General features: G+C 40.0%; 7 protein-coding genes and 1 pseudogene across 7 annotated transcripts; 7 read left to right on the forward strand and 1 right to left on the reverse strand.

The window, feature by feature from the left end:
• Positions 1-11162: 11162 nt before the first annotated feature.
• LOC101557545 (zinc finger protein OZF-like) lies at positions 11163-22751 on the reverse strand. The gene is given in 3 exon segments (XM_012934168.2): positions 11163-11965; positions 11968-12082; positions 22686-22751. Coding segments are annotated over 3 exon segments (984 nt in total).
• Positions 22752-23130: 379 nt separating this feature from the next.
• LOC101557817 (olfactory receptor 7A5-like) lies at positions 23131-24078 on the forward strand. Its single transcript, XM_055124729.1, has one exon. The coding sequence runs from the start codon at positions 23131-23133 to the stop codon at positions 24076-24078; it is 948 nt and encodes a 315-aa protein (XP_054980704.1).
• Positions 24079-34717: 10639 nt separating this feature from the next.
• Positions 34718-35664, forward strand: LOC101558088 (olfactory receptor 7A5-like; annotated as a pseudogene).
• Positions 35665-47815: 12151 nt separating this feature from the next.
• Positions 47816-48760, forward strand: LOC101558355 (olfactory receptor 7A5-like). The gene has a single exon (XM_004615058.2). It carries the CDS (start codon positions 47816-47818, stop codon positions 48758-48760), a length of 945 nt encoding a protein of 314 aa, XP_004615115.2.
• Positions 48761-65059: 16299 nt separating this feature from the next.
• On the forward strand, positions 65060-66007 carry LOC101558625 (olfactory receptor 7A5-like). The gene has a single exon (XM_012934171.2). It carries the CDS (start codon positions 65060-65062, stop codon positions 66005-66007), a length of 948 nt encoding a protein of 315 aa, XP_012789625.2.
• Positions 66008-69296: 3289 nt separating this feature from the next.
• On the forward strand, positions 69297-96999 carry LOC101559161 (olfactory receptor 7A17-like). Its single transcript, XM_055124730.1, has 7 exons — positions 69297-69425; positions 73957-74021; positions 75684-75804; positions 78284-78445; positions 91846-91910; positions 93576-93696; positions 96034-96999. Exons 1-7 carry the CDS (start codon positions 69297-69299, stop codon positions 96997-96999), a joined length of 1629 nt encoding a protein of 542 aa, XP_054980705.1.
• Positions 97000-111313: 14314 nt separating this feature from the next.
• On the forward strand, positions 111314-112258 carry LOC101559428 (olfactory receptor 7A17-like). Its single transcript, XM_004615061.3, has one exon. It carries the CDS (start codon positions 111314-111316, stop codon positions 112256-112258), a length of 945 nt encoding a protein of 314 aa, XP_004615118.3.
• Positions 112259-121337: 9079 nt separating this feature from the next.
• Positions 121338-122285, forward strand: LOC101537048 (olfactory receptor 7A5-like). Its single transcript, XM_004615062.3, has one exon. It carries the CDS (start codon positions 121338-121340, stop codon positions 122283-122285), a length of 948 nt encoding a protein of 315 aa, XP_004615119.3.
• Positions 122286-144179: the final 21894 nt, after the last annotated feature.

Consider the following 144179-nt stretch of genomic DNA (forward strand, 5'->3'; position numbering starts at 1 on the left):
CAGAGGGGAGGGAGTTTGCCTTGCACTTGGTCGACATAGGCTCAATCCCTGGCATTCCATATGATCTCCCAAGCACTGCCAGGAGTAATACCTCAGTTCAGAGCCAGGAGTAATTCCTGAACATTGCTGGGTGTGACCCCCAAACACCAAATAAATAATATTATACTTGCGATTATCAAGGAAATGTTATCAGGGAAGGAATGCATCTGGAACCCACAAAGATCTCTCAGAGAACGTCTGAGCTTCCAACATCTTTTCATTCCCAGCTATTTAATTTGCTCCTCTCCCTTTCTCCCCCTCTCTGTTTATTAAAGTTTTCTAATTATTTGTTGAGTGAGTGACATGGCCAACTATGGTCTTTCTTTAATATGGAATCTAAGGAGTCTAAAGTCTATCTTTCCTGGAGAGACTAAAGAAATGGCATTTTATAGAGGGTGGTTTTATGCAGATGTGGAATCTGAATAAATATATGTACTGGTAAAAGCCATGAAAGTGGCTCTTAGACTATCTAAAACTGTCAGTTTTTTACTTGAAAGAAATAAAGCAGAGGTTGTCTTAAATGAATAAAAATAAGAAAACTAATGTCACCTAAGGCATTCAATGAACGCATGTCTGTGCTTCTATTCTCTGTGCATGATATGAAAAAAGAGAAAAGCTAGCCCACTGATGTACCAAAAGTAGCACACATTTGTTTGGTTTTAACATGCATGCTCGTATTCTCTTATACTAGGGCTTAAATGGCTCCAGGTAGAAATCAATAATCTTCACACACTTTCTTCTGATGATGGTGAGAAGGTGCATGGAAGTGGGATTAGTGTTTGAATATCATCTATAATGAACTATTGTGAACAACTTTATAAAATATGTATATATGATGACAAAAGAAAAAAGTTCTCATGCTATGGGTTCATGAGCTTGTATTCAGGGAAGGGGATAAGTAGAACTGTGTTTCTGCCCTTATGCACACGATTAATAGGGTACAGGAGGGCCATAGGATGGAAGTCTACGGGTGTTGAAGATTTTGTATACCAGAGACACTACATCACTCAGCCACATCATACCTGACATCATCTTCCATATCTCCCCCTTCCTCAGCCCACTTCCATCACCACCTTCACCTGTTTTGCCTTGAATATACTAAGCAGACACTTTGCCCAGGGCATTTGAATGGACTCTTCTCATCTTAGACACACGGACATTTAATACACACTCTCGTCCTTCTCTTTTATCTTTTCCTTCATTGTCCTTGTCTGAGTGTTAGATCTTTGAAGGTTTTGTCAAAATATTGAATAGACTCTTTGCCATTTTCATTTATTCCCTTACTTAATAACCCAATAACTCTCTACCATGTCTTGGATTTTAATGAACTGTTTGGTTTTGTTCCAAAATTAACTCGTGGGTACTTTGTTCATCCAGTCTCTTTGACTCATTGCCTAGAATTTTCCTAAAATGAGAACAGCCACCAACTTATATTAATTTATTATACATTTTTTCTATTAAGATTGCTAATCAATTTTTCGGAGTGGAAAAAAAGCTACTAAGAAAAAATTTCAGATTGGATGTTTAGGCTGGAGCAATAGCCTAGTGGGTAGGGTATTTGCCTTGCACACAGCCAACCTGGGTTTGAATCCTCTGGCCCTCTCAGAGAGCCCTGCAAGCTACCAAGAGTATTTCGCCCACAAAGCAGAGCCTGGCAAGCTACAAGGTGTGTCCTATTCCTATATACTATTATAAAAACGGTAACATGGACGATTCTCAAAAAATTAGAAATTGAGCTTCCATTTGATCAGGCAATATCACTTCTGTGAATATATCCTGGAGAAAAAAGTATAGTCGAAATGACATCTGCACTTACACGTTCATCACGACACTGTTTACAATAGCCAGAATCTGGAAAAAACCCGAGTGCCTCTTTTTGCTGGTACTCTTCGGATTCCTTGTATCTGGATGCCTGCCTTGTCCAGCTCTGGGAATTTCTTAGCAATGATATCTTTGACTGTGTTTTTTTCATTGGGGTTGCTTCCCTGCGGTTCTGGTACTCCAATGATTCTTATGTTGTTCCTCTTGAAGTCATCCCCCAGGGCTCTGATTCGCTCTATAGCCATTTTGAGGTCTTTGGCCATGATTTGTTGCTGTCTATAAGCTTTCTGCAGCTCATCTTCCAGATCACTGATTCTGTCTTCGGCTGTAGTCATTCTACTGTTGAGGGCATCTAGTGAGATTTTTATTTCATCTACCGATTCCTTTATTTGTGAGACTTCCGTTCGAAGGTTTGAAATTTCTGCTCTCATTTCTGCTCTCATTTCTTCCTGTATTTTCTTGGTAGACCGTTCCAGCGCTTCATTCATCTCCTCCCTTAATTTATTGGATGTCTGTTCCATATTTGCTTGGAGTAGGTCGAGTCTCCTCCAGATTTCCTCTCTGAATTGTTTATCTGAGAGGTCGTAGATGTGAGAAGCCCCTGTTGAGGTTTCTGGTATCTCTTCTTCCCCCTCTCTTCGCGGGGGGATTTTTGCTGCTTCTTCATATTGTCACGTAAGTGTAGAGTTGGAACCTTGTAGTTATTTATTCCTCTTCCTTTTTGTGGGAAGAAGGGGCTCCGATTGTGCTAAACTTCCCTTATTCACTGATAGCTTTTATACTGTCAGCCTAAGCTAATGGCTATTTTGCGTAAGTGTTTGAGATCGGAAAAGTGAGTTTTCAAAGGAATACACAGTACCGATTGAGCTGAGGTAGCAAAGAATAACTGCGGCCGCGTTAGCGTTGGCTGCTCTGAGAGGAGGCCACGCCCACTTTTAGACCAGGCCCACTAAGACACAGGCCACGCCCCAGTGTCTTCCTGTTGATGGGGGGACGGGAGGGCGTGGCCGAGGGATGGTCCTCGTACCTGATGGACGTGCGCAGTTACCAGCCGGTTCGGGAGACGGGGCGCGCAGGGCGAACAAAAAGAGACCCGAATAAAAAGACCCCAAGGCATATCATAGTCAGAATGACGGATACCTTGGATAGAGACACAATTCTGCAAGCAGCAAGGGCAAGGAATGAAATCACATACAAAGGAGCACCCCTCAGATTTACGGCCGATCTGTCAGAAGAAACCCTCCGAGCCCGAAGACAATGGTGGGACATAGTGAAAAAACTCAACGAAATGAATGCCTCACCAAGAATACTTTATCCAGCTAAACTCTCACTCAAAGTCGAAGGAACCATACACTATTTCTCGGATAAACAACAGCTCAGGAACTTCATAGACTCAAAACGAATCTTGAAAGAAGGTCTAAAGGGGCTACTGTAAGACAAGGAGGAGCCTCATAAGAACAACAAATCCCACAGAAAGATGACACAAAACCACATCACAATAATCTCTCTCAATGTCAATGGCCTAAATGCACCTATCAAGAGACACAGAGTGGCTAAATGGATCCGGAAATTAAACCCAACATTCTGTTGCCTGCAAGAAACACACCTGAACAAACAGAGTAAACATAGACTCAAAGTCAAAGGATGGAAAACAATCCTCCAAGCAAACAACCCCCTTAAAAAAGCTGGAGTGGCCATCCTGGTATCCGACAACATAGATTTCAGGATGAAAAAGATCAAAAGGGACAGTGAAGGTCATTTTCTGTTTATCAAGGGATATGTACAACAGGAAGAAATCACACTCTTAAACGTATATGCTCCTAACAAACGACCGGCTAAATATTTAAAACGACTCCTAACAGACTTCAAAGAGGACATCACTAACAGCACAATTGTAGTCGGAGACTTCAATACGGCCTTATCGCCTCTAGATAGATCCACAAGAACAAAACTCAACAAGGAAACACTGACTCTGAATGAAGAAATTGAAGAGAGAGGCCTAATAGACCTATACAGGGCCTTACACCCCAAAAGAAAGAATACACATTCTTTTCCAGTGCAAATGGAACATTTTCAAAAATAGACCATGTACTGGGCCCCAGAACATACCTCAATAGAATCGGAAAAATAGAAATTGTATCAACCATCTTTTCAGACCACGATGCGCTGAAGATAGAAGCTAACCACCCACAAATACGGAAAATCAAATCAAACACCTGGAAATTAAACAATTCCATGTTGAACAATGAGTGGGTCAAGAAGGAAATCAAGGAAGAAATCAAAAGATACTTAGAAACAAATGAGAATGAAGACACGAGCTACCAAAACCTATGGGACGCAGCTAAAGCCGTGTTAAGGGGAAAATTTATAGCTGTCCAAGCATTCCTCAGGAAGGAAGAAAGGACCCACATAGATAGCTTGACTTCACGACTCAAGACCCTAGAAAAGGACCAGAAAAAGGACTCCAAACCAGACCGAAGGAAAGAAATAATAAAAATTAGAGCAGAAATTAATGACATCGAAACCAAAAAAACAATCCGAAAGATCAATGAAACAAAGAGTTGGTTCTTTGAGAAAATAAATAAGATTGATAAACCGCTAGCAAGACTCACAAAGAAAGAAAGAGAGAAAACTCTAATAAATCGAATCAGAAATGAAAAGGGGGACATCATAACAGAAACCAGTGAGATTCAAAAGATCATTAGAGACTACTTTGAAGGTCTTTACGCCACAAAAAAGGAGAACCTAAAAGAAATGGATGGATTCCTTGATTCCTACAATCTCCCAACACTGAAGAAAGAGGACCTGGAATACCTGAATAGACCCATCAATGTTAAGGAAATTGAAACGGTAATCAAAAACCTCCCCAAAAACAAAAGCCCAGGCCCAGATGGTTTCACTGGCGAATTCTTCCAAACATTTAAAGAAGACCTATTGCCTGTTTTCCTCAAACTTTTCCAGGAAATTGAAAAAACAGGAACTCTCCCAAACAGTTTCTATGAAGCACATATCTCCCTAATACCAAAAGCAAACAAAGACACCACTAAGAAAGAAAATTACAGACCAATTTCCCTGATGAACACCGATGCGAAGATCCTCATCAAAATACTAGCAAATAGGATCCAACAACTCATCAAAAAGATCATACATCACGACCAAGTGGGATTCATCCCAGGGATGCAAGGATGGTTTAACATTCGGAAATCAATCAACATAATCCAGCATATCAACAAAAGTAAAGATAGAAACCATATGATCATATCAATAGATGCAGAGAAAGCATTTGACAAGATCCAACATCCTTTCATGATGAAAACCCTCGCCAAAATGGGGTTTGGAGGAACTTTCCTCAAGATAGTCGAAGCCATCTATCACAAGCCTACGGCAAGCATTATCCTCAACGGGGAAAAACTAAGGGCCTTTCCTCTGAGATCAGGCACAAGACAAGGATGCCCACTCTCACCACTCCTCTTCAATATAGTACTGGAAGTACTTGCGATAGCTATTAGACAAGAAAAAGAGATTAAGGGCATCCAGATAGGAAGGGAAGAAATCAAACTCTCACTATTTGCAGACGACATGATACTATATCTAGAGAAGCCTAAAACCTCTACTAAGAAACTCTTAGAAACAATAGACTTATACAGTAAAGTTGCAGGCTACAAAATCAATACCCAAAAATCCATGGCCTTCATATATGCAAACAATGAGGCAGAGGAAAGGGACATGAAAAAAGCAATCCCATTCACAATCGTGCCCCAGAAAATCAAGTACCTCGGAATCAGCTTAACCAAGGAAGTAACAGACCTTTACAAAGAAAACTACATAACGCTACTCCATGAAATCAAAGAGGACATGAGGAATTGGAAACATATACCCTGCTCGTGGATAGGGAGAATAAACATTGTCAAAATGGCAATACTCCCCAAAGCATTATACAGATTTAACGCGATCCCTATAGGGATACCCATGGCATTCTTCAAAGAAACGGAGCAAGCAATCCTAAAATTCATATGGAACAATAAATGCCCACGGATAGCTAAAACAATTCTTGGGAAAAAGATGATGGGAGGCATCACCCTTCCCAACCTTAAACTCTACTACAAAGCGGTAACAATTAAAACAGCATGGTACTGGAACAAAAGCAGAACTGCAGACCGATGGAACAGGGTGGAATATCCCCACACACAACCTCAAATATATGATCATCTAATCTTTGATAAAGGTGCAAGAGATGTGAAGTGGAGCAAGGAAAGTCTCTTTAACAAATGGTGCTGGCACAACTGGACAACCACATGCAAAAAAATGGGTTTAGACCTTGACCTGACACCATGCACAAAAGTCAGATCAAAATGGATTAAAGACCTCAACATTCGACCACAAACCATAAGGTACATTGAAGACAAGGTCGGCGAAACCCTCCACGATATTGAAGATAAAGGTATCTTCAAAGGTGGCACGGAACTAAGCAATCTAGTAAAAACAGAGATCAACAAATGGGACTACATTAAACTAAAAAGCTTCTGCACCGCAAGAGATACATTGACCAGAATCCAAAGACTATCCACATAATGGGAAAGGATATTTACACAATACCCATCAGATAAGGGGTTGATATCAATGGTATATAAAGCACTGGTTGAACTCTACAAGAAGAAAACATCCAACCCCATCAAAAAATGGGGCGAAGAAATGAACAGAAACTTTACCAAGGAAGAAATACGAATGGCCAAAAGGCACATGAAAAAGTGCTCTGCATCACTAATCATCAGAGAGATGCAGATCAAAACAACCATGAGATACCACCTCACACCACAGAGACTAGCACACATCCAAAAGAACAAAAGCAACCGCTGTTGGAGAGGATGTGGGGAGAAAGGGACCCTTCTTCACTGCTGGTGGGAATGCCGACTGGTTCAGCCCTTCTGGAAAACAATTTGGAAGACTCTCAAAAAATTAGAGGTTGAGCTCCCATTTGACCCAGCAATACCACTGCTGGGAATATATCCCAGAGAGGCAAAAAAGTACAATCGAAACAACATCTGCACATGTATGTTCATCGCAGCACTGTTTACAATAGCCAGAATCTGGAAAAAACCCGAATGCCCCAGAACGGATGACTGGTTGAGGAAACTTTGGTACATCTATACAATGGAATACTATGCAGCTGTTAGAAAAAAGGAGGTCAAGAATTTTGTAGTCAAGTGGATGGGCATGAAAAGTTTCATGCTGAGTGAAATGAGTCAGAAAGAGAGAGACAGACATAGAAAGATTGCACTCATCTATGGTATATAGTATAACAGAGTGGGAGACTAACACCCAAGAACTGTAGAAATAAGTACCAGGAGGTTGACTCCATGGCTTTGAGGCTGGCCTCACGTTCCGGGGAAAGGTCAACTCAGAGAAGCGATCACCAACTACATTGTAGTCGAAGGCCATGTGGGGGAAGTGAGTTGCGGGCTGAATGAGGGCTAGAGACTGAGCACAGCGGCCACTCAACACCTTTATTGCAAACCACAACAGCTAATTAGAGAGAGAGAACAGAAGGGAATGCCCTGCCACAGTGGCAGGGTGGGGTGGGGGGGAGATGGGATTGGGGAGGGTGGGAGGGACGCTGGGTTTACGGGTGGTGGAGAATGGGCACTGGTGAAGGGATGGGTTCCCGAACTTTGTATGAGGGAAGTATAAGCACAAAAGTGTATAAATCTGTAACTGTACCCTCACGGTGATTCTCTAATTAAAAATAAATAAATTTAAAAATTAAAAAAAAAACCCGAGTGCCCCAGAACAGACGACTGGTTAAAGAAACTTTGGTACATCTATACAATGGAATACTATGCAGCTGTTAGAAAAGATGAAGTTATGAACTTTTCATATAAGTGGATCAACATGGAAAGTATCATGCTAAGTGAAATGAGCCAGAAAGAGAGGGACAGGCATAGAAAGATTTACTCATCTGTGGAATATAAAACAACAGAGTAGGAGACTAATACCCAAGAAAAGTAGTATATAATACCAGGAGGTTGGCTTCATAGCATGGAAGCTGACCTCACACGGTGAGGGAAAGTCATCCAAGATAGAGAAGGGAACACCAAGTAAAATGTGATTGGAGATCCTGTGTGGGGAGGGAGATGCGTGTTGAAAGTAGACTAGAGACTGAACACAATGGCCACTCAGTGCCCCTACTGCAAACCACAACACCCCAAAGGATAAAGAGAGAACAAATTGGAATGCCCCGCCACAGAGGTGGGGTGGTGCGGGGGGATGGGATTCGGGGGTGGGAGGGATACTGGGTTCATTGGTGGTGGAGAATGGACACTGGTGGAGGGATGGGCTCTCAACGTTGCATGAGGAAAAAACAAGCACAAAAAGGTGTGAATCTGTAACTGTACTTTCACTGTGACTCACTAAAAAAAAAAAAGAAAAAAATGGTAACAAGTCTCACATGGAGATGTTACGGGTGCCCGCTAGAGCAAATTAATGAACAACAAGATGACAGTGATGACAATGATTGGAAGTATCAAGTTAGTTCTTATTTTTCGATATTTTTCAAACTCCCAGAACATATAAATTTTTTTTTAATTTTTAAATTTTATTGAATCACCATGAGATAGTTACAAGCTTTCATGTTTGGGTTACAATCTCATGATGATCAAACACCCATCCCTCCACCAGTGCACGTCACCCACCACGATTATCCCGGGTATACCCCCCCTTTCCCGCTCTCTCCCTACCTCCATGGCAGACAATATTCCCCATACTCTCTCTCTACTATGGGGCATTATAGCTTGCAACACAAACACTGAGAGGTCATCCTGTTTGGTCCATTATCTATTTTCGGCATGCATCTCCCATCCCCACTGGTTCTTCCAGCCATCATTTTCTTAGTGATCCCTTCTCTATTCTATCTGCCTTCTCCTCTCTGCTCATGAAGCAGGCTTCCAGTTATAGGGAAATCCTCCTGGCCCTTGTTTCTATTGTCCTTGGGTGTCAGCCTCATGTGATGTTATACTCCACAAATAAGTGCAGACCTTCTATGTCTGTCCCTCTCTTCCTGACTCATTTCACTTAGCATGATACTCTCCATATTTATGCATTTATAAGCAAATATCATCACTTCATGTCTCCTAACATCTGCATAGTATTGCATTGTGTAGATGTACTAAAGTTTCTTTAACCAGTCATCTGTTTTAGGGCACTCAGGTTGTTTCCAGATTTTGGCTATTGTGAACAGTACTGCAATAATTATATAGGTACAGATGTCATTTCTACTGTGCTCTTTTGCATCCTAGGGATATATTCCCAGAAGTGGTATTGTGGGTCATATGGAAGCTCAATTTCTAGTTTTTGAAGGACTGTCCATATTTTTTTCCAGAAAGGCTAAACCAGTCAGCATTCCCACCAACAGTGAGGCAGCGTCCTTTTTTTCCCACATCCACACCAGCACTCGTTGTTTTTGTTCTTTTGAATGTGTGCCAGCCTCTGTGGTGTGAGATCATATCTCATTGTTGTTTTGATTTGCATCTCCCTGATGACTAGGGATGTGGAGCATTTTTCATGTGCCTTTAGGCCATTTGTATTTCTTTTTTGAGGAAACTGCTGTTCATTTCTTCTCCCCATTTTTTGATGGGGATGGAGGTTTTTTTCTTATACAATTCTACAAGTATCTTGTATATCCTGAATATTAATCCCTTATCAGATGGGTATTAGGTAAATATTCTTTCACATTCTGTGGCTCTTTCTGTATTTTGGTCACTGTTTCTTTTGAAGTGCAGAAGCTTCTTAGTTTGATGTAGTCCCATTTGTTTATGTTTGCTTCCACTTGCATGGTCAGTGCTGTTTCATCCTTAAAGATGCTTTTAGCTTCAATGTCATGGAGAGTTCTGCCTATATTTTCTTCTATGAACCTTATAGATTCGTGTCTGATATTGAGATCTTTAATCCACTTTGGTCTGACTTTTGTGCCTGGAATTAGACAGAGGTCAGAGTTCTTTTTTTTGCAGGTAGCTATCCAGTTTTCCCAGCACCACTTGTTGAAGAGGCTTTTCTTGTTCCACTTTGCATTTCTTGCTCCTTTGTCAAAGATTACTCACCCCCATTCTTAGTGAGAAAATTATAGAATACAGAAAAGTCCAAAATATAAGACAAGATATCCATATGCCACAATACAGAATTATCTAATATCGATATATTTACTTGCAGTCTTCTGTTTCTGACAAAATGATGTTTATATATATGTGTGTGTGTGTGTGTGTCTATATATATATATATCTCAAGCCAACCCCGTTCCCACTCCACACACATCCCCTTCACTCTTCACAAGTAACCCTATAGTTTGCTGTGTCCTTCCAATTCATTTCAAATACATAAAAAACCCACTAAAAGACATATATATCCATTATCAACATATAGTTCTAAATTTCATGAGGAAAATTTTAGCTCAAATTTACAAAAATGTCATCATCATGTAATGTGATTCTACAACTTAATTCTCCCCCATATTGACATCTTTATCTGTAATACAAGTAGATCACATCTGTTCATTTTACAGAGATACATTATATAATAAGTTTTGCAGTTTTGTTGCTGATGGGAGCATAAGTCATTTCCAGTTTATGGTTACTACAAACCATGCCACAGCAAACAGCCTGATATATTTATCCTGAGCTTTACATACTACATGGCAGAACTGCTGGGTATTTTGAATCTGTTATAAGAATGTTATCCTACTCGCAAAGTCACCATCATTTTTGTATATGGAACATTTTCATATTTCTGGTTTAATACCTTTGGATCTTAACCATTTTAAGAACTTCTTGTCCAAGGTCTATTTTTTCCCTTGTAGAAAAAAAATTACCTCCAAATCATTTTTAAAAATAGTTCCATTATCTTCTCATAGTTCTGAATCCATCCCATATTCTAAATTCTAATAAATGCTATTGTTTTCAGAATGTCTTCTGTTCTATTGGTTCTATAGCATAAAATGGTTTTCTGTCCCAATATTCACTTATTTTCTTATAGCATTGTGAATATCTTTAAAACTAAGCAGACAGCAATCACAACAAGCATGTTTTCCATTTCTGCATGGAGTGGAAATTTGTCCAGTTTTAGTACTAACTTTGCTATATGAATTTTGTTGGCACCATCTTTGCATCATAAAACGGTCTTTCTGTTCCATATTAATTATCATATCCCTTACTCTAGTTTTCCTCACATGTGGTGTTTATTTTCAAAACAATTATTTATGATGTCCTATGAAGTATAAAATTCTTTCCAAGATATCCAAGATACTCAAAGGGTGTTTAGTGAATATGAATTTTCTGGTGTCTGATTTGGTGTGACTTCTGGCTGAAAGCTTTCCCACACTCACTACAATGATTTTGTTTCTTACAGGTGTGCATTCTTAAATGTAGAGCCAGGTTTGAAAACTGTGAGAAAGCTTTTGTACACTTATTACATCCATAAGGTTTCTCACCTGTACGGCTTCTCACGTGAACAGTGATAGAAGAATTCTGAGAGAAAGCTTTTCCACACACATTGCATTCATAAGGCTTATCCCCTGAATGAACTCTCACGTGTATAATATGTGGCGTTCGTTGAGAAAAGGCTTTTCCACATTCATTACACTCATAGGGCTTCTCACCCATGTGAATGTTATGATGTTTTATGAGGTACTTCTTCTGGCCAAAAACTGTTCCACATTCATTGTATTTAAATAGTTTCTCTCCAATATGAATCTTCTCATTCTCAGTAAGGTTGGCTTCGCCACTAAAGGTTTTTCCACACTCCTTATAAACAAAGGGCTCTCCTGTGTGAGTTCTCTGGTGTCTGATGAGGTTTGACTTCTGAATGAATGCTTTCCCACAATCCTTACACTGAAAAGGTTTCTCTCTGGTGTGGATTTTCTGATGTGTAAGATTTTCCTTCTGGCTGAAGGATTTTCCACACTCATTACATGCAAAAAGCTTCTCTCCAGTGTGAGAGTTTTGATGTTTAATGACATACTGCTTTTGGCTGGAGGCTTTTCCAAATTCATTACATTCAAAGGGTTTCTCTCTGTTATGAAAATGCTCATGTTCAGTGAGACTTGATTTTTGATTGAAGACTTTCCACATATCTTACAGGCAAAGGGGCCGCCCTCACTATTATTTCTCTGTTGACTGAGGTGTGACACCTGAATGGAAGTTTTCCCACATTCACCAGATTTCTCTGAAGTAGAAATTTTTTGACAAATGGTTTAGTTTTGGTTGAAAGTCTTTACATATTTCTTACATGTGTAGAATTTCTCTGTGTAAGACCTTACAAATGTAGAATAATGGGTATGTTATAAAGGAAAACTTGACCATTCAAAGCTTCTTTAGTATAATTTTCAAGTAAATGAACTTTTGTTACTTCCACTGGTTCCTATCCAGTATGAATTTTCTTGTCCTTATTAAGATTTGTCATCTAGCTAAAAGCTTTCTAATAATCTTTAAAAGAAAAGGCCTTCTATATTTAATGAAGTGTGACACGTGAGTGAAAAATTTCTTAAATTCCTAAAATTGTAAGATTTCTCTCTCTCCTGTCTGAAGATTCTAGTGTCAGATGGTATTCAACTTTTTTTTAACCTGAAGGTATTTACAAATTAAAGATTCTTTTCTATAAGAGTTTCTTCTTTATTAAGTTCCTTCTTTATTAGCCCTAAACTGTTTCAAACTCTTTTTCTTATGAAGCTGACAGATGCTGTATTAACAGGTATAAAGCCTGAGATCTGAGGAAATATTTTTCCCACTTTCTTATATTCACTGATTTTTTTTCTCCTTACTTTGTATTTTACCGAAGATGTATGCATCTTCCTCCCAACCCTGTTGCCTCTCTATATGTTGACCATCTTCTTAGACGTCTTCTGGAAAGAGTCCCTTTCCACTTCTCTCTCCCGCATCCAGAATTGCTGTCTTGCTTCAACAGAGGGTCAGTAGAGGCATTTATAACCTGCTACCAGGGAAATGCTAGAAGGTTAATGCTGGGATGAAAGTACCACTGGAGAGCTCAGACTGAACCCTGGTGCTTCCAGGTTTCTGAAGAATGAGGAAGGTGGTTTCTAGAAATGCACAAGGAGGGATCCTTGTATTTTCCAGCCACGTGGACCCAGGAGCCTGTCTGACCCGCGGACAGAGACCCAAATGTCCACTCGATGCTCTGCGCCTGCGCATTCAGTTTCCACCACATTTTTGGGCAAACATTTCCAAATTTATTGCCTCCCATGGTTCGAATGCATTTTCAATACCCTCTTCTCCAATGAGAGCACATTCTACTTCTAAAATATTTTTGTTAAAGGACTTATGCCACAACCATTTAAAACTTTGCTAAATAATCATCACAGTAGCAGGGGAGATATTACAAAGGATAAAGGACTTACTATGCACATAATCAACCTGTGCTGTATTTCTGGCACCAAATATAGTCCCCTGGAATGATCCCGAATGCAGAACCAGGAGTCAGTCTTATTTTTTTTTAAGAGTCAGTCTTGAGCAAAATCGGATGTGGCCATAACCCATAAATAATATAATCATCATAAGCTACATAGCTTTCATTCTTATCGATCCATATTTTTGATTATGCTTATTAATAGAAGAAAATAATTCCTGGGCTTCAGCCAGAGTACACAGAAGGGGTATTACCTTGCATGTAGTCAATCTGGTTTCATTCTCTGAAGTCTCAGGTGATCCCAGAGTCTCTTTAGGGTTGTTCATGGGTGCAAATCAGGAGTAAACTCTCAGTGACACTGAATGTGGGCCCCAAACAAACAAAAATATGGGATCACGTTCACTTTGGGGGCACATTTCCTATATCCAATTGATCTCTGAACTAAAGTGAAATTTACTGTGCTGTGTTTGCAATGATGTCTCTGCTTGATTATGCACAGTCGGATTGTTCTCTTTCAGCAGATCCTCTGATGCCTATCTCAGATATGTACAAAGACATTATCAAATGTGCATGCTCAAGAAAAGGCTTCGTTGCCTGATTGGATGTGAATCAAACACGCTGTAATCTGATGACACACCTTATCATGACCTACATTGCCTGACTATGCAAAACACCTCTTGCTCATTTAGCACAAGTTTTCAGTGGTGTAGGAGGGGTTAATTTTCATGTGTAGGAGGTTTTCATATAGAGGATGAAAACTGATATTTGTTTTTTTGTTGAATACTCTTTTTTTTATTTGGCATTTTGGGTCACACCTGGTGATGCACAGGGCTTATTTCTGGCTCTGCACTCAGGAATTACTCCTGGCAGTGCTTGGGGGAACATATGGGATGCTGGGATTCAAAACCAGGTCGGTCTTGTGCAAGGCAAATGCCTTACCCACTGTACGATCCATTCAGCCCCTGTTGAAAAACCTTTTGTTGGAAAATTCCATTTCGGTCCTTATTCTTTCTGTATTCAAAACCTTTATTATCTCCTATTGCATTATAAGGTGCCTACTCTATTTCATTTATGAATTGTTCTTAAGAAGCATGACTAACTTTTATGACTTTTAAAAGTTTGGGGGCACACCCAGAAGTGTTCAGGGCTTACTCCTGGCTCTGCACTCAGAGATCATTCACAGTGGATAATTTGGTTCTGAGAATCGAACCCTGAGTTGGCCAAGTACAAGGCAAGTACCCTACCTGCTATACTATCTCTCTGGCCCAAAGTTTCATCTCTTTGTTATGTGATTGTTAAATTTTAATCTCCCTCATCTATGTTTCATTCATTATCTAGTAAACATAGGACCAGAAAGATATTGCAAGGAAATATGTAATGCGTGGAAATATTATGTACCTTCTCATGTAAAAATGGGTATATGTCAAAGTGCGGTGTATATATATTTTTATTTCATGTAAAATTCTCAAATACATATGCACGCAAGTGCAGAATAATTTTTAATTTCCTCTCTTATGTGGTAATAAATACAATTCCCCTTTAGAAGTGATGACAGAAATGAGAAAGATAAGTGTCAGATATTTTTCCCTTTATTTTAATTATTGAGCGATAGCACTGTAGGTAGGGCATTTGCTTTGCATGCAGCCGACCCAAGTTCGATTCCTTTGTCCTTCTTGGAGAGCCCAGCAAGCTACCAAGAGTATCCTAGAGTATATCACCCACATGGCAGGGCCTGACAAGCTAACCGTGGTGTATTCTATGTGCCAAAAACAGTAACAAAAAGTCTCACAATGGAGATGTTACTGGTGCCAACGCGAGCCAATCTATGAACAATGGGATGACAGTGCTACAGTGCTACATAATTGTTGAGATAGTTTACAATAGCATCCATATTATTGTTTTATAGCAGTGTTGTAATGACTCTTTTGAAGGTTCCCAGGGGCTTTGTGGAATCAGGTATCAAACCAGAACTGACCGTGCTCAACAAAAGAGCCTTCCTCCTGTACTCTCTCTCCAGCACCTGCAGTCTAATCCTTAGTGTAAAAGTAAAAATTTTACTTAAATATAAATCTCTTTTCACTTCTGAGTTCATTGTGATATACCTTTGATGCTTCTTGCCAAACTGCCAACTGGGAAGTTGCAGTTTTCTGCAGGTTTCTCCAATATGCTTGGGTTACTACTAGAATACAATAAGAAAAGATTCATTTTTAAGCATAATGTCCAAGGGACAGGGAAAGTGTTATCGCTTCCTGGTTAGAGAGTCTCTCTTTCCAAATTTTGCCTTGAAAAGCAATGTGTTTTACTTTAAAAATTAAACTTAATAGATGGTAAAGTTCATGTATACTGTTTTATTTTTATAAAAATCAGAACTGTAAATACTGGGTGTATTGATTCTAGAAAACTATATTAGACCCGAGTTCTTGGCAATCAAAGTCTCAATTCAGGAAACTTTTATCTGTTTTGTTTTGAGTTGAATTTTCTTAGCACTTAAATTTTCTTGACACTACACACATTTTAATCTATTTTTCTTATCCTGCATTTATTTTATTTTTATTTCTATGACATGCTAAGTTTGGACTTATAGATATGCATATATATTTGTTGCTATCAAGAATGCTAAAGTGATCATAGAGTTGAACTCCGTGCTGTGTGGATCATGCATTGTGAAGGTAGAGACAAGACATTGAGATCAATGTAAGTGTGATGTGATGCCCTCAGGCCTATCAAAAGAAATTATTTTGTATTAAAAGGTGCAATTGTTATGGTGTGGGGAGAATTAACAGTGCTTGGAAGACTCATAAGTTTTCTGTTGGAGAAAGTTCAAGCCTGGACTAGAGTGTTCTCAAGGAATTGAAACAATTTAAGACAAAACTACAATATCCAAGAGTATCAGAGAAATGAAGCCACAGAAGAATAGTGAGGAAGGAGCTTGCCACGTCCCTGCTAGAGCCATATAAGAGTATAGTAGCCACTTAGTCAATGTACAGACTTGGAAAACATAAGTCATCTACATGACATATTGCCCAATAGGGAAATGCCCAAATGGAAGAAGAGGGAAAGAGAGCAAGTGAGAAGGAAGAAAAGGGCCTGCCGAAGTGGTGCCTGCCTAAGAGGTGGCCAAAGAGGTACCTTTCCCCCCATCAAACTGGCGACTATGGTGGGGAAAGGTATGAAGGGACAGGCGAGGGAACACTGTATGACTGAAAACCCAATCATGAAATCATGAACGACTTTGTAACTGTATCTCATAGTGATTCAATTAATTTTTTTAAATTGCAAATTTATTTCACTTTGTGTTTTTGTTTGTAGAGTGTAATTTTGCTTGTATCTATTTCGTTGAGCACAAGGATTTCCCTTTTGTCTTTTGACAAGGGTCTTTGACATGGTTGGAAAGAAGCCGGAAACAAAAACAGGCTCTTCATTCTTGAGGTCTCCGAGAGCATCTGAGCCAACTACGTCATTCCATTCCCTCCTCTCTATCTGATCTTTCACCCAAGATCAGGGAGAGAAAGGTCTTGCCAAAGCATAGAACAGGCTCCTCCCCATTTACCCATTTATATCCTCTTCTTTATTTCATAACGCAACTATCCTCTAAATTCTTTAGTCTCTGCCTGTTGATTTGTGTTCCATAATAGAGTGGTGAGTCTTTGTTCCTGCAGCACCCTAAACTCATCACCTTTAAAATGAGAAGAGTTGTCAACCTGCAAACCTAAAAATTCCCATAAAAATAGTTGCTGATTTCTTAGGAAAAAGCTAGTAGAAGAATTTGCATGTGAAAGGTGCGTGTATATAAATGGTTAAAATAAAATATACTAGTAGTTGTTTTATATTAATATTGTCTTTGTCGTTTCCTTTTTCTCTTAATTTTTAAGAAGGCAATGTGATTTACAAAGTTGCTCATGAGAGCCTTATTTGAGGCCTAAGATACTTCAAACACCAATCCCACCACCAATGCCCTTTTCCCTTGCCCAATGTTCCCAGATGCCCTCATACTCCCTAGCCTGACTTCTTGGCAGGAATAGAATAATAGGAAACGTTATTTCATATTACTTGTTCAAACAAACTTAAAGACATGGGAAATGTAACTCAGAAAATAAATTGTGATGTGCAGCATTTATATGATTTTAACCTATGTAAATAAATAAATTAAATCACTTAATACAATGTAGTACATTGCCCACTCTCATTTCACAAAATATGTTTTTAACTCTGCCTTCTAAAATATATCACACAAAATTTTTATTTTGTATTGGCATTGTACGTAGTGTTGGGGATCAAGCTTTTGTCAGCCTCACACAATGCAGTTTCTATATGGTGAAACTAAGGTGTCCAAACATTTTTATTAACGTTAAATGTTTTATATTATTCACTAAAGAGCAGTATTTAACTTATCACACTGTAACACTGTAGCACTGTCATCCCAATATTCATCAATTTGCTTGAGTGGGCACCAGTAACGTTTGCATTCATCCTTGTCTTGGGCTAGTGTAGCCCAGTGGTGTCTGCTTGCTCCAGGAACTCGAAGTGAGACCTGTTTTGTTACTGTTACAATATTTGGCATATAGAATACACCATGGGTACCTTGCCAGGCTTTGTATATTATCACTGTATCACTGTCATCCTGTTGCTCATCGATTTGCTTGAGTAATGTCTTCATTTTGACACTTGTTGCTGTATTTGGCATATTGAATATGCCACTGGTAGCTTGCCAGGCTTTGCCCTGCAGGTGGGACACTCTCGGTAGCTTGCTGGGCTCTATGAGAGATACAGAGGAATCAAACCTGGGTCAGCCGCGTGCAAGGCAAACACCCTACCCACTGTGCTATCACTCCAGTCACTGCATATTATACTGAAAGACAATTTTAAGATTTCTGGAAAAGACTTCACAAAATCCAGGATTACCCTCAGAACCCCTCAGTTCAGCTCTTGTGAGGAATGGCGTTTTTTTCCAGATATCAGGGGGTCATGGCTCCACCCCAATACTCTGAATTGAGAAGGGACTTGAACTAATGAGATTACAAAAGGTCCTCATGGGGAAAATGTAAACTCTGGTGTGATGCTACTTGGTTAGAGGTGTGGCAGGAATTCTAGCTTTTACTGGAAAATTCAAAGGGTTCAAGTCTTTACCAAAACTATATTCATTTCGTCTAATGCCTTTGGAAAAGCAAATCATTAGGAATAATTTTTTTCTGTCCTTTGGGGAGTGATGTGCTTGGGGACCAGAGGAACAAGAAGTAAACATGCCTAATGGGCAGACAGGGGCGCTGTAAATATTGCTCTTCTCTTGTGTTTTTGCAGTTCTGATCCTGAGATGGAAAAGAAGTTTGGGGATTTCTGTCTTTCCATTCTTAGGTCTGACTGGGGTATGAGACTTCACTCTTCCTGCTGTCTTGTCTGAAGGATGGACCTTCCTTCATCATCAACCTCCTAAGGAGGAATTCGCACCTGCACCTGGAGGCATGCAGGTGAGTTCAAACACTGACATGTTTCTTTGCAAGGAGAGTGAGAGATAATGGATGTCTAAACCAGTGGTCACCAGCGTCCTTTGTCCTTAGTCTAGAGGCAGGGGAGTGTCTCATAGTTCTGCCTTAATAATAGATGATTGTATTGATACCAGAGGCTGCTGAGATTTTGGCATGACTCTGATACTCCAGTTTGAGTGCTTTGTATTTCTTAACTCATTACACACTATATTAGTGTTGGGAAACAGTTTGGAGAGGGTGAAGTTTAAAGTGCTTTCAAGCAAGAATAATATTTTCAGCCACAAGATATGAGTAGTCCAGAGACATTTCATAATGGATGTTGTAGTGAAGAGGGATGGGTGACAGCCAGGATGCTCCGAAATTCCGTGCATGGGACAAAATCTTTCACAGAACTGTTTGTTCTAAGTTCAAATAGTAGTAGTTGACAATCCTCAATACAAATAAATCATTATTTATACTATTGACTGCAGTCTATATATAGTTTTAATTTTCATCCTTTTAATATATTCCTACATTATCTTCTGCTCCCCTCCCTCAAACATAGAATATCCTTGGGTATCAGTTTAATACTCTCAACCCCATTCCCTATTGTGGGGGACCGAGACCCTGGGAAAAGGAGAACTTAGCCATTTCCCCAGACAGGGAGTGCCCACTAAGATACTGTAAGCAGTTAAACCGTTTCTGATATTCTGAAACAGACATCCTGTACCAAGGGCGAAACCCACAAAGACGACAGGCATATCATATTCCAGCCTGCTTTTCCCCCTTACGCAAATGCCCCGCAAATGCCCCGCATGATCCACCCTGGCCCTCTTGCATGCAAGCCTTGCCCTTCAGCCTACATATTCTGTATAATCGCCTTCAATAAACGAGACTTTGACAACAGTTCCTTGCTCGGTCTCCCTCTTCTTTCTCGCCCTTTCTATTTCAGGTAGTGCCTCTTCAGACCCTGAATAACTTGGTCCCACGGGACGGGACACCCTATGATAGTTTCTGTTCTTTTTTTGTATCATTTATTTATATATTTTAACATTAATTTAAATGATCAGGTTACAGTAGTGTGTACAAAGCCATTGCACTCCAGCACGATCAGAGCACACATGATGCTCCCCACATTGTCCATATATAACATCTAGTCCAATGTATGAAAGACATTTCTCCTTTCTAAAATAACACATTTAGTTTCAATTTAAATAAGTTTTCCTTATAACTGATATTTTTCAGTAATTTTAGCACATCTATACTACCATATTAGTATGGTAGAGCTTCTGTCCTGTTGTTCATCGATTTGCTTGAGTGAGCACCAGTAACGTCTCCATTGTGAGATTTGTTACTGTTTTTGGCATGTCCAATATGCCAGAGTTAGCTTGCCAGACTCTGCTGGGTGGGTGGGATACTCTTCCGTAGCTTGATGGGCTCTCTGAGAAGGACAAAGGTATCGAACCTGTGTCGGCCGTGTACAAGGCAGTGCCCTACCCGCTGTGCTATCGCTCCAGTCCAGTATAACAAAATATAACTACCAATATAACTACCAACTTCCAATATAACTATATAACTTAACTTCCTATATAACTACCAAGACAACCAAGGTTATTTATACATATGTACAACCCCTGTTTATATTAACATTTAAAAACATTTCTGTTGCCAGTTTTCTCAATTGCTTTTGAAGGAAATGTTCTATTTTCAGATAAACAGTCACTGTTTCTAGATCCCATTACAGTACAACCTTTAAACCAGTTAAGTTTAAAATCTAACTTGCTAAATATCCTATAGATTTATACAGAACATTTCATTGTTTTGTAGAAATAATAACTGTGTGTCTCCCCTGTGGATTTTCTAGAATTCCCTGTACAGGATTCTAGAAAATTATTTTAGATTTGAATCTTTAATAATCAAAGTATCAATGTAGGTAGATATTATGCAATCAATCTTGTGTGTCATCATGTTTCATTGAGTATTTATGTTCTTCAAGAAATTATCTTTAAGAAACACTACACATTTTCAGCTGTTTTCCTCCTACTGCTTTCAGTTCATTTTCTTTCCATCACATGCTATGATTTGGCTTGAAAGACATGCACATGTATTCATTTGCTGTGAAGGATGCCAGAGGAAATGTAGAGGCCGCATGATTCATGCTCTATGATGGCAGAGTCAGAGGACAGTGGGCTACATGTAAGTATGCTGTCCTGCCTGCAGGCATAAGCACATGAAAAAAATATTTTCAGTATTAAAAGATTGAATTGTTATGGGGTGGGAGGGATTGATAGTGCTTGAAAAAATGAATAATTTGCCTACCGCATAAAGCCCTGGGCCAGGACTAGAAAATCTCCCAAGGAAATAAAAATTATCGATTTGATAACATTGTCCAAAAATAATCACAGATGATGCCATATAAGAATAGTGTTAAAGGAGCTTGCCAAGTGGAAACATGTTGCAATGCACTGGTCGATTAATGATGGACTAGACTGAGGAAAAATGAGTCTTGTATTGAAATAGAAATTGCTTACTTTTCTAAGCACTGTTTTTATTTTCGTTTGCAAAGCCCAGAGTTGTTTATGTCTACTTATTTTGGGGGATTGCAGAATATATAAGGTTTTGAACACAGATTTCACTTTGTTCTTTGAAAAAGGTCCTTTTTATAAAAATTCTGCTGGTTGACAAGGCAATATTATCAGGTTGGAATGTAGCCAGAACCAATGAAGACTTTCCTCCTCAAGATCTCTCAGAGAATCTCAGAGCTTACTATGTCTTTTCATTCACTCTTCAATCAATTTTCTTCTTCCCATCATTCCATCTATGTTCATCAAACAGTCATTTCTAAGTATTTGTTGTGTGACATGGCTGACTATGACAATTCTCCAAAGTGGAGTCCAAAGTTTATTTTTGTGGAGCGGCTTAAGAAATGAATGGTGAAATACTGCAATTTTTTGCAACTTGTTTAGAAATGAAAGATAGCATGTTGTGTGAAATAGGCCAGGAGAAAGACACAGGAGGGTCTCACTTATCTGGTATATACTAGCTGAGGAAAGGTATTGTCATAAAGGGGATTTTTAGATCATGCTTGACCCTAGTATTTAAATAAGAGTTTTGAGAAGAAGGACAGAGAAGAAGAGAAATCAAGGGGAAAGAGGAGAACAGGAAGCAATGGGTGAAGAGCAGCAGGGCTTCAGTTATATTGTGATGTGGGCGAGTGATAGCCATGTATCCAAGAGACAGACCCAGAACACTGAAACATGAGATCTAAGCTGCAATCATGGGGACTTTGTAATGTGCCTGTCAAGTTGACTTGCAGGAATGGGGGTTGGGGGGGTTAGGGTGGGGAGAGAATGTGGGAATACTTATAGGGGAAGGTTGACACTGGCAGTTGGTTTGGTGTTGAAATATTCTATTCCTAAAACTCAACTATCAAAGACATTGTACATCACAATTTTAATCATGTGTCACCTTTGCCACAAGACTAATAGAGTGTAAGAGGGCCAGCAATAGATGACCGGTTGATGAGCCATAAGGTTTCTGTGTAACAGAGAAATAACTTTTCTCAGCAACTCTTCTATCACCATCTGCCATATATCCCACTGCCTCACAACATCTATAACCAGCTTAGTTATGATTTTATTTAATTAATTAATTAATTTTTTTGCTTTTTGGGTCACATCTGGAGATGCACAGGGGTTACTCCTGGAAGTGCTCAGGGTGCCATATGGGATGCTGGGAATCAAACCTGGGTTGGCCACGTGCAAGGCAAATGCCCTACCCGCTGTGTTATTCTCCAGCCCAAATTTGCCTATCACATAAAGCCCAGGGCCAAGACTAGAAAATCTCCCAAGGGAATAAAAATTACCAATTTTGTTTTTATTTTAATATTTGAAACAGGTACCTTCCTGGGGAATTACCATTGTTTGTTCCCATCTCAAGATATACATGCCAACATACCATCCACTCTCCGTCCTTCTCTACTTCATCTTTGCCTGTGATCTGTCTGAAGCGCTTCCAAGACATAGCGCTTCCATTTCCATGCCTTCCTGTTTTATACCAATAATTACCCTCTAAAATATTACAACATTTCATTTTTTTCTCGCTTCTTTGTGTTCTATCGTGGAGTGCTGGGGATCATTTTACTCGAGCACCTTATGCCCAGAGCCCAGCAATCTTTTCAGATAGTGACAGTCTCCGTTGAATTTCATTTAGTGAATGAAAAGTTACTGAGGAAAATTTTCAAATGGGGAGTATGTATTAAATAAAATATTTTTAAAAATCCTAAGTATTTAATCAGTGGTAATGTGTGCAAAAATGAATTATTGCCCTTAAAATATTTATACACCTTTCTATGAATAGTATTTGTTCATTTTATTCTTTTTAGCATCAACAACACAATCACATGAAGCCAGACAATGATGGAAATGTTTCAGAATTTATTCTTCTGGGATTTTCAGAAGATCCAGAGCTGCAGCCCCTCATCTTTGGACTTTTTCTTTCCATGTACCTGATCACCATGCTGGGGAACCTGCTCATCATCCTGGCCGTCAGCTCAGACCCCCACCTCCACACGCCCATGTACTTCTTCCTGTCCAACCTGTCCTTCGTGGACATCTGCTTCACCTCCACCACAGTCCCCCACATGCTGTTGAGTATACACAGAGAAAGTAAAGCAACAACCTATGAAGGGTGCATGGCTCAGATGTTTTTTGTCTGTGTTTTTGCAGCATTAGATGACTTTCTCCTGATGGTGATGGCCTATGACCGCTTAGTGGCCATCTGCCACCCCCTGCACTACATGGTTATCATGAACCCCCGACTCTGTGGACTGCTGGTTCTGGGATCTTGGATCATGAGCAGCCTGATATCTTTTTTACAGAATATATTGGTGTTACGCTTGTCCTTCTGCACAGATTTGGAAATACCCAACTTTTTTTGCGAACTCAAGTTGATAGTCCAGGTTTCCTGTTCAGACACCTTTGTTAATAACGTGGTGATGTATATTTCAGTTGTTCTCGTGGGTGGGGGGCCCCTAGCTGGGATCCTTTACTCTTACTCTAAGATAGTTTCCTCTATATGTAGAATCGCATCCACTCAGGGGAAGATGAAAGCCTTTTCTACGTGCTCATCTCACCTCTCAGTGGTCTCTTTATTCTACTGCTCTTGTCTTGGAGTGTATCTAAGCTCTGCTGCTACCCACAGCTCACAGTCCAGTTCAACCGCCTCTGCCATGTACACTGTGGTCACCCCCATGCTGAACCCCTTCATCTACAGTCTGAGAAACAGAGACATAAAGAGGGCCCTGAATGCATTCTTGGTGAAAGGAACTACAAAAGGACACTTGTCCTAGGCATGAAAAAAGGGCTATTATGTTGAAGTCAAAATCTTCGAAGAAAAATTGTAATTATTTTTCATGTGTTGGGTATAGCATTTCCTCTTTCTTTCTCCTTGATTACCATTTCTTTGACCATTGCTCAATTTATTTGATATCTAGCCATTGTGTCTGCATCCCACAGTTTCCACCACAGTTTTTGGTAAACATTTCCGAATTCATTGTCTACCATGGTTCGGATGCATTTTCAATACCCTCTTCTCTAATGAGAGCACATTTTTCTTACAAAATATTTTTGTTAAAGGACTTATACCACAAACATTTAATTCTTTGCTAAATAGTCATCACAAGCTAGAGAGATATTACAAAGGATAAAAGACTTACCATTCACAGAATCAACCTGTTGTGTATTTCTGGCATCAATATGGTCCTGTGGAGTGATCCCTGAGTGCAGAGCCAGGAGTCAGTCATTTATTTTCTTCGGAGTCAGTCTTGAGCAAAATCGAATGTGGCCCCCAACCTGAAAATAATATAATCATCATAAGCTAGATAGCTCTCATTCTTATCAATCTATATTTTGAATACGCTTATTAATAGAAGAAAATAATACATGGGATTGAGCCAGAGCACACAGATGGGGGATTATCTTGCATGTAGCCAATCTGAATTCAATCTCTGAAATCTCATGTGGTCCCGAGTCAGGGAGAGAAAGGTCTTGCCGAAGCATAGAACAGGCTTCTCCCCATTTACATGCTCTTCTTTACTTCATGACACAACCACCCTCTAAAATTTTGCTGTATTTTAGTCTCTGCTTGTTTATTTGTGTTCCATAATAGAGTGGTGAGTCTTTGTTCCTGTAGCACCCTAAACTCATCACCTTTAAAATGAGGAGTGTTGTCAATCTGCAAACTTAAAAATTCCTATAAAAATAGTTGGTACCTGATTTCATAGGAAAAAGCTACTAGAAGAATTTGTATGTGAAAGGTGCGTGTATATAAATGGTTAAAATAAAATATACTAGTAGTTGTTTTATATGAATATTGTCTTTGTTGTTTCCTTTTTCTCTTAATTTTTAAGAAGGCCCTTTGATTCACAAAATTGCTCATGAGAGCATTATTTCAGGCCTAAGATGCTTCAAACACCAATCCCACCACCAATGCCCCTTTCCCTTCCCCAGTATTCCCAGGTGCCCTTGTACTCCCTAGCCTAACTCCTTGGCAGGAATATAAAAACGTTACTTCATATTACTTGCTCAAACAAGCTTAAAGACATGGCAAATGTAACTCAGAAACTAAATTGTCATGTTCAGTGCTTATATCGTTTTAACTTATGTAAATAAATAAATTTAAATCGCTTAATACAATATAGTACACTGCCCATTCTCATTTTACATAACTATGTTTTTAACTCTGCCTTCTAAAATATATCACACAAAATTTTATTTTGTACTTGCATTTTATTGTGGTGCTAATAATTTCTTCCCTAGCGTAGATAAATCATTCTTATTTATATATTTATTTATTTGCTTTTTGGGGTCACACTTGAAGATGCACAGGGGTTACTCTTGGCTCTGCACTCAGGAATTTCTCCTGGCCCAGTTCAGGGGATCATTTGGGATGCTGGGAATTGAACCGGGTTGGCTGCGTGCAAGGCAAATGCCCTACCCTCTGTGTTATTGCTCCATCCCCAATTTTTCAATGTTTTTTACACCAACGTTTCCAAATTTGTTTTATGCCAGCGATCATAAATATATACATATATATTCATATATATCTACATATATGTGTATGTTCGTAAATCTCCTTATACCTAATAGACAGCAGAGTTCTTTTAGAAAAAATAAAATGAAAATATGTAAAATATGCATCTCTACCAAATATTTCCTTTTGCTTGTTGAGTGATCATCTCAAACTTTACTACTCCAATAGTGAACACACTATATTGACGAGCATGTTGATTTACAAAATTTATAATAGAGAAAATCTGGGATCACTTGTACTTTCAGAGTTAAACACCTGAGTATATCTGATCTATTGAATAAGGTGGACTGAAAATTAGAAGTTTGTTTTTTACTGATTCCTGGGTTAATTATCTTCTGTATGAAGTTTTCCTTTTACAATAATATCCACAGTGCCACTTTTATGTCTTTTACAAGATTATTATTAAGAGTTTTATCCTGAAGAGCAGTCCTCATTGCCAGACATAAAATATATAAACAGATCTATTGAATATCCACATCAATGATCTGAAATATGAAGTCTAGTTTCTAGCCTTACATTGTTTGACTATGCAAATTATCTCTTATTCAAGAAGTACATATACTTAGCAGACCAAGGAGGGTGTTGTCCTATGTAAATAGCTTGGCATATAGGGGGGTATTTTTATAGAATAATGACAGTGACAGTGAATTTTATTTTGTTCAGTTTTGAAATGTGCATTGCTGTCTTGGTTATGACTCATTTGATAATTCAAGTCCTATGTCATCACCTTCTCTTTCTTCTGGACATGCTACACATTTTGATTTGTGTATCATTTTAAGTAAAGCATGATAAGCTTCATGTCTTTTTAAGACAGTTTTTAAAACTATAATCTCCTTCGCCCACATTTAATTCTGATGTATGCAATGGGGACTAGTAAACATAATGTCAGACAATTTCTTCAATCAAGAAATAAAATGCTGGCCATTTTGCCGCAAGATTCAGCAGTAAGAATGCGGGGCGGCTGAACAGCGAGCTGGAGAATGTTCCGGGCCAATAACACCGAGTCAACACACAGAGAAGGTGCAGAGTCCCCGCCTTCTCCAGATGGAGTCCAGGCAACACTGAGCTTCTACTACACTCCTGGACTTTGAACTAAACTACAATCCCGTGCTGCCCCGGGAGGGAAGGATTTTTGTCCTCGTCCTTTTCCCCTCTTGGCAGCTTGGCGACGACCACCGTTTAGTGCCAATCGGACAGAGAGGTAGGAGCTTGCAATGATGGGACACATGGGGAATCTTGCGATGGGGGTGGGGCAGAACCGGCCCTGCTTCCTGCCGGAATGAAACCCCAGCGGCCTCCCACGAACAGTTCCCCCGTTCCTGAACAGCCATGATCCCAGAGGCACACAAACCAATCTCGGAACACAGCAGCTGCTGGCAGAAATACCTCTGGACTTAATACCAGAATCCCAAAACAGGGTGGCCACTTTCACGACAGGGCAACATCATCTGCTCATTGTTATCAACAATAGAAAACATACAGTCTAATGAAGCCATTCAGACAGGTCTGACTGTTGGGGGGGAAACTCCAAATAATGATAGTGAGTTTTCTGTCAAAAATTAAACGTAATCAAAATAATGAGAGAGTTTATTGAAAATCATCTGCCACACAGGCAGAGGGATAGTTTGGGGGTTTCTGGGTTCTTGGTGGTGGAACATGTCCACTGGTAAAGGAAGGGATGGGTGTTTGATCATTGTATGACTGAGACTTGATCCTGAAAGCCCTGAAACTGTTCTCATGGTGTCTCAATAAAAAAGCATAAAATAAAATAAACCCCCAAAAAGGAAATAAAATTCATGATCATTTTCATAATATCTTCTGCATACAAATGTCTATGATTGACTAAAGGATCAGATCATTTTTGACAGTGAAGTATTTAAATTTATTAAGGTATACACATTATTTCTATTTATTTTAATTTTATTTTAATTGGGAAATATAATCACATAGCATTAATGTCATGCTATCTTGACCAATTTATCACATATTACTATCACAATATAGTGAAGCTACAGCAGCACACATGTGTTTCGGTTTAACATACTTACTTGTATTTTCTTATATTCTTCATCCCTCTCGGAGAGCCTGGCAAGCTCCCGAGAGTATCCTGCCCACACGGAAGAGCCAGGCAAGTTCCCCGTGGCATAGTCGATGTGCCAAATATAGTAGCAATTACAGGTCTCATTCCCCTGACCCTGAAAGAGCCTCCAATATGGCAGCATTTGCAGGACTAGTAAGGAGAAACTGCTAAAATCTCAGGGCTGGGACACATGAAGACGTTATAAGCTCCCACTTGAGCAAATCGATGAACAACAGGATGACAATGATACAGTGTCACAAATTTAACAGACATAGTATAAACAGAACACTTTTATGTGCTAGGAAGTGAAAATATTCATGTCACTTAACTTGTTGCAATATTTTTACTGAGGTAGTCTCAAACCAATGATGCAAAATGTGCCTGCCCTGTGTCCTGAAGATCATCTTGCACTTTAATAATTAGGGGTTTTGATTAGCATCATGAACATTTATGTCTACTTCCTTCTTAATATTTGAAAAATTCTGACAATATTTCTTTTTGTTTGTTATTTTTGTTTGTTTGGGATCACATTCAGAGATGTGCAGGGGTTACTCTTTACTCTGTGCTCAGGTCTGACTACTGTGGAACTTGGGGAATCACATGGGATGCTGGAGATTGAACTTGGGTTGACCATGTGCAAGTCAAGTGCTTTATCTGCTCTACTATTACTCCAGCCCCCTATCTCTTTAAAGAATAGTTATGGTTCTCTTATCTCTTCTTATCTTAAAATATTTTTATGTTTATGATGCTATTTCTCGTTTAGTCTGATTGTTCTTGCATAGTTTCCTCACATTGGAAGTTTTAGATTTGTCTTCTGATAGATCCTAAATTCTCAAGATTATGTGGGCATTCTCTCATTTGATCTATATTTTCAATGATTTATAATACAATTTTAACAAATTTTTTAAAGTTTTTACTCCAGGTGTACTTTAATGATTTTTAAAAAGTACTATGCATATTCAATAATTCTATTTCTGAGGTTATTGTAAATCTGAGTTTTCTTGTAGCTTACTGAGTTTTCTTGTAATATAAATTACTATTTTGGTTTGTGGGGGGCACATCCAGTGGTGCTCAAGGCTTTCTCCTTATTCCATTCACAGAGATAACTCCAAGAAGGGTTTGGGGGGGAATTAAGTAGTGTTGGGGATCAAGCTTGGGTTAGCCTCACACAATGCAGTTTCTATATGGTGAAACTCAGGTGTCAAAACATTTTTATTAACGTAAAATGTTTTATATTATTCACTAAAGAGCAGTATTTAACTTATCACACTGTAACACTGTAGCACTGTCATCCCAATATTCATCAATTTGCTTGAGTGGGCACGTTTGCATTTGTCCTTGTCTCGGGCTAGTGCAGCCCAAAAACATCTGCTTGCTCCAGGAACTCGAAGTGAGACCTGTTTTGTCACTGTTACAATATTTGGCATATAGAATACACCATGGGTAGCTTGCCAGGCCTTGTATATTATCACTCTATCACTGTCATCCTGTTACTCATTGATTTGCTTGAGTAATGTCTTCATTGTGAGACTTGTTACTGTTTTTGGCATATCGAATATGCCACTGGTAGCTTGCCAGGCTCTGCCCTGCAGGTGGGACACTCTCGGTAGCTTGCTGGGCTCTCTGAGAGGGACAGAGGAATCAAACCTGGGTCAGCCGCGTGCAAGGCAAACACCCTACCCACTGTGCTATGGTTCCAGTCACTGTATATTATACTGAAAGACAATTTTAAGATTTCTGGAAAAGACTTCACAAAATCCAAGATTACCCTCAGAACCCCTCAGCTCAACTCTTGTGAGGAATGGCGTTTTTTTCCAGATATTAGGGGGTCATGCCTCCACCCCAATCTGTGCTCTGAATTGAGAAGGGACTTGAACTAATGAAATTACAAAAGGTCCTTATGGGGAAAATGCAAACACTGGTGTGATGCTACTTGGTTAGAGGTGTGGCAGGAATTCTAGCTTTTACTGGAAAAACTTCAAAGGGATCAAATCTTTAGAAAAACTATATTCATTTTGTCTAATGCCTTTGGAAAAGCAAATCATTAGGAAAAATTGTTTTCTGACCTTTGGGAAGTGATGTGCTTGGGGACCAGAGGAACAAGAAGTAAACATGCCTAATGGGCAGACATGGGCGCTATAAATATTGCTCATCTCTTGTGTCATTGAAATTGTCATACTGGGATGGAAAAGAAGTTTTGGGATTTCTGTTTTCCATTCTTAGGTCTGACTGGGGTATGAGACTTCACTTTTCCTGCTGTCTTGTCTGAAGGATGGACCTTCCTTCATCATCAACCTCCTAAGGAGGAATTCGCACCTGCACCTGGAGGCATGCAGGTGAGTTCAAACACTGACAGATCTGCAAGGAGGGTGAGAGATAATGGATGGCTAGATCAGTGGTCACCAGTAGCCGTTGTCCTTAGTCTAGAGGCAGGGGAGTGTCTCATTGGTTTGCCTTGAAAATTGATGGTTGCATTGATACCAGAGGCTGCTGAGATTTTAGCATGACTCTGATACTCCAGTTTGAATGATTTGTATTTCCTAACTCATTACACACTATATTAGCAGTGTTGGGTAAAAGTTTTGAGAGGGTCAGTTTAAAGTGCTTTCAAGCAAGAATAATATTTTCACCCACAAGATATGAGTAGTCCAGAGACATTTCACAATGGATGCTGTAGTGAAGAGGGGGAGGGGTGGGTGACAGCCAGGATGCTCCGAAATTCCATGCTTGGGACAAACTCTGTCACAGAATGGCTTGGTCCAAGTTCATATAGTAGTAGTTGACAATCCTCAATACAAATAAATCATTATTTATACTATTCACTGCAGTCAATATATAGTTTTAATTTTCATCCTTATAATATATACCTACTTATCTTCTGCTCCCCTCCCCCAAACATAGAATATTCTTGGGTATCAGTTTAATATTCTCTACCCCATTCCCTATGACAGTTTCCTTTCTTTTTTTGTGTCATTTATTTATATATTTTTAACTTTAATTTAAATGATCAGGTTACAGTAGTGTTAATGTTTATGCTGTGTAGAAAGCCCTTGCATCCCAGCACGATCAGAACACCCGTGATGCTCTCCACATTGTCAATATATAACCTCTTGTCCAATAAATGAAAGACATTTCTCCTTTCTAAAATAACACATTTAGTTTCGATTTAATTAAGTTTTCCTTATAACTGATTTTTTTCATTGATTTTAGCACACCTATACTACCAATATTAGTACAGTAGCACTTCTGTCCTGTTGTTCATCGATATGTTCGAGTGGGCACCATTAATGTCTCCATTGTGAGATTTGTTGCTGTTTTTGGCATATCCAATATGCCAGGGTTAGCTTGCCAGCCTCTGCTGGGTGGGCAGGATACTCTTCGGTAACTTGGCCGGCTCTTGGAGAAGGACAAAGGAATCGAACCTGCTTGGGCCGTTGTCAAGGCAACGCCCTACCTGCTGTGCTATCGCTCCAGTCCAGTATAACAAAATATAACTACCAATAAAACTATATAACTTAACTGCCTATATAACTACAAATTCAACAAATGTTATTCATACATATGTATAACCCCTTTTTATATTAACATTTAAAAACATTTCTGTTGCCAGTTTTCTCAATTGCTTTTGAAGGAAATGTTCTATTTTCCAGATAAACAGTCACTGTTTCTAGATTCCCCTTTACAGTACAACCTTTAAACCAGATAAGTTTAAAATCTAACTTGCTAAAGATCCTATGGATTCATACATAATGTTTGATTGTTTTGTAGAAATAATAACTGTGTGTCATTCCTGTGGATTTTCTAGAATTCCCTGTAAAGGATTCTAGAAAATTATTTAGATTTGAATCTTTAATAATCAAAATATCAATGTAGGTAGATATTAGGCAATCATTCTTGTGTGTCATCATGTTTCATTTTGTGTTTATGTTCTTCAAGAAATTGTCTTTAAGAAACACTACACATTTTCAGCTGTTCTCCTCGTACTGCTTTCAGTTCATTTTCTTTCCATCACATGCTATGATTTGGCTTGACAGACATACACGTGTATTCAGTTGCTGTGAAGGATGCCAGAGGAAACACAGAGACAGCATGGTTCAAGCTCTATGATGGCAGACTCAGAGGACAGTGGGCTACATGTAAGTATGCTGTCCTGCCTGCAGGCATAAGCACATGAAAAAAATATTTTCAGTATTAAAAGGTGGAATTGTTATGGGGTGGGCGGGATTGATAGTGCTTGAAAAAATGAATAATTTGCCTATTGGATAAAACCCAGGGCCAGGACTAGAATATCCCCCAATGAAATAAAAATTATCGATTTTAAAACAATGTCCAAAAAAAATCACAGATGATGCCATATAAGAATAGTGTTAAAGGAGCTTGCCAGCTGGAAACATGTTGCAATGCACTGGTCGATTAAAGATGGACTAGACTGAGGAAAAATGAGTCTTGTATTGAAATAGAAATTGCTTACTTTTCTAAGCACTGTTTTTATTTTCGTTTGCAAAGCCCAGAGTTGTTCATGTCTACTTATTTTGGGGGGTTGCACGATATATAAGGTTTTGAACACAGATTTCACTTTGTTCTTTTTAAAAGGTCCTTTTATTAAATTCTGTTGGTTGACAAGGCAATGTTGTCAGGTTGGAATATAGCCAGAACCAATGAAGACTTTTCCTCCTCAAGATCTCTCAGAGAATCTCAGAGCTTACTATGTCTTTTCATTTCCTATTCAATCAATATTCTTCTTTCAATTATTCCACCTAAGTTCATCAAACAGTCACTTCTAAGTATTATTGAGTGACATGGCTGACTATGACATTTCTCCAAAGTGGAGTCCAAAGACTATTTATTTTTTTGGAGCGGCTTAAGAAATGAATGGTGAAATACTGAAAATTTCTGCAACCTGTTTGGAACTGAAAGATAGCTTGTTGAGTGAAATAGGCCAGAAGAAATACACAGGAGGGTCTCATTTATCTGGTATATACTAGGTGAGGAAAGGTATTGTCATAAAGGAGAATGTTTAGATCACCTTTGAACCTAGTGTTTAAATAATAGTTTATAGAAGAAGGATAGAGAAGAAGAGAAATCAAGGGGAAAGAGGAGAACAGGAAGCAATTTGTGAACGGCAACAGGGCTTCAGTTATATTGTGATGTGGGCGAGTGATAGCCGTGTATCCAAAATACAGACCCAGAACATTGAAATATGAGATCTAAGCTGCAATCATAGGAACTTTATAATTTGCCTGTCAAGTTGACAGGTAGTAAAGGGTGGTGGTGGGGGGTGGGTTAGGGTTAGGGTTAGGTTAGGGTTAGGATAGGGAGAGAATGTGGGAATACTAATAGGGGAAGGTTGACACTGGCAGTTGGTTTGGTGTTGAAATATTCTATTCCTAAAACTCATCTATCAAAGACATTGTACATCACAATAATTGAATTATAAAGTATAAAAAATAAATGAAATTTTAGAGGGTGGTTTCACTCATAAGTAATTTGAATAAATAAATATGTGAGATGGCAAAACCAAGATATGTAGATTTTCCTATTGCAAATGAAAACAAATAATCTTAGAACACTTATAGCATTCTGCATACTCATGTATATGTGAAGTGTTTGTGTGTGTGTGTGTTTTCTATGAAGAGAAATTTTCTCAGGTTATGGATATCAGAGTTTGTATGGTGCAAGGGAAATCTCAAAATTCAGGGGCCAGAAATCAGCAGGAGAAGGGACTAAGAACCATTGAGTTTCTAATCATGTGTCACCTTTAGACTAATAGAGTATAAGAGGACCGGTTGATGAACCATAAGGTTTCTGTGTAACAGAGAAATAACTTTTCTCAGCAACTCTTCTGTCACCATCTGCCTTATATCCGACTGCCTCACAACTTCTATAACCAGCTTTGTTTTGATTTTATTTATTTATTTACTTACTTATTTATTTTGCTTTTTGGGTCACACCTGGCCATGTACAGGGGTTACTCCTGGAAGTGCTCAGGGGACCATATGGGATGCTGGGAATCAAACCTGGTTGACCACATGTAAGGCAAAAGCCCTACCCGCTGTGCTATCACTCCAGCCCCAATTTTCCTATCACATAAAGCCCAGGGCCAGGACTAAAAAATCTCCCAAGAATATCAAAATTATCGATTTTGTTTTTATTTTAATATCTAAAAAAGGTACCTTCCTGGGGAATTACCATTGTTTATTCCCATCTCAAGATATACATGCCAAATTACCATCCACTCTCCCTCCATATCTACTTCATCTTTGCCTGAATGTGATCTGTCTGAAGCACTTCCAAAACATAGAACAGACTGTGCACCATTTCCATGCCTTCTTATTTTATACAAATAATTACCCTCAAAAATGTTACAAGATTTCATTTTCTGCTAGTGTATTTGTGCTCTATCGTGGAGTGCTGGGGATCATTTTACTCGACCACATTAGGCCCAGAGCCCAGCAATCTCTTCAAATAGTGACAGTTTCCAATTAATTTCATTCAGTAAATAAAGAAAAATTCTCTAACTCTTTGGAATAAGTTCTGTCACTGTCACTGTCATCCTGTTGCTCATCGATTTGTTCGAGCGGGCACCAGTAACGTTTCTCATTGAAAGACTTATTGTTACTATTTTTGGGAAAAAGTTACTGAGAAAAATTTTCATATGCTGGGGAACATGTCTCAAAAAGGATATTTTTTAAAATCCTAAGTATTTAATCAGTGGTCATGTATGCAAAAATGAATTATTGCCCTTAAAAAATTTATACAGCTTTCTATGAATAGTATTTATTCATTTTATTTCTTTTAGCATCACACACACAATCACATGAAGCCAGGAAATGATGGAAATGTTTCAGAATTTATTCTTCTGGGGTTTTCAGAAGATCCAGAGCTGCAGCCCCTCATCTTTGGACTTTTTCTTTCCATGTACCTGATCACCATGCTGGGGAACCTGCTCATCATCCTGGCCATCAGCTCAGACCCCCACCTCCACACGCCCATGTACTTCTTCCTGTCCAACCTGTCCCTTGTGGACATCTGCTTTACCTCCACCACCGTCCCCCACATGCTGTTGAGTATACACAGAGAAAGGAAAGCAATAACCTATGAAGGGTGCATCACTCAGATGTTTTTTGCCTGTGTTTTTGCAACATTAGATGACATTCCTTGACTGTGATGACCTATGACCGCTTTGTGGCCATCTGCCACCCCCTGCACTACATGGTCATCATGAACCCCCGACTCTGTGGACTGCTGGTTCTGGGATCTTGGATCATGAGTAGCCTGGCATGTTTGTTACAATACATATTGGTGTTACGCTTGTCCTTCTGTACAGATTTAGAAATTCCCAACTTTTTTTGTGAACTCAAGTTGATAGTCCAGGTTGCCTGTTCAGATCCCTTTGTTAATAATGTGGTGATGTATATTTCAGCTGTTCTGCTGGGTGGGGGGCCCCTGGCTGGGATCCTTTACTCTTACTCTAAGATAGTTTCCTCTATATGTAGAATCGCATCCACTCAGGGGAAGACGAAAGCCTTTTCTACGTGTGCATCTCACCTCTCAGTGGTCTCTCTATTCTACTGCTCTTGTCTTGGAGTGTATCTAAGCTCTGCTGCTACCCACAGCTCACAGTCCAGTTCAACAGCCTCTGCCATGTACACTGTGGTCACCCCCATGCTGAACCCCTTCATCTACAGTCTGAGAAACAGAGACATAAAGAGGGCCCTGAATGCAATCTTGGTGAAAGGAACTACAAAAGGACACTTGTCCTAGGTATGAAAAAACAGCTATTATGTTGAAGTCAAACTCTTAGAAGAAAAATTGTAATCATTTTTCATGTGTTGGTTATAGCACTTCCTCTTTCTATTTCCTGGATTACCATTTGTTTGGGGCTGGAGCAATACCACAGTGGTTGGGCGTTTGCCTTTCAAGCGGCCGACCTGGTTTCTATTCCTCCGCCCCTCTCGGAGAGCCCCGCAAGCTCCTGAGACTATTGAGCCTGCGTGGCAGAGCCTGGAAAGCTACCCATGGCGTATTGGATATGCCAAAAACAGTAACAATAAATCTCTCAATGGGAGACGTTTTTGGTGCCTGCTCGAACAAATCGATGAGCAACGGGATGACAGTGACAGTGACCATTTGTTTGACCATAGCTCAATTTATTTGATATCAGCAACTGTCTCTGCATCCCAGTTTCCACCATATTTTTGGGTAAGCATTTTCAAATCCATTGCCTACCATGGTTTGGGTGCATTTTCAATACCCTCTTCTCTAGTAAGAGTACATTTTACTTATAAAATAGTTTTGTTAAAGGACTTATACCACCAACATTTAAAACTTTACAAAATAATCATCACAAGCTAGAGAGATATTACAAAGGATAAAGGACTTACCATTCACAAAATCAGCCTGTGGTGTATTTCTGGCATCAACTATAGTCCCCTGGAGTGATCCCTGTGTGCAGAGCAGGAGTCAGTCTGTTTCTTTTTTTAAGAGTCAGTCTTTAGCAAAATCGGATGTTACCCCCAACCTGTAAATAATATAATCATCATAATCTACATAGCTTTCATTCTTATCAATCTATATTTATGACTATGCTTATTAATAGAAGAAAATAATTCATGAGATTGAGCCAGAGTACACAGATGGGGGATTATCTTGCATGTAGCCAATCTGGTTTCAATCTCTGAAATCTCAAGTGGTCCTCTATGTCTCCTTAGGGTTGTTCATGAGTGAAAATCAGGAGTAAACTCTCAGTGACACTGAATGTGGACCCCAAACAAACAAAAATATGGGATCACTTTCATTTCTGGGCACATTTCCTTTGTCCACTTGTTCTCTGAACTAAAGTGGAATTTACTGTGTTGTGTTTCTGATGATCTCTCTGCTTGATTATCCACAGTCGATTGTTCTCTTTCAGCAAACCATCCAATTCCTATCTCAGAGATGGACAAAGTCATTATCAATTGTGTGTCTTCAAGAAAAGGCTTCATTGCCTGATTGAATGTGAGGTCAACACTATGTATACCTTTTCCTGTCCTCCACTTCCTGACTATGCAAAACACCTCTAGTTCATTTAGTACAAGTCCCCAGTCCTGTTGGAGGGGTTAATATTCATGTGTAGGAGGTTTTCACAAAGAGGATGAAAACTGATATTTGTTTTATTGTTGAATAATCTTTTTTTTTGTTTTGTTATGATTTTTGGGTCACACCTGGTGATGCACAGGGCTTATTCCTGGCTCTGCACTCAGGATTTACTTCTGGCAGTGCTTGTGGACTATATGAGATGCTGGGAATCGAACCTGGGTCTGCTGTGTGCAAGGCAAATGTCCTACCCACTGTAGGATCCATCCATACCCTGTTGAATTATCTTTTGTTGTAAAATTCCATTGTGGTCCTTATTGTTCTTTCTGTATTCAAACCCATTATTATCTCCTATTACATTATACGGTGCCTGCTCTCTATTACATTTGTGAATTATTCTTGAAAAGCACGACAAACTTTTATGACTTTTTAAGTTTGGGGGTCCACACCCAGAAGTTTTCAGGGCTTACTCCTGGCTCTGTGCTCAGAGATCATTCATGGTGGATAATTTGGTTTTGAGAATCAAACGCTGAGATGGCCAAGTACAAGGCAAGTACCCTACCTGCTATACTATAACTCTGGCCCAAATTTTCATCTCTTTTTTTATGCGATTCTTAAAACTTTAATCTCCCTCACCTATATTTCATTCATGACCTAGTAAACATAGCATCAGAAAAATATTGCAAGAAAATATGTAATGCGTGGGAATATTATGTACCTTCTCATGTAAAAATGGGTCAAAGTTTGGTGTGTATATATTTTTATTTCAGGTAAATTTCTCAAACATATGCACACAAGTGCAGAATAATTTCTAGTTTCCTATCTTATGTGGTAATAAATACAATTCTGCTTTAGAAGTGACAGAAATGAGAAAGATAAATGCCAGATATTTTTTCCTTTATTATAATTGTTGAGGATGGATCAGCGGGTAGGGCATTTGCTTTTCATGCGGCTGACCCAAGTTGGATTCTTCAGTCCCTCTTGGCGATCCCAGCAAACTATCAAGAGTATACCGCCCACAAGGAAGGGCCTGGCAAGCTACCCATAGTACACTCGATGTGCCAAAAACAGTAACATGTCTCACAATGGAGACATTACTGGTGCCCGCTCGAGCAAATCGATGAACAATGGGATGACAGTGCTACATAATTGTTCATATAGTTTATAATAGCATCCATATTATTGTTTTATAGAAGTGTTGCAATTACTCTTCTGGAGTTGCCAAGGGACTCTGTGGGATCAGGTATCAAACCAGAATTGAACCTGATCAATATAAGAGCCTTTATCCTGCACTATATCTCCAGCACCTGCAGTGTAATCCTTAGTGTAAAATTAAAAATTTTATTTAAATACAAGTCATTCTTAATTCTGATTTCATTATGTTATATATTTGATGTTTCTTGCCAAACTGCCAACTGGAGAGTTGCGGTTTTCTGCAGGTTTCTCCAAAATGCTTGGGTTACTAGTAGAATAAAATAAGAATAGCTTCATATTATAAGCATAATGTTCGAGGGACAGGGAAATTGTTATCGCTTCCTGGTTAGAGAGTCTCGGTTTCCAAATTCTGCCTTGAGATGCAATGTTTTTTTTTTACGTTAAAAATTAAACTTGATATATGGTAAAGTTCATGTATACTGTTTCATTTTTATGAAAATCAGAACTGTAAATACTGGGTGTATTGATTCTAGAAAACTATATTAGACCCAAGTTCTTGGCAATTAAAATCAGAATTCAAGAAACTTTTATCTGTTTTGTTTTGAGTTGAATTTTTTTAGCACATAAATTGTCTTGACACTACACACACTGTAATCTATTTTTCTTATCCTGCATTTATTTTATTATTAGTTTTACCAAAAGTCATGATTGGACTTGATAGATATGCATAAATATTAGTTTCTATGAAGAATGCTAAAGTGAGCACAGAGTTGACTCCGTGCTGTGTGGATCATGCATTGTGAAGGTAGAGACAAGACATTGAGATCAATGTAAGTGTGATGTGATGCCCTCAGACATATCAAAAGAAATTATTTTGTACTAAAAGGTGCAATAGTTATGGTGTGGGGAGGATTAACAGTGCTTGGAAGACTAAGAAATTTTCTGATGGAGAAAGTTCAGAGCCTGGACTAGAGTGTCCCCAAGGATTTGAAAGAATTTAAATTTTTTTTTGCTTTTTGCTTTTTGGGTTACACCCGGAAATGCACAGGGGTTACTCCTGGCTCTGCATTCAGGAATTACCCCTGGCGGTGCACAGGGGACAATATGGGATGCTGGGAAATGAACCCAGATCGGCCGAGTGCAAGGCAGACGCCCTACCCTCTGTGCTATTGCTCTAGCCCCTTAAAATTTAATTTTTTTTTTTTTGCTTTTTGGGTTGAAGTGAAAGAATTGAAGACAAAACCACAATATCCAAGAGTATCAGAGAAATGATGCCACAGAAGAATAGTGAGGAAGGAGCTTGCCACGTCCCTGCTAGAGCCATATAAGAGTGTAATAGCCACTGAGTCATGATACAGACTTGGAAAAAAATAAGTCATCTACATGGCAGAGAACCATAATGCCCAAAAGGAAAAAGAGGGAGAGAGAGCCAGAGAGAAGGAAGGAAAGTGCCTGCCAAAGAGGCAGGCTAGGGGTCAGGGAGACAGGATGGAAACTGGCGAGTTTGGTGGTGGGAAAGGTACGCTGGTGAAGGGATGGGAGATAGAACACTGTATGACCGAAAACCCAATCGTGAATGACTTTGCAACTGTATCTCACGCTGATTCAATTAATTGGAAAAAAAAGAAATTGCCAATTTTGGAAGTTGTATTTTTGTTTGTAAAGTGTAATTTGTTTATATCTATTTTGTTGAGCACAAGGATTTTACTTTTGTCTTTTGACAAGGGTCATTTGACATGGTTGGAAAGAAGCCAGAAACAAAAAAAAAAAAAGTCACTCCATCCTCGAGATCTCTGAGAGCATCTGAGCCAACTACGTCTTTCCACTCCCTCCTCTCTATCTGATCTTTCACCCAATGTCAGGGAGAGAAAGGTCTTGCCGAAGCATAGAACAGGCTTCTCCCCATTTACATGCTCTTCTTTACTTCATAACACAACTACCCTCTAAAATTTTGCTGTATTTTAGTCTCTGCTTGTTGATTTGTGTTCCATAATAGAGTGGTGAGTCTTTGTTCCTGCAGCACCCTAAACTCATCGGTTTTAAAATGAGGACAGCTGTCAATCTGCCAACTTAAATATTCCCATAAAAATAGTTGGTACCTGATTTCTTACAAAAATGCTACCAAGAAAAATTTCCATGTGAAAGGTGTGTGTATATAAATGGTTAAAATAAAATATATTAATACTTGTTTTACATGAATATTATCTATTATCTCTGTCGTTTCATTTTTCTTTTAGTTTTTAAGAAGGCACTGTGATTTACAAAGTTGCTCATGAGAGCGTTATTTCAGGCCTAAGATGCTTCAAACACCAATCTCACCACCAATGCCCCTTTCTCTTCCCCAATGTTCCCAGGTACCCTCATACTCCCTAGCCTGACTCCTTGGCAGGAATATAAAAACGTTATTTCATATTACGTGCTCAAACAAGCTTAAAGACATGGCAAATGTAACTCCGAAAATAAATTTTGATGTGCAATGCTTATATGATTTTAACCCGTGTAAATCATCATCATCATCATCTCGTTGATCGTTGGTCATAGAATTTCTCGAGCGGTCTCAGTAACGTCTTCGTTCTTCCTAGCCCTGAGATTTTAGAAGCCTCTTGACTCATCCTTCCCAAGGATGTCACATTGGAGGCTCTTTCAGGGTCAGGGGAATGAGACCCAGCATTGTTACTGGTTTTTGCATATGAATTCACCATGTGGAGTTTGCTAGGCTCTCCCTGTGGGCAGGAAACTCTCAGTAGATTGTCAGGTTCTTTTAGAGGGAGAAGTAGGCTATAAGATATAGAGTGGCTGCTTTGCTTCCGGGAGCTTGGTTTTAAGTCTCTGAATGTCAGCCTTTGGTGGGATTATAGGGTGCCGGATGCAGTCCCTGGGCATGACCGCCTATCTACTGGAAAATGGGAAATCTGGGCAGAAGAGGTCCAGTCCTGATCCGAGCAGGGTTGGAGGTCTCAGCCCCGGGTCCACACCTGGGTTCCTTTGCCGGTACTTTCACGCGTGAGGCTCGTCCGAACGTGTGGAGAGCAGCTTAGAGCATGGCTGTGGCTAGGCTCCAGAGGTCTTCAGCCACATAAATAAATAAATTTAAATCACTTAATACAATGCAGTACACTGCCCATTCTCATTTTACAGAACTAAGTTTTTTACTCTGCCTTCTAAAAGTGGGTGGCCACTTTCATGACCATGCAACATCATATGCTCATTGTTATCAACAATAGAAAACATACTATCTAATGATGCCATTCTGACAGGTCTGATTGTTGCGAGGAAAACTCCAAATATTGATAGTGAGTTTTCTGTCAAAAATTGAATGTTATCTAATTTTTTGAGAAGCATTGATCCAGCAATACCACTTCTGGGAATATATCCTGGAGAAACAAAAAAGTATAGTCGAAATGACATCTGCACTTATATGTCCATCACAGCACTGTTTACAAGAGTCAGAATCTGGAAAAAAACCCAGTGCCCAAGAACAGATGACTGGTTAAAGAAACTTTGGTACATCTATACAATGGAATACTATGCAGCTGTTAGAAAGGATGAAGTCATGAACTTTACATATAAGTGGATCAACATGGAAAGTATCATGCTAAGAGAAATGAGCCAGAAAGAGAGGGACAGGCATAGAAAGATTGCACTCATCTGTGGAATATAGAATAACCGAGTACGAGACTAATATCCAAGAATGGTAGTATATAATACCAGGAGGTTAGCTCCATAGCTTGGAAGCTGGCCTCACATGCTGGGGGAAAGTCATCCCAGACAGAGAGGGGAACACCAAGTAATACGTGATTGGAGATCCTGCTCGGGAAGTGAGATGTGTGCTGAAAGTAGACTAGAGACTGAACAGGATGACCACCCATACCCCTATTTCAAACCACAACACCCAAAAGGAAAGAGAGATGTCAAATTGGAATGCCCCACCACAGAGGTGGGGTGGGGTGGGGGGATGAGATTGGGGGGTGGGAGGGATACTGGGTTCATTGGTGGTGGAGAATGGACACTGGTGTAGGGATGGGCTCTTAAACATTGCATGAAGGAAAAACAAGAACAAAAATGTGTGAATCTGTAACTGTACCCTCACTGTGACTCACTAATTAAAAAATAAATTTAAAAATTGAATGTTATCAAAGTAATGAGAGAGTTCATTGAAAATCATCAGCCACATAGCAGAGGGGAGAGGGAGGGGGGGTCTCTGGGGTTCTTGGTGGTGGAACATGTCCACTGGTGAAGGAAGGGATGGGTGTTTGATCATTGTATGACTGAGACTTGATCCTGAAAGCTCAGTAACTGATCTAATGGTATCTCAATTAAAAAGCAAAAAATAAAATAAAATAAAATAAAATAAAGAAAAATAAAATAAAATAAAACAAAAAAAGAGAAAATGCATGTTCATTTTCATAACATCTTCATACAAATGTCTATGATTGGCTAAAGGATCAGATCAGCTTTGACAGTGAAGTATTTAAATTTATTAAGATACACACGTTTCTGTTTATTTAATTTTAATTTTATTTTAATTGGGAAATATAATAATATAGCTTTAATGTCATGCTTTCATGACAAATTTATCACATATTACTATCACAATATAGTGCACCTACAGCAGCACACATGTGTTTCGGTTTAACATACTTGCTTGTATTTTCTGATATTCTTTATCCCTCTCGGAGAGCCTGGCAAGCTCCTGAGAGTATCCCACCCACAAGGCAGAGCCTGGCAAGCTCCCCGTGGCATACTCCATGTGCCAAATACAGTAGCAATCACAGGTCGCATTCCCCTGACCCTGAAAGAGCCTCCACTATGGCACCATTTGAAGGAAGAGTAAGGAGAAACTGCTAAAATCTCAGGGCTGGGACACATGAAGACGTCACAAGCTCCAACTTGAGCAAATCGATGAACAATGGGGTGACAGTGATACAGTGATACTATCACAACTTTAACAGACATAGTATAAACAGAACACTTTATACTATGTCAGGGATGTGAAAATATTTATGTCACTTACCTGGTTGCAATATTTTTACTGAGGTAGTCTCAAACCAATGATGCAAAATGTGCCTGCCCTGTGTCCTGAAGATCATCTTGCACTTTAATAATTAGGGGTTTCAATTAGCATCATGAACATTATGTCTACTTCCTTCTTAACATTTGCAAAATTCTGACATTATTTCTTTTGATTTGTTATTTCTGCTTGTTTGGGATCACATTCAGTGATGTGCAGGGGTACTCACTCTTTACTCTGTGCTCAGGTCTGACTCCTGTGGAACTTGGGGAGCCACATGGGATGCTGGAGATTGAACTTGGGTTGACCATGTGCAAGTGCTTTATCTGCTCTACTATTACTCCAGCCCCTATCTCTTTAAAGAAAAGTTATGGTTCTCTTTTCTCTTCTTATCATTAAATATTTTTATGTTTATGATGCTATTTCTCATGTAGTCTGATTGTTCTTGCGTAGTTTCCTCACATTGGAAGTTTTAGATTTGTCTTCTGATAGTTCCTAAATTCTCAAGATTATGTGGGCATTCTCTCATTTGATCTATATTTTCAATGCTTTATAATAAAAATTTTAACTACATTTTTTAAGTTTTTACTCCAGGTATACTTTAATGATTTTTAAAATGTACTACACACATTCAATAATTCTATTTCTGAGGTTATTGTAAATCTGAGTTTTCTTGTAGCTCACTGAGTGTCCTTGTAATATAAATTTTTTTTATTTGATGGGGAGCACATCCAGCGGTGCTCAAGGCTTTCTCCTTATTGCATCCTCAGAGATAACTCCAAGAAGGGTTTGGGGGGACCTACGTAGTGTTGGGGATCAAGCTTGAGTCAGCCTAACACAATGCAGTTTCTATATGGTGAAACTCAGGTGTCCAAACATTTTTTAATTAACGTTAAATGTTTTATATTATTAACCAAAGAGCAGTATTTAACTTACCATACTGTAGCACTGTCATCCTGTTATTCATCGATTTGCTTGAGCGGGCACCAGTAACTTTTGCATTTGTCCTTGTCTCGGGCTAGTGCAGCCCAATGACATCTGCTTGCTCCACGAACTGGAAGTGAGACCTGTTTTGTTACTGTTACAATTTTTGGCATATAGACTACACCATAGGTAGCTTGCCAGGCTTTGTATATTATCACTCTATCACTGTCATCCTGTTGCTCATCGATTTGCTCGAGTAATGTCTTCATGGTGAGACTTGTTGCTGTTTTTGGCATATCAAATATGCCACTGGTAGCTTGCCAGGCTCTGCCATGCAGGTGGGATACTCTCAGCAGCTTGCTGGGCTCTCTGAGAGGGACAGAGGAATCAAACCTGGGTCAGCCGCGTGCAAGGCAAACGCCCTACCCACTATGCTATTGCTCCAGTCACTGCATATTATACTGAAAGACAATATTAAGATTTCTGGAAAAGACTTCACAAAATCCAGGATTACCCTCAGAATCCCTCAGCTCAACTCGTGTGAGGAATGGCGTTTATTTCCAGATATCAGGGGGTCATGCCTCCACCCCAATCAGTGCTCTGGATTGAGAAGGGACTTGAACTGATAAGATTACAAAAGGTCCTCATGGGGAAAATGCAAACTCTGGTGTGATGCTACTTTGTTAGAGGTGTGGCAGGAATTCTAGCTTAAACTGGAAAAAATTCAAAGGGTTCAAGTCTTTACCAAAACTATATTCATTTTGTCTAATGCCTTTGGGAAAGCAAATCATTAAGAAGAATTGTTTTCTGTCCTTTGGGGAGTGATGTGCTTGGGGACCAGAGGAACAAGAAGTAAACATGCCTAATGGGCAGACATGGGCGCTATAAATATTGCTCATCTCTTGTGTCTTTACAATTGTGATTCTGGGATGGAAAAGAAGTTTGGGGATTTCTATCTTTCCATTCTTAGGTATGACTGAGGTATGAGACTTCACTCTTCCTGCTGTCTTGTCTGAAGGATGGACCTTCCTTCATCATCAACCTCCTAAGGAGGAATTCACACCTGCACCTGGAGGCATGCAGGTGAGTTCAAACCGGTCTCTGCAAGGAGAGTGAGAGATAATGGATGTCTAGACCAGTGGTCACCATCGTCCTTTGTCCTTAGTCTAGAGGCAGGAGAGTGTCTCATTGGTTTGCCTTGATAATTAATGATTGTATTGATACCAGAGGCTGCTGAGATTTTAGCATGACTCTGATACTCCAGTTTGAATGATTTGTATTTCCTAACTCATTACACACTATATTAGCAGTGTTGGGAAAAAGTTTTGAGAGGGTCAAGTTTAAAGTGCTTTCAAGAAAGAATAATATTTTCACCCACAAGATATGAGTAATCCAGAGACATTTCCCAATGGATGCTGTAGGGAAGTGGGGTCGGTGACAGCCAGGATGCTCCGAAATTCCATGCTTGGGACAAACTCTGTCACAGAATGGCTTGGTCCAAGTTCAAATAGTAGTAGTAGACAATCCTCAATACAAATAAATCATTATTTATACTATTCACTGCAGTCAATATATAGTTTTAATTTTCATCCTTATAATATATACCTACTTATCTTCTGCTCCCCTCCCCCAAAAATAGAATATCTTTGGGTATCAGATTAATACTCTCAGTCCCATTCCCTTTGACAGTCTCCTATGTTTTTTGTCATTTATTTATATATCGTTAACTTTAATTTAAATGATCAGGTTACAGTAGTGTTAATGTTTATGCTGTGTAGAAAGCCCTTGCGTCCCAGCACGATCAGAACACCCGTGATCTCTCCACATTGTCCATATATAACCTCTGGTCCAAAGTATAAAAGACATTTCTCCTTTCTAAAATTATACACTAAGTTTCAATTTAATTAAATTTTCCTTATAGCTGATTTTTTTCAGTGATTTTAGCACATCTATACTACCAATATTAGTACGGTAGCACTTCTGTCCTGTTGTTCATAGATTTGCTTGAGGGGGCACCATTAATGTCTCCATTGTGAGATTTGTTACTGTTTTTGGCATATCCAATATGCCAGGGTTAGCTTGCCAGCCTCTGCTGGGTGGGCAGGATACTCTTCGGTAGCTTGCCGGGCTCTCCAAGAAGGACAAAGTAATCGAACCTATGTGGGACGTGGTCAAGGCAACGCCCTAACTGCTGTGCTATCGCTCCAGTCCAGTATAACACAATATAACTACCAATAAAACTACCAACTTCCAATATAACTATATAACTTAACTTCCTATATAACTACCAATTTAATAAATGTTATTCATACATATGTATATATAACCCCTTTTTATATTAACATTTAAAAACTTTTCTGTTGCCAGTTTTCTCAATTCCTTTTGAAGGAAATGTTCTATTTTCCAGATAAACAGTCTCTGTTTCTAGATTCCCTTTATAGTACAACTTTTGAACCAGTTAAGTTTAAAATCTAACTTGCTAAAGATCCTATGGATTTTTACAGAACGTTTCATTGTTTTACAGAAATAATAACTGTGTGTCTCCCCTGTGGATTTTCCAGAATTCCCAGTACAGGATTCTAGAAAATTATTTTTAGATTTGAATCTGTAATAATCAAAGCATCAATGTAGGTAAATATTAGGCAATCATTCTTGTGTGTCATCATGTTTCATTGAGTATTTATGTTCTTCAAGAATTGCATTTAAGAAATACTACACATTTTCAGCTGTTCTCCTCATACTGCTTTCAGTTCATTTTTTTTCCATCACATGCTATGATTTGGCTTGACAGACATGCACGTGTATTCAGTTGCTGTGAAGGATGCCAGAGGAAACACAGAGACAGCATGGTTCAAGCTCTATGATGGCAGAGTCAGAGGACAGTGGGCTACATGTAAGTATGCTGTGCTGCCTGCAGGAATAAGCACATGAAAAACATATTTTCAGTATTAAAAGGTGGAATTGTTATGAGGAGGGCAGGATTGATAGTGCTTGAAGACATGAATAATTTGCCTATCACATAAAGCCCAAGACTAGAAAATCTCCCAAGGAAATAAAAATTATCAATTTGATAACATTGTCAAAAAAATTACAGATGATGCCATATAAGAATAGTGTTAAAGGAGCTTGCCAAGTGGAAACATATTGCAATGCACTGGTCGATTAATGATGGACTAGACTGAGGAAAAATTAGTCTTCTATTGAAAGAGAAATTGCTTAGTTTTCTAAGCACTGCTTTTATTTTCGTTTGCAAAGCCCAGAGTTGTTTATGTCTACTTATTTTGGGGGGTTGCAGAATATATAAGGTTTTGAACACAGATTTCACTTTCTTCTTTGTGAAAGGTCCTTTTATAAAATTCTGCTCCTAGACAATTATACCAATAATTACCCTCTAAAATATTACATTTCATTTTTTGCTCGCTTATTTGTCTTCTATCATGGAGTGCTGGGGATCATTTTACTCGACCACCTTAGGCCCAGAGCCCAGCAATCTCTTCAAATAGTGACAGTCTCCAATGAATTTCATTCAGTAAATAAAAAAAATTTTCTCTGACTCTTTGGGAAAAAGTTACTGAGGAAAATTTTCAAATGGGGGGGAGCATGTGTTAAATATGATATTTTAAAAAATGCTAAGTATTTAATCAGTAGTAATGTATGCAAAAATGAATTATTGCCCTTAAAATATTTGTACAGATTTCTATGAATAGTATTTGTTCATTTTATTCTTTTTAGCATCACCAACACAATCACATGAAGCCAGACAATGATGGAAATGTTTCAGAATTTATTCTTCTGGGATTTTCAGAAGATCCAGAGCTGCAGCCCCTCATCTTTGGACTTTTTTTCTCCATGTACCTGATCACCGTGCTGGGGAACCTGCTCCTCATCCTGGCCGTCAGCTCAGATCCCCACCTCCACACGCCCATGTACTTCTTCCTGTCCAACCTGTCCCTTGTGGACATCTGCTTCACCTCCACCACCGTCCCCCACATGCTGTTGAGTATACACAGAGAAAGGAAAGCAACAACCTATGAAGGGTGCATCGCTCAAATGTTTTTTGTCTGTGTTTTTGCAACATTAGATGACTTTCTCCTGACCGTGATGGCCTATGACCGCTTTGTGGCCATCTGCCACCCCCTGCACTACACGGTCATCATGAACCCCCGACTCTGTGGACTGCTGGTTCTGGGATCTTGGATCATGAGTAGCCTGGCATGTTTGTTACAAAACATATTGGTGTTACGCTTGTCCTTCTGCAAAGATTTGGAAATACCCAACTTTTTTTGCGAACTCAAGTTGCTAGTCCAAGTTGCCTGTTCAGACACCTTTGTTAATAACGTGGTGATGTATATTTCAGTTGTTCTGCTGGGCGGGGGGCCCCTGGCTGGGATTATTTACTCTTACTCTAAGATAGTTTCTTCTATATGTAGAATTGCATCTGCTCAGGGGAAGAGGAAAGCCTTTTCTACGTGCGCATCTCACCTCTCAGTGGTCTCTCTATTCTACTGCTCTTGTCTTGGAGTGTATCTAAGCTCCGCTGCTACCCACAGCTCACAGTCCAGTTCAACAGCCTCCGCCATGTACACTGTGGTCACCCCCATGCTGAACCCCTTCATCTACAGTCTGAGAAACAGAGACAAGAGGGCCCTGAATGCACTCTTGGTAAAGAGAACTACAAAAGGACACTTGTCCTAGGCATGAAAAAAAGGTTATTATGTTATATCAAAGTCTTGGAAGAAAAATTTTAATTATTTTCATGTGTTGGGTATAGCACTTCCTCTTTCTACCTCCTGGATTATCATTTCTTTTGACCATTGCTCAATTTATTTGATATCTAGCCACTGTGTCTGCATCCCACAGTTTCCACCACAGTTTTTGGTAAACATTTCTAAATTCATTGTCTACCATGGTTCGGATGCATTTTTCAATACCCTCTTCTCTAATGAGAGCACATTTTACTTACAAAATATTTTTGTTAAAGGACTTATAACCACAAACATTTAAAAATTTACTAAATAATCATCACAAACTAGATAGATATTACAAAGGATAAAGCACTTACCATTCACAGAATCAACCTGTGGTGTATTTCTGGCAACAAATATGGTCCTCTGGAGTGATCCCCTGAGTGCAGAGCCAGGAGTCAGTCGTTTATTTTCTTAGGAGTCAGTCTTGAGCAAAATTGAATGTGGCCCCTAACCTGTAAATAATCATCATAAGCTACATAGCTCTCATTCTTATCAATCTATATTTTGAATATGCTTATTAATAGAAGAAAATAATACATGAGATTGAGCCAGAGTACACAGATGGGGGATTTTCTTGCATGTAGCCAATCTGGTTTCAATCTGTGAAATCTCAAGTGGTCCCCTGAGTCTCCTTAGGGTACTTCATGAGTGAAAATCAGGAGATGTTACCCTCAGAGACACTGAATGTGGACCCCAAACAAACAAAAAATGGGATCACTTTCATTTCAAGGCACATTTCCTATGTCCACTTGATCTCTGAACTAAAGTGTGATTTACTGTGCTGTGTTTCCGATGATCTCTCTACATTATTATCCACAGTATGATTGTTCTGTTTCAGCAGACCGTCCTATTCCTATCTCAGAGATGTACAAAGTCATTATCAATTGTGTGTCTTCAAGAGAAGGCTTCATTGCGTGATTGAATGTGAGCTCAACAGTCTGTAATCCAATGACATACTTTTTTGTGTCTTTCACTGCCTGACTACGCAAAAAAGCTCTTGCTCATTTAGTATAAGTCCTCAGTCGTGTTGGAGGGGTTAATACTGATATTTGTTTTTTTGTTGAATAATCTTTTGTTTTGTTTTGTTTTGCTTTTTCGGTCACACCTGGTGATGCACAGGGCAGATTCCTGGCTCTGTACTCAGGAGTTACTCCTGGCAGTGCTCGGGGGATCACGTGGGATGCTGGGAATCGAACCTGGGTCTGCTGTGTGCAAGGCAAATGTCCTACTCACTGTAAGATCCATCCATACCCTGTTGAATAATCTTTTGTTGGAAAATTCCATTGCGTTTCTTATTGTTCTTTATGTATTCAAATCCATTATTATCTCTTATTATATTATAAGTTGCCTACTCTATTTCATTCGTGAATAATTCTTGAAAAGCATGACAAACTTTTATGACTTTTAAAAAGTGGGGGCATCACCCAGTAGTTTTCAGGGCTTTCTCCTGGCTCTGTGCTCAGAGATCATTCATGGTGGATAATTTGGTTCTGAGAATCAAACCCTGAGATGGCCAAGTACAAGGCAAGTACCCTAACTGCTATACTATCATTCTGGCCCTAATTTTCATCTCTTTTATTATGTGATTGTTAAAATTTTAATCTTCCTCGCCTATATTTCATTCATGACCTAGTAAACATAGCATCAGAAAAATATTGCAAGAAAATATGTAATGTGTGGGAATATTATGACCTTCTCATGTAAAAATGGGTATATGTCAATGTGTGGTGTGTATATATTTTTATTTCAGGCAAATTTCTCAAACACATATGCACACAAGTGCAGAATAATTTTTAATTTCCTATATTATGTGGTAATAAATACAATTCTCCTTTAGAAGTGACAGAAATGAGAAAGATAAATGTCAGATATTTTTTCCTTTATTATAATTGTTGAGAGATGAATCAGCGGGTAGGGCATTTGCCTTGCATGCGGCTGACCCAAGTTCGATTCTTCCGTCCCTCTTGGAGAGCCCAGCAAACTACCAAGAGTATCCCACACACACGGCAGGGCCTGCCAAGCTAGCCATGGGAACTCGATGTGCCATAAACAGTAACAAGAAGTCTCACAATGGAGATGTTACTGGTGCCCACTCAAGCAAATCGATGAACAACGGGACGACAGTGCTACAGTGCTACATAATTGTTCATATAGTTTGTAATAGCATGCAACCGGTGTTGGCGTGGATGTGGGGAGAAAGGGACCCTCCTTCACTGCTGGTGGGAATGCCTACTGGTTCAGCCCTTTTGGAAAACAATATGGACGATTCTCAAAAAGTTAGAAATTGAGCTTCCATTTCACTCAGCAATACCACTCCTGGGAATATATTCCGGAGAGGCAAAAAGGTATAGTAGAGATGGCATCTGTATTTCTATGTTCATTGCAACACTGTTTACAATAGCCAGAATCTGGAAAAAACCAGAGTGCCCCCAAACAGATGACTGGTTAAAGAAACTCTGGTACATCTACACAATGGAATACTATGTAGCTGTCAGAAAACATGAAGTCATGAAATTTGCATATAAATGGATCAACATGGAAAGTATCATGTTGAGTGAAATGAGTCAGAAAGAAAGAGACAGACATAGAAAGATTGCACTCATATGTGGAATATAATGTAACTGAGAAGTACAAGTTGGCAATGATGCAACTTCTGACAGATATCTCTCTGGACTTAGTTAATAAAATACTAAAATACAGAAACCCAAAACCGTGAGGCCGCTAAGTGTGGTCACTCGACCTCATACCTCTTCATTCTAAGCAATGGAAAACAAATTATCTAATGCTTCCTTTTCAGCAGGTCCAACTTTAGGGGAGAGACTCTCCAAACAATAATAGTGAGTTTTGTTGAAATATTGAATGCAATCAAAGTGAAAGTAAAGTGAAATTTATTAGTTACACAGGTGGTGGGGGGGCTAAGGGTGGAGGGGCTAGGGGCGTGGGAGGGGCTAGGTGTGTGAGGGTGCGGGGTGGAGCTATACTGTGATTCTTGGTGGTGGAATATGTGCACTGGTAAAGGGATGGATGTTCGAGCATTGTATAACTGAGACTTAAACCTGAAAACTTTGTAACTTTCTACATGGTGACTCAATAAAAAAATAAAAAATATATATATATAATAGCATCCATACTATTCTTTTTTAAAAAAAAATATTCATTTTTAATTAGTGAATCACCATGAGGGTACAGTTACAGATTTATACATTTTTTTGTCAGACTCCAAGGTTATTTTATTTTAAATCACTCTTTTAGTGACTTTTGCTTTTCTCCCTTTCTACTTGTGGAAATCTCAACCTCCTTTATTTTTTTTAAAGTTTTTTTTTAATTTATATATTTTTAATTAGTGAATCACCGTGAGGGTACAGTTACAGATTTATACACTTTTGTGCTTATGCTTCGCTCATACAAATTTCGGGAACCCATCCCTTCACCAGTGCCCATTCTCCACCACCAGTAAACCCAGCATCCCTCCCACCCTCCCCAATCCCATCTCCCCCTACCCCACCCTGCCACTGTGGCAGGGCATTCCCTTCTGTTCTCTCTCTCTATTTAGCTGTTGTGGTTTGCAATAAAGGTGTTGAGTGACCACTGTGCTCAGTCTCTAGCCCTCATTCAGCCCGCAACTCCCTTCCCCCACATGGCCTTCGACTACATTATAGTTGGTGATCCCTTCTCTGAGTTGCCCTTTCCCCAGAATGTGAGGCCAGCCTCCAAGCCATGGAGTCAACCTCCTGGTACTTATTTCTACAATTCTTGGGTGTTAGTCTCCCACTCTGTTATTCTATATACCCTATATACCATAGATGAGTGCAATCTTTCTATGTCTGTCTCTCTCTTTCTGACTCATTTCACTTAGCATGAAACTTTTCATGCCGATCCACTTAAATACAAAATTCATGACCTCCTTTTTTCTAACAGCTCCATAGTATTCCATTGTATAGATGTACCAAAGTTTCCTCAACCAGTCATCCGTTCTAGGGCATTCGGGTTTGAAGACAAGGTCGGCAAAACCCTCCACGATATTGAAGATAAAGGTATCTTCAAAGGTGACACAGAACTAAGCAATCTAGTAAAAACAGAGATCAACAAATGGGACTACATTAAACTAAAAAGCTTCTGCACCGCAAAAGATACAGCGACCAGAATACAAAGACTATCCACAGAATGGGAAAGGATATTTACACAATACCCATCAGATAAGGGGTTGATATCAATGGTATATAAAGCACTGGTTGAACTCTACAAGAAGAAAACATCCAACCCCATCAAAAAATGGGGCGAAGAGATGAACAGAAACTTTACCAAGGAAGAAATACGAATGGCCAAAAGGCACATGAAAAAGTGCTCTACATCACTAATCATCAGAGAGTTGCAGATCAAAACAACCACGAGATACCACCTCACACCACAGAGACTAGCACACATCCAAAAGAACAAAAGCAACCGCTGTTGGAGAGGATGTGGGGAGAAAGGGACCCTTCTTCACTGCTGGTGGGAATGCCGACTGGTTCAGCCCTTCTGGAAAACAATATGGACGATTCTCAAAAAATTAGATATTGAGCTCCCATTTGACCCAGCAATACCACTGCTGGGAATATATCCCAGAGAGGCAAAAAAGTATAATCGAAACGACAACTGCACATGTATGTTCATCGCAGCACTATTTACAATAGCCAGATTTATACATTTTTGTGCTCATGTTTCCCCCATACAAAGTTTGAGGACCCATCCCTTCACCAGTGCCCATTCTCCAGCATCCCTCCTACCCTCCCCAATCCCATCTCCCCCTACTCCACCCTGCCACTGTGGCAGGGCATTCCCTTTTGTTCTCTCTCTCTAATTAGGTGTTGTGGTTCGTGTTTCGCAATAGACACCACTAAGAAAGAAAATTATAGACCAATATCCCTGATGAACACCGATGCGAAGATCCTCAACAAAATATTACCAAATAGGATCCAACAACTCATCAAAAAGATCATACACCATGACCAAGTGGGATTCATCCCGGGGATGCAAGAATGGTTTAACATTCGGAAATCAATCAACATAATCCATCATATAAACAAAAGTAAAGATAGAAACCATATGATCATATCAATAGATGCAGAGAAAGCATTTGACAAGATCCAACATCTTTTCATGATGAAAACCCTCACCAAAATGGGGTTTGGAGGAACATTCCTCAAGATAGTCAAAGCCATCTACCACAAGCCTACAGCAAGCATTATCCTCAACGGGGAAAATCTAAGGGCCTTTCCTCTAAGATCAGGCACAAGACAAAGACGCCCACTCTCACCACTTCTATTCAATATAGTACTGGAAGTACTTGTGATAGCTATTAGACAAGAAAAAGATATTAAGGGCATCCAGATAGGAAAGGAAGAAATCAAACTCTCACTATTTGCAAACGATATGATACTATATCTAGAGAAGCCTAAACCCTCTACTAAGAAACTCTTAGAAACAATAGGCTTATACAGTAAAGTTGCAGGCTACAAAATCAATACCCAAAAATCCATAGCCTTCATATACACAAACAATGAGGCAGAAGAAAGAGACATGAAAAAAGCAATCCCATTCACAATCATACCCCAGAAAATCAAGTACCTCAGAATCAGCTTCACCAAGAAAGTAAAAGACCTCTACAAAGAAAACTATAAAACGCTACTCCATGAAATAAAAGAGGACATGAGGAAATGGAAACATATACCCTGCTCGTCGATAGGGAGAATCAATGTTGTCAAAATGGCAATACTCCCCAAAGCATTATACAGATTCAACGCGATCCCTATAAGGATACCCATGACATTCTTCAAAGAAACGGATCAAGCAATCCTAAAATTCATATGGAACAACAAAGACCCACGGATAGCTAAAACAATTCTGGGAAAAAGACGATGGGAGGCATCACCCTCCCCAACCTCAAACTTTATTACATGCTATTCTTTTATAGAAGTGTTGGAATTACTCTTCTGGAGGTGCCCAGGGACTCTGTGGAATCAGGTATCAAACCAGAATTGAACCTGATCAGCATAAGAGCCTTTATTCTGTACTATCTCTCCAGCACCTGCAGTATAATCCTTAGTGTAAAATTAAAATTTTTATTAAAATACAAGTCATTCTCAATTCTGATTTCATTATGTTATACATTTGATACTTCTTGCCAAACTGTCAACTGGGGAGTTGTGGTTTTCTGCAGGTTTCTAAAAATGCATGGGTTACTACTAGAATAAAGTAAGAATAGCTTCATTTTTTACGCATAATGACCAAGGGACAGGGAAAATATTATCGCTTCCTGGTTAGAGTGTCTCGGTTTCCAAATTCTGCCTTGAGATGCAGTGTTTTTTACGTTAAAAATTAAAATTAATAGATGGTAAAGTTCATGTATACTGTTTCATTTTTATGAAAATCAGAACTGTAAAATCCTGGGTGTATTGATTCTAGTAAACTATATTGGACCCGAGTTCATGGCAATCAAAGTCTCAATTCAGGAAACTTTTATCTGTTTTATTTTGAGTTGAATTTTCTAATCACTTAATTGTCTTGCAACTACACACATTTTAATCAATTTTTCTTATCCTGCATTTATTTTATTTTTAGTTCTATGACATGCCAAGATTGGACTTGATAGATATGCATATATATTAGTTGTTATAAATGTGGAGAGCCTCCAAGGGACCATGCTTTGTAGTGTTCTTCATAATCAACACCTGTGTGCTTCCAAAACAACTCCTAATATGGAAACAGGATGTCTTGCCACGCCCATAAGCTGTAACTAACCTATCAGATGCAGACACGTGGGCGTAAGCAGGCAGCGAGAGGTATATAAGGGGGGAAGTCACCTAGCTAGTGGGTTCTCCCTCATGCGTCCCCCTTTCCTCCTTCCTCCTCGTCCCTGTTCCTGATTTCTTCTCTAACGCATGAGAAAGTTCCTGAATAAATCGCAGCCAAAAGGATCTCCGAGTTGTGTGTTTCTTCGCTGGACGAAGCGGCGCGCGACAATAAAGAATGCTAAAGTGAGCACAGAGTTGACTCCGTGCGGTGTGGATCATGCATTGTGAAGGAAGAAACAAGACATTGAGATCAATGTAAGTATGATGTGATGCCCTCAGGCATATCAGAAGAAATTATTTTGCATTAAAAGGTGCAATTGTTATGGTGTGGGGAGGATTAGCAGTGCTTGGAAGACTTAGAACTTTTCTGTTAGAGAAAGTTGAGAGCCTGGACTAGAGTGTCCCCAAGGAATTGAAAGAATTGAAGACAAAACCACAATACCCAAGAGTATCATAGAAATGATGCCACAGAAGAATAGTGAGGAAGGAGCTTGCCATGTCCTTGCTAGAGCCATATAAGAGTGTAATAGCCACTGAGTCATGGTACAGACTTGGAAAAAATAAGTCATCTACATGACACAGAACCATAATGCCCAAAAGGAAAAAAGAGGGAGAGAGAGCCAGAGAGAAGGAAGGAACGTGCCTGCCAAAGAGGCAGGCTAGGGGTCAGGGGGACAGTATGTAAATGGGCGACTTTTGTGGTGGGAAAGGTACGCTGGTGAAGGGATGGGTGATAGAACACTGTATGACCGAAAACCCAATCGTGAACGACTTCATAACTGTATCTCACGGTGATTCAATTAATGAAAAAAAATAAGAAATGGCCAATTTATTGGACTTTGTATTTTTGTTTGTAAAGTGTAATTTGTTTATATCTATTTCGTTGAGCACAAGGATTTTACTTTTGTGTCTTGACAAGGGTCGTTTGACATGGTTGGAAAGAATCCGGAAACAAAAAAAAAAAGCTCTTCATCCTCAAGGTCTCCGAGAGCATCTGAGCCAACTATGTCTTTCCATTCCCTCCTCTCTATCTGATCTTTCACCCAAGGTCAGGAATAAAAAGGTCTTGCCAAAGCATAGAACAGGCTCCTCCCCATTTACCCATTTACATGCCCTTCTTTATTCCATAACGCAACTACCCTCTAAAATCTTTAGTCTCTGCTTGTTGATTTGTGTTCCATAATAGAGTGGTGGTGAGTCTTTGTTCCTGTAACTCCCTAAACTTACCACCTTTAAAATGAGGAGAGTTGTCACTCTGCAAACTAAAAAATTCCCATAAAAATAGTTGGTACCTGATTTCTTAGGAAAAAGCTACTAGAAGAATTTGCATGTGAAAGGTGTGTGTATATAAATGGTTAAACTAAAATATACTAGTAGCTGTTTTATATGAATATTGTCTTCGTCGTTTTGTTTTTCTGTTAATTTTTAAGAAGTCACGGTGATTACAAAGTTACTCATGAGAGCATTATTTCAGGAATACGATGTTTCAAACACCAATCCCACCACCAATATCCCTTTCCTTTCCCCAATGTTCCCAGGTGCCCTTGTACTCCCCAGCCTGACTCCTTGGCAGGAATATAAAAACACTATTTCATAAAAAAATAAGTCATCTACATGACACAGAACCATAATGCCCAAAAGGAAAAAAGAGGGAGAGAGAGCCAGAGAGAAGGAAGGAAAGTGCCTGCCAAAGAGGCAGGCTAGGGGTCAGGGGGACAGTATGTAAATGGGCGACTTTTGTGGTGGGAAAGGTACGCTGGTGAAGGGATGGGTGATAGAACACTGTATGACCGAAAACCCAATCGTGAACGACTTCATAACTGTATCTCACGGTGATTCAATTAATGAGAAAAAATAAGAAATGGCCAATTTATTGGACTTTGTATTTTTGTATTTTTGGTTTTTTTTTGTATTTTGTTTTGTATTTTTGTTTCAAACACCAATCCCACCACCAATATCCTTTCCTTTCCCCAATGTTCCCAGGTGCCCTTGTACTCCCCAGCCTGACTCCTTGGCAGGAATATAAAAACACTATTTCTTATTTCTTGCTCGAACAAACTTAAAGACATGGCAAATGTAACTCAGAAACTAAATTGTCATGTTCAGTGCTTATATGGTTTTAACCTATGTAAATAAATAAATTTAAATCACTTAATACAATTTAGTACACTGCCCATTCTCATTTTACATAACTACGTTTTAAACTCTGCCTTCTTAAATATATCACACAAAATTTTATTTTATACTTGCATTTTATTGTGGTGCTAATTACTTCTTCCCTAGCATAGATAAATCATTTTATTTATATATTTATTTATTTGCTTTTTGGGGTCACACCTGAAGATGCACAGGGGTTACTCCTGGCTCTGCACTCAGGAATTACTCCTGGTCCTGTTCAGGGGACCATTTGGGATGCTGGGAATTGAACTGGGTTGGCTGCGTGCAAGGCAAACCCTCTACCCTCTGTGCTATTGCTCCATCCCCAATTTTTCAATGTTTTTTAAACCAACATTTCCAAATTTGTTTTCTGCCAACAATCATTTATATACATATATATATTCATATATATATCTACATATATGTGTATGTTTGTAAATCTCCTTTTACCTAACAGACAGCAGAGTTCTTTTAGAAAAAATAAAATGAAAATATGTAAAATATGCATCTCTACCAAATTTTTTCTTTTGCTTGTTGAGTGATCATCTCAAACTTTACTACTCCAATGGTGAAGACACTATATTGATGAGCATGTTGATTTACAAAATTTATAATAGAGAAAATCTGGGATCACTTGTACTTTCAGAATTAAACTCCTGAGTATGTCCGATCTATTCAAGGTAGACTGAAACTTGGAAGTTTGTTTTTTACTGATTCCTGGGTTAATTATCTTCTGTAGGATTTTTTTTGTTTACAATATGGTCCACAGTGTCAATTTTAACTCACTTAGAATATGATTATTAAGTATTTTGTCCTCAAGAGCAGTTTTCATTTCCAGACGTAAATATACAAACATATCTATTCAATATCCACATCAATGATCTGAAATATGAAGTCTAGTTTCAAACCTTACATTGTTTGACTATGCAAATTATCTCTTATTCAAGGTGTACATATACTCAGAGGACCAAGGAGGGTGTTGTCCATATGTAATTAGGTTGGCATGTAGGGGGTTATTTTTATAGAATAATGACAGTGACAGTGAATTTTATTTTGTTCAGTTTTGAAATGTCCATTGCTGTCTTGGTTATGACTCATTTGATAACTAAAGTCCAATGTCGTCACCTTCTCTTTCTTCTGGACATGCTACACATTTTAATTTGTGTATCATTTTAAGTAAAGCATGATAAGCCTTCATGTCTTTGTAAGACAGTTTTTAAAAATATAATCACTTTCGCCCACATTTTATTCTGATGTATGCAATGGGGACTAGTAAACATAATGTCAGACAATTTCTTCAATCAAGAAATAAAATGCTGGCCATTTTGCCGCAAGATTCAGCAGTAAGAATCCGGGCTGGCAGCACCGAAAGCTGGAGAATGCTCTGGGTCCCAGACTGGGCCAACAACACCTGGGCGCCAGACGGAGAAAGTGCAGAGTCCCCGCGACACAGAGCTTCTACTACACTCATGGACTTTGAACTAAACTACGGTCCCTTGCAGCCCCGGGAGGGAAAGGGTTTTTGTCCTCTTCTTTTTCCCTTCTCAGCAGCATGGCAACTGCCACCGTTTAGTGCCAATTGTACAGAGAGGTAGGAGCTTGCAATGATGAGAAGCATGAGGAATCTCGCAATAGGGGAGGGGGATGAAGAACTGGCCCTGCTTCCTGCCCAAATGAGACCATAGCGGCCTCCCACTAACAGCACCCCCATTCCTGAACAGCCATGATCCCAGAGGGACACAAACGAATCTCTGAATGCAGCGGCTGCTGGCAGAAATACCTCTGGACTTAATACCAGAACCCCAAAACTAGGCGGCCACTTTCACAACTGTGCAACATCATCTGCTCATTGTTATCAACAATAGAAAACATACAATCTCAAGATTTTCTCCTTATTCCATTCTCAGAGATAACTGCAAGAAGGGCTTGGGCAGGGGGACCTAAGTAGTGTTGGGGATCAAGCTTGAGTCAGCCTCACACAATCCATTTTCTATATGGTGAAACTCAGGTGTCCAAACATTTTTATTAATGTTAAATGTTTTATATTATTAACCAAAGTGCAGTATTTAACTTATCATACTGTAGCACTGTAGCATTGTCATCCCGTTATTCAACCATTTACTTGAGTGGACAACAGTAACGTTTGCATTCGTCTCTGTTGCGTGCTAGTGTAGCCCAATGGCGTCGGCTCGCTCCAGGACACTTCGAGTTCCAGGAACTCCAGGAACTCGAAGTGAGACCCGTTTTGTTACTGTTAGAATTTTTGGCATATAGAATGCACCACGAGTAGCTTGCCAGGATCTGTATATTATCACTCTATCACTGTCTTCTCATTGCTCATCAACTTGCTTGAACGAGCACCAGTAACGTCTCCATTGTGAGACTTGTTACTGTTTTTTGCATATTGAATATGCCAAAGGTAGCTTTCCAGGCTCTAATGTGCGGGCAGGATACCCTTGGTAGCTTGCTGTGCTCTCTGAGAGGGACAGAGGAATCAACCCTGGGTGGCCATGTGCAGGGCAAACACCATACCCACTGTGCTATGATTCCAGTTCCTGCATATTATACTGAAAGACAATTTTAAGATTTCTGGAAAAGACTTCGCAAAATCCAGGATTACCCTCAGAATTCCTCAGCTCAACTCTTGTGGAGAAGAATGGTGTTTGTTTCCAGGTCTCAGGGGGACATGCCTCCACCCCAATCAGTGCTCTGAATTGAGAAGGGACTTGAACTGGTGAGATTCATGGGGAAAATGCAAACTCAGGTGTGATGCTTCTTGGATAGAGATGTGGCAGGAATTCTAGCTAAAAGTGGGAGAAATTCAAATGGTTCAAGTCTTCAGCAAAACTAGATTAACTTGGTCTAATGCCTTTGGAAAAACAAATCATTAGGAAGAACTGTTTTCTGTCCTCAGGGGAGTGATGTGATAGGGGACCAGAGGAACAAGAAGTAAACATGCCTAATGGGCAGACAGGGGCGCTGTAAATATTGCTCTTCTCTTCTGTCTTCGCCGTTGTGGTCCTGGCATGGAAAAGAAGTTTGGGGATTTCTGTCTTTCCATTCTTAGGTCTGACTGGGGTATGAGACTTCACTCTTCCTGCTGTCTTGTCTGAAGAATGGACCTTCCTTCATCATTGACCTCCTAAGTAGGAATTCACACCTTCACCTGGAGGCATGCAGGTGAGTTCAAACACTGACAGGTCTTGCAAGAAGAGTGAGAGATAATGGATGTCTAGACCAGTGGTCAACAGCATCCGTTGTCTTTAGTCTAGAGACAGGGGAGTGTCTCATTGGTTTGCCTTGATAATTGATGATTGTATTGATATCAGAAGCTGGTGAGATTTTGGCATGACTTTGATTCTTCAGTTTGGATGATTTTTATCTTCTAATTCATTACATACTATATGAACTGTTTGGAAAATGTTTTGAGAGAGTTATGTTTAAAGTGCTTTCAAGCAAGTATAATATTTTCACCCACAAAACATGAATATTCCAGAGACATTTCACAACAGATGTTCCAATGAGTGACAGCCAGGATGCTCTGAAATTCCATGCGTGGGATAAACTCTGTCACAGAAGGGTTTGGTTCAAATGCAAATAGTATTAGTTGACAATCCCTAACATAAGAATAAATCATTATTTACATTACTGACCGCTATCTTTATATGGTTTTATTTTGCATCCTAGTAACATATACTTCTTATCTTCCCATCCCCCCACCCCAGCACAACAAACATAGAGTATCCTGGGTATGAGTTTAATACTCCAACCACATTCCATTGGACAGTTTCCTTTATTTTTTGTTTCATTTATTTATATATTATAAACTGTAATTTAAATGATGAGGTTACACTATTGTTAATGTTTATGCTGTGTACAAAGCCACTGCAGCCCAACATGATCAGAGGGCCCGTGATCTCCCCACATTGTCCATATATAACCTCTGGTCCAATGTATGAAAGACATTTCTCCTTTCTAAAATAATACATTTAGTTTAAACTTAATTAAGTTTTCTTTATAACTGATTTTTTTAGTGATTTTAGCACATCTATACTACCAATATTAGCACAGTACAACTGTCATCCCCTTGTTTATTGATTTGCTGGAATGGGCACCAATAACTTATTCATTGTGAGAATGTTGTTACTGTTTTTGGCATATCCAATACACCAAGGGTAGCTTGCCAGTCTTTGCAGTGTGGGCGGGATACTCTTCGGTAGCTTGCCAGGTTCTCTGAGAGGGATGAAGGAATCGAACCCAGGTCAGCTGCTTGTAAGGCAAAGGTCCCTCCTCCTGTGCTATCACTCCAGTCTAATATATCAAAATATAACTATCATTATAAGTATCAACTTCCAATATAACTATATAACTTAACTTCCAATATAACTACCAATATGACAAATGTTATACATCTACATGTATAACCCTTTTTACATTTAAAAACATTTCTGTTGTCAGTTTATTCAATTGCTTTTGAAGGAAATGTTCTATTTTCCAGATAAACAGTCACTGTTTCCAGATTCCCCTTTACAGTACAACCTTTGAACCAGTAAAGTTTAAAATCTAACTTGCTAAAGATCCTATGGATTTATACCTTGTTTTATAGAAATAATAACTGTGTGTCTCCCCTGTGGATTTTCTAGAATTCCAAGTACATGATTCTAGAAAATTATTTTAGATTTGAATCTTTAATAATCAAAGTACCAATGTATGTAGATATTAGGCAATCATTCTTGTGTGTAATCATGTTTCATTGAGTGTTTATGTTCTTTAAGAAATTGTCTTTAAGAACACTACACATTTTCAGCTGTTTTCCTCCTACTGCTTTCAGTTCATTTTCTTTCCATCACATGCTACGATTTTGCTTGACAGACATGCATGTGCATTCAGTTGCTGTGAAGGATGCCAGAGGAAACGCAGAGGCAGCATGGTTCACGCTCTATGATTGCAGAGTCAGAGGACAGTGATCTACATGTAAGTATGCTCTGCTGTTTGCAGGTATAAGGGCATGAAAAAATTCTTTTCAGTATTAAAAGATGGAATCGTTATGGGGTGGGCAGGATTGATAGTGCTTGAAGACATGAATAATTTGCCTATCAGGTAAAACCCCGGGCCAGGACTAGAATATCCCCCAAGGAAATAAAAATTATCGATTTTATAACAGTGTCCAAAAAAAAAATCACAAGTGATGCCATGTAAGAATAGTGTTAAAAGAGCTTGCACGGCTGGAACCATGCTGCAATGCATTGGTCAATTAGTGATGGACTAGACTGAGGAAAAAATGAGTCTTCTGCTTGAAATTGCTGAGTTTTCTAAGCACTGTTTCATTTGCAAAGCCCAGAGTTGTTCATGTCTATTTATTTTGGGGGGTTGCATGGTACATAAGGTTTTGAACACAAATTTCATTTTGTGCTTTGTAAAAGGTCCTTTTGTAAAATTCTGCTGGTTGACATGGCAATGTTTTCAGGTTGGAATGTAGCAGAAGCAATGAAGACTTTTCCTCCTCAAGATCTCTCAGAGAATCTCAGAGCTTACTGTGTCTTTTCATTTCCTCTTCAATCAATTTTCTTATTTCCATTATTCCATCCATGTTTACCAAACAGTCCTTCTAAGTATTTTTTGAGTGACATGGCTGACTATGACATTTCTCCAAAGTGGAGTCCAAATTCTATTTATTTTTGTGGAGTGGCTTAAGAAATGAATGGTGAAATACTACAATTTTCTGCAACCTGTTTGGAACTAAAAGATAGCATGTTGAGTGAAATAGGCCAGAAGAAAGACACAGGAGAGTCTCATTTTTCTGGTATATACTAGTTGACAAAGGTATTATCATAAAGGGGGATGTTTAGATCACCCTTGACCCTAGTATTTAAATAAGAGTTTAGAAAGGACAGAGAAGAAGAGAAATCAAGGGGAACAAAGAGAACAGGAAACAATGGGTGAAAGGCATCAGGGCTTCAGTTATATTGTGATGTGGGCGAGTGATGCCATGTATCCAAGAGACAGACCCAGAACACTGAAACATGAGATCTAAGCTGCAATCATGGGGACTTTGTAATGTGCCTGTCAAGTTGACTTGCAGGAAAGGGGGTGGATGGGGTTGTTAGGTAGGGGAGAGAATGTGGGAATACTAGTAGGGAAGGTTGACACTGGGGGTTAGATTGGTGTTGAAATATTTTATTTCAAAACTCAACTATCAAAGACATTGTACATCACAATCTTAAATTATAAAGTATAAAAAATAAATGAAATTCTAGTGGGTGGTTTCACTCATAAGGAATTTGAATAAATAAATATGTGAGCTAGCAAAACTCACAAATGTAGATTTTCCTTTTGCAAATAAATACAAGTAAAATTTACAACAATTATAGCATCCTGCATACTCATGTATTTGCATTGTGTGTGTGTTTTCTATGAAGAGAAAATTTCTAAGGTTATTGATATCTGAGTGTGTACGGTGCAAGGTAAACCTCAAAATTCAGGGGCCAGAAATCAGCAACAGAAGGGACAAAAACCATTTTCTATTCATGGGTCACCTTTGCAAGAAGATTAATAGAGTGTAAGAGGGCTAGCAATGGAGGACCAGTTGATGGGCCATAAGGTTTCTGTGTGACAGAGGAATAATTTTTCTCAGCAACTCTTCTGAGACAATCTGCCATATATCCCACTGCCTCACAATTTCTTTAACCAGCTTTGTTTTGATTGTAATATCTAAAATAGGTACCTTCCTGGGGAATTACCATTGTTTGTTCCCATCTCAAGATATACATGCCAACATACCATCCACTCTCCCTCCTTCTCTACTTCATTTTGCCTGCATATGATCTGTCTGAAGCACTCCTAAAACACAGAACAGACTATGCACCATTTCCATGCCTTCCTGTTTTATACCAATAATTACCCTCGAAAATGTTACAACATTTCATTTTCTGCTTGTGTATTTGTGTTCTATCATGGAGTGCTGGTGATCATTTACCTCAAGCACCTTAGGCCCAGAGCCCAGCAATCTCTTCAAATAGTGACAGTCTCCAATTAATTTCATTCAGTAAATGAAAAAATTCTCTGACTCTTTGGGAAAATGTTACTGAGAAAAATTTTCATATGGGGGGAGCATGCCTTAAAAAATATTTAAAAATTAAGTATTTAATCAATAGTAAGGTATGCAAAAACGAATTATTGCCCATAAAATATTAACACAGCTTTCTATGAACAGTATTTGTTCATTTTATTCTTTTTAGCATCACCAACACAATCACATGAAGCCAGGCAATGATGGAAATGTTTCAGAATTTATTCTTCTGGGATTTTCAGAAGGTCCAGAGCTGCAGCCCCTCATATTTGGACTTTTCCTGTCCATGTACCTGGTCACCGTGCTGGGGAACCTGCTCATCATCCTGGCAGTCAGCTCATACCCCCACCTCCACACGCCCATGTACTTCTTCCTGTCCAACCTGTCCATCGTGGACATCTGCTTCACCTCCACCATCATCCCCAGCATGCTGGTGAACCTACAAAGAGAGAATAAAGCCACAAGCTATGAAGGCTGCGTCACTCAGATGTATTTTGTAAGTGTCTTTACAGGGTTAGATAATTTACTTCTGACCGTGATGGCCTATGACCGCTTCGTGGCCATCTGCCACCCTCTGCACTACACGGTCATCATGAACCCCCAACTCTGTGGACTGCTGGTTCTTGGATCTTGGATCATGAGTAGCCTGGCATGTTTGTTACAAAACATATTGGTGTTACGCTTGTCCTTCTGTACAGATTTGGAAATACCCAACTTTTTTTGTGAACTCAAATTGATAGTCCAGCTTGCCTGTTCGGACACCTTTGTTAATAACGTGGTGATGTATTTTTCAGCTGTTCTGGTTGGTGGGGGGCCCCTGGCTGGGATCCTTTACTCTTATTCTAAAATAGTTTCTTCTATATGTAGAATCGCATCCGCTCAGGGGAAGTTGAAAGCCTTTTCTACATGTGCATCTCACCTCTCAGTGGTCTCTTTATTCTACCGCTCTTGTCTTGGAGTGTTCCTTAGCCCCGCTACTACCCACAGCTCACAGTCAAGTTCAACAGCCTCTGCCATGTACACTGTGGTCACCCCCATGCTGAACCCCTTCATCTACAGTCTGAGAAACAGAGACATAAAGAAGGCCCTGAGTGCATTTTTGGCGAAGGGAACTACAAAAGGACACTTGTCCTAGGCATGAAAAAGGGGCTATTACGTTGAAGTCAAACTCTTAGAAGAAAAATTGTGGTTATTTTTCATGTATTGGAATAGCCCTTCCTCTTTCTCTTTCCTGGATTACCATTTTTTGACCATTGCTCAATTTATTTGATATCCAGTTCCTGTCTCTGCATCCCACAGTTTCCACCACTTTTTTGGGTAATCATTTCCAAATTCATTGCTTACCATGGTCAGGATGCATTTTCAATACCCTCTTCTCTAAAGAGCACATTCTACTCATAAAATATTTTTGTTAAAGGACTTATACCACAACCAGTTAGAACTTTACTAAATAATCATCACAGTAGCCAGATTGATATTCACTGTCATCCTGTTGTTCATTGATTTACTCGAGTGTGCACGTTTAACGTCTCTATTCCTCCTAGCACTGAGATTTTAGCAGCCTTTCCTTACTCGTCATTCCCAACAATTGAAGGCACTTTCAGAGTCAGGGGAATGAGACCTATTGCTACTGTTTTTGTATCCCGCCTGTACGGACAGAGCCTGGCAAGCTACCCATGGAAAGCTATCTGTGGCATATTCGATATGCCAAAAAAGAGAGATATTACAAAGGATAAATGACTTGCTGTTCACATAATCAACCTGTGGTCTATTTCTGGCACCAAATATCGTCCCCTGGTGTGATCCCTGAGGACAGAATTAGGAGTTAGTCTTGAGCAAAATCAGATGTGGCCTCTGTAAATAATATGATCCTCATAAGCTACATAGCTTTCATTCTTATCAATCTATTATTTATGACTATGCTTAATAATAGAAAAAAATAATATATCGGATTAAGCCAGAGTACAATAGATAGAATTGTACTTTGCATGCTACTACCTTGAATGTAGCCAACCTGGTTTCAATCTCTGAAATCTCAAGTGGTTCCCTGAGTCTCCTTAGGGTTTTTCATGAGTGCAAATCAGGAGTAAATCCTCAGTGACACTGAATGTGGGCCCCAAACAAACAAAAATATGGGATCACTTTCTCTTTGGGGGCATATTTCCTATATCTAATTGATCTCTGAACTAAAGTGGAATTTACTGTGTTGTGTTTGTGGTGATGTCTCTGCTTTATTATCCACAGTAGGATCATTCACTTTCAGCAGATCGTCTGATGCCTATATCAGAGATGCACAAAGTCATTATCAAATGTGTGTCTACAAGAGAAGGCTTCATTGCCTGATTGCATGTGAGCCCAACACGCTATAATCCCATGACATACCTTTTCATGTCCTCCACTGCCTGACTATGCGAAACATCTCTTGTTCATTTAGTACAAGTCCTCAGTGGTGTTTGAGGGTTAATCTTAATGTGTAAGTGTTCACATAGCAGGTGAAACTGATATTTTTTTTCTGTTGTTGAATAATCTTTTTTTTTTTTTGCTTTGGGTTCACACCTGGTGATGCACAGGGGTTACTCTTGACTCTGCACTCAGAAATTACTCCTAGAACTTCTCAGGGGACCATATGGGATGCTGGGAATCAAACCCAGGTCTGCCATGTGCAAGGCAAATTCCCTACACTACATTTACTTGCATTTCATTGTGTTAATACTCATTTCTTACCTATCATAGATAAATATTATTTATTTATTTATTTTTTGTTTTTTGGTTCACACCTGGTCAGGCACAAGGGTTGCTCCTGGCTCTGCACTCAGGAATTACTTCTTGCAGTGCTCAGGGGACCATATGGAATTCTTGGAATTGAACCCGGGTATGCAGCATGCAAAGCAAACATCCTACCTCCTGCGCTATCTCTCCAGCCCCAGATAATTTTTTTTCAAAATTTGTGCTAATATACTTTAGAGTTTCCATTACTTAGGCCAAGTCTATAGATGCAAAATTTAGAAGGTAGTTAAGAGTGAGGATGACTTTAGCTCTGGAACACTGTCATTCCATTGTTTTTGCTCAAGCGGGCACCAGCAACGTCTCCATTGCGAGACTTGTGACTGTGTTGGGCATATTGAATAAGCCACAAGTAGCTTGCCAGGCTTTTCCGTGTGGGTGTGATACTCTCGGTAGCTGGCCGGGCTCTCCGAGAAGGATGGAGGAAGATAACTAAGAAAATGTAAATGGGAAAACATGAATAGGCCTAAAAAAGTTACAACATTCTGTGTCCTGAGGAAAGGAATATTGTTTTGTATCAGAAAATAATAAAGTACCAAAGTGTCTACAAGGATAAGGTAAAGGTTACAATAAATATCTCTGGATACAAATAACAAAATGACCAGACATAAAACAATCAATAGAAATGAGACCTGAATTTATCATTGAAAATATACAAAATCCCTTAGCCATACAAGGGTAAACACGCCTTTCTCAGTCAGGAGGACAACCATGTGCCATATGCACCATTAGTGAGGGCCATACTCAACATCACCTGTTGGGAACTTTTTCCTGTCTTTTAAAGAAGTTCTTTTAATGCTTCTCTTAATTGCTATCCTCTTTTGATGACACAGAATGACAGAAAACATTTCCTGCGAGCATTATGTAATTTCCTGAGTAACTTCAGGACCTGTGGTGTGGCTCCACTCCCATGGTGCAGGTCAGGACTGGAGACTGCCAGGACCTAGCCAGGAGAGGGGCTCTGCCCTCTATTCAGGAATAGTTGCAGTGATGTTGGCTAGAGGTGAGCCCACCCTGGACGGACTGAACAGCAAGCAGGAGGTCAGGAGCTGTGGTGTGCGCCCGTTAATTAGTCATTTCCTTTTTCCTTAGTCATAAAATGTGGAACTCCCAAAATAATGCAGTTATTTCAGATTTCTTTTTTTTTGGGGGGGGGGGTTCAGAGAAACCAGAAGAAAACCCTCTCATATTTGGGAATTTCCTCCTGCTGTACTTCTCACTGTATTAGTAAGCCTGTTTTTTGATCCGGACTTTTCTTTTCTTTTGGGGTCACACCCAGCAATGCTCAGGGGTTACTCCTGACTGTGTACTCAGGAGTTACTACTGGCAGTGCTTGGGGGACCAGATGGATGCCTGGGATCGAACCCAGGTCGGCCACATGCAAGGCAAACACCCTACCCGCTATACTATCACTCCAACCCTGTTTTTGATCCTGATTATCAGCTCAGACTCTTACTACCACACCCCTATGTACCTCTGCAACTCACACCTGTCTTTTTGGATATCTGTTTCATCTCTGCCACCTTTTCCAATATGCTGGTGAACATATCTAGAAAGAAAAATAAAGACTCGACCCATGAATAATAAAGGGTCTCTATGAAGGCTGCACCACACATGTATATTTTGTCTGAGTTCTTACAATGTTGGATGGCTTTTGTCTGACTGTGATGCCCTCTGACCACTCCGTGGCCATCTGCCACCCTCTGCGCCACACAGCTATCTTGAACCACTGGCTCTGTCGCCTGATGGTTTTAGATCTTGGATCACAAGTACCTGGATATGTTCATTACACAACTTATTGGTGTTGCAATTGTCAATTTGCACAGATTTGGAAATCTCTTTTTCTGTGAACACAAATTGATGGCATAGGTTGCCCATTTGGACACCTTTATTAATAATAGTGTGGTGATGTATTTTTAATTGTTCTTCTGAGTGGGGGCCCCTTAGCTGGGATCTCTTACTATCTTACTTTAAGATCATTTCCTCTGGAAGTAGAGTTGCCTCCAGACAGGGGAAGTCAAAGCATTTTCTACTTGTGCATCTCATCTTGCAGTTGTGTCTCTATTTCATTGCACAGGTTAAGGGGTATGATCATGGGAGAACTTAAACTCGCAACAAAATAGGTGCTCATTGGTTTCAGTAGGGAAGGGATTTGGAAGTTGAAGCCAGAGTGCCAAAAAAAGTAAAAACCCTAGATTAATAGTATCTAATATTTTGGAAGGGTGAATCATTAGCAAAAAATGTCTTTTTGGCCATAGACCTGTTCCTCAGGGGAATCCTGTGCTTAGTGACTGGAGAAGCAAGAGACAGAAGTGCCTAATGAGCAGACAGGGGGAGCTATAAATATCAGTCATCTCTGTGTCTCTGCATTTGTGCTCTTGGGATGGAAGAGATAGTGTTGGTATTTGTGTGTGTGTGTGTGTGTGTGTGTGTGTGTGTGTGTGTGTGTGTCTTTCCATTCTGAGGTCTGACTGGGGCATGAGGCTTCATTCTTCCTGCCGTTTTGTCTGAAGGACTGACCTTCCTTGTCCATGAACAACCTCCTAAGGAGGAATTCACATCTGCACCTGGGGGCATGCAGGTGAGTTCAAACACCAACAGGTCTTTGTATGGAGTTAGGGTGAACGGAAGTCTACACCAGTGACCTGTTGTCACCAGCATTCATTGTCCTTAGTCCAGAGGCTGGTTTGCTTATATAATGAACACGTTTTGATTTCAGCATCTGCATAATATTTTGGTGACTTTGCTGGTCCACTTCAAATAATACTATGAATCACTACATTACTATGATGCAATGTTGAAAAACCCTTTCAGATTATCAAATTTAAGCAGGGGCCAGAGAGATAGTACTAAAGGGAAGCAGGGAATGTGCATGATATGTACATGGATGATCTGGGTTTTGTTCCCAGAATCCCATACGGTCTCCCAAAGCCCTACCTAATTGTTATCTCTGAGGACAGAGACAGGAGTAAGTCCTTAGCACTATGGCTGGCGGTGGCCCCCAAACAAATAAACAATCAGTCAAAAGCAAAATGCTCCTAATTGTTAGGAGGAAGTCAAAATTAAAAATCAAAGATACTCCAGGATGTCAGGGTGGAAAGGGGTGGGTGATAGCTAAGGTACTGAAATTGCTTTTTCTTTGATTTCTCTTTCTTGGACCTCTCAGCTCAACTCACCTTCTATTATAGCAATAAGCTTTCTACACTTTGTGATATTCTATGATTTTCCCCCATTTTTGTTGAATAGCATTTCCAAATTCACTGCCAACCATGAATCAGATGCATTTCCAAGTCCCCTTTCATTTTATTAATATGTTGCTACTTTATAACTATATTCATTAAAGGATATGTATCACAAATGCCCCATATTTTTAAAAAATTTACTTTATAATTATCATAGTAGCTAGAGAGATATTATGATGTACAAAGCAGTTGTCTTGGACATAGACAACCCATGTTTGATTTCTGGTACCCAAATGGTCCTATGAATCTGCCAGAAGTGATCCCTGAGTGCTGAACAAGGAATCAGCCTTGAAAAAAATCTGATGTTTCCCCAAATGAATAATCATTATAAGCAGTGTTACTTGAATGGGAACAAACTATGTTAATATCTGTAGGACTTACCTAAAATACAATTTTTACGCCAGTGTTTTTATGGCCTCTTGATTTTATTATTATCAGTCGGATTTGTTCTCTTTCAGCAGTTTGTCCATGGTGCCACTCTGTCATGTGCAAAGCGAGTATCATGTACATGCATTCATAGCCTCAGTGATATGACAAAGAACCATTTCATGCCCTCCATCCTCTGACTATGAACATCATTTCTTTATCAAATAAAAGTCTTCAGTGGTGCTTTGGGGGTGCTAATGTTTACGTGTTTGCACATATGTGGTAAATACTAACACAGGTTTTTTTATTGAATAATCTTATTTCATGTTGGAAACTTCCATTGCTATCTCTATTGTTCTTCCTGTATTTTAAACCATCATCTTCTCCTCTCACAGTATATTGTAGCTAGTTCTATTTCCATCTCAGTATCATTCATGAAAAATATAATAAACCTTCATGTCTTTTGAATGTGATTATTATAATTTTAATCTCTTACATTTGATTCTTGTATAAGTAACATGAGCTAGTAAACCTACCAACAGAAAAATGTTGTGAGAAAAAAATGTAATGTATTCATGAAATTAAATGTAATGTAATGTAATGTATACATTTGTGGCAGCTGTTGTACTCTTTGTTAACATAAACAAAACAGTGTTAAATGAAATCGGAAAAGTAATGGACAGACAGTATAAAATTTTATAATAAGGACAGAGGAAAACCCTTCAAACAAAGACTGAATTTTAAAAACATAGGTGAACTTAAGACTACAGCAGAGGGCCTTATGAGAAACCCAGAAGAAACAGATGGGAGACCAGATTAGTACACCTGCAGAGTTTGGTCACCCCCATGCTGTATCCCTTCATCTACAGTCTGAGAAACAGAGACATAAAGAGGGCCCTGAATGTGTTCTTGGTGAAGGGAACTACAAAAGGACACCTGTCCTAGGCATGAAAGAAGAGCTATTATGCTGAAGTCAAACTCGTGGACTTTGAACTAAACTACGGTTCCGTGCAGCCCCGAGAGGGAAAGGGTTTTTGTCCTCGTCCTTTTCCCCTCTCAGCAGCATGGCGACCACCACCATTAGGGGAACCATGTGGGGTGCTGGAGATTGAACTTGGGTTGACCACGTGCAAGTCAAGTGCCTTATCTGCTCTACTATTACTCCAGTCCCCTATCTCTTTAAAGAATAGTTATGTTTCTTTTTTCTTCTCTTCTTCTTAAATAATTTTATGTTTATGATGCTATTTCTCATGTAGTCTGATTGTTCTTGCATGGTTTCCTCACATTTGGAAATTTTATTTTTGTCTTCTGATATTTCCTAAATTCTCAAGATTATGTGTGCACTCTGTCATTTGATCTATATTTTCAATGCTTTATATATAAAATTTTAACTAATTTTTTAAATTTTTTACTCCAGGTATACTTTAATTATTTTTAAAAAGTACTACACACATTCAATAATTCTATTTCTAGATCATCTTTAATCTGAGTTTTCTTGTAGCTCACTGAGTGTCCTTGTAATATAAATTACTTTTTTGGTTTGGTGGGGGGGCACATCCAGCGGTGCTCAAGGCTTTCTCCTTATTCCATTCTCAGAGATAACTCCAAGAAGGGCTGGGCAGGGGGACCTAAGAAATGTTGGGGATCAAGCTTGGGTCAGCCTCACACAATGCAGTTTCTATATGGTGAAACTCAGGTGTCCAAACATTTTTATTAATGTTAAATGTTTTATATTATTAACCAAAGAACAGCATTTAACTTATCATACTATAGCACTGTAGCACTGTCATCCCGTTATTCATCGATTTGCTTGAGCGGACACCAGTAACGTTTGCAATCGTCCCTGTCTCAGGCTAGTGTAGCCCAGTGGCATCTGCTTGCTCCAGAAACTCGAAGTTAGACCCGTTTTGTTACTGGTACAATTTTTGGCATATAGAATACACCACGGGTAGCTTGCCAGGCTCTGTATATTATCAATCTATCACTGTCTTCCCATTCTCGTCAACTTGCTTGAGCAGGCAACAGCAAGGTCTCCATTATGAGACTTGTTACTGTTTTTGGCATATTGAATATGCCACAGGTAGCTTGCCAGGCTCTAATGTGCGGGCAGGATACTCTTGGTAGCTTGCTGGTGTCTCTGAGAGGGATAGAGGAATCAAACATGGGTGGCCGCGTGCAGGGCAAATGCCCTACCCACTGTGCTATCGCTCCAGTCCCTGCACATTATACTGAAAGACAATTTTAAGATTTCTGGAAAAGACTTCACAAAATCCAGGATTACCCTCAGAAACCCTCAGTTCAACTCTTGTGGAGTAGAATGGTGTTTTTTTTCCATATCTCAGCGGGTCATGCCTCTACCTGAATTCAGTGCTCTGAATTGAGAAGGGACTTGAACTGGTGAGATTCATAGGGAAAATACAAACTCAGGTGTGAATCAGGTCTAATGCCTTTGGAAAAACAAATCATTAGGAAGAACTGTTTTCTGTCCTCAGGGGAGTGATGTGATTGGGGATCAGAGGAACAAGACGTAAACATGCCTAATGGGCAGACAGGGGCGCTGTAAATATTGCTCTTCTCTTGTGTCTTTGCCATTGTGGTCCTGGCATGGAAAAGAATTTGGGGATTTCTGTCTTTCTATTCTTAGGTCTGACTGGGGTATGAGACTTCACTCTTCCTGCTGTCTTGTCTGAAGGACGGACCTTCCTTCATCATCAACCTCCTAAGTAGGAATTCACACTTGCACCTGGAGGCATGCAGGTGAGTTTAAACACCGACAGGTCTCTGAAAGGAGAGTGAGGGATAATGGATGTCTAGACCAGTGGTCACCAGCATCTGTTGTCCTTAGTCTAGAAACAGGGTAGTGTCTCATTGGTTTCCCTTGATAAATGATGATTGTATTGATATCAGAGGCTTCTGAGATTTTGCTATGACTTTGATACTTCAGTTTTGATGATTTTTATCTTCTAATTCATTACATACTATATGTTCTGTATGAAAAAAGTTTCGAGACAGTTATGTTTAAAGTGCTTTCAAGCAAGTATAATATTTTCACCCACAAGATATGAGTATTCCAGAGACATTTCACAACAGATGTTCCAATGAGTGACAGCCAGGATGCTCTGAAATTCCATGCATGGGACAAACTCTGACACAGAAGGGTTTGGTTCAAGTGCAAATAGAATTAGTTGACAATCCTCAATACATATATAAATCTTTATTTACATTACTGACCGCTATCTTTATATGGTTTTATTTTGCATCCTTGTAACATATACCTCCTTATCTTCCCATCCCCCCAGCCCACCACAACAAACATAGAGTATCCTGAGTATCAGTTTAATACTCCAACCACATTCCATTGGACAGTTTCCGTTATTTTTTTGTTTCAGTTATTTATATATTTTAAACTGTAATTTAAATAATGAAGTTAAAATAGTGTTAATGTTCATGCTGTGTACAAAGCCATTGCACCCAGCACGATCAGAGCATCTGTGATGCTCCCCACATTGCCCATATATAACCTCTGGTCCAATGTATGAAAGACATTTCTCCTTTGTAAAATAATGCATTTAGTTTCAATTTTATTACATTTTCTTTATAACTGATTATTTCAGTGATTTTATACACATATATACTACCAATATTAGCAAAGTAGAACTGTCATCCCCTTGTTTATCGATTTGCTGGAATGGGCACCAGCAACTTCTTCATAGTGAGAATTGTTGTTACTGTTTTTGGCATATCCAGTACACCAAGGGTACCTTGCCAATCTCTGCCATGTGGGCGGGATACTCTTCAGTAGCTTGCCGGGGTCTCTGAGAGGGACAAAGGAATTGAACCCACGTCAGCTGCATGAAAGACAAACATCCTACCTGCTGTGCTATTGCTCCAGTCCAATATATCAAAATAAAACTACCATTATAAATATCAACTTCCACTATAACTATGTAACTTAACTTTCAATATAACTACCAATATAACAAATGTTATACATATATATGTAACCCTTTTTATATTTAAAAACATTTCTGTTCCCAGTTTTCTCAATTGCTTTTCAAGGAAATGTTCTATTTTCCAGATAAACAGTCACTGTTTCCAGATTCCCCTTTACAGTACAACCTTTGAACCAGATAAGTTTAAAATCTAACTTGCTAAAGATCCTATGGATTTTTACAGAACGTTTCATTGTTTTATAGAAATAATAACTGTGTGTCTCCCCTGTGGATTTTCTAGAATTCCTGTACAGGATTCTAGATAATTATTTTAGATTTGAATCTTTAATAATCAAAGCATCAATGTAGGCAATATTAGGCAATCATTCTTGTATGTCATCATGTTTCATTGGGTGTTTATGTTCTTCAAGAAATTGTCTTTAAGACACACTATACATTTTCAGCTATTTCCTCCTACTGCTTTCAGTTCATTTTCTTTCCATCACATGCTACGATTTGGCTTGACAGACATGCACGTGTATTCAGTTGCTGTGAAGATTGATAAAGGAAATGCAGAGGCAGCATGGTTCACACTCTATGATGGCAGAGTCAGAGGACAGTGGGCTACATGTAAGTATGCTGTGCTGCCTGCAGGCATAAGCACATGAAAAACATATTTTCGGTATTAAAAGGTGGAATTGTTATGGGGAGGGCAGGAGGATAGTGCTTGAAAAAATGAATAATTTGCCTATCGGATAAAGCCCAGGGCCAGGACTAGACTATCCCCCAAGGAAATCAAAATTATCAATTTCATAACAGTGTCCCCCAAAAAAATCACAATTGATGCCATATAAGAATAGTGTTAAAGGAGCTTGCCCCGGTGGAAACATGCTGCAATGCATAGGTCAATTAATGACGGACTAGACAAAGGATAAATGAGTCTTCTGCTTGAAATAGAAATTGCTGAGTTTTCTAAGCACTGTTTTTATTTTCATTTGCAAAGCCCAGAGTTGTTTATGTCTACATATTTTGGGGGGTTGCACGATATATAAGGTTTTGAACACAAATTTCATTTTGTCCTTTGTAAAAGATCCTTTTATAAAATTCTGCTAGTTGACAAGGCAATGTTATCAGGTTGGAATGTAGCTAGAACCAATGAAGACTTTTCCTCCTCAAGATCTCTCAGAGAATTTCAGAGCTTACTGTGTCTTTTCATTTCCTATTCAATCAATTTTCTTCTCTCCACTATTCCATCTATGTTTATCAAACAGTCACTTCTAAGTATTTGTTGAGTGACATGGCTGACTATGACATTTCTCCAAAGTGGAGTCCAAAGTCTATTTATATTTGTGGAGCGGCTTAAGAAATGAATGGTGAAATACTGCAATTTTCTGCAACCTATTTGGAACTGAAAGATAGCATGTTGAGTGAAATAGGCAAGAAGAAAGACACAGGAGGGTCTCAATTATCTGGTATATACTAGTTGAGAAAGGTATTGTCGTAAAGGGGGATGTTTAGATCACCCTTTTTTTTTTTGGTTTCTGGGTCACACCCGGCATTGCACAGGGGTTACTCCTGGCTCTTCACTCAGGAATTACCCCTGGCGGTGCTCAGGGGACCATATGGGATGCTGGGATTAGAACTGGGGTGGGCCGAGTGCAAGGCAAACGCCCTACCCGCTGTGCTGTCGCTCCAGCCTTGACCCTAGTGTTTAAATAAGAGTTTAGAGAAGAAGGACAGAGAAGAAGAGAAATCAAGGGGAAAGAGTAGAACAGGAAGCAATGGGTGAACGGCATCAGGGTTTCAGTAATATTGTGATGTGGGCGAGTGATAGCCATGTATCCAAAAGACAGACCCAGAACACTGAAACATGAGATCTAAGCTGCAATCATGGGGACTTTGTAATGTGCCTGTCAAGATGACAGGCAGGAATGGGTGGGGGGTGGTTAACAGGGGGAGAGAATGTGGGAATACTAGTAGGGAACGTTGACACTGCCGGTTGGAATGGTGTTGAAATATTTGATTTCTAACCTCAACTATCAAAGACATTGTACATAACAATTCTTAAATTATAAAGTATTAAAAAAATGAAATTTTAGTGGGTGGTTTCACTCATAAGGAATTTGAATAAATAAACATGTGCACTAAAAAAAGCAAGAAAAGTAGATTTTCCTATTGCAAATGAATACAAGTAAAACTTAAAATTATAGCATGCTGCATACTCATGTATATGCGTTTTGTGTGTTTGTGTTTTCTATTAAGAGAAAGTTTCTTAGGTTATGGATATCTGAGTTTGTATGGTACAAGGTAAATCTCAAAATTCAGGGGCCAAAAATCAGCAGCAGAAGGGACAGAAACCATTGAGTTTCTATTCATGGGTCATTTTTGCCACAAGATTAATAGAGTATAAGAGGGCCAGCGATGGAGGACCGGTTGATGGACCATAAGCTCTCTGTGTAACAGAGAAATAACTTTTCTCAGCAACTCTTCTGACACCATCTGCCATATATCCCACTGCCTCACAACTTCTATAACCACCTTTGTTTTGATTTTAATATCTGAAACAGGTACCTTTCTGGGGAATTACCATTGTTTGTTCCGATCTCAAGATATACATGCCAACATACCATCCACTCTCCCTTCTTCTCTACTTTTTCTTTGCTTGCATGTGATTTGTCTGAAGGGCTTCCCAAACATAGAACATACTGTGCATCATTTCAGTGCCTTCCTGTTTTATACCAATAATTACCATCTAATATATTACAACATTTCATTTTCTGCTGTGTATTTGTGTTCTATCGTGAATGCTGGGGATCATTTTACTCGAGCACCTTAGGCCCCAGCCCAGCAATCTCTTCAAATAGTGACAGTCTCCAATGATTTTCATTCAGTAAATAAAAAACAATTCTCTGACTCTTTGGGGAAAAGTTACTGAGGAAGACTTTCATATGGGGTGATCGTGTCTTAAAAAGGATATTTTAAAAAAATCCTAAGAAATCAGTAGTAATGTATGCAAAAATGAATTATTGCCCATAAAACACTTACACAGCCTTTTATGAAAGTATTTGTTCATTTTATTCTTTTTAGCATCACCAACACAATCACATGAAGCCAGACAATGATGGAAATGTTTCAGAATTTATTCTTCTGGGATTTTCAGAAGATCCAGAACTGCAGCCCCTCATCTTTGGACTTTTTCTTTCCATGTACCTGATCACCGTGCTGGGGAACCTGCTCATCATCCTTGCTGTCTGTTCAGACCCCCACCTCCAAACGCCCATGTACTTCTTCCTGTCCAACCTGTCCCTAGTGGACATCTGCTTCACCTCCACCACCGTCCCCCAAATGCTGTTGAGTATACACAGAGAAAGTAAAGCAACAACCTATGAAGGGTGCATCGCTCAGCAGTTTTTTACTTCGGTTTTTGCATCATTAGATGATTTACTCCTGACTGTGATGGCCTATGACCGCTTTGTGGCCATCTGCCACCCCCTGCACTACACGGTCATCATGAACCCCCGATTCTGTGGACTCCTGGTTCTTGGATCGTGGATCATGAGTACTCTGATATGTTTCTTACAAAGCATATTGGTGTTACGTTTGTCCTTCTGTACAGATTTGGAGATTCCCAACTTTTTTTGTGAACTCAAGTTGATAGTCCAGGTTGCCTGTTCAGATCCCTTTGTTAATAATGTGGTGATGTATTTTTCAGCAGCTCTGATGGGTGCGGGGCCCATGGCTGGGATCATTTACTCTTACTCTAAGATAGTTTCCTCTATATGTAGAATTGCATCTGCCCAGGGGAAGATGAAAGCCTTTTCTACGTGTGCATCTCACCTCTCAGTGGTCTCTTTATTCTACTGCTCTTGTCTTGGAGTGTATCTAAGCTCTGCTGCTACCCACAGCTCAAAGTCCAGTTCAGCAGCATCCGCCATGTACAGTGTAGTCACCCCCATGCTGAACCCCTTCATCTACAGTCTGAGAAACAGAGACATAAAGAGGGCCCTGAATGCATTCTTGGTGAAGGGAACTACAAAAGGACTCTTGTCCTAGGCATGAAAAAAGGGCTGTTATGTTGAAGTCAAACTTTTAGAAGAAAAAGTGTGATTATTTTTCATGTGTTAGGAATAGCACATCTTCTTTCTCTTTCCTGGATTACCATTTCTTTGACCATAGCTCAATTTATTTGATATCCAGTTCCTGTCTCTGCATCCCACAGTTTCCACCACTTTTTTGGGTAAACATTTCCAAATTCATTGCCTCCCATGGTTCGGATGCATTTTCAATACCCAGTTCTCTAATAAAAGCACAACTTTTTATTAAATATTTTTGTTAAAGGACTTATACCACAGACATTTAAAACTTTACTAAATAATCATCGCGGTAGCTAGAGAGATATTCACTGTCACTATCATCCCATTGTTCTTGGATTTACTCAAGCAGACATGAGTAATGTCTCTATTCCTCTCAGCACTGAGATTTTAGTAGCCTTTTCTTACTCGTCATTTCCAATGATTGGAGGTTCTTTCAGTGTCAGGCGAATGAGACCTATGGTTACTCTTTTTTTTAATCCTGCACTCAGTGACAGAGCCTGCCACAAGCTACCCGTGGCAAGCTACCCATTGCATATTCAATATGCCAGAAACAGAGAGATATTACAAAGGATAAAGGACTTACCGTGCACATAATCACCCTTTGGTCTATTTCTGTCACCAAATATGGTCCCCTGGAGTGATCTCTGAGGACAGAGCCATGAGTCAGTCTTGAGCAAAATCAGATGTGGCCCCCAAACCTGTAAATAATATAATTATCATAAGCTACATAGCTTTCATTCTTATAAATCTGTTATTTATGGCTATGCTTAATAATAGAAGAAAATAATATATTGGATTGAGCCAGAGTACAACAGATAGAGTTGTACTTTGCATGCTACTACCTTGCATGTAGCCAACCTGGTTTCAATCTCTGAAATCTCAAGGGGTCCCCTGAGTCTCCTTAGGGTTGTTCATTAGTGTAAATCAGGAGTAAACCCTCAGTGACACTGAATGTGGACCCCAAACAAACAAAAATATGGGATCACTTTCAATTCTGGGCACATTTCCTATGTCCAGTTGATCTCTGAACTAAAGTGAAATTTACTGTGCTGTGTTCCTGATGATCTCTCTGCTTTATTATCCACAGTCGGATGGATCGTTCTCTTTCAGCAGATCATCCAATGCCTGTCTCAGAGATGCACAAAGTCATTATCAAGTGTGTGTCTTCAAGAGAAGGCTTCATTTACTGATTTAATGTGACCCCAACATGCTCTAATCCGATGACATACCTTTTCATGTCCTCCACTGCCTGACTTTGGAAAACACCTCTTGCTCATTTAGTACAAGTTCTCAGTGGTGTTGCAGGGGTTAATGTTTATGTGTAGGAGTTTTTCACATAGCAGATGAAAACTGATATTTGGGTTTTTTTGTTGAATACTCCTTTTCCTTTTTCTTGGTTATTTTGGGTCACACCTGGTGATGCACAGGGCTTATTCCTGGCTCAGCACTCAGGAATTACTCCTGGCAGTGCTCTGGGGACCATATGGGATGCTGGGAATCGGACCTGGCTCTGCCGTGTGCAAGGCAGATACCCTACCCATTGTACTATCCATCTAGCCCCTGTTGAATAATCTTTTGTTGGAAAATTCCATTGCGGTCCTTATTGATCTTTCTGTATTCAAACCCATTATTTTCTCCTATTACATTATAAGGTGCCTACTCTATTTCATTTGTGAATAGTTCTTGAAAAGCTTGACAAACTTATATGACTTTATAAAACGTTTGGGGAAGCACACCCAGAAGTATTCAGAGCTTACTCCTGGCTCTGCGTTCAGAGATCATTCATGGTGGATACTTGGTTCTGAGACTCGAATCCTGAGATGGCCAAGTACAAGGCAAGTATCCTACCTGCTGTACTATCACTCTGGCCCAAATTTTCATCTCTTTTTTTATGTGATTGTTAAAATTTTAATCTCCCTCACCTATATTTCATTCATGATCTTGTAAACATAGCACCAGAAAATTATTGCACGAAAATATGTAATGTGTAGGAATATCATGTACCTTCTAATGTAAAAATGGGCATATGTCAAAGTGTGGTGTATATATATTTTTATTTCAGGTAAATTTCTCAAACCGATATGAACACGCGTGCAGAATAATTTTTAATTTCCTATCTTGTGTGGTAATATATACAATTCTGTTTTAGAAGTGACAACAGAAATGAGAAAGATAAAATGTCAGATATTTTATCCTTTGTAATATATGTTGAGCGATAGCACAGCAGGTAGGGCATTTTCCTTGTACGTGGCCAACCCAAGTTCGATTCCTCTATCCCTCTTGGAGAGCCCAGCAAGCTACGAAGAGTATCCCTCCTGCACAGCAGGGCCTGGCAAGCTACCCGTGGTGTACTGTTGTGCCCAAAACAGTAACAACAAGTCTCACAATGGAGACATTACTGCTGCCCACTCAAGCAAATCGATGAACAACAAGACAACAGTACTACAGTGCTACATAATTGTTGAGATAGTTTACAATAGCATCCATATCATTGTTTTATAGAAGTGTTGTAATTATTCTTCTGGAGGTGCCTATAGACTGTGGAATCAGGTATCAAATCAGAATTGACCGTGATCAGCACAAGAGCCTTCATCCTGTACTATCTCTCCAGCACCTGCAGTATAATCCTTCATCATCATCATCATCCCATTGATCGTTGAATTGGTGGTCTCAGTAACATCTCCATTCGTCCTAGCCCTGAGATTTTAGAAGCCTCTCTCTACTCGTTCTTCCCAAGATTGTCGAATTGGTAGCTCTTTCAGGGTCAGAGGAATGAGACCCAGCTTGTTACTGTTTTGGGCATATGAATACACCATGGGGAGGTTGTGAGGCTCTCCCTAGTGGGCAGAAAACTCTTGGTAGCTTGCCAGGTTCTCCCACAGGGAGAAGTAGGCTATAAGATATCGTGCGGTCACTTTGCTTCCGGGAGCTTGGTTTTAAGTCTCTGGATATGGGCCATTGATGGGATTACATGGTCCAGGTGGCAGGCCCTGGATGTGACTGCCTAGCTACTGGAAAATGGGAAATCTGGGCGGAAAAGGCCCAGTCCCCATTCGAGCAGGCTTGGAGGTCTCTGCCCCAGGTCCCACACACCTGGGTTCCTCTGCTGATTCCTTCATGCGTGAGGCTCATCTGAAAGTGTGGAGAGGGCCTTGAGCATGGCTGTGGCTAGTCTCCGGAGGTCTTCGGCCACCAGCAGTGCTGCTTGGGGTGGGGAGGGAAGCTGGAGCCCATCCCCTCAGAGGGGCATCGGGGAAGGCAGCCAGGCGCGCTGACAAGAGACTCTCTATATTATAATATTATATTATTATACAGAAGAGTATAATCCTTAGTGTAATATTAAAAATTTTATTTCTATATAAGCCTCTTCTCTTCTGAGTTCATTATGATATACATTTGATGCTTCTTGCCAAACTGCCAACTGGGGGGGGTTGTGGTTTTCTGCAGGTTTCTCCAAAATGCATGGGTCACTACTAGAATAAAATAAGAATAGCTTCATATTATAAGCATAATGTCTGAGGGACAGGGAAAATTTTATCGCTTCCTGGTTAGAGAGTCTCTGTTTCCAAATCCTGCCTTAAAATGCAATGTTTTTTACGTGAAAATTAAACTTGAATAAAAAAATTAAACTTGAGACCCTAGGGTTTGCAAGCGCCCTGGCACCCTCTCTTCCCACCCGTCCCCAGCCTCTGCTCGAGCCTTTCTAACCAAGCACTCCCCTAACCCAGGGAACTTGGACTTTGGATCACCTTCTGCCCTTCCTGCCCCTGCTGGGAGAAATCTCACGAAGGCCCCTCCTACCCTGGGGTTTGGAAGCGCCCCCACTTCCCACTGGCTGCCAGCCTCTCCATGGGCCATTCTAACCAAGCACACCCCAACCCACGTATCTGTCCTGAACCGCCCAGGTTTCTGCTCTGCTCCACTTGGTTGTTTGGGGGCCTGTAAGAAATCATGCAACCCGGAGATTCTTCTGGCAGCGATTTATTCAGAGATCTTCTCAAGCAAAACGGGAAAGAAGAGGAATGAGGGACAAACGGGGAGGAATCCCACCTAGCTAGGCAGCTTCCCTCCTTATCTACCCCTCGCTGCCTGCTTACGCCCAAGTGTCTGCAGCTGATAAACTAGTTACAGCTCGTGGCGTGACAAGACATCCTGATTCCTTATCAGGTGTCATCTACGAAGCACGGTGTAATTAACAAGAAACAGGTGTCCACGGAGCATGGTCCGTGGCGGCTCTCCACAGGGGTCTGTCGTGTCCTGAGGGGGCGTGCTCACAAAAGGGGCGTGGCCTCCCTCTGGAGCGGTGGTGCTAAGGCTGCAGCAGTTTTTTCTCCACTTCCCTGCATTACACACTCAGCTCACAATCTGTATAAGCTATTCCTATGAAGAAAACCCTGGCCATCCTAGTCACTATATGCTAATAGTTAACTAGCCTTCCCTATTCTAATTTCACAAAAACTGTCAGTGAACACAAGAAGCTGCACAAAAGCCCTTTATAAAGAGAGCCTTAAGTCTTCAATAGAGGCCCTACATAAGCTAGAAAGAGCGCCTAAGAGTAAGGTCCATAAGAACATGAAGAAACAGCAAAAATCCCCACCACCAGGAGAGAATGAAAAAATATCTCAGAAGCCTCAACAGGGACTACCCACAAGTACAGCCACCTCTCAGATAAAGAATTCAGAGATGAAATCATGAAGATAGTTGACGAACTCAAAGCAATTATGGAACAGACATCCAATAAATTAAGGGAGGACAGGAATGCAGCATTGGAACGAACCACCAAGATAATACAGGAAGAAATGAGAGCAGAAACTTCAAAGCTACGAACAGAAGTCATACAATTAAAGGAATCGGTAGATGAAATTAAAAAAAAACTAAGTAGGAGCCCTCAACAGTAAAATGGCTAACGCCAAAGACAGAATCAGTGAGCTTGAAAATGAGCTGCAGAAAGCACATAGGCAACAACAAATAATGGCAAAGACCTCAAAATGGCTCTAGCGTGAAACAGAGTCCTAGGGGATGACCTCAAGAGGAACAACATAAGAATCATTGGAGTATCAGAAGCACAGGGAACTGATCCCTATGAAAAAACCACAGTTAAAGACATCATTGCTAAAAATTCCCAGAGCTAGAGAATGCAGCACCCAGATCCAAGGAGCCCAAAGGGTGCCAGCTAAAAAATCAAAAACCAATAAAAAATCTCCAAAGCATATCCTAGTCAGAATGATGGATGCCATGGATAGAGACACAATACTACAAGCAACAAGATCAAAGAAGGAAGTCACATACAAAGGAGCACCCCTTAGATTTACAGAAGACCTATCAGAGGAAACCCTCCAAGCCCAAAGACAATGGTGGGATATAGTGAAAAAACTAAATGAAATGAATGCCTCACCAAGAATATTTTATTCGGCAAAACTCTCACTTAAACTTGAAGGAACCATACACTATTTTATGCATAAACAACAGCTCAAGACTTTCATATACTCAAAACCAAACGTAAAAGAAGGACTAAAGGGGCTACTATAAGACAAGGAAAAACCCTACAAGAACAACAAACCCTACAGAAAGATGGCACAAAATTCCAAGACAATAATTTCTCTTAATGTCAACAGTCGAAATGCACCAATCAAGAGGCACGGAGTGGCAAAATGGACTCGGAAACTAAACCCAACTTTCTGCTGACTAAAAGAAACACACATGAACAGTCAGAGCAAACACAGGCTCAAAGTCAAAGAATGGAAAAAAATCCTACAAGCAAACAACTCCCTCAAAAAATCTGGGATGTCTGTATTCCGCCCGCCTCACCCTTCCCCCACATGACCTCCAACCACATTTTACTTGGTGGTCCCTTCCTTGAGTTACCCAGAATGAGAGACCAGCCTCCAAGCCATGGAAACATTCTCCTGGTACTTATTTCTACTATTCTTGGGCGTTAGTCTTATAGTCTACTAGAGACTGAACACAATGGCCACTCAACACCTCTATTGCAAACCACAACACCTAATCAGAGAGAGAGAACAAAAGGGAATTCCCTGCCATAGTGGCAGGGTGGGGTTGGGGGAGACGGGTCTGGGGAGGGGGGGAGGGATGTTGGGTTTACGGGTGGTGGAGAATGGGCACTGGTGAAGGGAGGGGTTATTGAACTTTGTATGGGGGAAGCATGAGCACAAAGATGTATGGATCTGTAACTGTACCCTCACGATGACTCTCTAATTAAAAATAAACTAATAAAAAAAAATCTGGGATGGCCATACTAGTATCCGACAACATAGATTTCAGGTTGAAAAAGATTAGAAGGGACATCGAAGGTCATTTTCTATTCATCAAGGGGTATGTACAACAGGAACACACTCTTAAACGTATACGCACCTAATGAGAGACCAGCTAAATACTTAAAACAACTCCTAAGCAATTTAAGGGGACATCACTAGCACCACGATAGAAGTTGGAGACTTCAACACTGCCTTATCACCTCTGGATAGATAAATAAGATGAAAACTCAGCAAGGAAACAATGGCTCTGAAGGAAGAAATGGAGGAGAGAGGGCTAATAGACCAATACAGGGCTTTAGGCCCTCAAAAGAGAGAATACACATTCCTTTCTAGTGTACATGGAACATTTTCCAAAATAGACCACGTTCTGGGTCACAAAACATACCTCAATAGAATGGGGAAGATAGAAATTGTGTCAGCTATCTTTCAGACCACGATGTGCTGAAGATAGAAGTTAATCACACACAGATGTGGAGAACCAAATCAAACACCTGCAAATTAAACAACTCCCTGTTGAACAATGAGTGGGTCAAGAAGGAAATCAAGGAAGAGATCAAAAGATACCTCGAAACAAATGAGAATGAAGACACAAGATACCAGAACCTATGGGACGCAGCTAAAGCTGTGTAAAGGGGAAAATTTATAGCCCTGCAAGGACTCCTCAGGAAGGAAGATTGGTCCTACATAGATAGCTTGACTTCACAGCTCAAAATCTTAGAAAAGGACCAGCAAAAGGAACCCAAACCAAATCGAAGGAAAGAAATAATAAAACTTAAAGCAGAAATTAATGACATGGAAACCCAAAAAACAATCTGAAAGATCAATTAAACAAAGAGCTGGTTCTTTGAGAAAATAAATAAGATTGATAAACCACTAGCAATACTCACAAAGACTAATAAACCGAATCAGAAATGAAAAGGGGCACATCACAACAGAAACCAATGAAATTCAAAACATCATCAGAGACTACTTTGAAAGTCTATATGCCACGAAACAAGACAACCTAAAAGAAATGGATGAATTCCTTGATTCCTACAATATCCCAAGACTGAACCAAGAAGACCTGGAATACCTGAACATACCCATTAATATTAAGGAAATTGAAACTGTAATCAAAAGTCTTCCCAAAAACAAAAGCCCAGGCCCAGATGGTTTCACTAGCGAATTCTCCCAAACATTTAAAGAGGACCTGTTGCCAGTTCTCTGAAAGCTTCTCCAGGAAATTGAAGAAACAGGGACTCTCCCAAAAAGTTTCTATGAAGCACATATCTGCCTAATTCCAAAAGCAAATAAAGACACTGCTAACAAGGAAAATTACAGCCAATATCCCTGATGGACACGCATGCGAAGATTCTCAACAAAATATTAGCAAATAGAATCCAACAACTCATCAAAAATATCACACATCACGACCAAGTCAGATTCATCCCCGGGAAGCAAGAATGGTTTAACATTTGGAAATCAATACATCCACCACATCATAATCCATCACATCAACAAAAGTAAAAATAACAAACATATGATCATTTCACTAGATGAAGAGAAAGCATTTGACAAGATCCAACATCAATTTATGATGAAAACTCTCACCAAAATAGGCTTAGAAGGAACCTTCTTCAAGAGAGTCAAAGCCATCTACCAAAAACCTGTCACATGAAAAAATGCTCCTCATCACTAATCATTAGGGAGATGCAGATCAAAACAACTATGAGATACCACCTCACATCACAGAGACTGGCACACATCCAAAAGAACAGAAGCAACTGCTACTGGCATGGATGCGGGGAGAAAGGAACCCCCCTACACAGCTGGTGGGAATGTCGACTGGTTCAACCCTTCTGGAAAAACAATATGGTCACTTCTCAAAAAATTAGAAATTGAGCTCCCATTTGACCCAGCAATACCACTTATGGGAATATATCCTGGAGAGGCAAAAAGTATAGTTAAAATGACATCTGCACTTATATGTTCATCGCAGCACAGTTTACAATAGCCAAAGTCTGGAAAAAACCCGAGTGCCCGAGAACAAATGACTGGTTAAAGAAACTTTGGTATATCTACACAATGGAAATACTATGCAGCTGATCAGAAAAGATGAAGTCATGAACTTTGCATATTAAATGGATCAACATGGAAAGTATCATGCTAAGTGAAATGAGCCAGAGAGAGACAGACATAGAAGAATTGCACTCACCTGCAGAATATAAAACAACAGAATGAGATACTAACAACCAGGAATAGCAGAAATAAGTGCCAGATTTGCTCTATGGCTTAGAAGCTGGCCTCCCATGCTGGGGGAAAAGGCATTTCAGATAGAGAAGGGAACACCAAGTAAAATGTGGTGGGAGGACCTGCTCGGGATGGGAGAGGCGTGCTCAAAGCAGAATATAGACCAAACATGATGGCCACCCAATAACTCCATTGCTTACCACAACACCCAAAAGGAGAGAGAAAACAGGGGGGAATGCTCTGCCACAGAGGTGGGGTGGGAGGGGATAGGGTGGGGGTTGTGTGAGGGATGATGGGGTCATCAGTAGAGAACGGGCACTGGTGGAGGGATGGGTACTCAAGCTGTGTATGACTGAAACACAAACACGAGAATATGTAAATCTGTATCTGTACCCTCACGGTAATTCATTTAAAAAATAATTAATTAATTAAACAATTAAACTTGATATGTGGTAAAGTTCATGCATACTGTTTCATTTTTATAAAAATCAGAACTGTAAATCCTGGGTGTATTATTCTAGAAAACTATATTGGACCCAAGTTCTTTCTTTTTCTAATTTTTATTTTATTGAATCACTGTGGAAAAAAAATACAAAGCTTTCAGGTTTAAGTCAGTCATAAAATGATTAAACCCACATCTCTTCACCAGTGCACATGTTCCACCACCAAGAACCCCAATATGTTCCCCTCCCACCCACCCCCCACCTAAGTAACTAATGATCTTCACTTTATTTTCTCTATATTTTGAATAAATTCAATATTTCAATAGAGAAATCACTACTATTGTCTGGAATTTCCCCCCAACAATCAGGCCTGCTGAAAAGGCATCTTTAATAATTTCTTTTCATTGCTGAGAATGAAGATTCTATGAGCTCGGTTTTGGATTTCTGATATTTTAGCTCAGTTCACAGTCTAGATACATTTTTGTAAGAAGCCGCTTTGGGTGCCGAAATGGGTTCGAAGACCTCTCGGATCATAGTCTTTAGGAGCAGAGAGTTCATATGACCCACGGCAGCTCCGGATCTTATCTGGGAGGTGTGTGTGCTGGTAACGCCTACTTCCCATATTGCCTACGAGCAACATTCCTGCAAAATTCATACCTCTGGGTTAGGTAGACCCGAGTTCTTAGCAATCAAAGTCAAGAAACTTTTATCTGTTGAGTTTGAGTTGAATTTTCTTAGCACTTAAATTGTCTTGACACTACACATATTTTAATCTATTTTTCTTATCCTGCATTTATTTTATTTTCAGTTCTATGACATGCTAATATTGGACTTGATAGATATGCATATATTGTTGCTATAAAGAATGCTAAGGTGAGCACATAGTTGAACTCCGTGCTGTGCGGATCATGCATTGTGAAGATAGAGACAAGACATTGAGATCAATGTAAGTATGATGTGATGCCCTCAGGCCTATCAAAAGAAATTATTTTGCATTAAAAGATGCAATTGTTATGGTGTGGGGAGGATTAGCAGTGCTTGGAAGACTAAGAAATATTCTGTTGGAGAAAGTTGAGAGCCTGGACTAGTGTCCCCAAGGAATTGAAAGAATTGAAGACAAAACCACAATATCCAAGAGTATCAGAGAAATGATGCCACAGAAGAATAGTGAGGAAGGAGCTTGCCACGTCCCTGCTAGAGCCATATAAGAGTGTAATAGCCACTGAGTCATGATACAGACTTGGAAAAAATAAGTCATCTACATGACACAGAACCATAATGTCCAAAAAGAAAAAGAGGGAGAGAGCCAGAGAGAAGGAAGGAAAGTGCCTGCTAAAGAGGCAGGCTAGGGGTCAGGGGGACAGGATGGAAAGGGGTGATGGGAAAGGTACGCTGGTGAAGGAATGGGCGACGGAACATTGTATGACTGAAAACCCAATTATGAACGACTTTGTAACTGTATCTAACGGTGATTCAATTAGTTAAAATAAATTGCCAATTTATTGGACTTTGTATTTTTGTTTGTAAAGTGTAATTTGTTTATATCTATTTCGTTGAGCACAAGGATTTTACTTTTGTGTCTTGACAAGGGTCATTTGACATGGTTGGAAAGAAGCCGGAAACAAAATAAAAGGCTCTTCATCCTCGACGTCTCCGAGAGCATCTGAGCCAACTACGTCTTTCCATTCCCTCCTCTCTATCTGATCTTTCACCTAATGTCAGGGAGAGAAAGGTCTTGCCGAAGCATAGAACAGGCTTCTCCCCATTTACCCATTTGCATGCTCTTTTTTATTTCATAACGCAACTACCCTCTAAATTCTTTAGTCTCTGCTTGTTGATTTGTGTTCCATAATAGAGTGCTGAGTCTTTGTTCCTGCAGCACCCTAAACTCATCGCCTTTAAAATGAGGACAGCTGTCAATCTGCAAACTTAAAAATTCCCATAAAAATAGTTGGTACCTGATTTCTTAGGGAAAAGCTACTAGAAGAATTTGCATGTGATGCTGAGTGAAATGAGTCAGAAAGAAAGAGACAGATATAGAAAGATTGCACTCATATGTGGAATATAAAATAGCTGAGAGGTACGAGCTTGCAATGATGCAATTTGTGGCAGATATTTCTCTAGACTTAGTTACTAAAATACTAAAATACAGAAATCCCAAATCGTGCTGCCTCTAGTGCGGCCACTCGACCTCATGTATCTTCATCTTCAGCAATGGAAAACAAATTATCAAATGCTTCCATTTCAGCAGGTCCGAATTTAGGGGGGAGAAACTCCAAACAATAATAGTGAGTTTTTTGTTGAAATATTGAATGTAATCAAAGTAAAGTGAAATTTATCAGTTACACAGGCAGGGGGGCTGGGGAGGTGGGAGTGGGGGGGAGGTATACTGTGAATCGTGGGGTGGAATATGTGCACTAGTGAAAGAATGGGTGTTCGAGCATTGTATGACTGACACTTAAACCTGAAAGTTTTGTAACTTTCCACATGGTGATTCAATAAAAGAATAAATTAATTAAAAAAAGAATTGTCATATGAAAGGTGCATGTATATAAATGGTTAAAGTAAAATATACTAGTAGTTGTTTTATATGAATATTGTCTTTGTCCTTTTGTTTTTCTATAAATTTTTTAGAAGACACTATGATTTACAAAGTTGCTCATGAGAGTGTTATTTCAAGAATACGATGCTTCAAACACCAATCCCACCACCAATGCCCCTTTCCCTTCCACAATGTTCCCAGGTGCCCTTGTACTCCCTAGCCTGACTCCTTGGCAAGGTAGCTTGCCAGGCTCTGTATATTATCAATCTATCACTGTCTTCCCATTCTCATCAACTTGCTTGAGCGGGCAACAGCAAGGTCTCCATTATGAGACTTGTTACTGTTTTTGGCATATTGAATATGCCACAGGGAGCTTTCCAGGCTCTAATGTGCGGGCAGGATACTCTTGGTAGCATGCTGTGCTCTCTGAGAGGGACGGAGGAATAAAACATGGGTGGCCGAGTACAGGGCAAACGCCCTACCCACTGTGCTATCGCTCCAATCCCTGCACATTATACTGAAAGACAATTTTAAGACTTCTGGAACAGACTTCACAAAATCCAGGATTACCCTCAGAACCCCTCAGTTCAACTCTTGTGGAGAAAAATGGTGTTTTTTACCAGATCTCAGGGGGTCATGCATCCACCCCACTTGAGTGCTCTGAATTGAGAAGGGACTTGAACTGGTGAGATTCATGGGGAAAATGCAAACTCGGGTGTGATGCTTCTTGGATAGAGATGTGGCAGGAATTCTAGCTAAAACTGGAAGAAATTCAAAGGGTTCAAGTCTTTAGCAAAACTAGATTCACTTAGTCTAATGCCTTTGGAAAAACAAATCATTAGGAAGAACTGTTTTCTGTCCTCAGGGGAGTGATGTGATTGGGGACCAGAGGAACAAGAAGTAAACATGCCTAATGGGCAGACAGGGGCGCTGTAAATATTGCTCATCTCTTGTGTCTTTGCCGTTGTGGTCCTAGGATGGAAAAGAAGTTTGGGGATTTCTGTCTTTCCATTCTTAGGTCTGACTGGGGTATGAGACTTCACTCTTCCTGCTGTCTTGTCTGAAGGACGGACCTTCCTTCATCAGAAACCTTCTAAGGAGGAATTCACACCTGCACCTGGAGACATGCAGGTGAGTTCAAACACTGACAGGTCTCTGCAAGGAGAGTGAGGGATAATGGATGTCTAGACCAGTGGTCACCAGCATCTGTTGTCCTTAGTCCAGAGAAGGGGAGTGTCTCATTGGTTTCCCTTGATAATTGATGATTGTATTGATATCAGAGGCTGCTGAGATTTTGGCATGACTTTGATACTTCAGTTTTGATGACTTTTATCTTCTAATTCATTACATACTATATGATCTGTATGAAAAATGTTTCAAGAGAGTTAAGTTTAAAGTGCTTTCAAGCAAGTATAATACTTTCACCCTCAAGACATGAATATTTCAGAGACATTTCACAACGGATGTTCCAATGAGTGACAGCCAGGATGCTCTGAAATTCCATGCGTGGGACAAACTCTGTCACAGAAGGGTTTGGTTCAAGTGCAACTAGTATTAATTGACAATCCCCAACATAAATATAAATCATTATTTACACTACTGACCGCTATCTTTATATGGTTTTATTTTACATCCTAGTAACATATACCTCTTTATCTTCCCATCCCCTCACCCCACCACAACAAACATAGAGTATCCTGAGTATCAGTTTAAAACTCCAACCCCATTCCATTGGACAGTTTCCTTTATTTTTTTGTTTCAGTTTTTTATATATTTTAAACTGTAATTTAAATGATGAGGTTACAGTCGTTTTAATGTTTATTCTATGTACAAAGCCATTGCACCCACCACGATCAGAGCATCTGTGATGCTCCCCACATTGTCCATATATAGTCTCTGGTCCAATGTATGAGAGACATTTCTCCTTTCTAAAATAATGCATTTAGTTTCAATTTTATTATGTTTTCTTTATAACTGATTATTTCAGTGATTTTACACACATACATACTACCAATATTAGCACAGTAGAACTGTCATTCCTTTGTTTATCGATTTCATGGAATGAGCACCAGTAACTTCTTTGTTGTGAGAATTGTTGTTACTGTTTTTGGCATATCCAGTACACCAAGGATACCTTGCCAATCTCTGCCATGTGGGCGGGATACTCTTCAGTAGCTTGCCGGGTTCTCTGAGAGGGACAAAGGAATTGAACCCACGACAGCCGCATGAAAGACAAACATCCTACCTGCTGTGCTATTGCTCCTGTCCAATATATCAAAATAAAACTACCATTATAAATATCAACTTCCACTATAACTATGTAACTTAACTTTCAATATAACTACCAATATAACAAATGTTATACATATATATGTAACCCTTTTTATATTTAAAAACATTTCTGTTCCCAGTTTTCTCAATTGCTTTTCAAGGAAATGTTCTATTTTCCAGATAAACAGTCACTGTTTCCAGATTCCCCTTTACAGTACAACCTTTGAACCAGATAAGTTTAAAATCTAACTTGCTAAAGATCCTATGGATTTTTACAGAACGTTTCATTGTTTTATAGAAATAATAACTGTGTGTCTCCCCTGTGGATTTTCTAGAAATCTCAGTACAGGATTCTAGAAAATTATTTTAGATTTGAATCTTTAATAATCAATGTATCAATGTAGGTAGATATTAGGCAATCATTCTTGTGTGTCATCATGTTTCATTGAGTGTTTATATTCTTCAAGAAATTCTCTTTTAAAAAACACTACACATTTTCAGCTGTTTTCCTCTTACTGCTTTCAGTTCATTTTCTTTCCATCACATGCTACGATTTGGCTTGACAGACATGCACTTTTATTCAGTTGCTGTGAAGGATGCTAGAGGAAACGCAGAGGCAGCATGGTTCACGCTCTATGATGGCCGAGTCAGAGGACAGTGGGCTACATGTAAGTATGCTGTGCTGCCTGCAGGCATAAGCACATGAAAAACATATTTTCAGTATTAAAAGATGGAATCGTTATGGGGTGGGCAGGATTGATAGTGCTTGAAAAAATGAATAATTTGCCTGCCGCATAAAGCCCTGGGCCAGGACTAGACTATCCCCCAAGGAATTAAAAACTATCTATTTTATAACAGTGCCCAAAATAATATTACAATTGATGCCAAATAAGAATAGTGCTAAAGGACCTTGCCCCGGTGGAAACATGCTGCAATGCAATTAATGACCAATGCATTAATTGGTCAATTAATGACTGACTAGACAAGGGAATACTTAATCTTCCACTTGAAATAGAAATAGCTGAGTTTTCTAAGCACTGCTTTTATTTTCATTTGCAAAGTGCAAAGTTGTTCATGTCTACTTATTTTGGGGGGTTGCAGGACACATAAGGTTTTGAACACAAATTTCATGTTGTCCTTTAAAAAAGGTCCTTTTGTAAAATTCTGCTGGTTGACACGGCAATGTTATCAGGTTGGAATATAGCCAGAACCAATGAAGACTTTTCCTCCTCATGATCTCTCAGAGAATCTCAGAGCTTACTATGTCTTTTCATTTCCTCTTCAATCAATTTTCTTATTTCCATTATTCCATCCATGTTTACCAAACAGTCCTTCTAAGTATTTTTTGAGTGACATGGCTGACTATGACATTTCTCCAAAGTGGAGTCCAAAGTCTATTTATTTTTGTGGAGCGGCTTAAGAAATGAATGGTGAAATACTGCAATTTTCTGCAACCTCTTTGGAACTGAAAGATAGCATGTTGAGTAAAATAAACCAGAAGTAAGACACAGGAGGGTCTCATTAATCTGGTATATACTAGTTGAGGAAAGTTATTGTCGTAAAGGTGGATGTTTAGATCACCCTTGAATCTAGTGTTTAAATAAGAGTTTAGAGAAGAAGGACAGAGAAGAAGAGAAATCAAGGGGAAAGAAGAGAACAGGAAGAAATGGGTAAAGAGCATCAGGGCTTCAGTTATATTGGTGATGTGGTCGAGTGATAGCCATGTCTCCAAAAGACAGACCCAGAACACTGAAACATGAGATCTAAGCTGCAATCATGGGGACTTTGTAATGTGCCTGTCAAGATGACAGGCAGGTATGGGGCTGGAAGCGTGGTTAAGGTGGGGAGAGAATGTGGGAATACTAGAAGGGAAGGTTGACACTGGCGGTTGGATTGGTGTTGAAATATTTGATTTCTAAAACTCAACTATCAAATACATCTTACATCACTATTTTTAAATTATAAAGTATAAAAAATAAATGAAATTTTAAAGGGTGGTTTCACTCATAAGGAATTTGAATAAATAAATATGTGAGCTAGCAAAAACCAACAAATGTAGATTTTCCTATTGCAAATGAATACAAGTAAAACTTACAACAATTATGGGATCCTGCATACTCATGTATATGCGTTGTGTGTGTGTTTCTGTTTTCTATGAAGAGAAAATTTCTTAGGTTATGAATAACTGAGTTTGTATGGTGCAAGGTCAATCTCAAAATTCAGGGGCCAGAAATCAGCAGCAGAAGGGACAAAAACAATTGAGTTTCTATTCATGGGTCACCTTTCCCACAAGATTAATAGACAGAAAGAGGGCCAGCGATGGAGGACCGGTTGATGGGCCATAAGGTTTCTGTGTGACAGAGAAATAACTTTTCTCAGCAACTCTTCTGACACCATCTGTCATATATCCCCTGCCTCACAACTTCTATAACCAGCTTTGTTTTGATTTTAATATCTGAAACAGGTACCTTCCTGGGGAATTACCATTTTTTGTTTTTATCTCAAGATATACATGCCAACATACCATCCACTCTCCCTCCTTCTCTATTTCATCTTTGCCTGCATGTGATCTGTCTAAAGTGCTTTCAAAACATAGAAGAGACTAGGCACCATTTCCATGCCTTCCTGTTTTATACCAATAACTACCCTCGAAAATGTTATAAATCTCATTTTCTGCTTGTGTATTTGTATTCTATCATGGAGTACTGGGGATCATTTTACTCGAGCACCTGAGACCCAGAACCCAGCAATCTCTTCAAATAGTGACAGTCTCCAATTAATTTCAGTTAGTAAATGAAAAAAATTCTCGGACTCTTTGGGAAAAAGTTACTAAGAAGAATTTTCATATGGGGTGATCATGTCTTAAAAAGGACATTTAAAAAAATCCTATGAAATCAGTAGTAACATATGCAAATATAAATTATTGCCCATAAAATACTTTTACAGCTTTTTATGAATAGTTTGTTCATTTTATTCTTTTTAGCATCATCAGTACAATCACATGAAGCCAGACAATGAGGGAAATGTTTCAAAATTTATTCTTCTGGGATTTTCAGAAGATCCAGAACTGCAGCCCCTCATCTTTGGGCTTTTTCTTTCCATGTACCTGGTCACCTTGCTGGGGAACCTACTCATCATCCTGGCTGTCAGCTTTGACCCCCACCTCCACACGCCCATGTACTTCTTCTTGTCCAACCTGTCCCTTGTGGACATCTGCTTCACCTCCACCACCGTCCCCCAAATGCTGTTGAGTATACACAGAGAAAGTAATGCAACAACCTATGAAGGGTGCATCGCTCAGCAGTTTTTTACCTCGGTTTTTGCATCATTAGACGATTTTCTCCTGACTGTGATGGCTTATGACCGCTTTGTGGCCATCTGCCACCCCCTGCACTACACGGTCATCATGAACCCTCGATTCTGTGGACTCTTGGTTCTTGGATCGTGGATCATGAGTAGTCTGATATGTTTCTTACAAAGCATATTGGTGTTACGTTTGTCCTTCTGTACAGATTTGGAGATTCCCAACTTTTTTTGTGAACTCAAGTTGATAGTCCAGGTTGCCTGTTCAGATCCCTTTGTTAATAATGTGGTGATGTATATTACAACTGCTCTGATGGGTGCGGGGCCCATGGCTGGGATCATTTACTCTTACTCTAAGATAGTTTCCTCTATATGTAGAATTGCATCCGCTCAAGGGAAGATGAAAGCCTTTTCTACGTGTGCATCTCACCTCTCAGTGGTCTCTTTATTCTACTGCTCTTGTCTTGGAGTGTATCTAAGCTCTGCTGCTACCCACAGCTCACAGTCCAGTTCAGCAGCCTCAGCCATGTATAGTGTAGTCACCCCCATGCTGAACCCCTTCATCTACAGTCTGAGAAACAGAGACATAAAGAGGGCCCTGAATGCATTCTTGGTGAAGGGAACTACAAAAGGACACTTGTCCTAGGCATGAATAAAGGGCTATTATGTTGAAGTCAAACTTTTAGAAGAAAAAAGTGTGATTATTTTTCATGTGTTAGGAATAGCACTTCTTCTTTCTCTTTCCTGGATTACCATTTCTTTGACCATAGCTCAATTTATTTGATATCTAATTCCTGTCCCTTCATCCCACAGTTTCCACCACTTTTTTGGTAAACATTTCCAAATTCATTGCCTACCATGGTTTGGATGCATTTTCAATACCCTCTTATCTAATAAAAGCACAACTTCTTATAAAATATTTTTCTTAAAGGACTTATACCACAGACATTTAAATCTTTACTAAATAATTATTACAGTAGCTAGAGAGATATTCACTTTCACTATCATCCCATTGTTCTTTGATTTTCTCGAGCAGACACAAGTAATGTCTCTATTCCTCTCAGCACTGAGATTTTAGTAGCCTTTTCTTACTCGTCATTCCCAATGATTGAAGGTTCTTTCAGGGTCAGGGGAACGAGACTTATGGTTACTGTTTTTGTATCCTGCCCTCACTGACAGAGCCTGCCACAAGCTACCCATAGCAAGCTACCAATTGCATATTCAATATGCCAGAAGCAGAGAGATATTACAAAGAATAAAGGACTTACCATGCACATAATCACCTTTAGTCTATTTCTGTCACCAAATATAGTCCCCTGGAGTGATCTCTGAGGGCAGAGCCAGGAGTCAGTCTTGAGCAAAATCAGATGTGGCCCCCAAATCTGTAAATAATAGAATCATAAGCTACATAGCTTTCATTCTTATAAATATGTTATTTATGACGATGCTTAATAATAGAAGAAAATAATATATGGGATTGTGCCAGAGTACAACAGATAGATTTGTTCTTTGCATGCTACTACCTTGCATGTTGCAATCTGGTTTCAATCTCTGAAATCTCAAGGGGTCCCCTGAGTCTCCTTAGGGTTGTTCATTAGTGTAAATCAGGAGTAAACCCTCAGTGACACTGAATGTGGACCCCAAACAAACAAAAATATGGGATCACTTTCACTTTGGGGGCACATTTCCTATTTCCAATTGATCTCTGAACTAAAATGGAATTTACTGTGCTGTGTATCTGATGATCTCTCTGTTTTATTATCCACAGTCGGATCATTCTCTTTCAGCAGATCATCCGATGCCTGTCTCAGAGATGCACAAAGTCATTATCAAATGTGTGTCTTCAAGAGAAGGCTTCATTGCCTGATTGGATGTAGCCCAACATGCAATGATCCCATGACATAACTTTTCATGTCCTCCACTGTCTGACTATGTGAAACACCTCTTGTTCATTTAGTAAAAGTTCTCAATGGTGTTGGAGGGGTTAATGTTTATGTGTAGGAGTTTTTCACATAGCAGAAGAAAACTGATATTTGTTTTTTTTGTTGTTGTTGTTGAATACTCCTTTTCTTTTTCTTGGTTTTTTGGGTCACATCTGGTGATGCACAGGGCTTATTCCTGGCTCAGCACTCAGGAATTACTCCTGGCAGTGCTCTGGGGACCATATGGGATGCTGGGAATCGAACCTGGGTCTGCCGTGTGCAAGGCAAATACCGTATCCACTGTACTATTCATCTAGCCCCTGTTGAATAATCTTTGGTTGGAAAATTCCATTGTGGTTCTTATTGATCTTTCTGTATTCAAACCCATTAATTTCTCCTATTACATTATAAGGTGCCTACTCTATTTCATTTGTGAATAGTTCTTGAAAAGCTTGACAAACTTTTATGACTTTATAAAAATTTTGGGGGAGTACACCCAGCAGTATTCAGGGCTTACTCCTGGCTCTGCGCTCAGACATCATTCATGGTGGATAATTTGGTTCTGAGACTAGAACACTGAGATGGCCAAGTACAAGGCAAGTACAATACCTGCTGTACTATCACTCTGGCCCAAATTTTCATCTCTTTTTTTATGTGATTGTTAAAATTTTAATCTCCCTCACCTATATTTCATTCATGATCTTGTAAACATAGCACCAGAAAATTATTGCACGAAAATATGTAATGTGTGGGAATATCATGTACCTTCTAATGTAAAAATGGGCATATGTCAAAGTGTGGTGTATATATATTTTTATTTCAGGTAAATTTCTCAAACCCATATGAACACACATGCAGAATAATTTTTAATTTCCTATCTTGTGTGGTAATATATACAATTCTGTTTTAGAAGTGACGACAGAAATGAGAAAGATAAAGTGTCAGATATTTTATCCTTTGTAATATATGTTGAGCGATTGCACAGCAGGTAGGGCATTTTCCTTGTACGTGGCCAACCCAAGTTCCTCCATCCCTCTTGGAGAGCCCAGCAAGCTACAAAGAGTATCCCTCCTGCACAGCAGGGCCTGGCAAGCTACCTGTGGTGTACTGTTGTGCCCAAAACAGTAACAACAAGTCTCACAATGGAGACATTACTGCTGCCCACTCAAGCAAATCGATGAACAACAAGACAACAGTACTAGAGTGCTACATAATTGTTGAGATAGTTTAAAATAGCATCCATATCATTGTTTTATAGAAGTGCTGTAATTATTCTTCTGGAGGTGCCTATAGACTGTGGAATCAGGTATCAAATCAGAATTGACCGTGATCAGCACAAGAGCCTTCATCCTGTACTATCTCTCCAGCACCTGTAGTATATATAATCCTTCATCATCATCATCTTCATCATCATCATCCCATTGATCGTTGAATTTCTTGAGTGGTCTCAGTAACATCTCCATTCGTCCTAGCCCTGAGATTTTAGAAGCCTCTCTCTACTCGTTCTTCCCAAAGATGCCGAATTGGTGGCTCTTTCAGGGTCAGGGGAATGAGACCCAGCTTGATACTGGTTTTGGCATATGAATACACCATGGTGAGTTTGTGAGGCTCTCCCTAGTGGGCAGAAAACTCTTGGTAGCTTGCTAGATTCTCCCAGAGGGAGAAGTAGGCTATAAGATATCGTGTGGTCACTTTGCTTCCGGGAGCTTGGTTTTAAGTCTCTGGATATGGGCTATTGATGGGATTACATGGCTCAGGTGGCAGGCCCTGGATGTGACCTCCTAGCTACTGGAAAATGGGAAATCTGGGCAGAAGAGGCCCAGTCCCAATCCGAGCAGGCTTGGAGGTCTCTGCCCCAGGTCCCACACACCTGGGTTCCTCTGCTGGTTCCTTCATGCGTGAAGCTCATCTGAAAGTGTGGAGAGGGCCTTGAGCATGGCTGTGGCTAGTCTCCGGAGGTCTTCGGCCACCAGCAGTGCTGCTTGGGGTGGGGAGGGAAGCTGGAGCCCATCCCCTCAGAGGGGCCTCGGGGAAGACAGCCAGGCGCGCGGGCAAGAGACTCTCTATATTATAATATTATATTATTATACAGAAGAGTATAATCCTTAGTGTAATATTAAAAATTTTATTTCTATATAAGCCTCTTCTCTTCTGAGTTCATTATGATATACATTTGATGCTTCTTGCCAAACTGCCAACTGGGGGGGTTGTGGTTTTCTGCAGGTTTCTCCAAAATGCATGGGTCACTACTAGAATAAAATAAGAATAGCTTCATATTATAAGCATAATGTCTGAGGGACAGGGAAAATTTTATCGCTTCCTGGTTAGAGAGTCTCTGTTTCCAAATCCTGCCTTAAAATGCAATGTTTTTTACGTGAAAATTAAACTTGAATAAAAAAATTAAACTTGAGACCCTAGGGTTTGCAAGCGCCCTGGCACCCTCTCTTCCCGACCGTCCCCAGCCTCTGCTCGAGCCTTTCTAACCAAGCACTCCCCTAACCCAGGGAACTTGGACTTTGGATCGCCTTCTGCCCTTCCTGCCCCTGCTGGGAGAAATCTCATGCAGGCCCCTCCTACCCTGGGGTTTGCAAGCGCCCACTTCCCACTGGCCTCCAGCCTCTCCATGGGCCATTCTAACCAAGCACACCCCTAACCCACGTATCTGTCCTGAACCGCCCAGGTTTCTGCTCTGCTCCACTTGGTTATTTGGGGGCGTGTCATTACGTCAGGGGGCGTGGTCAAAAAGGGGCGTGGCCTCCCTCTGGAGCGGTGGTGCAAAGGCAGCCTCAGTTATTTCTCCACTTCCCTGCATTAAGCACTCAGGTCACAATCTGTATAAGCTATTCATATGAAGAAAACCTTGGCCATCCTAGTCATTATATGCTAATAGTTAACTAGCCTACCCTATCTAATTTCACAAAAACTGTCAGTGAACACAAGAAGCTGCACAAAAGCCCTTTATAAAGAGATCATAGCCTTAAGTCTTCAATAGAGGCCCTACATAAGCTAGGAAGAGTGCCTGAGGGTAAGGCCCATAAGAACATGAAGAAACAGCGAAAATCCCCACCACCAGGAGAGAATGAAAAAATATCTCAGAAGCCTCAACAGGGACTACCCACAAGTACAGCCTCCTCTCAGATAAAGAATTCAGAGATGAAATCGTGAAGATAGTTGACGAACTCAAAGCAATTATGGAACAGACATCCAATAAATTAAGGGAGGACAGGAATGCAGCATTGGAACAAACCACCAAGATAATACAGGAAGAAATGAGAGCAGAAACTTCAAAGTTATGAACAGAAGTCATACAATTAAAGGAATCGGTAGATGAAATAAAAAAAAAAAAACTAAGTAGGTGCCCTCAACAGTAGAATGGCTAACGCTGAAGACAGAATCAGTGAGCTTGAAGATGAGCTGCAGAAAGCACATAGGCAACAACAAATAATGGCAAAGACCTCAAACTGGCTCTAGGACGAATCAGAGTCCTAGGGGATGACCTCAAGAGGAACAATATAAGGATCATTGGAGTATCAGAAGCACAGGGAACTAATCCTGATGAAAAAACCACAGTTAAAGACATCATTGCTAAAAATTCCCAGAGCTACAGAACGCAGCATCCAGATCTAAGGAGCCCAAAGGGTGCCAGCTAAAAGGGATCCCAATAAAAAATCTCCAAGTCATATCCTACTCAGAATGATGGATGCCGTGGATAGAGACACAATACTACAAGCAGCAAGATCAAAGAAGGAAATCACATACAAAAGAGCACCCCTTAGATTTCCAGCAGACCTATCAGAGGAAACCCTCCAAGCCCGAAGACAATGGTGAGATTTAGTGAAAGAAATCAATGAAATGAACACCTCACCAAGAATACTTTATCCGGCAAAACTCTCACTTAAACTCGAAGGAACCATACACTATTTTATGCATAAACAACAGCTCAGGAACTTCATAGACTCAAAACCAAACTTAAAAGAAGGACTAAAGGGGCTACTGTAAGACAAGGAAAAACCCTACAAGAACAACAAACCCTACAGAAAGATGGCACAAAATCCTATGACAATAATCGCTCTTAATGTCAATGGTCTAAATGCACCAATCAAGAGGCACTGAGTGGCAAAATAGATTCGGAAACTAAACCCAACATTCTGCTGACTACAAGAAACACACATGAACAGTCAGAACAAACACAGGCTCAAAGTCAAAGGATGTAAAACAATCCTACAAGCAAACAACCACCTCAAAAAAGCTGGGGTGGTCATACTAGTATCCGCCAACATAAATTTCAGGCTGAAAAAGGTTAGAAGGGACATCAAAGGTCATTTTCTATTTATCAAGGGGTATTTACAGCAGGAAGAAATCACACTCTTAAACGTAGCATACACACCTAATGAGAGAGAGCAGGTAAATACTTAAAACAACTCCTAAGGGAAATTAAGGGGACAGCACTAGCACCAGGATAGAAGTTGAAGACTTCAACACTGCCTTATCTCCTCTGGATAGATCAACAAGAACAAAACTCAGCATGAAAACAATGGCTCTGAAGGAAGAAATGGAGGAGAGGGGGTTAATAGACCTATACAGTGCCTTAGGCCCCCAAAAGAGAGAATACACATTCTTTTCCAGTGCATATAGAACATTTTTCAAAATAGACCACATTCTGGGTCACAAAACATACCTAAAAGGAAACGTGAAGATAGAAATTGTATCAACTATCTTTTCAGACCATGATGTGCTGAAGATAGAAGTTAATCACACACAGACGTGGAGAACCAAATCAAACACCTGCAAACTAAACAACTCCCTGTTGAATAACGAGTGGTCATGAAGGAAATCAAGGAAGAGATAAAAAGATACCTCAAAAAAATGAGAATGAAGACACAAGCTACCAGAACCTATGCGAGGCAGCTAAAGCTGTGTTAAGGAGAAAATTTATAACCCTGCAAGCATTCCTCAGGAAGGAAGAAAGGGCCTACATAGATAGCTTAACATCACAGCTCAAGATCTTAAAAAAGGAACAGAAAAGGAACCCAAACCAAACCTATGGAAAAAAATAATAAAACTTAAAGCAGAAATTAATGACATGTAAACCCAAAAAACAATCTGAAAGATCAATGAAACAAAGAGCTGGTTCTTCGAGAAAATAAACAAGATTGATAAACCACTAGCAAGAATCAAAAAGAAAGAAAGAGAGAGAACCCTAATAAACCAAATCAGAAATGAAAAGGGGACATCACAACAGAAACCAATGAAATTCAAAACATCATCAGAGACTACTTTGAAAGTCTATATGCCACGAAACAAGACAACCTAAAAGAAATGGATGAATTCCTTGAGTCCTACAATATCCAAGACTGAACCAAGAAGACCTAGAATACCTGAACATACCCATTAATATCAAGAAAATTGAAACTGTAATTAAAATTCTACCCAAAAACAAAAGCCCAGGCCCAGATGGTTTCACTAGCGAATTCTTCGAAATATTTAAAGAGGACCTGTTGCCAGTTCTCCACAAGCTTCTTCAGGAAATTGAAAAAAACAGGAACTCTCCCAAACAGTTTCTATGAAGCAAATATCTGCCTAATTCCAAAAGCAAATAAAGACACTGCTAACAAGGAAAATTACAGGCCAATATCCCTGATGAGCACGGATGCAAAGATCCTCAAAAAAATACTAGCAAATAGAATCCAACAACTCATCAAAAATATCATACATCACGACCAAGTCGGGTTCATCCCCGGGGAAGCAAGAATGGTTTAACATTCGGAAATCAATACATCCACCACATCATAATCCATCACATTAACAAAAGTAAGAACAACAACCATATGATCATTTCACTAAATGCAGAGAAAGCATTTGACAAGATCCAACATCAATTTATGATGAAAACTCTCACCAAAATAGGCTTAGAAGGAACTTTCTTCAAGATAGTCAAAGCCATCTACCACAAACCTGACACATGAAAAAATGCTCCTCATCACTAATCATCAGGGAGATGGAGATCAAAACAACTATGAAATACCACCTCACACCACAGAGACTGGCACACATCCAAAAGAACAGAAGCAACGGCTGCTGGCATGGATGCGGGGAGAAAGGAACCCCCCTACACTGCTGGTGGGAATGTCGACTGGTTCAACCCTTCTGGAAAACTTATGGTCACTTCTCAAAAAATTAGAAATTGAGCTCCCATTTGACCCAGCAATACCACTTATGGGAATATATCCTGGAGAGGCAAAATGTACAGTCGAAATGACATCTGCATGTGTATGTCCATCGCAGCACAGTTTACAGTAGCCAAAATCTGGGAAAAAGTGCCCGAGAACAGATGACTGGTTAAAGAACTTTGGTACATCTACACAATGGAAATACTATGCAGCTGTCAGAAAAGATGAAGTCATGAACTTTGCATATAAATGGATCAACATGGAAAGTATCATGCTAAGTGAAATGAGCCAGAGAGAGACAGACATAGAAGAATTGCACTCACCTGAGGAATATAAAACAACAGAATGAGAGACTAACACCCAAGAATAGCAGAAATAAATACCAGATTTTCTCTATGGCTTAGAAGCCGGCCTCCCATGCTGGGGGAAAAGGCATTTCAGATAGAGAAGGGAACACCAAGTGAAATGTGGTGGGAGGACCTGCTCGGGATGGGAGAGGCATGCTCAAAGCAGACTATAGACCGAATATGATGGCCACCAAATAACTCCATTGCTTACCACAACACCCAAAAGGAGAGAGAGAACAGGGGGGAATGCTCTGCCACAGAGGTGGGGTGGGAGGGGATAGGGTGGAGGTTGTGTGAGGGATGATGGGGTCATCAGTGGAGAACGGGCACTGGTGGAGGGATGGGTACTCAAGCTGTGTATGACTGAAACACAAGCACGAGAATATGTAAATCTGTACCTGTACCCTCACGGTAATTCATTTTAAAATTAATTAATTAATTAAAAAATTAAACTTGATATATGGTAAAGTTCATGTATACCGTTTCATTTTTATGAAAATCAGAACTGTAAATCCTGGGTGTATTATCCTAGAAAACTATATTTGATCTGAGTTCTTTTTTAAAAATTTTTATTTTATTGAATCACTGTGAAAAAAATACAAAGCTTTCAGGTTTAAGTCTTAGTCATATACTGATTAAACCCCCATCCTTTCGCCAGTGCATATGTTCCACCACCTAGAACCCCAGTAAACTGCCCTACCACCCACCCCCCTACCTAAGTAGCTAATGATCTTCACTTTATTTTCTCTATACTTTGAATACACTCAATATTTCAATAGAGAACTCACTATTATTGTCTGGAATTTCCCCCCAACAATCAGGCCTGCTGAAAAGGCATTATTTAATAATTTATTTTCATTGCTGAGAATGAAGACTCTATGAGCTCGGTTTTGGATTTCTGATATTTTAGCTCAGTTCACAGTCAGTCTAGATGCATTTCTGTAAGAAGCAGCTCTGGGTGCCAAAATGGGTTAGAAGACCTTGGATCATAGTCTTTAGGAGCAGAGGGTCTGTTTCAGGAGCGGCAGCTCTGGATCTTATCTGGGTGGATGGCGAGCCGGTAACGCCCCCTTCCCATATCGCCTACGAGCAACGTCACTGCAAAATTCATACCTCTGGTAAGGGTAGACCCGAGTTCTTGGCAATCAAAGTCTCAATTCAAGAAACTTTTACCTGTTTTATTTGAGTTGAATTTTCTTAGCACTTAAATTGTCTTGACACTACACACATTTTAATTATTTTTCTTATCCTGCATTTATTTTACTTTTAGTTCTATGATATGCTAAGATTGGACTTGATAGATATGCATATATATTAGTTGCTATAAAGAATGCTAAAGTGAGCACAGAGTTGAACTCCGTGCTGTGCAGATCATGCATTGTGAAGGTAGAGTCAAGACCCTGTCTCATGCTAGTGTAGCCCAGTGGCATCTGCTCGATCCAGGAACACAAAGTGAGACCCATTGTTGTTACTGTTACTATTTTTGGCATATCAAATACACCAGGGGTAGCTTGCCAGGCTCTGCATATTATCACTCTATTACTGTCTTCCCGTTCCTCATCTACTTGCTTGAGCGGGCACCAGAAACGTCTCCATTGTGAGACTTGTTACTAGTTTTCAGCATATCAAATATGCAAGAGGTAGCTTGCCAGGCTCGGCCCTGCAGGTGGGATACTGTAGAGTAGCTTGCCAGGCTCTCAAGAGGGACGGACGAATCAAACCTGGGTCAGCCGCGTGCAAGGCAAATACCCTACCCGCTGTGCTATTGCTCCAGTCCCTGCATGTTATACTGAAAGACAATTTTAAGATTTCAGGAAAAGACTTCACAAAATCCAGGATTACCCTCAGAAACCCTCAGTTCAACGCTAGTGGAGAAAAATGGCATTTTTTCCCAGATATCAGGGGGTCAAGCCTCCACCCCAATTCAGTGCTCTTAATTGAGAAGGGACTTGAACTGATGAGATTAATGAGATTTCAAAAGGTGCTCTTGGGGAAAATGCAAACCCAGGTGTCATGCTACTTGGTTAGAGATGTGGCAGGAATTCTAGGTAAAATTGGAAGAAACTCAAAGGGTTCAAATCTTTAGAAAAACTAGATTCATTTCATCTAATGCCTTTGGAAAAGCAAATCATTAGGAAGAACTGTTTTCTGCCCTCAGGAGAGTGATGTGCTTGGGGACCAGAAGAACGAGAAGTAAACATGTCTGATGGGCAGACAGGGACACTGTAAATATTGCTCATCTCTTGTGCCTTTGCAGTTCTGATCCTGGGATGGAAAAGAAGTTTGGGGATTTCTGTCTTTCCATCCTTAGGTCTGACTGGGGTATGAGACTTCACTCTTCCTGCTGTCTTGTCTGAAGAACGGACCTTCCTTCATAATCAGTCTCCTAAGGAGGAATTCACACCTGCACCTGGAGGCATGCAGGTGAGTTCAAACACCGACAGTTCTCTGCAAGGAGAGTGAGAGATAATGGATGTCTAGGCCAGTGGTCACCAGCATTCATTGTCCTTCTTCTAGAGACAGGGGAGTGTCTCATCAATTTGCCTCGATAATTGATGATTGTATTGATACCACAGGCTGCTGAGATTTTGGCATGACTCTGATACTCCAGTTTTAATAATTTGTATTTCCTAACTCATTACACACTATATTATCAGTGTCGAGAAAATGTTTTGAGGGGGTAAAGTTTAAAGTGCTTTCAAGCAAGAATAATATTTTCACCCACAAGACATAAGTAGTCTAGAGACATTTCACAATGGAGGTTGTAGTGAAGAGGGGTGGGTGACAGCCAGGATGCTCCAAAATTTCATGCGTGGGACAAACTCTGTCACAGAACGGTTTGGTCCAAGTGCAAATAGTAGTAGTTGACAATCCTCAATAAAAATATATCATTATTTATACTATTGACATCCTTATAATATATACCTACTTATCTTCTGCTCTCCCCCTCTCCAAACATAGAATATCCTTGGGTATCAGTTTAATACACTCAACCCCATTCCCTATGACAGTTTACTTTCTTTTTTGTGTCATTTATTTACATATTTTTAACTTTAATTTAAATGATCAGGTTACAGTAGCATTAATGTTTATGCTGTGTACAAAGCCATTGCACCCACCACGATCAGAGCATCCGTGATGCTCCCCACATTGTCCATATATAACCTCTGGTCCAATGTATAAAAGACGTTTCTCCTTTCTAAAATAATACATTTAGTTTCAATTTAATTAAGTTTTCTTTATAACTGATTTTTTTCAGTTATTTTAGCACATCTACACTACCAATATTAGTACAGTAGCACTTTTGTCCTGTTGTTCATCGATTTGCTCGAGTAGGCACCAGTAACGTTTCCATTGTGAGATTTGTTACTGTTTTTGGCATATCCAATATGCCAGGGTTAGCTTGCCAGGCTCTGCTGTGCAGGCTGGATACTCTTCAGTAGCTTGCCAGGGTTCTCCTAGAAGAGCAAAGGAATCAAACCTGTGTCGGCCGCGTGCAAGGCAATGCCCTACCTCTCTGCTATCACTCCAGTCAAATATAACAAAATATAACTACCAATATAAGTACCCACTTACAATATAACTATATAACTTAACTTCCAATATAGCTACCAAAATAACAAAGAGTATACATACATATGTATAACCCCTTTTTATATTAATATTTCAAAGCGTGTCTGTTGCCACTTTTCTCAATTGCTTTTGAAGGAAATGTTCTATTTCCAGATAAACAGTTTCTATTTCTAGATTACCCTTTACAGTACAACCTTTGAACCAGTTAAGTTTAAAATCTAACTTGCTAAGGATCCTATAGATTTATATAGAATGTCTCATTGTTATATATAGAAATAATTGCTTTGTATCTCCTTGTGGATATCCTAGAATCCCCCATGCAGGATTCTAGAAAATTATTTTAGATTTGAATCTTTAATAATCAAAGTATCAATGTAGGCAATATTAGGCAATCATCCTCGTGTGTCATGTTGTTTCATTGAGTGTTTATATTCTTCAAGAAATTGTCTTAACATTACATATTTTCAGCTGTTTTCCTCCTAGTGCATTCAGTTCATTTTCTTTCCATCACATGCTACGATTTGGCTTGACAGACATGCACGTGCATTCAGTTGCTGTGAAGAATGCTAGAGGAAACCCAGAGACGGCATGGTTCACGCTCTATGATGGCAGAGTCAGAGGACAGTGGGCTACATGTAAGTATGCTGTGCTGCCTGCAGGCATAAGGTCATGAAAAAATTATTTTTAGTATTAAAAGATGGAATCGTTATGGGGTGGGCAGGATTGATAGTGCTTGAAAAAATAAATAATTTGCCTATCGGATAAAGCCCAGAGCCAGGACTAGACTATCCCCCAAGGAAATAAAAATTATCTATTTTATAACAGTGTCCCCCCAAAAAATCACAAGTGATGCCATACAAGAATAGTGTTAAAGGTGCTTGCCCTGGTGGAAACATGCTGCAATGCATTGGTCAATTAATGACGGACTGCACAAATAAAAAATGGGTCTTCTGCTTGAAATAGAAATTGCTGAGTTTTCTAAGCACTGCTTTTATTTTCATTTGCAAAGCGCAGAGTTGTTCATGTCTACTTATTTTGGGGGGTTGCACGATATATGAGGTTTTGAACACAAATTTTATTTTGTCCTTTGTAGAAGGACCTTTTATAAAATTCTGCTGGTTGACACGGCAATGTTGTCAGGTTGAAATGTAGGCAGAACCAATGAAGACTTTTCCTCCTCAAGATCTCTCAGAGAATTTCAGAGCTTACTATGTCTTTCATTTCCTCTTCAATAAATATTCTTCTTTCCATTATTTCATCTATGTTTATCAAACAGTCACTTCTGAGTATTTGTTGAGTGACATGGCTGACTATGACATTTCTCCAAAGTGGAGTCCAAAGTCTATTTATTTTTGTGGAGCGGCTTAAGAAATGAATGGTGAAATACTGCAATTTTCTGCAACCTGTTTGGAACTGAAAGTTAGCATGTTGAGTGAAATAAGCCAGAAGTAAGACACAGGAGGGTCTCATTAATCTGGTATATACTAGGTGAGGAAAGGTATTGCCATAAAGGGGGATGTTTAGATAACCCTTGACCCTAGTATTTAAATAAGAGTTTCGAGAAGAAGGACAGAGAAGAAGAGAAATCAAGGGGAAAGAGGAGAACAGGAAGCAATGGGTGAACGGCATCAGGGCTTCAGTTATATTGTGATGTGGGCGAGTGATAGCCATGTCTCCAAAAGACAGACCCAGAACACTGAAACATGAGATCTAAGCTGCAATCATGGGGACTTTGTAATGTGCCTGTCAAGATGACTGGCAGGAATGGGGGTGGGGGTTGTTAGGTAAGGGAGAGAATGTGGGAATACTAGTAGGGAAGGTTGACACTGGGGGTTAGATTGGTGTTGAAATATCTTATTTCTAACCTCAACTATCAAAGACATTGTACAGAACAATTCTTAAATTATAAAGTTTAAAAAAATATGAAATTTTAGTGGGTGGTTTCACTCATAAGGAATTTGAATAAATAAACATGTGCACTATAGACAAACCAAGAAAAGTAGATTTTCCTATTGCAAATGAATACAAGTAAAACTCACAACAATTATGGGATCCTGCATACTCATGTATATGCATTGTGTGTGTGTGTTTTCTATGAAGAGAAAGTTTCTTAGGTTATGGATACCTGAGTTTGTATGGTGCAAGGTCAATCTCAAAATTCAGGGGCCAGAAATCAGCAGCAGAAGGGACAAAAACCATTGAGTTCTATTCATGGGTCACCTTTGCCACAAGATTAATAGACAGAAAGAGGGCCAGCGATGGAGGACCGGTTGATGGGCCATAAGGTTTCTGTGTGACAGATAAGTAACTTTTCTCAGCAACTCTTCTGACACCATCTGCCATATATCCCACTGCTTCACAACTTCCTTAACCAGCTTTGTTTTGATTTTAATATCTGAAACAGGTACCTTCCTGGGGAATTACCATTGTTTGTTTTTAATCTCAAGATATACATGCCAACATACCATCCACTCTCCCTCCTTCTCTACTTCATCTTTGCCTGCATGTGATCTGTCTGAAGCGCTTCCAAAACATAGAAGAGACTAGGCACCATTTCCATGTCTTCCTGTTTTATACCAATAATTACACTCAAAATGTGACAAGATTTCATTTTCTGCTTGTGTATTTGTGTTATATCATGGAGTACTGGGGATCATTTTACTGAAGCACCTTAGGCCCCAAGCCCAGCAATCTCTTCAAATAGTGACAGTCTCCAATTAATTTCATTCAGTACATGAAAAGAACTCCCTGACTCTTTGGGAAAAAATTACTGAGGAAAATTTTTATATGGGGGGAGCATGTCTTAGAAAGGATATTTTAAAAAATCCTAAGTATTTAACCAATAGTAAGTATGCAAAAAATGAATTATTGCCCATAAAATATTTACACAGCTTTCTATGAATAGTATTTGTTCATTTTATTCTTTTTAGCATCACCAACACAATCACATGAAGCCAGAAAATGAGGGAAATGTTTCAGAATTTATTCTTCTGGGATTTTCAGAAGATCCAGAACTGCAGCCCCTCATCTTTGGACTTTTTCTGTCCATGTACTTGGTCACCATGCTGGGGAACCTGCTCATCATCTTGGCCGTCAGCTCAGACCCCCACCTCCACACACCCATGTACTTCTTCCTGTCCAACCTGTCCTTCGTGGACATCTGCTTCACCTCCACCACCATCCCCAGCATGCTAGTGAACCTACAAAGAGAGAATAAAGCCACAAGCTATGAAGGCTGCATCACTCAGATGTATTTTGTCAGTGTCTTTACAGGGTTAGATAATTTTCTTCTGACCGTGATGGCCTATGACCGCTTTGTGGCCATCTGCCACCCCCTGCACTACACGGTCATCATGAACCCCCGACTCTGTCAACTGCTGGTTCTGGGATCTTGGATCATGAGCAGCCTGACATGTTTGCTACAAAACATATTGGTGTTACGCTTGTCCTTCTGCACAGATTTGGAAATACCCAACTTTTTTTGCGAACTCAAGTTGATAGTCCAGGTTGCCTGTTCAGACGCCTTTGTTAATAACGTGGTGATGTATTTTTCAGCTGTTCTGGTTGGTGGGGGGCCCCTGGCTGGGATCCTTTACTCTTACTCTAAGATAGTTTCCTCTATATGTAGAATTGCATCTGCTCAGGGGAAGTTGAAAGCCTTTTCTACATGCACATCTCACCTCTCAGTGGTCTCTTTATTCTACTGCTCTTGTCTTGGAGTGTTCCTTAGCCCTGCTACCACACACAGCTCACAGTCCAGTTCAACAGCCTCCACCATGTACACTGTGGTCACCCCCATGCTGAACCCCTTCATCTACAGTCTGAGAAACAGAGACATAAAGAGGGCCCTGAAGGGCTTGTTGAAGGGAATTACAAAAGGACACTTGTCCTAGGCATGAAAAAAGGGCTATTATGTTGATGTCAAACTCTTAGAAGAAAAATTGTGATTATTTTTCATGTATTGGGTATAGCACTTCCTCTTTCTCTTTCCTGGAATACCATTTCTTTGTCATAGCTCAATTTATTTAATATCCAGTTCCTGTCTCTTCAATCCACAGTTTCTATCACGTTTTTGGGTAAACATTTCCAAATTCATTGCTTCTCATGTTTCGTATGCATTATGAATCCTTTAGCCATACAGGGGTAAACATGCATTTTTCAGTCAGGAGGACAATCATATGTCATATGCACCATTAGTGAGGGCCATACTCAACATCACCTGTTGGGAAGCTTTTTCCTGTCTTTTAAAGATGCTCTTTTAATGCTTCTCTTAATTCCTAGCCTCTTTTGATGTCATGAAATGACAAAAAACATTATCTGCGAGCATTGTGTAATTTGCTCAGTAATTGCAGGACCTGTGGTGTGGCTTCACTCCCATGGTACAGGTTAGGACTGGAGACTGTCAGGACCTAGCCAGGAGAGGGGCTCTGCCCTCTATTCAGGAATAGTTGCAGTGATGTCGGCTAGAGGTGAGCCCCCCCCCCCCGGATGGACTGAACAGCAAGCAGGAGGTCAGGAGCTGTGTGGTGTGCGCCCGTTAATGAGTCATTTCCTTTTTTCTTAGTCATAAAATGTGGAAGCCCCAAAATAATGCAGCTATCTCAGATTTCATTTTTTCTGAGATTTTCAGAGAAATCAGAACAAAACCCTCTCATATTTGGGAATTTACTCCTGCTGTACTTCTCACTGTGTTAATAAATCTGTTTTTTGATCCTGACTTTTTTTTTTCTTTTTGTGTCATACCCAGTGATGCTCAGGGGTTACTCCTGACTCAGGAGTTACTGTTGGCAGTGCTTGGGGGACCATCTGGGATTCCTCGGATCGAACCCAGGTTCGGCCACATGCAAGGCAAACACCCTATCTGCTATACTATCACTCCAGCCCTGTTTTTGATCCTGATTACCAGCTCAGACTCCTACTTCCACACCCCTGTGTACCTCTGCAACTCTCACCTGTCGTATTGGATATCTGTTTCATCTCTGTCACCGTTTCCAATATGCTGGTGAACATATCTAGAGAGAAAAATAAAGACTCAACCAATGAATAATAAAGCCTCTCTATGAATGCTGCACCACACGTGTATATTTCGTCTGACTTCTTACAATGTTGGATGGCTTTTGTCTGACTGTGATGCCCTCTGACCACTCTGTGGCCATCTGCCACCCTTTGCGCCACACAGCTATCTTGAACCACTGGCTCTGTCGCCTGATGGTTTTAGATCTTGGATCACAAGTACCCGGATATGTTCATTACACAACTTATTGGTGTTGCAATTGTCAATTTGCACAGATTTGGAAATCTCTTTTTCTGTGAACACAAATTGATGGCATAGGTTGCCCATTTGGACACCTTTATTAATAATAGTGTGGTGATGTATTTATAATGGTTCTTCTGAGTGGGGCCCCTTAGCTGGGATCTCTTACTATCTTACTTTAAGATCATTTCCTCTGGAAGTAGAGTTGCCTCCAGACAAGGGAAGTCAAAGCATTTTCTACTTGTGCATCTCATCTTGCAGTTGTGTCTCTATTTCATTGCACAGGTTAAGGGGTATGATCATGGGAAAACTTAAACTCACAACAAAATAGGTGCTCATTGGTTTCAGTAGGGAAGGGATTTGGAAGTTGAAGCCAGAGTGTCAAAAAAAGTAAAAACCCTAAGTTAATAGTATCTAATATTTTGGAAAGGTGAATCATTAGCAAAAAATGTCTTTCTGGCCATAGACCTGTTCCTCAGGGGAATCCTGTGCTTAGTGACTGGAGAAGCAAGAGACAGAAGTGCCTAATGAGCAGACAGGGGGAGCTGTAAATATCAGTCATCTCTGTGTCTCTGCATTTGTGCTCTTGGGATGGAAGAGATAGTGTTGGTATTTGTGTGTGTGTGTGTGTGTCTTTCCATTCTTAGGTCTGACTGGGGCATGAGGCTTCATTCCTCCTGCCATCTTGTCTGAAGGACTGACCTTCCTTGTCCATGAACAACCTCCTAAGGAGGAATTCACATCTGCACCTGGAGGTATGGAGGTGAGTTCAAACACCGACAGGTCTCTGCATGGAGTTAGGGAGAACGGATGTCCACACCAGTGACCTGTGGTCCCCAGCATTCATTGTCCTTAGTCCAGAGGCAGCTTTGCCTTTATAATGAACACATGTTTTGATTTCAGCATCTGAATAATATTTTGGTGACTTCTTGGTCCACTTCAAATAATACTATGAATCATTACATTACTATGATGCAATGCTGGAAAAACCCTTTCAGATAATCAAATTTAAAGATATCAGAGAAATAGTATTGCAGGGAAGCAGGAAAGGTGCATGCCACATACAGGGATGATCCTTGTTTGGTCCTAAGAACCCCATACCGTCCCCCAAAGCCCTAGCCAAGAGTTATCTCTGAGGACAGAGACAGGAGTACGGCTGGCGGTGGCCCCCAAACAAATAAACAAACAGTCAAAAGCAAAATGCTTCTAATTGTCCAGAGGAAATCAAAATTAATAATTAATATTCAAAAATACTCCAGGATGTCAGGGTGGAGAGGGGTGGGTGATGGCTAAGGTACTGAAACTGCTCCCATGCACAGGACAGACCCCATCACCGACGTTCAAGTGTCGGTAGCACTAGTTGACAACCCCAACATAAGAACAAATCATTATTCGCAGTAGTGACAGCCATCTGTAAGTGTGCATTTATTACAACCTTGTGACGTTTGTCCACTTAATTTCCCCTTCAACCTGATCAATGAATATTGTTTGACTATCAGTTTAAACTCCCATCTTCATTCCACAGACAGTTCACTTTTTATTTTTCTTGTTTTTAATTTTATTTTTTTTATTTTTACTGGGCTAGAGCAATAGCACAGCAGAAAGGACATTTGCTTTGCACGCAGCCAATCAGCGGTTCAATTCCTCCACCCTTCTGGAGAGCCCGGCAAGCTACCGAGAATATCTTGCCCAAACAGCAGAGCCTGGCAAGCTAACCGTGGCATATTCAATATGCCAAATACAATAACAAGTCTCACAATGGAGGCGTTACTGGCCACTAGAGCAAATCGATGAGCAATGGGATGACAGTGACAGTAACAGTGATACTTTTACTCTTTAGGGAACCATCGTGTTAAATTTTACGATCTCCACAGAGCACATCCTCTTGCTCCTGGTGCTCCCCAGCTGTCCATATGCCCCCTCTGTTCCTGTTTCCAGGATGAGTCAAAAGATGCTTTTCCAGCTGGAATATAGAAGGGATCACTAAGTCAATGATGGTTGGCGGGATAGTTTGGAATGGGAGATAAAGGACCAAATGTGATAGCCTCTCAGTATCTGTATTGCAAACCATAATGCCCAAAATTAGAGTGAGAGGGTATGGGGAAAATTGTCTGCCATAGAGGGAGGGGTAGTGGGAAAACGGTGGAGGTCAGGGAAGGAATACTGGGGACATCGGTGGTAGAAAATGTGCACTGGTGGAGTGGTGGGTACTCGAACATTGCATGACTGAAACTCAAACATGAAAACTTTGTAACTGTATCCGATAGTGATTCAATAAAGCAAGATGCTTTTCCTTTTCTTATGTAATATTTTTCTATAAAATTAAATATTTCTCACAATTCTGACATTTTTTAAGTTGTTTTATTCCCCTATATATCTTTCCCTTTTCTATTGTTAAGGTTTGCAATAATTTCTGTGGACTTGTTTCTCAATTAATTTTGAAGGGAAATATTTCATTTTGGAGAGAGTTTAGGGCCACACTTAGAAGTGGTAAGGGGTTATTCCTGGTTCTGTGCTTAGTGATCATTCTTGGTGGTATTCAGGGGGTTGTGTATAGAACCAGGAACTGGACCAGACTTGATGGTGTGCAAGAATCCCTGTACATGATGAAAATATTCATTATGAAATGTAAAGTTTCTACTTAAATACATGCCTCTTCTGACTTTTGAGTTTATTGTTTTATTTACCGGACAGCCTTTATACACCGGCTTGCTGGGAGGTAGTTTTTTAGATGTGAATTGGGTTTGTGCCAATTGCAACAAAACATAATTACCTTTATTTTGTGTATTATCTCCAAGGGCCAGGGGTCAATGTGATGTTTACCCAGATAGAAGTCATAGTTTTCAGATTCTATTTTACAATGTAGGCTTTTCCGGGTTAAATTTAACACCAACCTCACCATATAGTAAATTTCATTTATATGGAGACAGACTAATTTTTTAATGTATCCATCTGCTTCTTTTTTAAAACATTCATTTATTTTTATCTATTTTTTATTGAATCACTGTGAGATATAGTTACAAAGCTTTCATGTTTGAGTTTCAGTCATACAATGATTGAACACCCACCCTCCACCAGAGCACATTTCCCACCACCAATGTCCCCAGTATCCCCAGCCCATCCCAACCCTCCCCTTCCCTCTACGGCAGACAATTTCCCCCATATTCTCTCTCTACTTTGGGGCATTATGATTTGTGGAGATGGACTAATTTTTATGGCTTTATAAGCTCGGCATCATCCCTGTGCATAAAATATTCTAAAAATTTGCTTTATATCTGAGTTCTGGACAATCAAAACATCAGTCCAGGCTGATATCAGGAAATAACTGTTGTTATTTTGTTACAATGGGTATTAACTTTTCTTTAATACAATGAAGGGACTGGAGCGATAGCACAGCGGGTAGGGTGTTCGCCTTTGCACGTGGCCCACCTGGGTTCGATTCCTCTGTCCCTGTCGGAGATCCCAACAAGCTACGGAGAGTATCCTGCCCTCATGGCAGAACCTGGCAAACTACCCATGGCATATTCGATATGCCAAAAGCAGTAACAACAAGGCTCACAATGGAGACGTTACTGGTGCCCACTAGAGTAAATCGGTGAACAATGGGATGAAAGTGCGGCAGTGATATTAGTAAAGCTAGGTTTTTTTTTAAAATTAGTTTAAAATAATGATTTACGAACTTGTTGGTATTTGAGTTTCAGGTATGCTAAAATTTATTTTGTTTGGGGGGGGGGGGTCACACCCGGCGATACTCAGGGGTTACTCCTGGTTCTGCACTCAGGGATTACTCCTGGCACTGCTCAGGGGACCATATGGGACGCCAGGGATTGAACCCAGATTGGCTGTGTGAAAGGCAAATGCCCAACCTGCTGTGCTGTCACCCAGGTTCACACTAAAACTTTAAATACCAATTGCCCCACCAATGTCAACTTCCCTCCCGCAGTGCTCCCATGCTCCCTGCTGCCACTCTGCTTCCCCACCTGGCACCTGCCCAGGTACATTTCAGTTTCGGCTTGTAGCTTAGATCTCATTTTCAGTGCTGTCAAGACTGTGCTTTATCTGGATATAAACCACTCTCCCATATTACTTGTGTAGCCAGGGCCCCTGACCCCGGTTCTCACACGACTTCCCTTTGTCATCTTCTCTCCTTCCTTCCCTTTGATTTATTTCTTCCTCTGTCATTCTCCTCTCTGTACTCTAAGGTCCAGGCTTACATAGGCACCCCCCTCTTATTTATTTACTTATTTATTTATTTATAAAAATTTTTTATTAGTGAATCACTGTGAGGTACAGACTTACAAACAAGCTTTCGTGCTCTGTTTCAGTCATACAATGCTCAATTACCCCATCCCTCCACCAGTGCCCGTTCTCCACCACCGATGATCCCAGCATCCCTCCCACCACCCCGTGTTTCCCCATCCCACCTCTGTGGCAGGGCATTCCCTTTTGTTCTCTCTCTCTTTTAGGGTGTTGTGGTTTGCAATACAGGTATTGAGTGGCCATCGAGGCACCCCCCTCTTATTGCATCTTTTACATCACCTTTCCCAGTTACTCCGTATACAACAGATCACTGAGATCGTCATGGATTTATCCTTGCTCTTCGGGCTGACTTCGCTCAACTCGACATCTCCAACCAGGCTGCAGAGAATTGCACAGATTTCATCTCTCCTGGAATATTACTCAATGTTCTTAAATCTATAGCCTTGACACCATATACTTTTAGCTGTCAACCTGCATTCACGTCATTTTTCTGTCATATCCTATTTCTATTTGGCACAACAGGTTGTTGTAAAGTACACAAAAGTAAGAACAGAATTGGAAGTCCCTGCTGTGTGGATCATGCGTAGGGGTGGCAGAGACAGAGAACAGTGAGATCCATATAAGTATGCTGCTCTGCCCACACCAGAAATAAATTATTTCATATTAAAATGTGAAATTTCTATGGTGTGGGCAAGATTGACCGTGCATGGGCACCTGAAGAATTTTGCTGGTGGGTAAAGGTCAAAGCTAGTAGTAGAGTGTCCCCAAGGAATTAAAAATATATGTAGACCAACCTACAACATCCAAGAATATTTAAAAAATGATGCCACATAAAAATAGGAAGGAAGAAGCTTGCCTGGTCTCTAATGAGCAATATTGCAATGTTATGGTCAGTTAGTTATGTCCGACACTCAGAGAAAATAATGAGCTTTCTTTTTCTTTCTGTCTTTGTGTGTTTTGGGGCTACACTTAGTAGTGCTGAGTTTACTTCTGACTATGCTCAGGGATCACTCCTTGTGGTGCTCCAGGGACCTGTGTCCGCTGTATGAAAGGCAAGAGTCACTTACACTGTTACTCCAGGCCCTTGATATACACCTCCTACTTGACATAGAAAACACCAGCATGGTTGAACTGTGTTATCTTTTGCGAAGTATGGATCAGATCTGCTTATGTCTACCTCTTTCGGGTGTGTCATTTACAAAGCACTGGACACAAAAATGTCACTGCTGTCTTTTGAAAAAGGTCATTTTGAAATTATCTTTGCGTGGCCAGAGTGATAGCACAGAGGGGAGGGACTTGCCTTGCACTCGGCCACCCAGGTTCAATCCCAGACATTCCATATTGTCTCCCAAACACCTCCAGTAGTAATTCCTGAGTGCAGAGGCAGGAATAATCCCTGAACATTGCTGGGTGTGACCCCTAAACACCAAATAAATAAATAAATAAATAAATAAAATTATACTTGCTGGTGGGCTGGAGCGATAGCACAGGTGTGTACGGCATTCGCCTTGCTCATGTCTGACCCAGATTTGATTCCTCTGTCCCTCTTGGAAAGCCTGGCAAGCTACTGAGAGTATCTTGCCTAAACGGCAGAGCCTGGCAAGCTCTGCCAATATGCCAAAAACAGTAACAACAAGTTTCACAATGGAGACGTTACTGGTGCCCGCTCGAGCAAATCGATGAGCAGCTTGATGACAGTGATCCAGTGATACTTGCTGGTTATCAAGGGAATGTTATCAGGGAAGGAATGCATCTGGAGCCCACAAAGATCTCTCAGAGAACATCTGAGCTCCGAACATCTTTTCATTCCCTGCTATTCATTTTGTTTTTCTCCTTTTCTCCCCCCTCTCTGTTTATCAAACAGTCTTCTAATTATTTGTTGAGTGACATGGCTGACTATGGTCTTTCTTTAATATGGAGTCTAAAGAGCCTAAAGTCTATCTTTCCTGGAGAGACTGAAGCAATAGCATCTTATAGAGGATGGTTTCATCAGATGTGGAATCTGAATAAATATATGTACTGGTAAAAGCAATGAAAATGGTTCATAGACTGTCTAAAACTGAGGGTTATTTTTTCCTTTTTGGGGGGCGGGTCACACCCAGCTATGCACAGGAGTGACTCCTGGTTCTGCACTCAGGAACCACTCCTGGCAGTGTTCAGGAAACCATATGGGATGCTGGGAATCGAAGCCAGGTCAGCCGCGTACAAAGCAAAGGCCCTACCCACTGTGCTATCGCTCCAGCCCTAAAACTGGGTTTTATACTGAAGGAAATAGACCAGGGTCTGTGGTAAATGAATAAAAATAAGAAAACTAATGCCACCTACGACATTCAGTATACACATGTCTATGCTTCTATTCTCTGTGCATGATATCTAAAAAGAGAAAAGCTAGCCCACTGATGTACCAAAAGTAGCACACATGTGTTTGGTTTTAACATGCAAGTTCGTATTCTCTTATATAAGGGCTTAAATGGCTCCAGGTAGAAACACAATAACCTTCACACACTTCCTTCTGATGATGGTGGGAAGGTACATGGTGGCGGGATTGGTGTTTGGATATTATCTGTAATGAACTATTGTGAATAATTTTATAAAATATATATATGAAAAAAGAGAAAAGTTCACATGCTATGGGTACATGAGCTTGTATTCAGGGAAGGGGATAAGTAGCACTGTGTTTCTGCCCTTAGGCACGCGATTAATAGGGTACAGGAGGGCCATAGCATGGAGGTCTACGGGTGGTGAAGATTTTGTGTAGCTGAGACACTACATCACTCAGCCACATCACACCTGACATCATCTTCCATATCTCCCCCTTCCTCAGCCAACTTCCATCACCAGCTTCACCTGTTTTGCCTTGAATATCTTAAGTAGACACTTTGCCCGGGGCATTTGAATAGACTCTTCTCATCTTAGACACACACGAACACTTAATACACACTCTCGTCCTTCTCTTTTTTCTCTTCCTCCATTGTCCTTGTCTCAGTGTTAGATGTTTAAAGGTTTTGTCAAAATATCGAATAGACTCTTTGCCATTTTCATTTATTCCCTTACTTAATAAAACGATCATTATCTACCATGTCTTGGCATTTAATGATCTGTTTGGTTGTGCTCCAAAATTAACTCGTGGGTACTTTGTTCATTCAGCCTCTTTGACTTATTCCCTAGAATTATCCTAAAATGAAAACAGCCCTTAATTTATATTAATTTATTATACATTTTTTCTATTAAGATTGCTAATCAATTTTCTCTAATGAAAAAAGCGACTAAGAAAACTTTTCCTATTGGAGGTATCAAGATAGTTCTTAATTTTAGATATTTTTCAAGCTCCCAAAACATATAAAACTTAGGTGTTCATGCAAAAATAAATCATTGCCAATAAAATATACAGGTCATGTAATTTTATGTCGATATAAATTTGTTATTTTGTTTTTTCTTAGCATAACCAAGCATATAACATGAAAGCAGAAAATGATGCAAATATTTCAACATTCATTCTTCTGGGATTTTCAGAGGAACCAGAACTGCAGCCCCTCATATTTGGGCTTTTCCTCTCCATATACATGATCACTATCTTTGGCAACCTGCTCATCATCCTGGCCGTCAGCTCAGACCCCCACCTCCACACGCCCATGTACTTCTTCCTGTCCAACCTGTCCTTAGTGGACATCTGCTTCACCTCCACCACCATCCCCAAGATGCTGGTGAACCTACAAAGAGAGTATAAAGCCACAAGCTATGAAGGCTGCATAACTCAGATGTATTTTGTCAGTGTCTTTACAGTGTTAGATAATTTCCTTCTGACCGTAATGGCCTATGACCGCTTCGTGGCCATCTGCCACCCCCTGCACTACACAGTAATCATGAACCCCCGACTCTGTGGGCTACTGGTTCTGGGATCTTGGTTCCTGAGTAGCCTGGCCTGTTTGTTACAAAACTTGCTGGTGTTACGCTTGTCCTTCTGCACAGATTTGGAAATTCCCAACTTTTTTTGTGAACTCAAGTTGATAGTCCAGGTTGCCTGTTCAGACGCCTTTGTTAATAACGTGGTGATGTATTTTTCAGTTGTTCTGCTGGGTGGGGGGCCCCTGGCTGGGATCCTTTACTCTTACTCTAAAATAGTTTCCTCTATATGTAGAATCGCATCTGCTCAGGGGAAGTTGAAAGCCTTTTCTACGTGCGCATCTCACCTCTCAGTGGTCTCTTTATTCTACTGCTCTTGTCTCGTAGTGTTCCTTAGCCCCACTACTACCCACAGCTCACAGTCCAGTTCAGCAGCCTCTGCCATGTACACTGTGGTCGCCCCTATGCTGAACCCCTTCATCTACAGTCTGAGAAACAGAGACATAAAGAGGGCCCTGAATGCGTTCTTGGTGAAGGGAACTACAAAAGGACACTTGTCCTAGGCATGAAAGAATTGTCCAAATGCTCCCTGAAATCAAACAATTAGTTGAAAAGTTGTGATGGTTTCATCCTTTGGAACGTCCTCTTTCTATTTTGCCTTATAATTTAATAATTTTATTATTAATTATTAAAACTGTGATTGTTTCATCCTTTGGAACTTCCTCTTTCTCTTTCTCGGATTTCTGTTTCTTGGAGCTCTCAGCTCAACTCACTTTATACTATACCAATAAGTTTTCTATACTTTGTGATATTCTACAATTTTTCCCCATTTTTTGTTGAATAGCATTTCCAAAGTCACTGCCAACTATGAATCAGATGCATTTCCAAGCCCCCTTTTATTTTATTAATATGTTGCTACTTTATAAGTATGTTTATTAAAGGATATGTATCATTCAAATGCCCCATATTTTAAAAAATACTTTATAATAATTATAGTAGCTAAAGAGATATTATGAAGGACAAAGCAATTACCCTGCACATAGACAACCCATGTTTGATTTCTGGTACTCAAATGGTCCCTTGAATCTGCCAGAAGTGATCTCTGAGTGCTGAGCCAGGAATGAGCCTTGAGAAAAATATGATGGGTTTCCCCAAAAAATAATCTTTATAAGCTATATTACTTGAATGGGAACAAACTATATAATATAGTAGGATTTACCTAAAATACAATTTTCATGCTACTGTGTTTATGATGGTCTTTCGATTTTATTATCATCAGTTGGATTTATTCTCTTTCAGCAGTTTGTCCATGGTGCCACTCAGTCATGTGCAAAGTGATTATCATGTACGTGCATTCATAGCCTTAGTGATATGACAAAGAACCATTTCATGTCCTCCATCCTCTGACTGTGAACATCACCTCTTGATCAACTAATAAAAGTCTTCAGTGGTGCTTTGGGGTGCTAATGTTTACGTATTTGTACACATGTGGTAAATACTAACACGGGTTTTTTATTGAATAATCTTATTTTATGTTGGAAACTTCCATTGCTGTCTCTATTGTTCTTTCTGTATTTAAAACCGTCATCTTCTCCTCTCACGTTATATTGTAGCTACTTCTATTTCCATCTCAGTATCATTCATAAAAAGCATAATAAACTTTCATGTCTTTTGAATGTGACTATTAAAACTTTAATCTCTCTTACTTACATTTGATTCTTGTGTAAGTAACATGAACTAGTAAACCTACCAACAAAAAATGTTGTGAGAAAAAAATGTAATGTATTCATTAAATTAAATGTAATATAATGTGTACATTGCGTCAGCTATTGTACTGTTTGTTAACATAAACAAAACATTGTTAAATGAAATTGGAAAAGTAATAGACAGACAGTATAAAATTTTATAACAAGGACAGAAGAAAACGCTTCAAACAAATTCCGGATTTTATAAACATAGGTGAATTTCAGACTACAGCAGAGGGTCTTAAGAGAAACCCAAAAGAAACAGTCAGATGGGAGACCAGATTAGTACACCTTGCAGAGTCATGTGAGGCCCTGGTTCAATTCCAAAAATGAAAAAATAAAAGAAATAGTTCAATAAGAGTTGGTGAATAGGAAAATATGGTAGTGATGGCGCATAAATAACTAAAGATAGAGCTACTATATGATTCAATATATGTATACACATATGTGTTCCATATGTATATGTATATATATATATCATTAGGGTAAGATTATTCATGGACCTCACATTCTGCAGTTCCTCAAGATTTTTACTCTCATGGTGTAATGTTTAGTAATAATTCCAGAGTTAGCCAGCTTGAATGCTAGCTAAATGAACAAGGCATTTCATTTCTCTGCCCCCATTTCTTTATAATGGTAATAATTGTACTTCCTACCATGTAATGTTGTGAGTAATAAGTGAATTAATATATAGGATACCCTTAGTTCAGCTCCTATCCAGTATAATTTTGTACATTAGCTATAATATTGAACAGAAAGCAGATAAGAAGAGCAAAAACTGTGGTTTTAGCAGTGATAAATCGTTTTTTTGCGTGTTTTAATTTGATAGTTTTAAATTATTTTATTATGATAGTTTAGGTAACATTTAACAGTAGTATGAACACTTGTGATCTTGATATGTATACACATGTTACTACTACCGAGTGCCTAAGACCTTCCACCAATGATCTGATATCATTTCTAGTCCACCTCATCTTTCCCTCACACTCCCTTCCCCCAATTCAGTAATCTCTGTTTTGTAACCCAAGGCCAAGGTTTGTTCTCTCTTGATACTGTCCATGCCCATGTTTTATTTCTCTGCATACCACAGATGAGCAGGGTCATTCAATATTTATCCTTCTCCATCTTAGTTATTTTGCTTAATGTGATATATCCTTGGACTGGAGTGATAGCACAGCTGGTAGGGCATTTGCCTTGCATGCAACTGACCCGGGTTTGATTCCTCTGCCCCTCTTGGAGATCCCAGCAAGCTACCGAGAGTATTCCACCCGCATGGCAGAGCCTGGCAAGCTACCCGGGCATATTCAATATGCCAAAAACAGTAGCACAAGTCTCGAAATGGAGACGTTACTGGAGCCCAGTCAAGCAAATCGATGAGCAATGGGATGACAGTGACAGATCCATTACATTAAAATATTACATACCTTATGATTTGTGGTCGAATGTTGAGGTCTTTAATCCATTTTGATCTGACTTTTGTGCATGGTGTCAGGTCAAGGTCTAAGCCCATTTTTTTGCATGTAGTTGTCCAGTTGTTCCAGCACAATTTGTTGAAGAGACTTTCCTTGTTCCACTTCACATCTCTTGCTCCCTTATCAAAGATTAGATGATCATACATTTGGGGTTGTGTGTAGGGATATTCCACCCTGTTCCATTGGTCTACGGCTCTGCCTTTGTTCCAGTACCATGCTGTTTTAATTGTTACTGCTTTGTAGTAGAGTTTGAGGTTGGGGAGGGTGATGCCTCCCATCATCTTTTTCCCAAGAATTGTTTTAGCTATCCGTGGGCGTTTGTTGTTCCATATGAATTTTAGGATTGCTTGATCCATTTCTTTGAAGAATGGCATGGGTATACTTATAGGGATCGCGTTGAATCTGTATAATGCTTTGGGGAGTATTGTCATTTTGACAATATTGATTCTCCCTATCCATGAGCAAGGTATATGTTTCCATTTTCTCATGTCTTCTTTTATTTCATGGAGTAGCGTTTTATAGTTTTCTTTGTAGAGGTCTTTTACATCCTTGGTTAAGCTGATTCCGAGGTACTTGATTTTCTGGGGCACGATTGTGAATGGGATTGCTTTTTTCGTGTCCCTTTCCTCTGCCTCATTGTTTGTATATAGGAAAGCCATGGATTTTTGCGTATTGATTTTGTAGCCTGCAACTTTACTGTATAAGTCTATTGTTTCTAAGAGTTTCTTAGTAGAGGCTTTGGGCTCCTCTAGATATAGTATCATATCATCTGCAAATAGTGAGAGTTTGATTTCTTCCTTTCCTATCTGGATGCCCTTAATCTCTTTTTCTTGTCTAACAGCTATCGCAAGTACTTCCAGTACTATATTGAAGAGAAGTGGTGAGAGTGGGCATCCTTGTCTTGTGCCTGATCTTAGAGGAAAGGCCCTTAGTTTTTCTCCATTGTGAATAATGCTTGCCGTAGGCTTGTGGTAGATGGCTTCGACTATCTTGAGGAAAGTTCCTCCAAAACCCATTTTGGTGAGAGTTTTCATCATGAACGGATGTTGAATCTTGTCGAATGCTTTCTCTGCATCTATTGATATGATCATATGGTTTTTATCTTTACTTTTGTTGATATGATGGATTATGTTGATCGATTTCCGGATGTTAAACCATCCCTGCATCCCCGGGATGAATCCCACTTGGTCATGGTGTATGATCTTCTTGATGAGTTGTTGGATCCTATTTGCTAGTATTTTGTTGAGGATCTTCGCATCGGTGTTCATCAGGGATATTGGTCTATAATTTTCTTTCTTAGTGGTGTCTTTGTTTGGTTTTGGTATTAGGGCGATGTGTGCTTCATAGAAACTGTTTGGGAGAGTTCACATTGAAGACAAGGTCGGCAAAACCCTCCACGATATTGAAGATAAAGGTATCTTCAAAGGTGACACAGAACTAAGCAATCTAGTAAAAACAGAGATCAACAAATGGGACTACATTAAACTAAAAAGCTTCTGCACCGCAAAAGATACAGTGACCAGAATACAAAGACTATCCACAGAATGGGAAAGGATATTTACACAATACCCATCAGATAAGGGGTTGATATCAATGGTATATAAAGCATTGGTTGAACTCTACAAGAAGAAAACATCCAATCCCATCAAAAAATGGGGCAAAGAAATGAACAGAAACTTTACCAAGGAAGAAATACGAATGGCCAAAAGGCACAGGAAAAAGTGCTCTACATCACTAATCATCAGAGAGATGCAGATCAAAACAACCACGAGATACCACCTCACACCACAGAGACTAGCACACATCCAAAAGAACAAAAGCAACCGCTGTTGGAGAGGATGTGGGGAGAAAGGGACCCTTCTACACTGCTGGTGGGAATGCCGACTGGTTCAGCCCTTCTGGAAAACAATATGGACGACTCTCAAAAAATTAGAGGTTGAGCTCCCATTTGACCCAGCAATACCACTGCTGGGAATATATCCCAGAGAGGCAAAAAAGTATAATCGAAACAACATCTGCACATGTATGTTCATCGCAGCACTATTTACAATAGCCAGAATCTGGAAAAAACCCGAATGCCCTAGAATGGATGACTGGCTGAGGAAACTTTGGTACATCTATACAATGGAATACTATGCAGCTGTCAGAAAAAAGGAGGTCACGAATTTTGTATTTAAGTGGATGGGCATGAAAAGTTTCATGCTGAGTGAAATGAGTCAGAAAGAGAGAGACAGACATAGAAAGATTGCACTCATCTAGGGTATATAGAATAACAGAGTGGGAGACTAACACCCAATAATTGTAGAAATAAGTACTAGGAGCTTGACTCCATGGCTTGGAGGCTGGCCTCACATTCTGGGGAAAGGGCAACTCAGAGAAGGGATCACCAACTATAATGTAGTCGAAGGCCATATGGGGGAAGGGAGTTGCGGGCTGAATGAGGGCTAGAGACTGAGCACAGTGGCCACTCAACACCTTTATTGCAAACCACAACATCTAATTAGAGAGAGAGAACAGAAGGGAATGCCCTGCCACAGTGGCAGGGTGGGGTGGGGGGAGATGGGATCGGGGAGGGTGGGAGGGATGCTGGGTTTACTGGTGGTGGAGAATGGGCACTGGTGAAGGGATGGGTTCCCGAACTTTGTATGAGGGAAGCATAAGCACAAAAGTGTATAAATCTGTAAATGTGCCCTCACGGTGATTCACTAATTAAAAATAAATAAATTAATTAAAATTAAAAAAAAATATTACATACCTTCTGATGTAAAAGTTGGTAAGTGTCAAAATGTGTTGGGCATATATCTTCATTTCAAATAAAATTAATGACACACATAATGACAAGGAATCACTTTAACTTCGTTTTTTTTGTTTTTTTGTGTCATACCCAACAATGCACAGGGGATACTCCTGGCTCTGCATTCAGGAATTACTCCTGGCAGTGCTAGGGAGACCATATGGGATACTGGGAATTGAACCTGGGTCAGTCGTGTGCAAGTCAAGCGCCCTACCCACTCTGCTATCGTTCCAGGCCCTAATTTCATATTTTATGCAACAAAGAAACATAATACCACTTGGAAGTGACAGAAATGAGAAGTGTAAATCTTGATCATTGTTCTTTCTTTTATTCCAGTAATTTTGGTTAAAACAACTTAAAACAGCAACCGTGTTATTATTTTATACTTGAAATGTAGCAACACCAGCACATATGCTGCCTGAGCCCATGTGCTGCTTGTGCCCACATGGCTGAACACATGTGTCACCCAAGCACATGTGTTGCCCACATCTCCCCTCTGTGTGCTTTCATGCTTCCATGTCAAATGCTGGGCTATGTGTAGGGGCTCTCTCTGCCCTTGGAGAAGCCCGAGTTCTCTCTTGAGCACAATACTCTCCACTCTCTCCCACTTTCTCTTCCTCCTTCCCTTCAAAACCTCCAATAAAAGACCATGTGATTTCAAAAAAAAAAAAAGAAAAAAATAACAACACCACCGCAACATCAGAGGGTCAGTAACCTTCCACCACTGCCCCCAAGATTCCTTCCCTTTCACTAACCCCTGACTTGCTCAAGGCTTCCTCCTGGCTCTGTGTTCAGAGATCACGGCTGGCAGGGTATAAGGGGTCCGTATCTGGTGCTGGAAATGAAGCCTGAAAATAAATCAGCGTCATACCAGAGAAGCACTTCAACTACTATCACCTGTAGCCCAGGCACACTCATTTGAACTAAAACAGATTTTTCTCAACGAAAGGGAAGAAGTAATTTGAGAGACTGAAGTTCGTTCCTCTTGAACACACGACAGTGAACAAGGGAGCACATTTGATCCCTGTAGCTGCTGCAGAAGGTTCTCACAGACAGTGCTCAGCTAACATACGGGTGGTCTTCAAGTTATCAGTGCCCAGTCTTGGTGCAGAGACTGCAGAGTTTGTCCTGTGGACATTCAGAGAAAAAAATCTTTCATTTCCGTTTCTAGACTGTGAATCAGACACCTCCATCCCATAAATCAAAATCCCTTCTTTATCTCTAAGCTCACAGGGGAACATTCCACATTTGCCACTGACCCAGAAGATTTTTTAAATTTATTTTTAATTTTTTAATTTTTTAAAATGTTATTGAATCACCGTGAAATAGTTACAAGCTTTCATGTTTGGGTTACAATCTCACAATGATCAAACATCCATCCCTCCACCAGTGCACGTTTACCACCACAAATATCCCTGCTATACCCCCCCTTTCCTACCATCCCCATGCCTCCATGGCATACAATATTCCCCATACTCTCTCTCTCATCTTTTGAACATTATGGCTTGCAACACAGATACTGAGCGGTCATCATGTTTGTTCCATTATCTACTTTCAGCATGCATCTCCCATCCCAGCTGATTCCACCAGCCATCATTTTCTTAGTGATCCCTTCTCTATTCCATCTGCCTTCTCCCCTTCGCTCATGAAGCAATTTTCCAGCTATGGAGCAATCATCCTGGCCCTTGCTTCTACTGTCCTTGGGTGTCAGCCTCATGTGATGTTATTCTATACTCCACAAATGAGTGCAGTCCTTCTATGTCTATCCCTCTCTTTCTGACTCATTTCACTTAGCATGATACTCTCCATGTCTATCCATTTATAAGCAAATTTTATGACTTCATCTCTCCTAACAGCTGCATAGTATTCCATTGTGTAGATGTACCAAAGTTTCTTTAACCAGTCGTCTGTTTTAAGGCACTTGGGTTGTTTTCAGATTCTGGCTATTGTGAACAGTGCTGCAATGAACATATAGGTACAGATGTTATTTCTACTGTGCTTTTTTGCATCCTCGGGATTTATTCCCAGAATGACCCAGAAGATTTTGCTTCCTTCTTGGACACTTAGAGACCATCATGAATTCTGGACAACCATTTTCTTATCTCAATGCCATCGGGTCAGACACCTGCTGCCCTTCTGGCCCATTGGATTTTTGTGTTCTGAGGCTTTGGAAATCTGGATGTGAATATATTTTACATGCCCTTGCTCTTCCTCCTGGAAAAACATCTTTGGGTTCATTTATTTATTTTTTTATTACTGAATCTCCATGAGATAGAGTTACAGGCTTTCATGTTTGAGTTTCAATCATACAATGATCAAACACCCATCCCTCCACCAGTGTACATTCTCCACCGTCAATATCTTCAGTATAAACCCCCCTCATGTCCCCTCCCCCTGCCTCTATGGCAGACAATTTCCCCCATATTCTCTACTTTGGGGTATTACTGTCTGCAATACAGAAGCTGAGAGGTTATCACGTTTGGCCCTTTATCTGCTTTCAGCACACATCTCCTATCCCTAAGAATTCCTCCAACCATCATTGACTTAGTGATCCTGTCTTTATTTCAGCTGCTTTCTCCCCCATCTTATGAGACAGATTTCCAACTATGGGGCAATATTCCTGGCTCTTGTGTCTACTGTCCTTGGGTGTCCATTTTGTATTATGTTATTTTATATTCCACAAATAAGTCAGTCCTTCTATGTCTTTCCCACTGGAAAGACATATTTACAGTGTATTATATTATGTCACTCCAGGATCCTCATAAATAAGGAAGAACTCAGAGGTAAGTATGTGTCTGGAGGGTAAGTGTACTCTTTATTCACAGGTGCCCATGAATATTTATTTTGTATAGAACAGATAATAAATGCTGCTTACTTGTGCATTGTACCAAGGGTCACAGGACTGCTGTTTAGTGTGTGGGGTTTTGAGGAGATAATGAAACAACCCAAAGCTGTAATTCTGAAAAGGAGAGTAGATTTATGCAAGGAATCTCAGGTGCTGTTTTCAGGTTATCTAATCTCAGGAGAAACTCAGCTTATCTAAACATTTCATAATTAAGAATGTTATGTAAGCAACTAGAGTATTTCACTTGTGATCTTGGTATGAAATTTAAAATGTGCAGGGATAGATTACATGAAATACAGAATGATCCTGAAAACAGTTCAGCTCCTCTTGGCTATGGAAATAATCACTTGTAATCACTTGTCATCCTGTTGTTCATCGATTTGCTCGAGTGGACACAATAAAATCTCCATTTGACCCTGTCACGTGCTAGTGTAGCCCAATGGTGTCTGCTCACTCCAGGAACACAAAGAGCATCAAACTATTTGTTCAGAAGTCTGACCATTTTGTAGGTGTCCTTTTGAGGTCCCATAGATTCCAGTCAGTAACAGCTCTAGTCCAGTGGTCGTCTCCAAATCGCATATGTATCCGGTCCATCTGATTTTCGACACCTTGGCAAACGAGGCAGAGTCCCTGATCTTCGTTCGTTGATGGAGGTCAGAACTCCAGAATCCTTCTCTCACTTGAGTGAAGCGTGATACTCCAAGTATAGCTCTTTTGATTCCTTTTTGGGTGATCTGAATAGCGGTCTCATCCTGTTTTCGTAGGGTCCAGGTCTCTGAGGAATATGTTAGTGCAGGAAGAATGCTGGAGTCAAAAAGATGTGCCTGGAGCCGGAGGTTCTTCATCCTCTTAACAACTTCTTCAACGCTCTTGAAGGCGTTTCACGCTGTTCTCTTCCTCCTGTGCAGTCCTGGCACCAAGTCATTCCTCATGTTGAGTTCTCAACCCAGGTACACATAGCTGCTGTATTCAGAGATGTTCGTTCCATTGAGAGTAAATGGAATGTCAGGAACTAGTTCATTTCTCATGAACATTGTCTTGGTGAGATTCAATTGCACTCCAACAATTCCACACTCATGATCGAAGTCAGCCAGTATTTGTGCCGCTTGGCTAATGTTTGGTGTTATTAGAACAATGTCATCAGCAAAATGGAGGTGGTGTAGTTGCCAACCATCTATATTCACTCCCATTTCTTCCCATTATAGTCATTGCATGACATTCTCGAAGGTGGCACTGAAGAGTTTTGGTGAAATGGTATCACCTTGCCGAACTCCTCTCTTTACGTTGATGATCATTTCCTTGTAGAATGGTGAGATCCTGGTGGTGAATTCATAATACAGCTCACAGAGGATCCTGATGTACTGAGTTTGAATGCCCTGTTTGGCTAGAGCTTCAATGACAGCTTCAGTTTCAACAGAATCAAAGGCCTTCTTTAAATCGATGAACAGAGTTAGACAGAGCGGCCTCTTGAGAAACTTCAAAGAACTTGGTCACCATGTGGATATGGTCAATCGTGCTAAGTCCCTCTCAGAACGTGGCTTGTTTGCATGGTTGTCCATCATTGAGTGTTCTGCCTATTCTATTTGGGATGACTCCAGTGAACAACTTGTAGATGACAAACAACAGGCAGATCAGGCAATAGTTGCCGATGTCATGGATGTCTCCCTTTTTGTACAACAGAATGTCCTGCTGGTTTTCCATTGGGACAAAACCTTGCATTCAGACAGTTAGTGTGTAAAGAGCAGAGCCAGTGTATTGATGAGTACTGGCGGCATATTCTTCAGGTGTTCAGGTCTGACCTTGTCTGAACCGGGTGCTGTATGCTTCTTTACCTATGAAATGGCATATCGGATTTCAGAAGGGAGAATATTGGGAATGACATACCCGTCCTGCATTATTTGGTATGTGGGCAGGTAGACATAGCTATCGAAGAGATCTGAGTAGAGATCCATTGCCCTTCTGGAAGATGTAATAGATCCATCAGGATGTTGGAGGGCAGTCATCTTGGTCTTATAGTTGGCGAAGAGCAAGTGGGCATTGCGAATACTTTTCCCGTCTTCTGCCGCATCAGCCAACACTGCTGCTCTTCTCTCTTTGAGGTCTTCCTTTATCTCTTCTCTGCACAGTTTTGTGAGCTCAGACACTAGCTTGTGATTGCCTGAGGTTCGTGTCAAGCCACATTGGTGAATGAGCTTAAGAGTTTTTGAAGACAAGAGTCTGTTTGTGGGCTTTCCCCACTCTCGGCATTACTCGAACAGTCTTGGAGGTGCTGAACCAGTCAGTCATATTCCTCATCAATGGTGTCAATGATGGCATCTTCCTATGCTGCTGCAATAGTGCCAAAGAGCTCCCAGTTGGTGGTTGTTCTGGGAGTTCTCTTCTTAAACTTTGCAGCTATTTCTCCCTACTCCATGAAGTAGAATTTGCACGAAGGAGACGGTGGTCCAATCCCATTTGGAATTTTGGGAAAACAGCGACATTGGTCAGTCAGACAAAACCATCGATTGAATATGATGTGGTCAATTTCACTGTGGAACTGGCCACCAGGAGACTCCCATATCCAGCGTTTAGATTCGGCCTTCTGGAACTGTGAGTTACCATGGATAGTCTTGGTTGACATGATGAACTCAGACAGTCTCTCACCCTGTTCGTTCCATTCTAGGCCATGGGTTCCGGTGTGGAGTTCTTCGGGCGACCTTTTCGGTACTATCTTAGCATTAAAATTACCAATAATGATCTTGTAGGAGGTGTGGTCTTCTTTATAAAACTTCTCCAGCTCCATGTAGAGCTTCTCAATTTCTTCTTCATCGTAGTTGGATGTTGGTGCCTAGACAACAAAGATAGAAACTACTGGCAATGAGCCACATTATTCAAGCTTAAGCGTTTCGGGTTGTGATAGTAAATAGTGATGTATAAATAGTGATGTGTAAATAGTGATTTTTCAGAGATGAAGGGTGGCATTCCCACACCAAGTCAGTGCTTGGAGGTGATGAAACACCTGATCTAGTCAGGTATGGGGGAGGTGCATATGAAGAAAACACACATTCAGGTGGGAAGGAGATGATAATTGCTTAGATATTTGGCAGGGATCCAAGTTAAAATTGGAAGGGATTCAAGGAGTTCAAGTAAAAAAAAATTTTTTTAAAGAGACTCAATTTATTTAATGACTTAGGAAAAGTGTATCATTGGGAAAAATTATGTCTGTCCACTAGGAATTCTGCAGGGGTTGTATTTCTTTTTTTTTCTTTTTTGGGTCACATCCAGCAATGCTCAGGGGTTACTCCTGGCTCTACACTCAGGATTTACTCCTGGTGGTGCTTGGAGGACCATATGGGATGCCAGAGATTGAACCCAGGTCGGCCGCGTGCAAGGCAAATGCCCTACCCGCTGTACTATCACTCCGACCCCTGTCTTGTTCTTCTTTTTTTTTTTTTTTTTTTTTTTTTTGCTTTTTGGGTCACACCTGGCGATGCACAGGGGTTACTCCTGGCTCTGCACTCAGGAATTATCCCTGGCCGTGCTCAGGGGACCATATGGGATACTGGGATTTGAACCCGGGTCGGCCGCATGCAAGGCAAACGCCCTACCCGCTGTGCTATCTCTCCAGCTGTCTTGTTCTTCTTAATGAAGTGCTAGTGACTTTGTTCCTCCATGATTACTTAGCAATACCCATAAGAGGGGACAGAATTTAGTCCATATTCATTCAAATTAATAAAAAGTTTTGTTAAAATGGCTAACATATTGCTACATAGGAAAAAATCTATGAAAAAATATTTATATTAACTATAGTATGGTACATATTACAAAAGAGTTTTTAAAAGGCATACAGAATATCTAAAGGTTATTTTTGCCTGAAAATAAATTATTTCCAATAAATATATGAGTTGGGCTGGAGCGATAGCACAGCTGTAAGGCATTCGTCTTTCACGCCGCCGACCCATGTTCGATTCCTCCGAGTCCCTCTCGGAGAGCCCGGCAAGCTACCCATGGCATATTGGATATGCCAAAAACAGTAACAATAAGTCTCACAATGAGAGATGCTACTGGTGCCCGCTTGAACAAATTGATGAGCAACGGGATGACAGTTACAGTGACAAAATATATGAGTCATGCAACTTTAGATGAATAACATATTTTCACTTTATTATTTTTTAGCACACCAACCCTATTCTATAAAACCAGAAAATGATGCAAATATTTCATCATTTATTCTTCTGGGATTTTCAGAGGTACCAAAATTATAGGCCCTCATATTTGTGCTTTTCCTGTCCATGTACCTGACCACCGTGCTGGGGAACCTGCTCATCATTCTGGCCCTCAGCTCAGACCCCCACCTCCACACGCCCATGTACTTCTTCCTGTCCAACCTGTCCTTCGTGGACATCTGCTTCACCTCCACCACCGTCCCCCACATGCTGGTGAGTATACAAAGAGAGAATAGAGCCATTGGCTATGAAGGCTGTGTCACTCAGATGTTTTTTGCCTGTGTCTTTGCAACATTAGATGATTTACTTCTGACGGTGATGGCCTATGACTGCTTTGTGGCCATCTGCCACCCCCTACACTATACAGTCATCATGAACCCCTAGGTCTGTGGACTGCTGGCTCTGGGATCCTGGATCTTGAGTAGCCTGGCATGTTTGTTACAAAATATATCATTTTTGCTATTGTCCTTCTGCACAGATTTGGAAATTCCCAACTTTTTCTGTGAACTCAAGTTGATAGTCCAGGTTGCATGTTCAGATGCATTTGTTAATAATCTGGTGATGTATTTTTCATCTGTTCTGCTGGCTGCCACTCCTATGGCTGGCATCATTTACTCTTATACTAAGATCATTTCTTCCTTACGTAGAATTTCGTCGGCTCAGGGGGAGTGGAAAGCCTTTTCCATCTGCGCATCTCACCTCTCAGTGGTCTCTTTATTCTACTGCTCTGGTCTTGGAGTGGTCCTTGGCCCCACTACTACCCACAGCTCACAGTCCAGTTCAACAGCCTCCGCCATGTACACTGTGCCTGCCCCTATGCTGAACCCCTTCATCTACAGTCTAAGAAATAGAGACATAAAGAGGGCCCTGAAAGCATTCTTGTTGAAGAGATAGTTGCCTGCAACATGAAGAAAGGTCTGTCGTTGCTGAGGTCAAACTGTGAGAGAAGGAATTGATTATTGTTAATCCTTTATATTTAATTCCTCTTTCTCTTCCTGTATTTTGAATTTTAGTGTGTTTTACCTCAGCACTATTTATTAATTGTGAGTCTTCCTGTATGCTTTCAACAAAAGGGGGGTGGAACTTCATATTTTCCTACCTTTTGTTGAATATTTCCGGATTTATTACCAACAATGGATATTATGTATTTACAAATCTTTTTACTAATAAGACAATTTGGCTGTTTTGGAAAAAAATTATTAAAAAACTTATTATACCAAATGTTTTTCATTGTTTAATAAAGAATCATCACAAGTAGGACTATTCCAATGGTGAATAGACTACAGTGATGATTATATTGGTTGATATTATTTCAAAAGTAAAAATCACTTTTACTTTTAGAGTGAAGTTTCTTAGCATGTTTGATCTTCCTCCTAATATAGAATTTTCCATGCTAATAGCTTACTAACCATTAACCTTAGTAGGATTTGTTCCCTTTCAGTAGATTGTCCATGGCTATTTTCTCAGTCATTTGTAAAGTGATTATTACATGCCTGTCTTCAAGAGTTGTCTTCACTGTTCTAGTGAGTATTTACCTAATATACCTGCAATATGATAAAGTTTCATTTCATGCTCTCTATTTCACATGTGACTATGTGAAATATCCCTTGTTCAATTAGTACAGATTCTCTCTGACATTGAAAGAATTAGTGCCCATATGTAATGGAATTTTCCCATGTGAGATAAAGATTTACTTCACATTTGTAATTTTTTTAAATTTTATTTTATTGAATCACCATGTGGAAAATTACAATGCTTTCAGGCTTAAGTGTCAGTTATACAATGCTGAAACAACCATCCCTTCACCAGTGCCTATATTCCACCACCACCACCAAAAAAAAAAAAAAAAAAAACAGTATACCTCCCATCCCTCCCCCCCTGCTCCCCCCTGTAACTGATAACTTTCACTTTACTTTCTCTTTACTTTGGTTACATTCAATATTTCAACAAAAACCTCACTATTATTATTAGGAGTTCCCCACTAGAGTCAGACCTGTTGTGAAGAGATATGAGGTCGCGCAGCTGCAATAGCGGCCGCAGGGTTTTAGATTTCTGTATTTTAGCAACTAAGTCCAGGGAAATTTCTTCCAGATATTTGATCATTGCAAGCTTGTAACTCTCATCTGTGGTCCTCATAACATGGTGTCGCCAAGCCCTTCCCCCCCCACCCCCAGCAAGGAAAAGGCAAGAGAGAGAAATACCTTTCCCTTCCTGGGCAGGCATGGGGCTGCAGCTTAGTTCTCGGTCTGGAGATATTCCGCAAGGAGCTGCCAGTACCAAAAGTAGTTTAGCTGGCCTCTGGAGTCATGCTCGTGCAGCTGCGGAGAGGCTGCACACGTGTGGCCCCCGGGATCACATCTCGGCTGCGAGTGGTGACATTTATAATTTTTATTAAATAAACTCCCTTCCTGTTGGAAACTTCCATTGCTGTCTCTATTATTCTTTCTGTTTATCATCTATCTACAATTTCTGGTGCCCATTGACATCTTCATTTGTACAGAATTTAAGAAAATTGATATAAGTTCACTTATTCTTATTGTGCTGGTTAGTGATGTCATCTTTCTTGTCTACATTTCATCATTGTGCCAAGTTGTTTGAAATGTTAAGCAAATATCAAAGTTTAAGAAAGAAAACAGGGGGCAGGAGCAATAATACAGTAGGTAGGGCATTTGCTTTGCATGCAGCCAACCTGGGTTCGATCCCTGGCATCTCATACGGTCCCCCAAGCACAACCAGGAGTAATTCCTGAGAGCAGTGGAGTAAATCCAGGAGTAACCCCTGAGCATCACTGGGTATGATCCAAAAAGAAAAAACAAAAAAAGAAAGAGAGAAAACAAATGTGTGTGTGGCTATTATTTTGAGTCCAGTATAAAGATGGGTCTAAGTAAATGTATGTTGGACATATATTTTCATGTCAAATAAAATTGTACACTTGCTGCACGTTAGAATATATCAATTTAAAGATTATATGAAAATTATTTAAGCACTACGGTTTGAAAACTTATTCAAAGTCATTCATAGATGAGTTTTTAGAACATGCAGTGTTCCAGCATTGATCTTACCACCAGTGTCAGCTTCCTTTCACAATTGTTCCCAGGTTCTCTCCCGTGTGCCCCCTCCACCCTGTTTGCTTGGCAGAAGCTTGTTAAGTTTGGTTATTTAATTTTGGGTCTCAAGATCTCAAAGCTGTTGACTCTGTAGTTTGTATGATTGTGAATAATTGTGCTTTACATTGAAAACAAACAAGCAAAAGTATTTAGTTGTATTAGATGTGGAATGCTGGATATTTCAATTAATAAAAAATCAACGTGGGAATGTAACCCCAAAGAGTTTAATGATCAATGACTTGTCCTAACTTAATGCCCCCATGAGGTTAAAATTTGCATCACATTGACATTTATGCAAGGAGATGATGAGATAAGAAGACTGAATTTATTGAAACATATTTTAAATGCCTCCCCACTTAAGGTGAGATTTTAATATAAAATGCTTCTACCCAGGGGGCTGGATCGATAGCACAGCAGGTAGGGCATTTGCCTTGCACACGGCCAACCTGGGTTCAATTCTTAGCATCCCACATGATCCCCCGAGCACTGCCAGGAGTAATTCCTGAATGCAGAGACAGGAGTAACCCCTGTGCATCGCCAGGTGTGACTCCCCCCACCAAAAAAAATTTTTTTAAATGCTTCTACCCAGCAAAAACAAATAAATGGAGAATTTTTATCTTTGTGTGTGTGTGTGGGTGTGTGTCACACCCAGCATTGCACAGAGGTTATTACTGACTCATGCAAACGCACTACCCATTGTGCTATCACTCCAGCTTGTTTTTATCTATTTTTAATAACATTCTATTAGACTAATACACTCATCCAATTTCTCATGTTCACATAGAAATATTTGGATTAACATACATTGGAGCGATAGCACAACGGTTGGGCTTTCACCTTTCATGCAGCCGACCCGAGTTCGATTCCTCTGCCCCTCTCGGAATGCCCAGCAAGCTACCAAGAGTATCGAGCCCGCGCAGCAGAGCCTGGCAAGCTACCTGTGCATATTGGATATGCCAAAAACAGTAACAATAAGTCTCTCAATGAGAGACGTTACTGGTGCCCGCTTGAACAAATCGATGAGCAACGGGATGACAGTGACAGTGACATAGAAATGACCATTCTTGTAAAAAACAAATACTTTAATATTCTTATAATTTACCCCTATTAAGGTTATTGACTCCATCTCTATCTCGATGTACTGCATTAGTTTGGTGAGGCTGTAAAAGACATAAGCCATGGAATATAAGCCAGGAGAAATAGGCATTCTTAAGTCCCATCTTGCCATCATTTAAGACTCTTATAGATTTCTGAAGACAACAACAGCAAAACAAACTCATATTGCATCTCAGTATTTTAAACTTCTGGAAATAATGACATACCATGAAAATTCACCTTACATGAAAAGGGCTATCATCTTAGAATATCACAGGAACTCCACAAACTCAACATCAAGTAGACAGTCCCGTAAAGCTGGGAAGCAGGATAAGTTCAAAACAGCAGAGATGTAGATGGTCAGCAGACAGATTAAAAAAAATATGATTGGGGTAATGCTAATCACAATGAAAATGAGATATTTCCTCACAATAGGGAGAGTGATCTGTGTTCAATGTCCAGAAACAATGGCCAGAGGTATATTATAGGGATGAGGGTACATGACTTACATGTGGCTGACCCGAATGTCCGCAGAGTCTTGCTAGGTTTAACCTTCAAGGCCCCTGAGCACCAATTGGTACGACTGTGGATAACCCTGGGTAATCTCTAGCACCACACCCTCAGGTCCGTGCATTTTCCTACTAAGGGAGCGGGCAGAGAATCTGAAAAGTGCCTCCAGATTTCCTGAGCACCTCTTGAATACCACCTTCTCCCCGAGATTTTAAAAATAACAAGAGGTACTGGTCAATATGTGGAGCATTAGGAATGTTGATTTACTCTTTGATGGAATGTCAACTGGTTCAGTCTCTCTGGAAAACAGAATGAAAAGATCTGAAAGAGTTATCTAGCATCTGCCTGTGGCAGGCAGGCTTGAGTGGTGGTGGGAACATTTGAAATAATGGTGGTAGGAAGGTGTAAATGGTGGTGGGATTAGTGTTTAAATATTGAATGTAATCAATTAGTGTGAATAACCTTATGAAAATAAAATTTTTAAAATCTTTTAAAAGATCTGAAAGAGTTAAGAGCAGAACATGCGTCAAAAATTTTACACACTTTGGTATTTATCCAAGGAATTCAAAAGCACTTATTGGAAGAAATTTGTGCCTCCATACGATCAGTGAAGTGTTATCTATAGTCCAATATTTGGAAATATCTCAAGTACACCCAGGCAGATGAATATATAAACAAAGTGTGATATATATATATATATATATATATATATATATACAATGGAAAGCAATTCTACTTACAGAAAGATCAGACTACAACATTTAACTTGTAATATTGGCACACAATCTGAAGTGTTCAAGAGCTCTCATGAATCCCATGATTATTCTCGGAACACCCAAGCGCACCCCTTCTTATGGAGAAGAAAATAAATTTTCCCAGTGATCAAGGGAATGAAGGTCTCACCCCAAATCAGTTCTCAGAAAATATGAGGTTGGATTGGAGCAATAGCACAGCGGGTAGGGCGTTTGCCTTGCACGCGGCCGGCCCAGGTTCGATTCCCAGCATCCCATATGGTCCCCTGAGCACCGCCAGGAGTAATTCCTGAGTGCAGAGCCAGAAGTAGCCCCTGTGCATTGCCAGGTGTGACTCAAATAGCAAAAAAAAAAAAAAAGAAAGAAAGAAAATATGAGGGACTTGATCCAGGCAGGTTCAACTGTGGTAGACACAGCTGAGAAATGCCCACTTCCGGTATGATAATGTGCTAATTGGTTTGGAGATTTGGAAGGGATATGGAAGTTCAAGGTGAAGGGTTATAAAAAAAATCTGAATGCTTTCAACTTTGAATGCCTTGGGAAAGAGAATTATTAAGCACAATTTCATGCAATCCAGAAGTGGTTTTTCACAGGGGAATTCTGAGCTTAGAGACTAAAGATATAATAAAAGGATAAAGTTCTAATGAGCAGATAGAGGGAGCTGTAATTTCCTCTGCATCTTCAGTGTCTTTGCATGTGCACACCTGGGCATAAAGGGATGCCTTTGTTTGTTTCCTGTGTCTCATCATTTCTCAGTCTGACCAGGGGATGATGCCCCATTACTTCCCATTGTCTTGTCTGATGATAGACTTCCGCCCTCCATCACCAACCATCTAATGAAGAATTTAGATTTCCACCTGGAGACCTCCATCTTTGAGTTCTCACCCAGGTAAATTAAAAACACTGGTCATCTCTGAAAAGAGTCTGAAGCCAAGAACACCGACCTGTCAACTGAGAGCCAATTCCATGTCACCCAGGGACTGGAGACAGCTGTACTGGTTTGTTTGATTAATGAATAAAAGCATTTCTTTGAGGTGCTGTTTCATATTGGGTTGTTACATTTCTGCTTCACTTTTGAGGTAACTTTATATTGCTAATTACTAAATTCTGAAGCACATATTTATTCTAGGAAAAAAAGTGTATTGAGATGGTAAAGTTTGAAGTGTTTCTCAGCAGTGGTGATTTTGTCCATCAGGATCATGAGTCATGTCCACTTCTGGACATGACTTCTGGATATCACAGTAGAGAGGGTTGGGGGGTAGCCAGAACACTCGGAGATTGCATGGGAGAGACCCCATTGCAAAAAGGGATATGGATCAAATGTCAGTTTTGCCAGATAAATAACCCCCAATGTGAAAATAGAAGCTTTTATATATGTGGATGTGTAAATATGTGTATATATACACATATATACTAAAATTTATACTCATATATATGTTACTCAATCCTCTACATATATATGTAGTTGTTATCAGATCTCTTACAATATTCTGTTCCCCCTAGATATGAACGCTAACTTTCTATCTGGTTCACAGACATTGATAACTGTCACTGTCACTGTCACCCCATTGTTCATCAATTTGTTCAAGCAGGCACCAGTAACGTCTCTCAATGTGAGACTTATTGTTACTGTTTTTGGCATATCCAATACGCCACGGGTAGCTTGCCAGGCTCTGCCATGCTAGTGCGATACTCTTGGTAGCTTGCCCGGCTCTCCGAGAGGGGTGGAGAATCGAACACGGGTTGGCTGCGTGAAAGGCGAACTCACTACTAATATAACATATTTTATGGAAAATGTTTGTAAGACATAAATGTTTTCTATGTATTAGATTCTAATCAATGAGTCATGCTATGTCGTACTATGAGTCATACTATGTCATATCCTTCAGCTTGCCTATCTAAGTAGCAATCGATAGTGACATACGTTCAATCATTTTTAACTTTTATCTTGCTTCTGTTTCTATTTGTTTCCATGTGTTTGCTTTAGGAGGATGCTTTGAACTATTCACCTTGATCTGTTTTCATTACCCCGCACTCACTTTTGTTTTATTTCTGCCAAATGCTAAGAAATAATCTTACAAACACATATGTTTACGTCATTGTGAAGAATGCCAGCATGAGCTAAGAAATGAGTGTTCTTGCTGCCTGGATCATGCATTAAGATCGCAGAAGCAGAGGACAGAGATCAGTGTAAGTATGAGGGCTGCCCCCAGGTGTAACCAAGTGAAGAAAGTCACATTATTCAAGCACAAGCATATTATGGTGTGCGGGACAGAAGGTGTGTTGTCTATGAAGGAATTTTGTCTGTTGGATAAAAATCCAGGACCAACATTAGAATTTTCCCAAGAAATTGCCAAAACAAAGACCTCAAACCTCAAATTGGGGAATAACAAAGAAAATCTGACATGGATGGAGTAGGAAGAATGGATTTGGCCCACTTCTGACGGGAAGCACATAGCAGCATTAGCTTCCCAGTAGCATACTAGCATTCCAATTCATCATGGAATAGGCACAGAGTAAATGTCTTTTTCGAGATTAAAAAAAAATGCCAGCTTCCTAATACTGTCTGTATGGCCTTTTGTGAAGTCTAGATTTATATCTTATTTACTCTTTAGAGTACAACATGTACTGTGTTTGATGAATAGATGTTTCCAGTCCTTTATCTTTGGGACTATTTATTTCTTATTTTTGTTGTTTGTCATGTGACTGTAACCACGGTTGAAAGTCATCCAAAAGCAGCAAAGACTGCTGAGACAGGGACCAGAGTGATATAGCACAGCGGGTAGGGCATTTGCCTTGCGCGCAGCCGACCTGGGTTTGATCCCCAGCATCCCATATGGTCCCCCGAGCACTGCCAGGAGGAATTCCTGAGTGCAGAGCCAGGAGTAACCCCTGAGCATCACCAGTTGTGACCCAAAAAGAAAAAAAAAAAGCTGAGATATTAGAGAACATCTGAGCTTCCCTGATATGACTGACTTACTCTTCATCCATTTTCATCTTCCTCTTCTCTGCCTATTGCCGTGTATGCTGAGTTACTGGGATGCATATGGCCATCCCAATCTGAATTCCAAAGTTTATATATCCAGGGAGGTTTGTCAGGTGAATTTCGTATAGAGTGGATTCTCGCAGGTGGAATTGGCTGGAGCGATAGCACAGTGGCTAAGGTGTTTGTTTGCCTTTCACGCGGCCGACCCGTGTTCAATTCCTCCGCTCCTCTCGGAGAGGCCGGCCAACTACCGAGTATCACGCCCGAATGGCAGAGCCTGGCAAGCTGCCCGTGACGTATTGGATATGCCAAAAACAGTAACAATAAGTCTCACAATGAGAGACGCTACTGGTGCCCGCTAGAACAAATCGATGAGCAATGGGATGACAGTGACAAATAGTTAAATTTTATGTATTAATATTTAAATATCTAAATATTTAGAATGTAAATAACTAAACAGGTACACTGGCGCAAAACAACAAAAAGTAATTCTTAGACTCTGAAAATGATTCGAGGGCTTGGGAAGGGCCCTGTGGGAGTGGTAACTATATAAATATTTGAAAACCCATGAGGCACTTGACAGATTCTATGTGTGGGTGCTGTCTGCGCAGGTGTTGCATCTGTGTATGTGTCTTGTGGGGGGAGAGATGGCTTCAGGGTAGGTGCCCTTGACTCTATATGGTCCAAGGTGAATCTCCTGACACAGGGACCAGGACTCATCAGGATAAGACAGTAAAGAGGATCTGTTTTTATTCAGACATCACTGCTGAGCAAGATTAAGACAATATAGGAGGAGGGGCATAGGATGGAGGAGGCTGTTTTTGTGCTTTGAAGTGTCCAATAGCAGACACTTCACGCCTCTGTATCTGACACCATCTCCAGTGCTTTTCTTGAATGCTAATTTCACTGTTCTGACTTAAACAAGGGTCTTCCCCAAGGCATTCCC

The sequence above is a fragment of the Sorex araneus genome, chromosome 2 (genome assembly GCF_027595985.1).
Source record: "Sorex araneus isolate mSorAra2 chromosome 2, mSorAra2.pri, whole genome shotgun sequence".
NCBI lineage: Eukaryota > Metazoa > Chordata > Mammalia > Eulipotyphla > Soricidae > Sorex > Sorex araneus.

Bases quoted from the DNA above. Each gene is read 5' to 3' on its own strand.
- LOC101559428 (XM_004615061.3), top strand. From the start codon at position 111,314: ATGAAGCCAGAAAATGAGGGAAATGTTTCAGAATTTATTCTTCTGGGA.
- LOC101537048 (XM_004615062.3), top strand. From the start codon at position 121,338: ATGAAAGCAGAAAATGATGCAAATATTTCAACATTCATTCTTCTGGGA.
- LOC101558625 (XM_012934171.2), top strand. From the start codon at position 65,060: ATGAAGCCAGGCAATGATGGAAATGTTTCAGAATTTATTCTTCTGGGA.
- LOC101558355 (XM_004615058.2), top strand. From the start codon at position 47,816: ATGAAGCCAGACAATGATGGAAATGTTTCAGAATTTATTCTTCTGGGA.
- LOC101557817 (XM_055124729.1), top strand. From the start codon at position 23,131: ATGAAGCCAGACAATGATGGAAATGTTTCAGAATTTATTCTTCTGGGA.
- LOC101559161 (XM_055124730.1), top strand. From the start codon at position 69,297: ATGTTGGATGGCTTTTGTCTGACTGTGATGCCCTCTGACCACTCCGTG. The intron at 69,426-73,956 runs GTACCTGGATAT...TCTTGTCTGAAG, and splicing joins TTTTAGATCTTGGATCACAA to GACGGACCTTCCTTCATCAT. The intron at 74,022-75,683 runs GTGAGTTTAAAC...TACTGCTTTCAG, and splicing joins TTGCACCTGGAGGCATGCAG to TTCATTTTCTTTCCATCACA.